Source organism: Cervus elaphus, chromosome 28, assembly GCF_910594005.1.
Source record: "Cervus elaphus chromosome 28, mCerEla1.1, whole genome shotgun sequence".
Lineage (NCBI taxonomy): Eukaryota > Metazoa > Chordata > Mammalia > Artiodactyla > Cervidae > Cervus > Cervus elaphus.
In genome coordinates this window covers 51,658,392-51,802,570 of record NC_057842.1, presented here as the reverse complement: position 1 = coordinate 51,802,570, position 144,179 = coordinate 51,658,392, and the positions used below count along the sequence as shown (strand labels likewise).

The 144,179-nt window shown below is 43.3% G+C and overlaps 1 protein-coding gene across 4 annotated transcripts; it reads right to left on the bottom strand.

The window, feature by feature from the left end:
- Nucleotides 1-68,143: 68,143 nt before the first annotated feature.
- On the bottom strand, nt 68,144-142,854 carry FAXC (failed axon connections homolog, metaxin like GST domain containing). 4 transcript variants are annotated; one of them, XM_043890006.1, is made up of 7 exons: nt 142,418-142,639; nt 141,812-141,933; nt 136,274-136,409; nt 126,302-126,498; nt 116,294-116,517; nt 93,365-93,481; nt 68,144-76,200 (listed from the first exon to the last, which is right to left on the bottom strand). In XM_043890006.1, the coding sequence occupies exons 2-7, from the start codon at nt 141,916-141,918 to the stop codon at nt 75,911-75,913; spliced, it is 1,071 nt and encodes a 356-aa protein (XP_043745941.1). In that variant the 5' UTR covers nt 141,919-141,933; nt 142,418-142,639; the 3' UTR covers nt 68,144-75,910. The 4 variants fall into 4 exon arrangements, with proteins under 4 accessions (XP_043745941.1, XP_043745943.1, XP_043745942.1 ...); XM_043890008.1 differs by lacking the exons at nt 141,812-141,933; nt 142,418-142,639 and adding an exon at nt 142,711-142,854; XM_043890007.1 differs by lacking the exon at nt 141,812-141,933.
- Nucleotides 142,855-144,179: the final 1,325 nt, after the last annotated feature.

Below are 144,179 nucleotides of genomic sequence, written 5' to 3'. Positions count from 1 at the left end.
GATTTAAAATCCAAGCATAAGAAAAGCCTTATCAATTCAGTCTCAGCATCCGGTTGTAGGGAGACAGTAGTAAAAAGAATTTGTATTTCCAAGTGTGGTTTTTTCCTCAAGATGCTTTAAGCAACACTGTGTTTAACCAGACTCAACTGATCAGTCTGAATAGTTCCAGTCCTCCACATTCTCTACAACACTTAGTACTGTCAATCTGTAAAATTTTAAGCATTCTCCTGATGGTTGGGAATAACTCATGAAAGTATTATCTTGTATTTCTCTAATGGCTATTGATGAGGAGGATTTTTTTTTATGCTTATTGGCTATTGAGATATTCCCTTTTGAAGAGGATTATTTGAACTTTTTGTCCATTTTTAATTGGATATTCTTTACCTACTGATTTGGAGAAATTTTAAAAATAAAGTCTAGGGGTTAATCCTTTGTCTAATATTTGTGATGCAATTATCTCTTCCTGTCTAATATAAACATGTCTCTGTTATTTTCCTTCATGGTAAGAAAAGATTCTTGATTTTAAAGAAGTCCATTTATCAACGTTTCACTTTAAAGTTAGTTCTTTTTGTGTCTTATTTAAAGAATCTTTGCATATTCCTAGGTCTTAAAATATATTCTCCAATGTTATCTTCTAGAATATTTATTTCACATTAAGGAATATGATCCACCAAGAATTGATTTTTGTGTACAGCCTTAGATAAAGGCCAAAGTCTTTTTTTTTTTCCATATTTATATCCAGTTGATCTAGCACAATTTATCGAAGAAGGAAAACAGCCATTGGCACTATACTACCGTGGAACATTTGTCATAAATCCAGTGGCCAGGGATATATATATGAGTCTGTTTTTGGACTTTCTATTCTATTCCTTTAGTCACTTTGTCTGTCCTTGGGCCAACAGTGTTAATTATGATGGTTTTCTAAGAAGTTTTGGTATCTGAAAGTCTATAGCCTCCAATTTCATTCTTCAAGATTGTCTTCACTAGTTTCAACTCTTGAATTTACATATAAATTTTAGAATCAGTTTGTCATTTTCCATTTTTAAAAAACTGTTAGAATTTTAACATGTCATTAGATCTATAGCTCAGTCTGGGGAGAACTGACATCTTTTTCCTATTGAGCCTCTAATCCAGAGATGTTACAGTCCTCCATTTACCTAAGTCTTTAATTTCTGTCAATAATATTTTATAGTTGTCTGTATAGAGGTCTTGATTTTGTTACATATTCCCTGGCTATTTACTATATTTGCTGCTGCTGCTAAGTCACTTCAGTCGTGTCTGACTCTGTGCAACCCCATAGATGGCAGCCGATCAGGCTCCTCCATCCCTGGGATTCTCCACGCAAGAATACTGGAGTGGGTTGCCATTTCCCTCTCCAATGCATGCATGCATGCTAAGTCATTTCAGTTGTGTCCAACTCTATGCGACCCTATGGACAGCAGCCCACCAGGCTCCTCTGCCCACAGGATTCTCTAGGCAAGAATACTGGAGTGAGTTGCCATTTAATATATTTGATGTTAGTATAAATGGCATCTTTTTAAAACTTTACTTTCTAATTTGGTGTGGCTGATATAAGTAAATATAATTTATATTCGTATGTTGACTTTACTGTATACAATAGCCTGACTAAACTAACCATTGTTAATTCTAATAGTTCATTTGTAGATGTTTTGGAACCTCTGTATACACAATCAGTTCAGTTCAGTCGCTCAGTCGTGTCTGACTCTTTGCGAGCCCATGAACTGCAGCACGCCAGGCCTCCCCGTCCATCACCAACTCCTGGAGTTCACCCAAACCCATGTTCATCGAGTCGGTGATGCCATCCAAACATCTCATCCTCTGTCGTCCCTTTCTCCTTCTGCCCTCAAACTTTCCCAGCATCAGGGTCTTTTAAAATGAGTCAGCTCTTCGCATCAGGTGGCTAAAGTATTGGAGTTTCAGCTTCAACATCAGTCCTTCCAATGAACACTCAGGCCTGATCTTCTTTAGGATGGACTGGTTGGATCTCCTTGCAGTCCAAGGGACTCTTAAGAGTCTTCTCCAACACCACAGTTCAAGAGCATCAATTCTTCACCACTCAGCTTTCCTTATAGTTCAACTCTCACATCCATACATGACCACTGGAAAAACCATAGCCTTGACTAGATGGACCTTTGTTGGCAAAGTAATGTCTCTGCTTTTTAATATGCTATCTAGGTTGGTCATAACTTTCCCCATCAATTTGCCATGAAGTGATGGGACCAGATGCCATGATCTTAGTTTTCTGAATATTGAGCTCTAAGCCAACTTTTTCACTCTCCTCTTTCACTTTCATCAAGACGTTCTTTAGTTCTTCTTCACTTTCTGCCATAAAGGTGGTGTCATCTGCATATCTGAGGTTATTGATATTTCTCCCGGCAATCTTGACTCCAGCTTTTGCTTCCTCCAGCCCAGCGTTTCTCATGATGTACTCTGCATATAAGTTAATTAAGCAGGGTGACAATATACAACCTTGACATACTCCTTTCCCTATTTGGAACCAGTCTGTTGCTCCATGTCTAGTCCTAACTGTTGTTTCCTGACCTGCATACAGGTTTCTCAAGAGGCAGGTCAGGTGGTCTGGTGTTCCCATCTCTTTCAGAATTTTCCACAATTTATTGTGATCCACACAGTCAAAGGCTTTGGCATAGTCAATGAAGCAGAAATAGATGTTTTTCTGGAACTCTCTTGCTTTTTCAATGATCCAGCGGATGTTGGCAATTTGATCTCTGGTTCCTCTGCCTTTTCTAAAACCAGCTTGAACATGTGGAAGTTCATAGTTCACGTATTGGAGAATTTTAAGCATTACTTTACTAGTGTGTGAGATGAGTACAATTGTGCGGTAGTTTGAGCATTCTTTGGCATTACCTTTCTTTGGGACTGGGAGTGAAAACTGACCTTTTCCAGCCCTGTGGGCACTGCTGAGTTTTCCAAATTTGCTGGCATATTGAGTACACAATCATATCATCTGCAAACAAAAACTTTTATTTCTTCCTATATAATACTTACATATGTTGTTTCATTTTCTTATCTCGTTGCACTGGCTAAGAATCTCAATATAATAATGATTAAAAGTAGTGGTAACAGACACCCTTGTCTCATTCCTGATATCAGGGGAAAACTTTCACTATTTAATCATTAAGAATAAAGTTTGCTGTTGATCTGGCAGGGAGGGAACTTTGATTACTTTTGTAATTAAGAAGGTTACTTTTTAATCCTAGCTTGCTAAGGACTTTTTTATAAGTTGGTATTGACTTTTTCCAATGTGGTCTCTTAATTCATTGAGGTGGTCTTTTTATTTTTTGTCCTTCACTCTTAAAATTTCTGCTTAATTCCACTATGATCAAAGAGTATACTCTGTATGATTTTGGTTTTTTCATATTTTTGAGACATATTTTATGACCCAGCATATGTTCTGCTTTGATAAATATTCTGTATTCACTTGAAAAGAAAGTGTATACCTGCAGGCATTCCATACAATAGTCTATATATGCAGTTAGGTAAATTTTGTGGATCATGCTGTTCACATTTTTTATGTGCTTACCTAAATTTTGTTGTCTGAAAATCAATAGCAGAAAAATAATTATAAAATCACCAAATGTTTGGAAATTAAGCAATATAATACTAATTAATCCATGAATCAGAAATATTCATAATAAAACTTAGGTAAAACAGAGCTTGGAGGAAAATGTATAACTTTAATGCTTATCTTGGAAGAAAAGTAAAGCTTAAATTTTTTATTGTTTTTATTTCTCTTTTAAGTTGGCTGTTTTAACATTATGAAATGTCTTTTTATCTGTAACAGTGCTTCTCAGCTGGGGACATTTGGTAAGGTCTAGAGATAACTTTGTGGACTTCCCTGGTGGTTCAGATGGTAAAGCGTCTGCCTACAATGCAGGAGACCTGGGTTCAATCCCTGGGTCAGGAAGATCTCCTGGAGAAGGAAATGGCAACCCACTCCAGTATTCTTGCCTGGAGAATCCCATGGATGGAGGAGCCTGATAGGCTACAGTTCACGGGGTCGCAAAGAGTCGGACAGGACTGAGTGACTTCAGTCACTCACTCAGAGATAACTCTGGCTGCCACAGTTTGGGGTGGTGGGTGCTATCGACGTCTAGTGAGTAGGAACCAGGGATGCTTGCAGATAAGCATCCTACAGTGCCCAGGACCGCCCCCCCTGCCTCCAGCAAAGAATTATCTAGTCCAAAGTTCAGTAGTGCTGAAGAACTGAGTAACCAAACCCTGTTCTACAGTGTCACTTCTTGCCTTAAAATCTACTTTATCTGATATTAATTTAATTAATATCCATGTGGGATCTTTTTTTTTTTTGCCTGAAGAATTCTCTTTATTATTCCTTTTGGTGTTTATATTCTAGAGATTAATTTCATCAGCTTTTGTTTATCTCAAAATGTCATTTTTCATTTTACCTTCATTTTAAACAATGTTTTCTTGGTAGAAAATTCGAGGTTGACAGTCACTTTCTTCTGCCATTGAACAGATGCCATTCTATTTTTATTCTAGCTTATCTTAGTTCTCACAAAAGTCAGGTGTTACTCATATTTTGGCTCCTGGGCATGTTTTTTTCTTTCTGACTCCTTTTAAATTTTTATTTTTGATTTCATCTTTTCTTTAGTTTATTATGATATATCTAAGTATGGTTTTCTATGCATTTATCCTAATTATAATACATTGAACTTCTTTGTCTGTGGTTTGATGTCACATGGATTTATAAAAAGTGTCAACCAATATATTTTCTTTTTTTTTTCTATTTATTTTAATTGGAGGCTAATTACTTTACAACATTGTGGTGGGTTTTGCCATGCATTCACATGAGTCAGCCACGGGTGTACATGTGTTCCCCATCCTGAACCCCCATCCCACCTCCATCCCCATCCCATCCCTCTGGGTCATCCCAGTGCACCAGCCCTGAGCACCCTGTCTCATGCATCAGTCCAGGGACTGGCGATCTGTTTCACATATGATAATATACATGTTTCAATGCTATCAACCAGTATATTTTCAAACATTACTTCAGACCCATTTTCTCTCTTTTTGTTTTCTAGAACTTCAGGTACATACATTTAGATGCATACATACATACATTTAGGTACACACATTAGCTTTCCGTCATTTCTAAATATATATCTTATATTGCATATTTTCTCCCCCTGTGCATCAATATGGATATTTTCTACTAACCTGTCTTCCAGTTCAATAATCCTCTTTAATATGAGTTCTAATCTGCTATTAAACTCACATTTGAATTATTAAATTAAGTTATTGTAATTGTAGTTATAAAACTCCTATTTGATTCATTTATATAGGTTCTTGTTCTCTGGTGAAATCTTCCATTCTTTCCTCTATTTTATTTATTTTTTTTTTTCTGTGTATTCTTGCCACCTCTTCTTTCTTTCCTCTATTTTATTAAGCACATTAATCACAGTTGTTTTAAACTATGCCTGTGTTTGAGAACTGCAATATCTGAATCACCTATGAGTCTGTCTCTTCTATAGATTTTCCTTGGGTTTTCTTTTTTCTTGTTTGTTGTTGTTTGGGGCTTTTGTTTGTTTTTTATTTTGTTTTGTTTTCAGTCCTTTGATCCTGTTTCCTATTATGCCTGATAATCTCGTATTTTAATGTGTGAGAAATTCTGTCTGTGTATAGTTACACAGAGAATTTTTTTTTCCTGGAAGATAGAGAGCTGAGGGATCATTCTGATCCAGGTGAGGTGAGTCTATTTCTGGTTTCCCCTTGTCCCAGTGCTTGGTCCTCCAGGAGTCCCAAGTGAAAGCTACAGCTCATTACCAGCTCTCCCCCACACACACCTTCCTGAATTCCAATTTCAGTCTCCTTAACACTGTGACATCACCCTCTCTGCTTAGCTTTTTAGACTCTTGCATCTACTTTCTACTTATTTTATCAGAATCTCATTCCAAGCACATACTTCTTAGGATGTGACAAATGACTCAAGGAAAAACTACAGGCAGGATATTGGGATCAATATCCTACAGTACTCTTTCCTCTAAGATCTCACTCCTCAAGTCTTGGCTGCCTTAGCAATCTTGAACACCAGTATCTGACTCCCAGCCTAATGAACCCACTTGGTACAAGGTTTTTGTCTAGACTTTGTGCCTTGAGCTATAATTGGCAGTGCTCCATACAGAAAAATTGATAGTGAATGCAAGACTTGCTTCAATGCATTTTTCTTCTCATTGGAACTTTGATCTGTCAAATCCTGCCTGCCTTGATTTCCCTTTGTTGCCGTCAAACATCTGTTTTATAGTTGCGTTTAGCAGGAAAGTTAGTTTGATACTAGCTACTCCATCTTAATCGAAAGCACAAGTGGTAATTACTTTTTAATAGGCTATAAGCAATACAAAGTTAAGAACTAATTGGATTCATTAAATTATTTGGCTAATTAGACTAATAACTACCTTGAATTTCCATAGCACTATTCTTCCAAGGATTTCAAAGTACTTCCACACATTAACAAAGGACCATTACTAGTTCCCTCTAGCTCTAATTTGTAAACTTAAAACGGAGTAATGGAAGAAAATAACTTCAGTTTCCAGGTACATAGGTATCCCGAGAAATTAGATAAAAGCTGTACTAACATGCTGACTGCCAAAATCACTGAAGTGCTTTAAAATCCTAGGAAGCAGACTCCCCTCAAGCACATCGTGATTCATATTAAGCCTGTTACTCTCCATAACCTCTAGTGACCGGAAGGGATATGGAATGTATGTAGCTGGTACTAAGGGCTGGTTTGGATACTTCATCAAGCCAAGTAAATAGATTGCATCAAGACTACTCAAATATGTTTTAAAAAATATAATTACAGGCAAACCTGAGAAATAATGCTGGTTCTATTCCAGACCATCACAATAAAGCAAGTATCACAATAAAGTGAATCACAAAAAAATTTTTTGGTGGGGAGGGGTGGTTCCCAGTGCATAGAAAAGTTGTGTGGGACTTCCCTGGTGGTCCAGCGGCTCAGACTCCAAACTCCCAAAGCAGGGGGCCCGGGTTTGATCCCTGGTCCAGGAACTAGATCCCCCATGCTACAACTAAGAACTCACATGCCATGACTAAGACCCAGTAAGTCAAATAAATAAATAAATTTTTTAGGTTATGTTCATGCTATGCTATAGTCTACTGTGTGCAATAACATTGGTGGTTTAGTCACTAAGTCGTGTCCGACTCTTGTGACCCCACATACTGTAGCCAACCAGGCTCCTCTGTCCATGGGATTTTCCAGGCAAGAATACTGGAGTGGATTGCCATTTCCTTCTCCAGGGGATCTTCCCAACCCAGCAATCGAACCCAGGTCTCCCGCATTGCAGGCAGATTCTTTGCCGACTGAGCTATGTCTTTTTAAAATGTGCACAGCTTTATTTTTTTTTAAAAATACTTTATTGCTAAAAAAAATTCTATCTACCCTCTGACAATGCAGGGTGGCCACAAACCTTCAGTCTGTAAAAGAAACACAATATCTGTGAAGCTTGATAAAGCAAAGCACAATAAAATGAAACATGCCTGTTAGAGTGAAATAATTTTCCATAAGATTTATAGGACAACAAATACTGCAGTTTAATTCAGAATTGGCTTTCTCATGTAAGCAATGCTATGACAATATTACAAACCATATTCTGTTTATCCTTTCGAGTTCACTATAGCAGTAGCCTTTCAAGTTATATTTTTTTCAATAAAGTTGCAGTTTTTTCCATGCCTTCTCTCCAGAATTGGCATTAAACCTGGACTTCTTACAAATTCTTTCCAGAGAAATATATTCAGCTTATAAAAAAAAAATCTGAAGATCAAAAATAACCAAAAACCTCAATGGGGAGAAAAATTACTAAATAAGCAATAAGAGCCCGTGGACCTGAGCTCTAAATCATAGCAAATAGTTACAAATGAAACACAAAGCACCCAATAGACACCCAATAAATATTTGATGATATTGATTTCTTGCATCCTACGATGAGTTTTTAGTGGGGCTTTGATAGTAATTGGGTACCTCATCTTAATACCTTGACACAAGGGAATTTGGAATAATCCATCATCACGCTTCTCCAAGATTCCCAATAACAAGCACCACAAGCTGGGTGAGAATAGGTTGACCTCATAAGGCCCCAAGCAGCCCTGTGACTTGAGAATTAATAATAAATGGAGGCTGGCATTTTTATAGCCAATTTCTGCCCAGAATTGAAAGTATCTCATAGAGACTGGCTGGACTTCTTACCTTTTCTTGAAAGACTAGGAAGAAAGAAATATGGCGATGTCCATTTTATAGCACAGAAATCAAATATTTCAACAAAGGTCACATAACATGCCCACCTCAGCTAGGGCAAGTACCTGGGTGTCCCCAGTACCTGTCAAATGAGTTATTGACTAGTGTTAATTTTCTGCTTACTGTTACTCCTACTATAGACCAAATCCTAACTACTAGACTGTTTCTAACATAGTGATACCGTTCTTATGTCTGCAAATGGACCATACTGGTATAATCCTTTTAATGCACAGCTCACACCTATTTTGTCCCATTTATGAATAAGCAGTAAAGCAAAATTATATAAGTGGGGAAGAAAGGGTGAATTGGGCACTCATTTTCTTCTTGCATTTACCAAAGGAAAAAAAAATTGCCACCTTATTGTATATTTCTCATAAGTTATTATCACCTGCAAGATGAAGGTAAGAGATAGGATAGGAAAATAGGGCTTTTAGCATAGTAAGGTTAAAAAGGGCTTCCCAGGTGGCACTAGTGGTAAAGAACCTGCCTATCCATGCAGGAGACATAAAAGATGTGGGTTTGATCCCTGGGTCAGGAAGATCCCCTGGAGGAGGGCATGGCAACCCACTCCATATTCTTGCCTGGAGAATCCCATGGGCAGAAGAGCCTGGCGGGCTACAACCAGTGGGGTCGCAAAAAGTCAGACACAACTGAAGCAACTTAGCACACAAAACACACACAAGGTTAAAAAAGAGCAGTTCAGATCCTAAACAACCACATGCTTCACAAAGCTTAAACATCTAAATGGAGAAGTTCTAGACACCATGTGAGTATCACTGGAGTTTATGCAATGAACAAATCAAATATTTATCACTTCTTGACTCCTGTATTATCTGTTATTCACAATGAGAAGGTCCATGGTTGATGGTGTAAACCAATTCCTACTTTTTAGATAAAGACATATAAGACTATGACAAAGCCTTAAACTGTGTGGATCACAATCAACTGTGGAAAATTCTGAAAGAGATGGGAATATCAGACCCCCTGACCTGTCTCTTGAGAAACCTGTATGCAGGTCAGGAAGCAACAGTTAGAACTGGACATGGAACAACAGACTGGTTCCCAATAGGAAAAGGAGTACGTCAAGGCTGCATATTGTCACCCTGCTTATTTAACTTATATGCAGAGTACATCATGAGAAACGCTGGGCTGGAGGAAGCACAAGCTGGAATCAAGATTGTCAGGAGAAATATCAATAACCAGATATGCAGATGATACCACCCCTATGGCAGAAAGCAAAGAAAACTAAAGAGCCTCTTGATGAAAGTGAAAGAAGACAGTGAAAAAGTTGGCTCCAAGCTCAACATTCAGAAAACTAAGATCATGGCATCTGGTCCCATCACTTCATGGCAAATAGATGGGGAGACAGTGGACACAGTGGCTGACTTTATTTTTCTGGGCTCCAAAATCACTGCAGATGGTGATTGCAGCCATGAAATTAAAGGACGCTTGCTCCTTGGAAGGAAAGTTATGACCAACCTAGACAGCATATTAAAAAGCAGAGACATTACTTTGCCAACAAAGGTCCGTCTAGTCAAGGCTATGGTTTTTCCAGTGGTCATGTGTAGATGTGAGAGCTGGACTATAAAGAAAGTTGAGCACAGAATTTAGCTTTTGAACTGAGGTGTTGGAGAAGACTCTTGAGATTCCCTTGAACTGCAAGGAGATCCAACCAGTCCATCCTAAGGGAGATCAGTCCTGGGTGTTCATTGGAGGGACTGATGTTGAAGCTGAAACTCCAATACTTTGGCCACCTGATGCGGAGAGCTGACTCATTTGAAAAGGCCCTGATGCTGGGAGGGATTGAGGGCGGGAGGAGAATGGGACGACAGAGGATGAGATGGTTGGATGGCATCACCAACACAATGGACGTGGGTTTGGGTGGATTCTGGGAGTTGATGATGAAGAGGGAGGCCTGGAATGCTGCAGTTCATGGGGTTGCAAAGAGTTGGACATGACTGAGCAACTGAACTGAACTGATTGAAACTGCCAGAAGGAGCGGCTCAAATACATCCCAATATCCAGCCAACACCTAGCAAATGTCTAAAGGTTGGTAAGGGTAAGTGTGGCTCAGTAGTAAAGAATCCACCTATCACTGCAGGAGATGTGGGAGACTCTGGTTCAATCCCTGGGTCAGGAAGATCCCCTGGAGGAGGGCGTGGCAAATCACTCCAGTAGTCTTGCCTGAAGAATCCCATGGACAGAAGAGCCTGGCCAGCTACCATCCATAGGGTCACAAAGAGTCAGGGACAACTGAGCGACTGAGCACGCACACGCACACACACGCACACACACACACACAAAGGTAAGTGTGCCCACTGGGAACAGATGTGGAAAATGCATTAGGGAAACACATATCTGCTATTGGACTTGCTTTATTTTGTCCTGCTGATGTGAGTGGACTGCAACCTCCTTGTTCCTTCAGCCCTTTCCTATGTGAAGTTCGGCAGAAACTACAGTATCAACCATCCTCCAAGGGAGACAGAGAGTCAGAGGGAGCTAGAACACCAGCTTACCCCAGGGTTGCTGCTGTAGCCTGCGTGTTCCCTCTCCCCACGAGAGTCTCCAACCCACTATCCTGTTAGGAATCAGACTCCCAGTTCCCTCTTCCTCTTTTTGTGATCAGCTCGCTCATTCCCTCCAAAAAGGACTTTGCTCTGGATTAAACTCCTCACCTCCTGCTACCATTTCTCAGGTTGCATTCAGAATCAGAAAATCCAAGAAATATATTCACAGATGTTCCCTTGTTTATTTGTTGACTCTGTGTAATTTGTTTGCCCTAATTTGTTTTTGTCTATCTTGGGACTTCCCTTTTTAATTTCCCTTTCTCTGTTTACCCCTCTTTGTGGAGCAGCGGTCTGTTAAGCTGTGAGAGGCACACGCCAAATTAAAAAAAAAAAAAAAAAACACACTGCAGATTGTTTTAAGCATGGGCTGCCCCTTTGGGCCTGAAGGCCTTGCTTGAAGCCTGCACCTGCTCCTCCTCCTGAGACACAGGGCTCCTGATCTTTATCCCCTGCCTTTAAGCTGCCTGATTCCTATTATCCAAAGTCAAACAGCGTTCTCTACATTCACGCCTCCAGCACTTGGCATGAAATTAATAAGCCTGGCTGATATATTTCCCTGGAAGCCTGCCACTCTTTAACAGTGGTGTTAGATTAAAAATTTTGGCATGGTTAATGAACAGGGAAAAGCTGAAGCCAAAAGTTTCATGCAGCAATGCAAAGATTTGGGGGTTATGAAAAGAATACCAACTTTCCTCCTATTTTCTGAATGCCATCCTAATTACAGGGTTAGATAACAAACACAACTAGACAGTCAGCACTAGAAGAAAGAGGGCATTCTCAGGCTCCGCTCATATTTAGATTTTATCATCTGTCCTTTCAATCACATGGCCTTCTGTAAGACTGGGTTATCTGAAATTGTAATAATAGCTATTTGTGCTTGAAACAGGCCTCCCCATCCCAGGTCACTATTTTTTTCATTAAATGAGCACTGTGAATGGATTTCAGGCCACAAACTGATCTTCCTGAAGTGAAAGTCAATCCAGTGAGAAGAGATGATTTGGAGTTTCTCGGAGACCAGTGTCTCATTGTTGGAATTCTAGTCTTCACCATTCACGTCTATAAGCACACTCCCTAAATCATAAAAACACATCCCACCCCCCACCACAGGGGAGACACTTGTTACCGAGGCCCATCACTTGGCCCCTACACTCTTCTCAACATAGCACCATCTGTAGAGAATTAGCCTCACTCAGAAGATGTAAAATCCAGTGGGCGAACATGACCCACCCCACTGGATAAGCGTTTCTCAAGAGGTCTCACAAGGGTTTGGCAAAACCCATGCAGGATGCTGTATGCCACACCAGGCCATCGCAGTGCAGATGGGGACAGGAACCTGAGCCACGAGGGCTTGGTTCCCAGACACCCCTCTCTACTTCTGAGTGGGCAATGCCACGGAGCCAGAAGCTTGAGGACATGAAGGGACCAGGATGCAGCAGGAGGCAGGAAAGAAGGAGAAACAGGAAAAGTCTTGCTGCTTAGCAGAAGCACACAAGAACACACTCTCCAGACTTTTCCATCTCCGGAGGAACGGCAGGGGAGTCACAGCAATGAGTACAAGCTCCTTTCAGGAGCTCAAGTGCATGCCACCCGCTTCAGGAACTCTTGGTTCCGAGTCCCAGGGCCCAGCAAAGGTGGGACCTCAGAGCTCCCAATTCTTTGATCCAATTTGGAAAGCCTGGGCAAAGAGCTCAGAAAGGGTTTCTCAGCTGATCAAACACAAGATTTAGTTTTAATGTGCTCTGAAGGGGCAAGTAAAATCAAACTAAACCCATCTATGATCCATGGATAATACAAATCCAAGAGACTGTTATTTTTAGGTTTTGCTTTAGTTTCCCTGATCAATGGAATAGTCATAAGCAAAAGCTTCATGTCAAAATCACCAGCTTTGCTCAAAAAGCTCATTTACAACTGAAAAAAAAAAAATCACCTAGAGGTGAATGCATGGGAATCACGTCACCTCCACTTGTGATGGCCAATGTGACAGTCATTCTGGCACAGATACCCTATGTAATCAAAGACCTGAAGGAGAAACTCAAATGGAAAACATCTCCCCCCACCCCCTACACGTGAGCTGAAAAGAGGAAGTATGACTAACACTCTTCTCTTAGGTTACTGGGAGGCAAAAGGCTTTTACGGCATGTGAGGGATTCATCCGGAGACAGGAGTTGACCCTTGGTAGAGTCAAATCAATTTCATAGCAACCCATTACAACAAGCGTCTACTATATTCATTACTGCAGAATACTTCAAAGCTTTTTTGCAACATAAAGCAAGCATAAAGAGATCAAAGCTCCTGGACCACACATAATGCAGTTGAAAGTTGTCCCAACATGTTCTCTGCCTGCAAGACAAATAAGTTAAATATATTTGCAAATGTCAACTTTGTCCCTTTTAATGCCTCTTAAATCAGGTCAGTGAGTCTGTTTTGGAAACAGAAGTAGGATGACTCACAGATACTTGCTTGGCTCATTACTCGAGCTTAGACAACAAAGCAACTCAATTGTGAGTGCTCTGGAGTTGCCCTGCTACGGTCCACATCCTTAGGACACTGTTACACTCTCACCGTCTAGATTTAAAGTCCCGATCTTTTGTGCAAGAACAGTACCCTGCTATTATACACATGCATTATTATCATGAAACCTGAAAAAAAGTAAACCCATTTTAAAAATGCGTTTAACTCTTCTGGCCCCCAGGGTAAATGCTGGTTTGCTCCTGTGGCTGCACTGAGACTTTTGTCTCTCAAACCGAACTGGCCCTGAATACTAAATTCCTTTCAGAGTCAGATGAACCTTTGCAATAAATGATCTGTCCCACTTTAAAGACTGGTTCCAGTGTCCCCACATACCTATTTTGTCTTTGACCATCTGAACACACATTGCCCCTTGCTGATACCTTTCTCGGAGAGTCATCACAATCTCCTTTATATTGGGAGTCAAGGCATGTGGTTTTTTTTTCAATCTGTCTCAGTTCCTTGACTAGGGGATAAGTATTTCAAGGGTAGATCCCATGTCCTTGAGGTGGACATTCCCACACCTTTTCCTTTCCTGGGCAGGAGATATGTATCCTCATGCCAGCTTCTATACCAAAATCTTTAAGTTCATGCACATTGAATAAATGAATACATGTTTCTAGTCAGTCCACTGCTTTGAAGACAAAAACCTCCTTTTCATGATTCTTAGTCTTCTGAATAGCAGGGACCTTCTGGAGTAACTGCCTAGGCTGAAGGGAACACAAGGAGGATTTCAAGTGTACAGTAGGTCCGAATGACTTAAAACAGGAACCACACAAGTACAACTGACGAGTTGAAGAATGCTCCAGGTCTCAAAGTATCACCTTGTATCTTTCCTATCTCCTCACTAACCCAGCTTGCGTAGTCTAGAAATACTCGGCAGTATCTTCCCAGGTGTCCCATTCTTGGACATTATAAGCTTCTACCAAACAATCAACATATACCAGCCAAGAGATTCAGGACAAACTTAGAAGGGCTATGGCATTGGGGAGTCAGTCAATATCCCTACTAGGGTCCCAGGCTATGAATGGACATCTTGGACATTGTATTCATTTCCTGTTGATCCTGTAACAATTACCACAAATTTATTATCTTAAGGTTCTGGATCTCAGAGGTTTAAAATGGGTCTCACAAGGCTAACACCAAGGTATCATCTGGGGTACATTCTTTATTGAGAATCTAAGGGATGATCCTTTTTTTTTTTTTTTTTTTTTTGCTTTTCTCAGCTCCCAGAAGCCACCTGCATCCTTGGCTCATGGTCCTACTTCTGCATCTTCAAAGCCAACAACATTGGTCTAACCCCTCCTCACTCTTCCTTCACCCTGGTCCTCTCTCTCTGTCTTCCTCTGCCACTAGTAAGAGCTCTTGTGATTATATTGAGTCTAGCTCATTCAGTGTACTCTTCCCAATTCAAGGTCAGCTAATTAGCAAACTTAATTCCACCTGCAACCTTAATTCTCTTTGCCATGTAACCTAACATATTGATGGGCTCCAGGGCTCGGGACATGGACAGCTTTGCAGCCATCATTCTGTCCACCACAGGCAAGCAGAACAGGGGAGCAAAGTTCCCAATTCTTGGGAACCAGTGGTTTGGGATGGGAAATGGAAGGCCCACACTAGAGAACACTGTCTACAGAGAGCTCTCAACCAAAGGGCCAGTGCTGCCATCCACCCCAGGGAGGTCATGAGAGCACCTTTCCTCTAAGGCAGCTTCTCCTTTGAGGAACGAGTGAGAAGGGTGAATGTATCCACGCTAAGGGACTCCTCAAGTCTTCCCATGACACAGGTACTCCGGGCAGGAGAGGCACCGCTTGACACAGGGAGATGATGCAGACTTCATTTAGGAAATTATTTGGATGAGCCTCAAAATACACCATGTACTCACTCCTCTCTCTACCTTTGCTGTTAGGCAGCCCTTATACCAAATCAATAATACAAAGACCCAACACACACACACACACACACACCTTTCTTATGTGCTTTTAGACTCAAATACATAGTTAAATAGGAAGATAGTAACTTTTCCATTACAGTTTGCTGTTGCCTCCCCCTAGGGGTGCCAGTTTGGGTCAGTTAATGTCCTGTGACAAGCAGGGGTGAGATTCTTTATGGGGTGGTGTTTATCCTCACCATATGTTTTCTAGTATTGACTGGGAGTGTTAATTGGTGTTTGAGGAGTCAGGAGGGGAAAGATCAAGGGCATCTAGGGAGGAGGCACCCTCCAGTGTCCCCCTACCCTCAATTAGTGGGTTAACACGTGTCTAAATGTTCGTAATTTGTGCTGATCTACTGCTTAGCCAGCAAATGGGTCCCACTTGGAATGTGCTGTACGTCAGCCTCAGAGTTTTCCTGTCTTCTCATTTACTTAGAAAAAAAAGAAGGAGGATTTTGGGGTGTTTTTTTTTTTTTCATATTGTGGCTGCAAAATAAAAGTGAGTATGACCACACTGAGATTCACAAGTAATTGAAGGTCTAGGTGGCACCTGGATGTCCTGACTCCACTCCCTCCTCCCTATTTCTCACCCCACATTCTTTCCTGCCTTCCTGGGCACCCACGGAAATCCCTTCCCAAGTCTATCAAGTGCTTCCCGTCTTCTCTTACAAACCCAAACCCACACTTCTCCAGAGAGCTTCCCAATACTGTTTGAGTATCAGCCTCACTACAGATAAAGACATTCCACTTAAAACTACACAGAAAGATCAAATCTCCAAATGGAGATGATTCTAAGAACTGATGACACTCAATATAATAAGGCTGTTGACAGTGTGAATAAATAGGTGCTGTGGTTTGGAGGGTTTGAAGCCACGTAGTTGGAGGGCAATTTGGACACAGTCATCAAGAGTCCTTCAAATGTTTATGTGCTTTGACTCTGTAATTCCTCTTTAGGAATCCATGTTAAGGAAATAAAGAGAAACGTAGCCAAAGTCTTACATGCAATGTTTTCCATCACTGAGTTACTTGAAATTGGAAAAAAAATAATGGCAAAAAAGTACTGTCATCTGAATGTTGTTTCTCCCTAAACTTCATAAGCTGAAATCCTAACCCTATAATATTAGTAGGTGGGGCTTTAGGACGTGGATAGGTCATGAAGGTGGGACCCTCATGAATAAGATTAGTGTTCTTATACAAGAGGCTTCAGAGAGATCCCTGGCCTCCTTCCACCAGGTCAGGATACAAAGTAAAGTTTGAAACCCAGAAGAAGGCTCTTCCCCAACCACACTGGCACCCTTACTTCAGACTTCCAGCCTCCAGAACTGGGAGCAACACACTTCTGCTATTTATAGGGCACCTTTCCAGGGTATTTTGTTAAAGGAGCCTTAACAGACTATGACACAATGAATCCTAACAATGGAAAAGTAGTTAAATAAAGCAGCCATTAAAAAATCATGTTTTAGAAAAATATTTAATGAGACAAGAAAATAACAAAAACACAATTTTAAGTAAAACAGCAGGATATGCTCCCATCACCAAATTTGCTTCATATACTGAATTACTAGTTGGGATTTTTTTCCTAATATTTCTTATTATTCCTACTCTTCTTGTTGTGGTATTAATTACCTCAGGGAAGAGCTGGGGTAGCAAAAAGTGGAAAACACAGGAGTCAGTTCTTCATTCAAATGCCTCTGCTGTGTTTTAGGTGAAACAATTGGAAAGAAGTGATGTGAAGAAGCGCCAAGCCCCACACTTACCACACCCCATACGAGCTCTGTCACTTCAGTTGTGTCTGACTCTTTGTGATGCTATGGAGTGTAGGCTGCCAGGCCCCTCTGTCCAGGAGATTTCCCAGGCAACAACACTGAGTGGGTTGCCATGCCCTCTTCCACGGGATCTTCTGGACCCAGGGATCAAACTCACATCCCCTGCATTGGTAGGTGGATTCTTTACCCCTGAGTCACTGGGGAAGCTCTACCCTACCCCAGGGTTAGATAAAGACCCTCTTCTCCAGACGAAGGAAGAGCTGAAGGAGATGCAGAGAAGCAAAGAGGTCCTACTGTATTCATATGGGTGTGTGTGTGTGTGTTAGGGGAGAGCAGGAAGTATGATGACAGGCTGGGAGAAGTGGAGAGCAAAGGGCACCTAGGCCCTTCCCGAACAGAGCTCCGGAAACAGCAGACTGAGCGCAGCAGACTTCCCTGCACCCACAGAGGAAAGAGCCACACGCCAGGTCTGGGCTGATAAGTCCTTTATCACACACACCCCAGTTCCCAGCAAAGCGTGGACGCAGCGGGACGAATCAGCGTCAGGAGTGGCAGGCGAGCCCCAGGCCCTCCGGTGGCCTCGTGAAGTCTCCCACAGCCCAGGGCAGCGCCAGAGAGCCCCACGAAGCTGGGTGACGACGACGGCAGCAGAGCGGCTGGGAGACAGAGGCGCCGACCTTCAGAGAACCAGGGCACGCCCTTCAGGCTTCACAGCTGCACCAGCCCTGTGGTTCTTTCACCAAAGACGAGAGTTCCCTCCCACCCTACATACCACTGTCGGGGACCCCACAAAAGAGTCACGTCTTAAACTTCTGACTGAGGCACAGTCAGCTCTCAGATCCCATATCTGGCCAAGCCTGTCTGCTCTAGCTCTCCTCAGAAGAAGCCGTCCTCCAGGCGGACTACTGGGCAACAGGAGAAGGTTTTCCTACTGCCCAGGTTCTTTCCTCCTCTCTTGTTAACACCCTGTTGCCCGCAGTCATCCTCCTACCCGCTCAGAAGTCCCCAGCAGGTCTTCAGCCCAGAGCCCAGGCTTTACCTGATCCCCAGACCACATGATAACCAGACCTGCCCAATGAATCCATCTACTTCCTTATCTCTGTGACAGAAACCCCATTTCAGACTCTCTCTCTTCACCTGGAGGATCTCTGCAGTTCAAACTAGCCACTCTTCAAATTCCAAGTCAAGTTCCGTTTTCTCTAGCAATATTTCCCCATCCTTTTAGTTCCCAAGGATCTCACCTTTCTTTGACTTCTATGGCACTTATTATCTAAAGCATTCCCTCCAATTCTTAACCACTTATGGACTCATATTTTTTTTCATAACTGAAGCCTATGTTGTCTCTATGGCTCAACCACCCAACTTGGCCAAGTTCAGGAGCGGAGGATGGGGTGTGGGAAGGGAATATGTCTTTTGCACAAGTTGCCCAATGACGAGAGCGCAGAAAGTGCTCCTTGATGCTTTCACTGCACATCCATTCCTTTCCTACTCCTTCATCCCCAGCTGCAGGCAGAGCTAAAGGGAAACGGAGCAGGCTGCAGTCAGGGGCAATGGGCAGTGCAAGGACCCCGGAAAGGATTCCCAACAGCTGGAAGAGTGCTTATTCCAGAACACAGTTTAGGCCTCCCTCGTGAAGGAATTTATTTAAACACTGTCCTTAAGACTACATTGTCAACAGAGAATAGACTTGTGGTTGACAAAGAGGGCTGAGGAATGGTTGGGTTGGGAGTTTGGGATGAGCAGATGCAAACTATTATATATAGGATGGATAAACGACAAGGTCCTACTGTATAGCATAAGAAATCTATGTTCAATATCCTTTGATAAACCATAATAGAAAAGAATATGAAAGCACATATGTGTATATATATGTGTGTGTGTGTGTGTGTGTGTGTGTGCATAACTTAATCACTCTGCAGTCCAGCAGAAATTATACATGTAGATCAACTATATTTCAATAAAATAAATTTTAAAAATAAAATTAAAAATGAAAAGACTTCATTGGTGAGACTTAAATGCCTAGATAATGTTAATACCACCTATGTGCACTTCAGGTCTGGGACAGGGAGAAAGACAAGGTTTTAAAGAAAAGAATATGAATCTAGGACTTCTTTGGTGAAGCAACTTAAGCGCAATTTACCAAATGATGGCCCACAGCAGAGGTCACAGAAGAGTTGTGTGTGTGTGTGTACACATGCATATTCATGGCCAAGAGAGCAAAGAACTGGCCCATCACATTTTACCAGAAACTGTTTAAACAATATGTGTGGAAACCAAAAGAGAAAAGCATACCCACCACATCAGAAAAGTAGATGAGGGGTACATACAGAAAATTTTCACACAGAGAAGTCCAACAAGCATAAGGAAAGCATCCCACTTTAATAGTAATCAGTCAAAAATCTCTCTCTCTCTCCTCCTTCCCTAAGGCCTAACAGGATCGTAAATGGGAATCTTCAACAAGCAAATTCAACTTGTGTCTTCTTTCTGTCTATTGTGTGTCAGACAGTGGGTAGCAAGCAATGCAAAACCATCCACAAGTTTAATCAAGAGAGGACATGCTCACCTCTACGAGCCCGTCGCTGTGGAGGATGGACTGGGGACGGGGAGACAGCATAAGCTGATCTAAGTGCCAGCATTAGGATCGCGCCGTGCAGGTCATTTGCTTCCAACTCAAGTCATTCTTTTCTTCAGGTAAGCTATTTTCTCTTTTTTCTAATTTAACTTCATTTTGACTACCAATATTACAAAAGTCCTCCCAAAGGGATTTACACACACACAAAAAAAAGGCTAAAAAAGTTTTCACAAAAACTGTATCTGGCTTTTACTTTTCACCTAAGTATTAAATTCTAAAACACAGAGGTTGTGTACAAAAGTGCTCAAGTTCAGAAGTGAAAATGAGCCCTGTGTTTTGGCTGCTTAAGTGAAGTGAACCAGAGCTCAGGAGACACTTCCCAAATGAAAAGTTAATTCACTTCAAAGAATTATCTCCCCTTTAATAAATCATAAACATGAGATTAAGTCCCTTTGCACAAATCTGATGCATCATCATCATAATAATAATAATGATGATGATGATGATGGTGGTCATCTGGTCAACAGTGAGTTGCTATTCCTCAGACAAAGGAGGAGAAAGACATCCAGGGCAGGAGTCTGATCTCAGGTTTTCAACTACAGAGCTATTCTATTTTAAATGCATTCTGTTTTACCTGGTTTTGCTTTCTCTGCCCCTTCTCATCAAGTGAAAAAAATGCTAGGTGTTATTATATCAGAAGCCCTAGGTCCTCTCATAAGGAAATAAGGGGCAGAAGTTCAGCTCCTCAGAGCTCCTCCTCACCTTGAGCACTCCCCTCGGCTGGTGGAGAATGTGACTGGAATCCAAAAGCCAGATAGCTGTCGGTGGAGATGGGCTCCAGCTCCCCGTGACTTCAGAGCATCATCAACCTCCAAGGTGAGACTCGGCTCTGAGAGCTCACAGTGCTCCGTGAAAGGCGTACGTGCTTGTGCTAGGCTGTGACTCTGCGTCTGCTGCTTCTGCGTGGAAGGGTACTTGGTTACGTGGATTAATGCCACGGCGAATCAGCTCAGCTGGGAAATCTTCTGGAAAGGGGCTCAAGCCTCTGTTTCTCTTGTTCCCAAAGGCCAAGTCCTTGTGCCTGCCGGCACAGTGAGGCCAAACAGTACTGAAATGTTGGTGTTTGGAACAGAGAAAGGCTTACTGCAGGCCATGCAAGGAACATGGGTGGCTCTTACCCCCAAACCCCCAACTTCCCAGAAGGTTTCAGCAAAGTATTTTGAAAGGCCTGGTGAGGGAGGGGGTCTACAGGATAAGCAATCCACTCGTGCACAGTTCTCTGATTGGCTAAGCACTGTGATCAATCCTTAGGCATGAGAAGTCCTGGGGGCCAAATGCTCCTGATCATCAAGTAGTTAATTTCTTCCATTTGGTGGTGGTTGTTAGCATCTGAAAAACTCTGGAAATATCCATGAGATACTATTATCTAGTTACTTCAGAGAGGAGCTAAGGCAGAGGCTATGGGGGTGGGGTCTGCCCTTGGAAAGCCCCAAAGGGCAGTGACCCCCAATCATTTTGGCACCGGGGACTGGTATCATGGAAGACAATTTTTCCATAGACTTACTCACCTTCCACTCATCTCCTGCTGTGCGGCCCTGTCCCTAACAGACCCCAGACCAGTACTAGCCTAGAACCTTGGGGTTAGGGACCCCTGCCATAGGATCGTGCTCAGTTTCAGGTTTCTGCGACTCTCTCCAAGTGAACAACACGCAATCGACCAATTCAGGGAAAGCCCAAATTAATGGATCCAATCGCTCGGCATCAAGGAGGCATAACCATGGTGTTCAAAAGTAGATACAGCCCAGAATCCTGAGTGGACCAAGATCTTGCCACAGTTGGCTCATTTTCAGCAGCTTAAGCTGTGGAAGCTCCGTTATACTTTTCAAAATTGCTTTTGGAAACTCATGTCCCAGAGAGCATTCACTCTGCCTCCATTTTTACACCAGCTGTTGACTGAGCCCTGAACAGGTGTCCCTCATTGTTCTAGGTACACTGGAGACGGTGATGGGGCAGGAACCCTGACTCTACAGAGCATGGTACCAAAAGACGGCAGTTTTTCTATTGGGGGCCACCTTTCAGGCTAGACATTTATTAATCATTCTTCTATCAGAGAGGAAGGAAAAAAAACCTAAATCTCCCCTAGATCCTTTCTTTGGATGACCAATGAAAATATTTTAAAATTGAGAGCATCAGATGAAGATTCCTTTTTAAAAATCCTTCTACCTCTAATAAAGATAATATTCAAGACATTTCCAAGAGAGGAGGTAAAAGATGTGGATAAGATAAGATTACCCAGGGAAAAGTTATTAGAAAGTACGCTGAAGGACCGTATGTTGGCTGTTGATGACTTTGTCGGACTGCAGAGCTACCTGCAGCCATTCACACAGTCTGGGGGCGGGGGTGCGGGGGCTTCTAGAACCTGCTGTGAAGTCTCAGGGGTAGATGGCCACTGCTCAGATAAGTCCAAGTTTTTTGCCTTTCTGAGTCTTCAGAACTGCACTACCAAATCTTCCTTTCTCTGGACCCTCATTCAGGAAAATAAAATCATGAGAAAGAAAATGACTCTGCCAAGAGAACCAGGAGAAGGAAACCACACACAAAGGTCATAAATGTTCCACGCACACCATGATCCCTGCACATCCTTCCCTGGCCTCCCAGAGCAACTACGGCCCTGCTTCTAGCACCGGCCACATCAGTTGCTTGTGAATATAAATAGTCTTCACCCTCTAAAATGTGAGCTTCCCCTGAAGAGTTGTTGTTGTCTACTAAGTCATGCCTAACTCTTGGCAACCTCTTGGACTGTACCCCACCAGACTCCTTCTGTCCATAGGATTTCCCAGGGAAGAATATTGGAGTGGGCTGCCATTTCCTTCTCCAGGAGATCTTCCCAACCCAGGGATCAAATCCACGTCTCCTGCATTGGCAAGTGTGTCCTTCACCACTGAGCCACCAGGGAAGCCCTCCCCTGAAGAGAGGCCATGCCAAATTCACCTTTGTGAATACCCCAGAACAGCGCCAAACAAGCTGGCAGATGAGGGGTTTTGCCTGGCACTGTACTAGGAATGTCCGGGACCCACAGGAAGAGATGCCTCAGTCCCTCCCCCAGCAAGGATCTCCAGAAGGTGTGTGATCCCACAGTCCTTGAGCAAGAGGGGAGTATAGCACAGAAGGAACAGGCTGCCCTTGAGACCACCCTGTCAGGAAGACCAGCTACACAAATTGCAGCATCTAAGGCAAAATGAAAAATGCAGTTTCCTCTATTTAAAAATGGTTAAGAATTTCAAGACTGGACACCAGAAACCAAGTATGGGCCCCTATGAGGCTACCTAGGTCCCACATTCACAAAGCCATCTCAGCTTGGCACCTTCTCTGCTTCCCCTACCCTTTATATTTACTCCTGCTGTAATACTGGTGTTCCGTGGTGGCTCAGAGGTAAAGAATCCACCTGTCAATGCTGGAGACACAAGTTCCATCCCCAGATCAGGAAGATCCCCTGGAGAAGGGGACGGCAACTCACTCCAGTATTTTAGCCTGGGGAATTCCATGGACAGAGGAGCCTGGCGGGCTACAGTCTGTGGGGTGGCAAAGAGTCAGACATGACTTAGAGACTAAACAACAACAGTTACAGCACTAACCTCTCAACTGAACATTTTTCTGCCGTTTCCCCACTTAACAGTGAGTTAAACACTGTATTTTATTGATTTGTTTTCTCAACTTTTAATACAACACCTGACTGATAATAGGTGCTCAATAAACATGAATTTAATTCAGTGAAATGGAATAAAACGATGGAATGGTATGCCTTTGATATATCTTCTGGTCTAGAGGTTTCAGAAGGTTTTGAGGTAAAAAGAGGTCTAGGGAACCGTGATTTGAAAAAAATTTGTGATTCAGTGACTGTGACCCTCTTACTGTTGAAAAGTAGGATTTGTTTTCCTCTTTGGAAAGCAGATGCCTCTGCATCTCTGCACCTTCTCTTCCTTCCTGAGCTGCAAGACAGGGCAGAAAGAACATTCTGGGAAGGAAGAAGATAGACCCATTACCTTTTCAAAATCTTTTTGTCTTTTGACTGTAAATGTTCATTTTAATCCTGAAAACCAATAATTTTATAAACAACAAGAATCTATGTATAGCACAGGGAACTATAGACAATATCTTATAATTACCTAAGATAGAAAAGAATATATATATATATATACAGGCAAATAGACTTCACTGGTAGCTCAGTTGGTAAAGAATCCACCTGCAATGCAGGAGAACCCAGTTCAATCCCTGGGGTGGGAAGATCCCCTGGAGAAGGGATAGGCGACCCATTCCAGTATTCTTGGGCTCCCCTAGTGGCTCAGACGGTAAAGAATCTGCCTGTCATGCAGGAGACCTGGCTCAATCCCTGGGTTGGGAAGATCCCTGGAGGAGGGTACAGTAACCCACTCCAGTATTCTTGCCTGCTAAATTCCATGGTGAGAGGAGTCTGGTGGGCTCTATAGTCCATGGGGTCGCAAAGAGTCAGACGCAACTAAGCAACTAAGCCCAGCATATACATATATATATTTCTGAATCACTTTGCCATACACCTGAAACTAATACATCATTGTAAATCAACCACACTTCAATTAAAAATTATTTTAGTATGTTTTGCCTAATGGCTGCTTTTTTTTTTTTTCCAGTGGGTTTTGTCATACATTGATAAACCTATGGCTGATTCATACTCATGGCTGCTTTTTCAGGGAGAGTCCTTCCTAGAGCCATCCCGCAGTGCCCGCAGCATAGTGGGATGGGGTCAGTGTGACACCCTGCCCTGCACCCCCGAGTCCCCCCTCTCCTGACTGACTCTCAGAGTCAGAGCCGCCCCGAGCACTCTTCAGCCAGGACTCGTTTGCTCTCAGTAGCATACTGGTACATTTTCCTTTAAGCTTTAGTTAAATCCTGTCTGTTAAGGTGTCAGTGACCCATCTTGGCATCTAAACGGTTAATGTAAAAGTTAATTTCCTAAGGTCCTAAAGGACAAAACCCAGGCAATATGTAGAGGATGTGCATATGAACTCATTTCAGAAGAAGTGTGTTTGGATGGGACTATTCTGAGTGTGCTTGGGTGGGACTAGGGTTTCTTTGACGGCTCAGGGGGTAAAGAATCCACCTTCAATGCAGGAGATGCAAGAGACACAGGTTTGACCCCTGGGTCAGGAAGAGTCCCTGGAATAGAAAATGGCAACCCACTTCAGTATTCTTGCCTGGAAAATCCCATGGACAGAGGTGCGTTATACTCCACAGAGTTGCAAAGAGTCAGGCAAGACTGAATACTTGGCACATTCTGAGTGAAAAGAATTGGAAAAAAAAAGACTACCTTTGATCAATGAGAAAATGCTTATAAAATCAAGATAAGCCAACTCATTAAGTCTATTTGTTTTGACTTCATTTTATGCTGTCACATTGTCTAGGAATATAGGAGGCTAATGAGGAAATTATTCATATGGAAGAGCTGTCTAATAATGGAGGAGTTTGGATTAAGGAATTCCAAAACTGGTCCCACTCTGAAAGGTCTGTACTTATTAGTTCTCTACTACTGTATTCGTTTCCTATTGTTGCGGTAACAAACTACTGCAAACTGGGTGGCTTAAAACAACACAAATGTATTCTCTTGCAGTGCTGTAGTTCAGAAGTCTGACACGAGTTACACTGGGTTAAAACCGAGATGTCTGCAAGGCTGTGCTCCTTTTAGAGACTCTAGAAGATGAATCCATTTCCTCGCCTTTTCCAGCTTCTAAAGACCACCTGCATTCCTTAGCTTGGGGCCCCTTCCTTCATTCAAAATGAACAGTGTTGCATATCTCTGAACATTCTTCTGTAGTCACATTATTCTCTGTCCATAGCCTATAAAGATTCTCCACTCTTAAGAACCCATATGATTAGACAGGACTAACCTGTTCCCCCTACACCCTCCTCCTACATGAGGTTGCGCTGATCTTTGGTTCTGTACAACAATAGAGACATAAGCTTCCCTCATTTTGGCCTGACCTTCTAATGACCTTCATGGAAACATTCCCCCTGCCCCTGCCCATCTGCACATGCACCCCAACCCCTCATGCCCTCCCCCCAGGGACAACTGGAGCCCCTTCAGCAACCACAGGTACAGACATCCATCCTCAGGCAAGGTGGTGGATAGCTATAAGCAGCCACTGAGTTCACATGTGTTAGACTGGAGGAAATGGAACAATTTTTTTTCTGGACACCTTACTTTCCTTTACATAAGCATCTTGAGGTCAGTGTTGTTTAGTCACTAAGTCATGCCCAACTCTTTGCAACGCTATGGACTACAGCATGCAAGGCTTCTCTGTCCTTCACTTGAGGTCATTCCACTATCCTAAACTCAGAGTATTTGGAATGTTGACATAGCCATTCTCATTGGAACTTTATGACTATGAAATACACAAACCTGGACTTCCCTAATGGCCTAGTGGTAAAGAATCCGCCTGCCAACGCAAGGGACACAGGTTCGATCCCTGGTCCGGGAAGATCCCACATGCCAATGGGCAAATAAGCCCATGTGCCACAACTCCTAAAGCCTTTGCCCTAGAGCCAGCGGTCTGCAACAAGAGAAGCCACCGCAATGAGAAGCTCATGAACTGCAACTAGAGAGTAGCCCCAGCTCATAGCAGCCAGAGAAAGGTCTACTTGCAGCAACAAAGATCCGGCACAGCCAAAGGTCAATAAATAAGTTAAATTTAAAAAGAATACAGACACAAATCTAGCCCATATTGGATTAATAGAAGTGTTCCAAGATAGAGAGCTATAACACTATCTTTATATCAAAATGTATTTTACCTCAGCATAACTGACAGAGGTCTATAGAAACATGCAAAGTCTTCTGTTGCTCTGTTGAAATACGAATCCTTTAAAAAGGATGTAAAGAAATTAATTAATTAATTAATAGAAAGTATAGCGGCCAATGTTAAAAACAAAACTGTAACAGAACAGAGTTCTCACTGATCTGTAAGAAGAGACATTTAAAAACTTGTTTTCCTTCTGTAACAAAGCAGATTTGGTTGACAAATGTTCCCTTTCACCTCATTGTTCGCCATCTCCCAACAAAAAGAGAAGTGTTAAAGTTCATTATCTATGCAACATCTCTGTTTCTCAGTCATCAAATAGATATTTAAATTATAAGCTTTTTTAATACTGAAAATTATGAAGGCTTTAAGGTCTTTTCTAAGTTGTGTGGAATGCTCCCAGGGAATTTTCTCTCTCTCTCTCTCTCTCTCTTTCTCTCTCTCTCTTAACTAAGTATGTCTCTCTGTTTCCTTTCAGGAGGCGGGAATGTACAAGACCATTTCCATCAACCAGATTGCTTCCGAATTCTTCCACTCTCAGAAGCTTCCTGCCTCAGGTGACCCAGATGTACCTGAGAGCATCAGCTTCCCGGGAGATCTCTCAGGCAGAAGCTTGGGGTCTCAGGTCAGAGTCAGCCCAGCCAAGGCATGGGGGTGGAGGAGAGGGCAGCGCCCAAAGTGCTGGGCCTTGACTGACTGGGAGAAGATTTAAAATAAGGGGCTCCCTGCCTGGGGCTTCTCTTGACAAGTGACCAGAACATATGTGTCCCTGCATGTATCTGAATCATTCAAAAACCAGAGCAGTCAATTGACAATTTGTTAATGACAAGGATAAAATACTAGATGCTTCAGGAATACTTTCCAGTTTATTACTCTTTCACGGTATTATGAAAATGAGGAAGAAATAGGGAAAGGGGAAGAGAAAAGAGGAGAGCTCAAAAAGAAAGGACACGTGCTTTGAGCATCTACTGTGGACCAGATACCTTACATCCCTGTCCGTCACCATCCTCCTAATGGTCCGAGGTCATCGTTATTGTTCCCAGTGACAGGGAAGGCAACTTGGGCTGAGTGTGTTTATGTGAGTTGCACACAGCCCTGCCTTAAGAGCATCAGAGCTGGGTCTATCTTTTTTCTACCATCCCTCAATGATTTCAGCTCCCAGCGTCCACTCCTGGCAAGGGGTTGCGTTGGGCGGTCAGTTAGTTCCCTTGGTGAGACCTTGTCCTGACACATTAAGCAGTTCCCTTGACACAGGAAGCGGGCGTTACCTCTCCTACCACCCCAAACCCTGGGTATCAATGCAGTCCACTGGCATGAAAAACCTCAACAGCTGAGAGTCTGAATCACAGCCTCTCTGTCTCCTCAACACTCCCACAACCCAAAGAATTTTCTGGGCTCCCCTCCCATGCATCCCAGTGGAGTCCTGCCAAGCCCCAGCCCCCCCAGGGGTTTCTGGAGGCCGAGATCAGGCCCTGGGGCGCTCTCTGAGGGTTTTAAGGTTTCCCCTCAGTGGTTCAGAGGAGTCTGAATGTTACAGGCTGCCCATCCATAGGCAGCTGACAGCTGTCAGGGAGGCAAGCCTCCCTCTCGCCGATGGCCAGTCCTGAGGCTCATTCACAGAGGTGGGGACAGAGCCCAGACTGACAGAACATTCTAGCTGTTTCTGTGAGGCCCCAGAAAACTGGGTTTGGCGGCCTCTAAAGTCAGCCGAACGTGCAAGCTTCTTGAATACCATTGGATCCTGCTCCCATGAACTGAACGCGGGGCTGGTAAAAGACTCTGGCCCCTCCTGAGGCTCACTTTGTTTCAGTCAAATACGCTTTCTTTCACACCACTAACATCTTTGAGCTCTTCCCACGGGCACAGAATGAGGAGGCAGAGGCCCTGGGATGGGCTTTGCGTCCACCTGCACTGAGAAAGCGCAAGGTGAGAAAGAGCTTTGTCATTCATTCATTCATCCATCCATTCATCACTCACTTACTCACTGATTCAACAGACAGCTATTGAATATCTATTCTGTGATACTGTGTACTGTGTTAGGCAATGTGAAAAATAAAAGAAGAGCTCTCCAGAGTATCCTGCCCTCAAAAAGGTTAGTAGAGGAGATAAGTCATGGATATAATTTCTTTAAGATAAGATAATATATGATTTCTGCAATGAGACAAGAAGAGTGGCATGTGTCCAGGGAATGGAAAGACATTGCTGCCATTTGGAGTGTTTGTTTTTGCTTTTGTTTGCTGGTGGTATGGATAGCACTATGTCATGTGGGATCTAAGTTCCCTAACCAAGGATTCAAACCCATGCCCCCTGCATTGGAAGCGCAGAGTCTTAGCCATTGGAGCACCAGGGAAGTCCCATTATTGGCATTTGGAATATCAGGGAAACCGTCTGGGAGTTTGTCTCCCCAAAAGCAGGTCCTGAAACAAACATGTGAGTGCATTTGTGTATTTGTGGGGGAAGGGATCTCAGGAGCACACGGAGTAGAAGGCAGAAAAGGGAGAAAAACAAAAAAGATACTCTAGTGAGTAGGTTACCACCATAAGCATCCGGGGCTCACCTCCCTGAGGAACCCCTGGAAGAGCCATGAACACATCTCAGAATCACCGCAGGAAGGGAGGAGGAAGCTGCAGTGTTTATCTCACAATCCCCATTTCTCAGGCTTGAAGGTAGCTCCTGTGACGTTCACTCTCTTTTCCTGGCAGCTCAAACCCCAGTCTGTGACAAGAGGATACTCTCCAAAATGAATTCCACTGTATACAGGACCAGCCTGCAGGTCTTTCAGATGGGGCAAGAGAATGGGGGTGTCTTACCTAGCCTACACTCCTGAAGTCTTCATGGAGAATCAGTACTTGAGCAGGGTCTATCTTGGTCCATTTGGGCTGCTATAACAAAAATACCATAAACTGGGTGGCTTATAAACAACAAACATTTCTTCTCATAGATCTAGAGGCTGAGAAGTCCAAGATCAAGGCTGGTTCTCCACAGATGTGCTGTCTGGTGAGAGCCCACTTCCTGGTTCATAAATAGCCATCTTCTCACTGCAACCTCCATGGGAATGACTAGATCTCTTTTATAAAGGCACTAATTCCATCCACTCTGGTGATCTAATCCCCTCCCAAAGCCCCCACCTCCTAATACCATCATGTTGGGCATTAGGTTTCAACATACAAATTTTGGGGAGACACAAATATTCAGTCCATTTCAAGGTCTTAAAGGAAAGATAGCATTTGACTTGTGGGGGGGCAAGGGAATTTCAGGGGAAGAAACAGCCTCAACAAAGGCACAGTCGCAAATAACCACAGGCTGTACGTGGGAATAGTGAGTAATTCAGCAAATCTGGACCTCAGGGTCCACAGAGTGGGACAAGGCGAAATGCAATAAAGAAGGTATGAGAGAGTTGGATTACACACCAACAGGCTATAGGATCAATATGTAATATGGATAATTTTAAATGAGTTTAGAAATACAGGTGACATTTAAATAATTCAATCCCTGCATAAAGAACCTGACTCTATCTCAATGGCAAGCTATCTGACTTGACCAAGAGGCAGACTCGAACTGAATCTACTTTGCCTTTGTGGCTAAAGTTGTGTCTATAAGTGGTCTCCTATATTGACTGTGAAATGCTCCTGCTGGTGAACTACAGTCGATCTTTACGATCCACAGAAGAGGCTTCAAATATGTCAGTGGTGTGACTCTCAGTATTGGTAAACAAATACTTCAGGGCAATGCAAGCGAGATGAATCTCATCTCTAGGATATGTTAGGAATCGTCTTCTCCGGGTATATCACCTTTACACTGAGGTCATGCCTCTGCCCCCAGGCTGCTCTGGAATCAGGATTTCTCCCAACAGTCCAGCACCCACAGGAACAATCAGCTGTCTCAGAGAACTCCCGTGCCAAGAGTGACCAGTGCTGGGGGGCCAAGGGACTCTGACACACCAGCCCCTCCTGTCCAGGGACTTTCTGTCCCCAGGACTGTTGCTTTACCACACGTTCGAGGATGAGGACACGGATTTGGAATAGAGGCTTCAACGGGTGAGTTAGAGAAGGGCTTAGAATCTTAGCCTCAGGAATTCAGGTTCTAGGTCCATAGGAGAATTGGGGAGGTTCCTTTTCTTATCATGGTCAGAGAGCATATATCCTCCGACACCTCAAGGAAAATCTAACTTTTAAAAAAAAATAGTTTTAATAGGAAAAAATAAGTATCTGTGTTCCTTAGTTCACAAAACTAAACAAGTCCCCAAAAGAGATGTGAAGATGAATTTCCCCTTATTTTTAACTCAACACAGGAACTTTCTCTTTAAAGTTGTTTTTTACTATGTATAATAAGAAACCATTTGTGGTATGAATTTTAACTTCCCTCACATTCAAACCAGCATCATCTTCTGTATTTGTTTGGTAAATCTTGACGTGTTTCGGGTTTTCTTTGAGAGGAGTTGCTGTGCTTACTCACTTAGTCGTGTCTGACTCTTGGCAACTCCCTGGACTGTAGCCCACCAGGCTCCTCACATTCAATTAAAAATGTTGTTTATTAGGAAGCTTTCAAAGGTGAGGAGTATGGATATTACCTTGATTGTGGTGACGGTATCACAGGTGTATACATATGTTCAAACTATCAAATTGAATACTTTACATATATGCAGCTTCTTGTATATCAATTATACTTCATCAGTTCAGTTCTGTCACTCAGTCATGTCCGACTCTTTGTGACCCCATGAACCTCAGCACACCAGGCCTCCCTGTCCATCACCAACTCCCAGAGTTTACTCAGACTCATGTCCATTGAGTTGATGATGTCATCCAACCATCTCATCCTCTGTCATCCCCTTCTCCTCCTGCCTTCAATCCTTCCCAGTATCAGGGTCTTTTCAAATGAGTCAACTCTTCGCATGAGGTGGCCAAAGTATTGGAGTTTCAGCTTCAAAATCAGTCCTTCCAATGAACACTCAGGACTGATTTCCCTTAGGATGGACTGGTTGGATCTCCTTGCAGTCCAAAGGATTCTCAAGAGTCTTCTCACAGTTCAAAAGCATCAATTCTTCTGCGCTCAGCTTTCTTTATAGTCCAACTCTCACATCCATACATGACTACTGGAAAAACCATACCCTTGACTAGACGGACCTTTGTTGACAAAGTAATTATACTTCATAAAGCTGTAAAATAAAATAAAGTGCTGTTTTCTCATTCAGCTCAGCTCAACAGCTCTTTACTGAGAGCCCTTAAAGAAGAAGGCAGGAACCACTGTGTTAAAAGTCAGTGAGGCAGAGGTGAATGTGGCACATTCCTGTAGGTTTCAAGGAGTTCGCATCTTTATTTTATTTTCACTGGATGTCATAGTGGGCATTATGTCATGACTATAGAAAAGCTGGAATTTTTTAATACAGTGCTTAAAGGGTGACAGTGATAGTAATTTTACAAACTAATAAAAAAAATTTAGCTCAATAACTCCTCTTAGATTATTTGCAAAGAGTTTAAAACCATAAGAATAGGTCCTTACTCATTTCCTTTCACTGAAATTGGAAAGAAATGTGTCAGATGAACAATGATCTTTACATTGTTCTTGTCTCTCTCCACAGACATTCATAATTTTATTTCTTTGCAAGGATTTCTCACTACATCTTGGAATTCTCTCCACAGGTTCAACTTCAGTGGCTTTCCAGACCACCCCCATTTCTCTAATCATCTCAGATGCTGATCAGATCAGATCAAAGTCTTTGAATTTCCCAAGAGAAGCCATTAGGAAAGAAAGTAGAAAAGTCCAGTGGGAATATTTTCCCAAAATTCACATCAACAGAGATGCAGGCTGGCTTCCAGCCTAGCACAACAGGTCCGCTGGCTGGGACCACTGGTTCTCCATTTGCAAGCCCAGGCGTACTCCCAGGTCTAATCCTGAGCTGTGGCAAGAAGGTTAAGAAGGTCCCTTTGTGCATTCCCTCTGTTTTGAATGTATTATACAATTTACCCCCCCCCCCCTCCGCACCTATTTAATTCTCCCAACACCCTCTGCCAGCCCTAGGTGGCATTAGCCCTGCTCAAAGATAAGACTCCTGAGTTTTTACTAACAGTGAGTCAGTAGTGAATCCAGAATTAAATCCAGGTCTGTCTGGCCCCAAAGTCTATGACCCTTCAGCCATACCACATGGCCAGTGCTGGACCATACCCCTCTCTTATGCTGAGCATCCAGCATCTCCAAACCCTCAGCTGGTGCCTGGATCCCCGCTACCCACCGACTGGCTGCTCACGGGTGTTCAGATCACTAACGAACTCCTTCTGCTGGGATCTGTCTGTCTTCTGGGGCACCCAGTTTCCTTGTCTTGATCACTACTGCTAACTGCATGGCTGGCTCTTTCAGGCTATAACCCTACTCCTTGGAATCTCTCCTGCTCTGGCCAGACCAATCTTCCCTCCGCCCCTGCAGGCTGACCAAGGATCATTCCTGGCCTCTTCCCGGTGCCCCTCAACCTGCCCCACCTGCCTGTGACCCACTGGTCCAGGGCAGGGTGAAGCACCCGCTCCCCCCCCCAAAAAAGGACAGAAAATATCAGGACACCAGAGATGGCAGGTAACAGATTCTGTGATGGCACTATGCCCAAGAGACAGAGCAAAAGCTGACTTCCAAAAAAAAAAGAACAGACTTTGCCCAGAACTTTCTAGATCTCTAGCCTCAGACTCAAAGTGAAAGTGAAAGTCGCTCGGTCATGTCCAACTCCTTGCAACCCCATGGACTATGAAGTTCATAGAATTCTCCAGGCCAGAATACTTGAGTGGGTAGCCTTTTTCTTCTCCGGGGGATCTTTCCAAGCCAGGGATCAAACCCAAGTCTCCCATATTGCGAGCAGAGTCTTTACCAGCTGAGCCACAAGGGAAGCCCAACAATACTGGAGTGGGTAGCGTTTCCCTTCTCCAGGGGATCTTCCCAACCCAGGGATTGAAGCCAGGTCTCCCGCATTGCAGGTGGATTCTTTACCAGCTGAGCCACAAGGGAAGCCCAGCCTCAGACCCAAGAAAGATATTAAACTTTCTCCAAACTTTTTCTTAGAATTTCATTTACCACAGACAACCAGGGCCAGACTAGCCGAAAGGAGAACTTCAGAACAAAAGCAACTTTCTTCAGGAGCAGATGGCAACCTTTCCAAAGAGAGGCCCCATCAGGCTGCTGCCCCTAAGCTCTGGCGTACTCTGCCCAGGCTGGGTAAGCAGCTGCCCACTCATCTCAGGGGGTGGAGAAGTGTACTGACTCTCAATGAAAACCACAGGCGGCAAGGTTCTACCCTAATTTAGAAGAGCGTTTCTGTTCCAAGCTGGATCATTGCATCTCCAAAAGCACTCTGGCTTCTGATTATCTTAGCCATCCCACTCTTGGATTCAACCAGTGTCTGCTGCATTGCTAGGTGGAGTCTTTACCACTGAGCCACCTGGGAAGTCCTGTCTCAGCCATAGCTGTTGTAATAAAGTGATCTGTTGAGCTGAAGCAATTCTCTAAATACATCAGAACCCTGACCTGACTCTTGAGAAATCTGTATCCAGGTCAGGAAGCAACAGTTAGAACTGGACATGGAACAACAGACTGGTTCCAAATAGGGAAAGGAGTACGTCAAGGCTGTATATTGTCACCCTGCTTATTTAACTTATATGCAGAGTACATCATGAGAAACGCTGAGCTGGAAGACGCACAAGCTGGAATCAAGATTGCTGGGAGAAGTATCAATAGCCTCAGATATGCAGATGACACCACCCTTATGGCAGAAAGCGAAGAAGAACTAAAGAGCCTCTTGATGAAAGTGAACGAGGAGAGTGAAAAAGTTGGCTCAAAACTCAACAGTCAGAAAACTAAGATCATGGCATCTGGTCCCATCACTTCATGGAAAATTGATGGGGAAACAGTGAAAACAGTGACAGACTTTATTTTTATGGGCTCCAAAATCACTGCAGATGGTGATTGCAGCCATGAAATTAAAAGACATTTGCTCCTTGGAAAGAAAGTTATGACCAACCTAGATAGCATATTAAAAAGCAGAGACATTACTTTGCCAACAAAGGTTCATCTAGTCAAAGCTATGGTTTTTCCAGTAGTCATGTATGGATGTAAGAGTTGGACTATAAAGAAAGTTGAGCACCGAAGAATTGATGCTTTTGAACTGTGGTGTTGGAGAAGACTCTTGAGAGTCCCTTGGACTGCAAGGAGATCCAACCAGTCCATCCTAAAGGAAATCAGTCTTGAATACTCATTGGAAGGACTGATGCTGAAGCTGAAACTCCAATCCTCTGGCCACCTGATGCAAAGAGATGACTCATTAGAAAAGACCCTGATGCTGGGAAAGATTGAAGGCAGGAGGAGAAGGGGATGACAGAAGTTGAGGTGACTGGATGACATCATCAACTCGATGGACAGGAGTTTGAGTAAACTCTGGGAGTTGGTGATGGACAGGGAAGCCTGGAGTGCTATAGTCCATGGGGTTGCAAAGAGTCGGACACGACTGAGCAACTGAACTGAACTGATGACACTAATTTTTCTTTTATAACACAATATTACTGCTTGAATAGTATTTGCTGTGAGCTATTTAAATTGTTTCTAATTTTCTCTATTACAAATAACATCAATAGTAAAAGTTTTGTGCATAAAACTCTTTGTGCATCTCTATTACTTGTTCCTTATAAATTCCTTGAAGGAAACAAAGTTAGAAAGTGTGAATGTTTTTAAGATTTTCTTTTATATTAACAAGTTGCCCATCAAAAATTGTACATGTTTGTAGAATATGCTCTATTTCTTATACCTTTACCAGTAGAGGGCATTTCCAGTTTTTGGAAATTTAATAGGTGAAATTGAGAGCATGCTATTTTAATCGGCATTTCTTTGTTTACTCACGAGCTTAAACATTTTATCATATGCTTTTTGGACATTTGCTTAAATATTTATCATTTTTATCCATTGTTTATATTATGGTATTTATCTTTTTCCTATTTATTTTTAAGAGCTCTTTATGCATCAAAAATATCCATCTTTTGTCTACTGTATTTGTTTCCAGGATTTTCGATGGCCTAACATTTGCTTTATAATATCACTTATTTACACTTGTTACAATTTATATGCCATTTTGAAAGTGTTCCAAGTAAGAGATAAGAAACTTTCTGCATATACACCCTAACTAACATCAACTAGAGTGAGCAAGGCAGCACATCACACAAGTTCAGGGGCTCTGGTCAGACTGGGAGTGATTTGAACAACGCACACCCCCCACCCTTTATAGTGGTCCTAGATTCCAAACACTTTGTCCATAAAGACTGTCCAAAAAAAAAAAAAAAAAGCATCGGAGACAGTCTGAACTCCTACCTGACCAAGTTGATTTCTGACCAATGATACAAGACAGGGTACAGCAAACTTTTCCTGTAAAGAGCCAGACAGCAAATACTTCAGGCTTTGTGAGCCACACAGTCTGCAGCCACTACGCATCTCTCATTGCATCATGACAGCAGCCACAGACAATACGCGAATGAGAGGCTCCATCTAAGTAAAACTCAATTTACAAAAATGTGACAGTCTGAATTTCATGTAAGGTTCACGTCTCACAGAATATTGTTTTTCTTTTGACTTTTTTTCAATCTTTTAAAAACCTAGACATCATTCTTAGTTCACAAGCCACACAAAGACGAGCCGTGGGCCAGAGCCAGCTCATGAACATGAATCAGTTTGCCAGCCCCTAAAGCAGGATGGATGTCTGGTTCATGTGTGTGTGTGTGTGCATGCTAAGTCACTTCAGTCATGTCTGACTCATTGTGACTCTGTGGACTGTAGCCCACCAGGCTCCTCTGTCCATGCCATTCTCCAGGCAAGAATACAAAGTGGGTTACCATGCCCTCCTCCAGGGGATCTTCCCAACCTAGGGATTGAAGCTGCATCTCTTATATCTCCTGCACTGGCAGGCAGGTTCTTTACCACTAGCGCCTCCTGGGAAGTCCTGTCTTTTTCAAACAGATCTATTAATACTAGAAAAACTTGAGGAAAAGGACATGTTTTAATTAGTGAGCAAAAGAGATGCACACCACTTCCAGGTAAGATCTTTAGAAGCCATCACATGGCTATACCATACTATCTCTTGCCTCATTCCCAGCAATGTCCCTGCTTGTCAGCCTGAATTCCAGAGTGAGGATATATGGAACAAGACCACAGTGTATCTGCAAAGAACATGAAACCAGATTGAGAAATATTAATAACCCTTTGTTGATACAAGACACCAAGATTTGGGGATCATTTTGTTACTGTCCACACTTTAGTTTATGCTGACTGATACATACCTGAACAGATTACTCTGTATTTATATTTGCTTAGCTCCTATGGACATTTGAATTTAGAAGTCTTGCCTTGAGTCATGTCAGCTTTTGTTTCTTAGCTATACATCTGTAATACTGTGTGTATTTACAAGGTTATTATGAGGATAAAAACGAGATATGTGAAAATGCTTCATAAATTATGAAGCACTATAGAAAGCCTTTTATTATGTTTATCATCAAAAAGTCATAAAATAAGACAGATTTTACAGAGTTCTACTATAGAAGTAGGGGGTACTATGTTGAGGAAGGAACTCAAGATAATTCAGATAACAGAATTTCTTCAAGAGAAGGTGGTATTTGAACTAGATGCTGAAAGACTGGGAGGCTTCTAACAGAAGCATGAACAAATGCAATGGGGACTGTCCAATCATGGCACAGTCTTGAATTCTCTTTGTCTCTGCACTGGTCGGAAGTCCTAAGACCGAATCTGTTCATTAAGCTTTGAGAAAGAAAAAAGAAATTCTATCACAGATAAACTGTGTAACAGAAGAGGGCTCTGAAATGTTCATTCTGAAAGCTGATGTTCTATTTCAAATTATTTCATTTCAACTCAAAGTGAAGGCAACACAGAGGAGTTAGCTACATAATTGCTCTTTTAACAGTCCTGACCACCCTTAGCACGTTTAACTTTATAATTACTCCTACGTACAGACCAATATGGAAGTTATCTGCAGATTATCAATCTTTATGATGAACACAAAAGAAAAGCAGTCATCGCTCTCTGTCCCCAGAAGTTCTCTTCCACTTAACATGAGAACAAACAGCCCTCTCTGGGCAGTGAAGAAAGCTGAGGGGAGGTGGAGACCAGAGAACCATGGGTGTAAGCTTGGAAACTTCGCCAAGAGCATAGGCACAAAATGCTTACACATTTCCAGAGAGAGCTCACCTTTGGTTTATCTCACCCACAAAAAACAAATGTTCCCTAAGACACCCAACTCTTCAATTAGAAAAAGTCTTGCAAAACTCACCAAATTACAAAAAAAACTCACCAAATTTTGTGAAAGTCAAAAACACTTCAGCATAATTTTTCTTCCTTTCAATCCCCCATCTTAGCTCATTTTACATCAAAAAATAAGCGCAAGGTCAATCTAGTGAAGCATCAGTGACTGGACACCAAGTTGGTGCTGGCATCCCTAGACTTCAGCCCTGCATCTTCAGTCAGATGTCCAGCCTTTCCTGAGTCATTGCTTTGCACTTAAGGGGGGGCAGTTAGTGGGAACTCATGGCAGTTGATGGGACAATGACTCAAATAACACTGACGTAGCCCAGGCTATGCCTCCTGAGTCTGTGGTCACCCAAGTCATGCCAGAAAGAAAGGGAAAGCCCGACTCAGAGTGGCCTGCTGCTTGTAACCAGTGACTCTGTGTTCCTGTAAGAACACAAACTCTCTGCAATGCTACAATCTTATCATGGCTTTTATGGAATAACTTCAGGAAAACAGATTTGGGTAAGGCCAGTATTGCATGAGTGTCTGCTTTTGTTCAGTCTTAAATCTCAGACCTCACCTGTTCCAAGAGACACGAGGAGCATCCCAATTGCCAAAGAAGAGAACCACTTACCTCTTTTGTGTTTCTTTTAAGAGTCAGTAAGTATAAAACAAAGCACTTACCCCTTACCCTCCAGTATCTCTGACTGAGGGGCCATTATGTTCATTCAAAGCCTCTTCCCTCCTGAAGTTTATCATCTAGTTTGGGAACAAGACAGAGAAATGAGTCATCAAGAAACAGCATCAGACTTGAGCAGCCACACAAAGCAACTTCAAGGCTCTCCAGGTTTACCCAACTGAGGAGCAGTTCTCCAATAATTCAGGGGAAGAGAGAAATCTCGATGGTCTGGTTTGGCTGCGAGGATGTCTGGGTAGAAGGTAGGACCTGATGGAATTGTGTGGATGGAATTTTTTTTCTTTATGAAGAGATGGGCAGACAACATTCGCAACATGCCCAGCAGACCCAGAGTCTCAGAGGAGGAATGTGCCTGGTGACTTCAGGGGCAGTAGGGCCATATCTGAGTTGTATCCAAGGATGAGTTGTGCAAAATAAGATTGAAAAGGCAAGTTGGGGACAAACTGTGAAGGGCCTAGAAGGCCAGACTTTGGGGGTTCAGAAGCCAACCTAACTGTGAGCAGCTAGAGTGACCCTTTACTTGGATCTGCAAGAGAGATTAGTGATTAAGAGCCAGCCTCAGTTTCTCAGCCTTTAAATAGGGATAGAACAAAACCCATCTCCTCACAGTAACATATATATATGTCTGTGCGTGTGTGTGTGTGTGTGTGTGTATATATATATATATATATATATATATATATATATATATATGGAATTGTTATATATATGTGTGTGTGTGTGTATGGAAAGTAAATATATACATTTATATAGCTTATATATCTAAGCTGATAAATTACATATGTAGTATATATGTACATATACTGCTTATTGGGTTCCCCAAGTGGCTCAGTGGGTAAAGAATCCACCTGCAGTGCAAGAGACACAGGTTCAATCCCTGGGTCAGGAAGATCACCTGGAGGAGGGCATGGCAATCCACTCCAGGATTCTTGCCTGGAGAATTCCACAGCCAGAGAAGCCTGGCAGGCCATAGTCCATGAGGTAGCAAAGAGTCAGACAAGAATGAAGTGACTCAGCACACAGCAAAGACTGCTTATACCTAATACATAGTATGATAAACATAAATAATATAATAACATATAGCCTAGAACAGGGGGCCTGGCAAGCAACAAGTTTTCAGTATAAGTTATTATTTTCTTATTACTGGTGACATTCATCCACCCCTGGAAGAGTTTCACGGCCTTTGGACATAATTAAACAGGAATATTTAATTCATTCTTTGGATTTTATAGACTAAAAATAAGTATGAGTCTCTTGGCCCCCGACTGATGGAGACCTGTTTCCTAGCTGCACCCCAAAGAGAGAGAAGGCATGGGGTGGAATAAAAGTCCGGAATCCGAGCCTGGGCGAGCATGCCCCGCAGTGCGGAGTCTGCCGTCTTCCCAGCCCTTCCCCTGGCAGCGGGAAACTGAGAAGCCTGCCCATTAGAGCGCCCGAAACAGTGATTAAGATGGACATCCTCTGAAACAAATCGGAAACTTTTTCCAAAGGGGGGAAAAGGCTGAACTTCCACAGTATAAATATTACTAGATGGCCTCGGGCTCAGATGCCATTCACAAACTCCTCAAGCTGCGCTCTCGCAATTTATGACATTTAACAGAGCCCCTGGAGAGAGCGTCAGTCCTGCCTTCGCTCCCGAGTCTATATTAGCCTCCTCGTGTTAATGAGGCCAAGTCAGGGAAGAGGAAGACAGGAGATCATTTGAGTGATTTTGCTAGTTAACTTTCAGCCTCTTCTCTGCCCCCACCCCGACCCTTTCTCCTCTTCCCCTGCTCCAGAGAGAAGCTGGGCGCTCTCTGCACCAGGACTCAGCGCGCCCCCTTCAGCCGGCGCCCGGGCTGGACCCTAGGTGGCTCAACGCCACCCCAGGTGACACGGGCCGCTCTGTCCCCAAGCCCCAGAGCACACAGTGGGGGGTCTGTCCCCAAACCCCAGAGCTCACAGTGTGGGGAGGACGGGAAGACACACAGGGAGGAGCCTGGCACGATGGATCCCAGCAGGGCCATCGGCCTCACCCAGGGCTCTGCCTCCGTGAGCCTGCCTCTCTCCAGCCCCGAAAGCTGTGTGGCTCTACTGAAAACAAACTTCTAGGCTTCCAGCAAGGGAAGATCTGAACTTTTACACTATATAGTCTGACCACGGTCCACATCTGGAAAGAGGCTTTTCATCTGCATCAGGCACATACCCTGCTCCTACACTCCAGCCCTGACCCTCTCTAGGGCATGCAAATTATGCTCTATAGGCTTAGGATTGTCAGAGTCGGCAAAAATGAATAATATTAATGTAAGTCTTCCCATGCAATATTTTTTATATACTTATACTAAAAATTTTGTCTTTGTTCATTTGAAATTCAAATTTGATTGGGCCTCCTGCTATTCATCTGGCAACCTGATGAGGAAACCTCAGTTTCCTTATCTCTAGATGGAATATTAAAACTAGATCAGTGATTTTCAGATTTTTTGAAGGATGAAGTTCTCTCGTCAAAAAAAAAATTCTTGGAGACTTCCCTGGCAGTCCGGTGGTTAAGACTCCATACTTCCCCTGCAGGGGGCACAAGTTTGAATCATGGTCAGGGAACTAAGATCCCATTTGCTGCATGGGATAGGCAAAAAAAAAAAATTCTTAACCAGAAGCACAATACATGGAATAGGTAGAATAAAGCAGCTATGGCTGAGGCAAAGGAAGGCTGCCAGAGCCCTCCCCCCATCTTCTGCTGAACTCAATCTGCACTGAGTTCTGTTTAAAAACCAAGGGAGCACACCATCTATCCCACCCTTTTCATCCCTGTGATCTCCACCAGCCTTCCTGTGGCCTTCACAAATGAAGATCTTACAAAAATTCAGGTCATTCGTACCTGTTTCTCTGACACAGGAATTTTTCACCTGTGCACTGTCCTGGAGGTAAGGGGCTCATCTTCAGATTCTGCAGGTCCTGATTCCAACCTCCAAACCCATGAGATGTGGCTAAGCACCCCCTTAGACTCACACCATGAAGACGAAGCATCTCAGGGACTATGCACACTGCAGGGTTGCCCTGGCCAGGCTGTGTTGGCAATGGAGAATGCTTGGCCTCCAAGACCAGGGGCTGTTCAACTGGGTGAACTTGGGACTTAGCCTCTCTGAGTATCAGTTCCTTAGATAAAGGGTTATTTTTTAAATTATCAGATAAGGCATATAAAAGAGTTTCACGAGTAAAAGATGCCAGAGCTTTCCCCTCAAAAGAGTACAATGTTATATGATTTCATTTATATGATACTCTAAAAAAATGCAAACTCATCTACAGTAAGCAAAGATCAGTGTTTGCCTAGGGATGTGTGGCACTGGGAGATATTTGGGGGTGATGGCTATGTTTACTATCTTGATTGCAATGATGCTGTCTTATGTCAAAACTTATCAGATTGTAGTCTTTAAATATGTGCAGTTTACTGAATGCCATTTATCTCTTAATAAAGCTATTTAGAAGAAAATAAATAAGCCTAAAATATTAAAAAAATTTATCATTCTTATGGTTATTTTTATCCTGGCTTTGAGGATTCCTCCTGGGATTTAAAGATTTTCTCCCAAGAGCCAAGTGTGTTTCTTTAAAAAAAGAAATTTCAAATTGTCATGACCTTGGCCCCAGCTCATCGAATATCACCTCAGAGGTGCAAAGGGTTCTAAAGGGCCCTTTAGCAGAGGCATTCTTTTCTCCTCCCTCTCCCCTGCATCCAAAGCCTATTAATTCTGTCTCCTGCTGTCTCCAGCACCTCTCCTCCTTCCCCTATCTTCACCATACTGGTCCAGACACTGCTCTGCCTTGCCTGGACCTCTGTAGTAGCTACTGGTGGCTCCAGGCTCCCCTTGCTCATCTCCATTAGCCACACTCCAGCTAGAGTGGTCTTTTTAAATACAGATATAATCATGTCCTGCTGCTGCTTAAACCTTAAGGTTAGCCTTTAGAAAAAGCCCCAAAAGCTCCACCACGGCCTCTAAGGCCCCCATGATCTGGCCCTTACCCACCGTCCAGTCACGGCCTGCACCACCCTTGTTTTCTGTGTCCCAGCCAACTGGGGCTTCTTTAAGTGGACCACACTCTTTCTCAACCCCAGCCCTTCCTATGCTCCCCATAAGCTAGTCCCTCTGCCTGAAAGATTCCCTGCCATCATTCCTGTAGCCAACGAAGCCTTTGGGTTTCGGTAGAAATATCACTTTCCTGGAGAAGCTTAATTAATTCTCCAGACAAAGTCTGCCCCCACCTAATTTAAGTCTCCAATACATCTCCAGTGGGTTAACTCCCCACTGTACCAGTTCCCATCCTGATAGCTGTTCCACCGTGCTGATCAGCGTCACAAGTCCCGCAAGGGCAGTTGGTGTTCAAATGCCAACTCTTTGGTGCAGACACACACTCGTATAAACTGGAAAGCAACTTTATAATACAGATCATGAGCTTACTCTTGTACTTTCCTATGACGAGGAAAGAATATGTTGATGAGTGTTCTTTTTGATAATTACCTTTTCCGTTGTAAATGAATAGCTTCCCTCTCTAATTTTACTGTTCATGCTCTCTAAGTCACTATCTTCACTGAGGAAACACATCCTAAGGAAATGATCTAAGTTGTGAAACAAAAGTTTATGGAGAAAAGTGTTTGTTTAAAACAGAAAAAAATTAAGATGGCCAAAGTGTGATGATGGTGAAATAAATTATGGTGCATCCATAGATTAGAATGGGCTTTCCAGGTAGCTCATTGGTAAAGAATCTGTCTGCAATGAAGGAGACTTCAATCCCTGGATCAGGAAGATCCCCTGGAGAAGGAAATGACAATCCACTCCATTATTCTTGCCTGGGAAATCCCTGGACAGGGGAACCTAGCAGGCTACAGTCCATGGGGTCACAAAAGAATCAGACATGATTTAGCAACTAAACAAAAACAACAAATAAATTAGAATATTAAACAATAATTTTGAAAAGCAGTTGCATATTTATGTTTTTTAATAATAGGAAAAAATACTTATGATTAAGTGAAAAGGTAGGGTTATTTTACCTATTCCACTTTATTACATCTAATATATCTTAGAAATGTCCCATTAAAACCATCTCTAATTTGGGAGAGAAACTGACACAAGATAGCCAAGAATGAGATCTGTGGAAGAGAACTACAGTGGCAGATCATTATTATTATTTAGCTGAAATAATATTCGTACATACAATATACATCACTGAGCACATTTTCAGTCATATCGAATATCCCTCACATGCTAGCTTCTAGAATCCCTGTGAATTGCTTACACAAAATCTTCGAACAAGTAGCCCCAGAATGATGCCCTTGAGGCAAACAAAGGAGAGAGATGACAGGAATGTATGTCGAATTCCGCGAAGCTGCCCCACAGGCAATTTTGGTTCTTCCAGACCTGTTACCCGAAGTCTGGCACACTAGAGCCCCAACATAACTAAATGAGGATATTTCATCTGTAAAATGAATATTCAGCGTGTCCCCTGGGACTCCCTCATACCCAGAGGGGAATATTTCTGTCCCTGCCTTCTGCCTTCTGCATTGGAGTGACTAACAAACAACTCACCACCTTACTGCTTCCCTGCCAGGAACTACATGTTTCACCAGGTGATTTTACCTTTATTTCATTTCTGGATAAACAGATTAAAGATGCTATTAACAAAGATTTAGGAAGTTTCGATTAGTTGATTTACTGTAGAAAATATCCAAGAACTATACCTAGAAGCTGCTTGGTACTGGGGAGAACGCTATGTTTTAGAGTAACTGAGGCCAGGATTCAAATTCTGGCTGAGTGTCTTCTGAGATACTTAATCTGGCCAAGCCTCAATTTCCTTATAAAATAATGCTCAAGAACCACTTTTTCAGTGATGAATGTAAGCCTTGTCCAGCGCCTAGTATATTATGGCAACATAATAAATTATTTGTGAATGAATGGCCTTAAAATACTTAGCAGAGTGCCCTTCTGTGTCCATCAGTGCTACCCAAATATTAAAGAGCATAAGGAAGCATCTTCGGATCCTGACAAAATATAGACTGAGATTCACTAAGTCTGAGGAGAGATTTCTAACAAGCTCTCTGGAGACACCAGTGCTGTGTGTACACAGACCAAGATTTGGGTACCAAGGTTTTACATCACTGGTTCTCAAACCTGGCTACACATTGTCAAGAAAGTTTTAAAAATACTGATGACTGGGTCCCACTTTTAGTTGATCTGGAGGTGTGACCTGAGCTTTGAGATTTTTAAAGACTCCCTAGGTGATCCTAGGTACACCCTAGAATAGGAATATTCATGTTTGAAAACCACTACTCCTTATAGGAAGTGCTTAATAAGTAAGGCCTATCATAATTATACTTATGGCCACCAATACTTTGGCCACCTCATGCAAAGAGTTGACTCACTGAAAAGACCCTGATGCTAGGAGGGATTGGGGACAGGAGGAAAAGGGGATGACAGAGAATGAGATGGCTGGATGGCATCACTGACTCGATGGACATGAGTTTGAGTAAACTCTGGGAGTTGGTGATGGACAGGGAGGCCTGGCGTGCTGCTATTCATGGGGTCGCAGAGTCAGACACGACTGAGTGACTGAACTGAACTGCACTGATCATAATTATAAATTTTATGAGGGTCCAGATGATTGTAATCACATTTAAGTAACATATAACATACTATAATACTATTCTATAATAAATAATATGAGCCATGCTGTAATAAAGAGCAGAGAGAACCAAATAACTCAGCAGGTAGGTCTCAATTTGCCAAAGATGCAAGAGAAAATGAACCAGCCAGAGTTTGGTTGGTTTGGTTGGAATTTAGAGTTTGCTAAACTTTGAACTACTTCAAGTGAATTCTATGCAATGCTTTAAAAAAAAAAAAAAGAGTGCCGTTTTTTAAAGGGTGTTCTCATCAGATATACTCCAGCGCATGGTACCCATCGGGAGGTTTTCATCCTATCTTGTTAACTGAAATGTTTGGGTTTCTTTTAACAGTGCATTCTCATTTCCAGCAGAGAGTGGGAGCACGAGACACATGATACGATAGGGAAAATGTGGAGGCAGCGTTTTCAAACATAATCATCCAAATGTGAAGGGACACGCAGCTCAGAGGAACAGAGTAAGATGATATAGCAACGAGAGAAGGGAACAGGTGACGCAATCTGATGTGACGCTGACACGCCAGATCAAAGACAGACGGGCGAGCAACATTTCATTTGGGAACCAAGTGAATTGTTATAAAGTTAAGAGTGAGGAGGACTGTGGAAATAATAGGACTGGCTTTCAGCCACCACATCTAAGGACTTTGCCCAGAGGTACTATTCAAGTGCTTGTTCAGAACACACTGTCTGGAAGTATAAATGAAAGTGTCCAGGATTCCAGTGGGCTCTGCTTGTCTTTAAATATCTCCGCCCCAACCCTGGAACCTCTGACCTTCCTGAGAATGTTACTCAGATTCCAACAGTCTTCCTCCAAAAGGTCCAATCTCCTCTCCCTGGGATATTTATGTATTCTACCCACTCACTGAGTTTAGCGCTTAATTTGCATTTAGCTCCTGCTTTTGGACTCACTTATGATCTATGCCACTAACTTTTAAGCTAAAAAGTATTTTCCTGTACCATATTTTCAAACTATTAAATGTCTTTTCATACTCCCTTAAACCTAATTATTTTATAATGTCCTCTTAATTTTTTGACTCATTTCCACCACTTTACTGTTTTGCAGAACAAATCTGTCACTTCAAAGGAAACAGCTTTAAACAATTCATTTGCAAAGCTGACTCCATCGAGAGTCTGCAAAAAGCATGGGATGGCTTTCTCCCTAGCCTTTTCTCTCTCTGAGGTTGCCTGAGTTGTACACGAAATTTATTCTTTTTCACCTTGTTTTTTCTGTGTTTTCCATTAGTGTATCGAAAATATGAGAGATTTTAACAAAATGATACAAAATTTCTCACAAGGACACATCAAAATTTATCCTGATAAAAGTAGGAGTGGAATTAACATGAACAAATTGTACAACTTACAAAGAAGGTGAGCATATCTAAAACCCTAGAATTATATTTACTCTGACCAGACCCTGAGTCTTAATAAATAGAGTTCAAGGAATACTATGGAGTTAATAGTAATTGGATTAAAAATGTGAAACTATGTATTTTCATAATGGTGATCAGAATCATAAAAGAAAGAATAAAAACTGATTTGAAATCCCTGTCATATGAGGGCAAATGAGAATCTCAGTAAAGTACAACTAGACAGAGTGGCTGAAAGGACCTGATAACAAGGAAGGTGACCACACCTGGATCCACTCAGTGGAGTCAGATGAGAGATCTAGTTATAAGCACTGGGAGGAAACACAGCCTGACAGGTGCAACATCATCTCTAAAGGGTATAGTCAGAGAACACGATGGCTGACACAGAGTAGGTCCACCTGGATGGATAGATGGATGGATGGGTGGGTGGCTGAATTGGTAGATGGGTTGGTGAGTGAATAGATGAGTTCATGAAAGGGTGGACAGGAGGGTGGATGGGTGGATGAATGGGCATTCAGACTCAGAGTCCAAAGAGAGATAGCATGCTACCTAAAAAGGCGGCTCATCAGGGAATGTACGGGACCCAGGAGAACCCCAGCAGCCTTGACAGGCAGGCAGCAACAGAGAGGTCCTTCTGCAGATAGAAGGTATTCAGGGGGAGAGAATGGAAAGGAATCAGAAAAGGGCAGAATCTCCATCCTGGAGAAAGCACAATCAACGGAAGACTGTTGAAACAGTCATTTATAACAGGCAAATAATACAAAAACTAAACTCTCCAGTGGAAACAAGATCAGGTCCTGAGAGCTAGACAGAGCTCAGTTCTCAGACGTAAGACACAGGGAGAGAGGATGTCTCAGGACTGGCCCATAACTTCAGTTATTAGAACTGGGGCATGAGATGAAGGCTGTACCAGCACCAAAAGCCACTTGATGTTCAAATCTGAAACTCCTTAAATCCCTCTTGCCTGCAAGTGGAATTAGTCCTTGAGCCCAGGACTGAGAATACAAAGGCGTTTAAGAAGATCCAGCCTTGGGGAGAGGAGACAGTAGCTGGAAATCAGACAGCCTAGGAAGCAAACAGAACCCTAATAAAGAAAGGAAAGAACTGAGATGGAGCTCCAGAAAAGAACACAAACATCAAATCCCAGGGGTCTTTCCCACAGCCTTCTGAAAGCACATCCACCCTACAGACAAACAGCACTGTGGCTGAGGGCTTGAAAGCTCACGCAGTCCCACTCCTACACGCCCCTGTTACACGGGAACCAGGTAATACCAGCACCACCAGCCACCAACATTCCCTGACTTCCTTTCTGGGCGAAGAGGCCTGTCCCAGGTTCCCATCAGGAAATGGAATTTCTTCAGTTTAGAATAAACTGATGACAGGAATGGTAAGACTGAGCGGTGACGATGTGAAAAACAGCCAAGGATTTTCTCTTCCAAAATCAAAAAGAAGACCATTCATTCCAGTAGCAGGGACTCCTGCCACCTAATAAAATGGATGGGAAATGGTCCATTTGGACTCATAGGAAGGCCACTTGCTGCAATCAAAGAGCCAAAGTGTGCAGAAGGCACCTCACGTTCCAGCCCAGGTCCAGTCCTGCGATGCCCTCATCCAGGTCGGCCTCAGTGGCTGAGCCTCTCTCCAGCCAGAAGGACAAAGAAGAAGAACTGAGGTCATGGACCCAGTGTCCTAGGATACAGCCATTTGCTCGTATAAAGAGAAGCCCCTTCTCCCACTCCCTCCGCCTGCGGTTCCGAGGTGTCTTCTCCACATCTGTATTCTGAAGGGGTCCTCTGATGCAGTGGCATTGAGACGGAACAGTTGTTTGGGTCTGAGTCCATTCCATATATTTAGCCCCCAGCATTGCCTCCAGCCATGCGCACTTGCTTAAGAGGATCATTTGCTACTGATGTTTGCTGGGAGCGTCAGCAAGATGTGATTGTGCAGCCTTTGCTTAGCAAATAACCCCGGTTTCAAAGAAGAGAGACAAGCTGCCTTGTAAACCCAGAGCCGCAATGGAGGATTCCACTGCGGAGACTCGACTTTCGAGAACCAGGGTCTGGGGGACCTCATCCCACAGCTCTGTGAAGCTCCGTGTGGCAGCATCCTCACCCCTGAGAGCCGTGTCGATCTAACAGAGGAAAGGAAGTAATTTTCCCAAAGTCTGGCTCCCTGTGCTGAGAAAAGTGGAGGAAAAAAAAAAAAAGACCTGAATGTTAATAAGAAGACAGCCACTGGACTGACTTTAAAGAACAGGAGAGCAGCCCTCACACTAATGAAACACTCCTGGATCTTCACACCACGGCTTCCTTAGTGCCGGCAATGATGTGAGGAGATCTCGCCCCAAGGATACACCCAGACCCTTCATGATATTTCAAAGAATTTGGCTGGACCGCTCTTGTCTTCTTCCCATGGGGGGAGAAAATGCTCATGTGTGTCAGAGCCTACAGACTCAAAACAGAGCAACTCTATTCCATTCACCCCCACTTCCCTTTGAGAGCTTGTCCAAGCTTGAACCACCAGTACGGTCCTCCTTTTCCGCTCTTCCTGCATCTCCCCTCTTGCCCTTCCCGAATTCCCTAAAGGGTAAAGCAGGCTTGGGGAGTCGGGACTCCGCCGTGTCATCCTGGCAGAGAGTTGAAAATCTCTCTTCCCCAAACTGTGGCTTCCTCCACCGGTAAAGGAGATGACAATACCTACCTCACACAGCTGCTGAGAGAATTCAATGATACAACAGATGCGCAGAGCCCAGCATGCAGCAGGCATACAATACACGTCAGCAGGTATCACATCTTCTCTCCCCTGACAAGCCACACACACCAGCAACCTGCACACCATTGTTACCTCCTCCATCACCGGCTACCACAAGTACCACACACAGCTCAACCTCACCAGGCAAGCCAGTTGCAGCATCGCTCCAATCCGGCTGCCATCAGCTCGCAGCCCTGGAGAGCAGGCAAACTGCTCTCATCAAGGTGAGGTGAGCCCCAGAGGACAAGCTTTGCCATTGGAGAGGACTGAACTTTAAGCTAAACTGGAAATAAAACAGAAGTTCTTTTCAGAGGGCAAAACGTCCGGTTACCCCTCTTTTCCCTTTCATAACACTGCCCATTATTGCAGTTATAGGCTGGCTTCAGACAGCCATGCTGTAGTCCTCGGGGCAGACGGCATCCATTTCTGACCCACCTGAAACCACATAAGTGTCCGAGAAAATCCCAGACCCTGTTAAGATTTACAGACCAATTTTCTAAACTGAAGTGGTTTGCATAGGCTTTGGATAAGAATCTGAAACATGTTTCCTTCTCTGAACTGGACCACTTGAAAAGAAGAAAATACAATAGTAGCTTTCTAGGGAGTGGTTTGCAGCAACACAAGCCCAAAGAAAACAATTATCTGGAAAATGAGTGTTACAAATCAACAGTTCTTCTACAGGAAAGACATGAGCCTGCATTTCATAGAGCTTGGGAGTATACACCTGAAATCGCTGTTGTGATGCAAAAAATCACCAACTGAACTCCAGTGGTATCATTTACTTGGTCCCTGGCCGCTATCTCCCAGGTTATGACAGAGGGATGTCACATGACAGAAGGGATAAGAGGAGATATTGGCTATCAGAATAGTCACTGGGAGGTGGTTGGGAATCATAAATCTGCAGCAGTGTCCAGTTCTCATAACAGTTTATAACAGCTCTCACCATGAAAGGAATGGGGGTTCTGGACTTGTCTGTCTCAGAGGGAACAGAGACACTGAACTCCAGGTAGCTACAGTGGAAGCCAGTGCTTTCCTGGGTATAAGCTCCCCTTTAGAAAGTCAGTATGGAGTTCTCTTAGGATGAACAGGACTTTATTGGGAGCCTAGAAGCATATTCTTAAAAGTAGAAGTAACCCCACATGACTTAAAATGTTTACCATATTGAACTGGCAAAATGAAAGTCTTACTGGGTGAGAAAAATGAAAATAAATAATATCCTTAAATGGCAAATGGTCTTTCAATAGGTTTTTTCAACTATTTGTCATCTTTGTTGACCATCTGAGGTCTTCAAACATCATTTTCATCTTCAAATGAATTTGGGGCTCTCATGACATCTGTCCACAATATCAAAGCGGTTTCAAAATTAGCAAATTCCCTATTTCCCCAAAAAGGAATCTCTGAGACCATTTTACAGGAAATGCTAGAAAAATGGAATCCCAGTACACCTGGGGAGGGGGGGTGGGTGTGAAGCAAGAAATGTTTAAGAAAATATCTGAGCTCAACTTGCTGAAATTGCACAAAATAAATAGACAAAAAACCCGAGACAGTTGCCTCCATTCCTTCCCACACACCTGCCTTCTGGAAGGACACTGTCTTTATCAGTCCTGCTAGAGAAATATTCCTGGGGTAAGAGCTGTCCAGAGAAAAGGACTCCTTTGGCAGTGCCCTTCGGCATCACCTCCAAGCCTCACCTACTTTTCTTCATCCTGAAAACTTTTCTCATTTTTCTCCTTTCCACTTGATCTTCCTTAGACAACATCAGCAATACCTGGGCTGTTGTTAAGAACACAGACTCTCAGAGTCCATGCAGACTACTAGTTAAGAATTTGCCTTTTATCAAGACCTCCTTCCATGTGATTTCCTCACACGTAAACGTCTGAAAATCCTGTTCTGCATTACATTCTTTCTACTCCTCCACCCACTTGGACCTTCTGGGTCCTCCCTCTTTTGACTGACATCCCTAACGCTTTTCTCCTGATTTCAGCCTCAAGTCTCTCCCTTATTGTTCTCTGCCCCATCCCCCACCAAATACGAGGCTGAGTGTAGGAAGATAGTACTTTTATTTTGTATCCTTTTATCTGACCCGGCCTAGGTGAGCCCAGTCTCCTTCATTATATCCCTAGCTCAACTGAAACAAGTCTATTGTTTGTGTACTCCGTGCCAGGCACGAGAGCTACAAACGAAGCCAAGACACTGGCCTGTCCTCCAGGAGACAGAGTCTCCTCGGGAAGAGCTAGGCTCCCTCTCGTCATTCAGGTCCACAGCAGTCCCACCATGAGCTCTTCAAAGGCACGAACGACGGACAGAAGAGCGAACGTGACAACAAACTTTCCTCCAGCGTCCAGAGAGGAGGACCGATCAGAAGCCGGCAGACTCAAGATGCTGGATAATGAAACCAGCCAATCCGCAACCCAATCGGCTGAAAACCAGAACGTTCTACAGGAGGCCTGCAGTGTCCCAGCATCTGTCTCACACAAGTGGGGACAATTTAACTGAGTTATCAGCTGTAAAACAGTACCCAATGCATGGTTGACCACACCCTGGGAAAAGAGATATAAAAACCTACATTGAGATACGATCAACTAAAATTAGAGGTGTAATTAAGGTAATTAGGGTTTATTTATATGAAACTTACTGTTGCCATTAAAAATTATGTCTACGAAGAGACAGCCCTTGCAGTCCAGTTGTCAGGACTCTGAGCTTCCACTACTGGGGACACCAGTTCAATCCCTAGTCAGGGAACTAGGATCCCGCTTGCTATGCAGTGTGGCCAAAATGAGAGAAATTATGTCTAGGAAGAATACTGATGACATGGTAAATGCTTACAGTGCTTCCTACCCAAGCAACCTTGGACACCTTACTGAAGATTTCTGTGCCTCTGTTTCCTCAACTAGAAGTGAAAATATACTTTAAAAAAATACAATCCATTAATTTTAAGATTCATTCTTTCTCACATTTTAACATCTCTGAAAAAAACGATCATTATTTATGGTGACTTACAATGAATTGGTGGTGTTTTTCTTTATTTCTTAAGTGTACATACGGTGATGATGCATCTTGGAACCCTCTTAGACCTGATGAAAAGGCAGGACTTCCTGAATAGGCTTTTGTGAGAATTAAGAGAGTTAATAAAGGTAAAAATTTTTAAACTGCCTCAAAAGGAACAAGTACTCAAAGCAATGTTAGTTATTATAATTGTTATTAGCCAGGAGCCCGTTTTAGACACAGGTATCCATCTTTGCAGGAACACAGACAGGCAATCTCAACAAAAACAAATATACTCTGTTCTTCATTTTGGTCCCTGACCTTTACATCACCCATCCTTTCCCCTCCACAAGAGGAGGGCTTCTCAAATCTGGTTGCACAGGGAAATCACCTGGGGGAGATTTTTTAAGTGCTGGCACTGCACCGTCTCCCAGACAGACAGACAGACAGACAGACTCACACAGAGAGAGAGAGAGAGAGAGAGCTTTAAGCGGCCTGGGATAGGACCCTAGCATTAGGATTTTTAAAACTTCCCTGGGTGATTTCTGATGTAAACCCAAGTCTATAAACCCACTGCAATAAATTATAAGGTCTTTGAGCCTGCAGACCTTTCTAAGAAGAAAACCAATATAGCAGTGTACTTAGGGTCCTGGAGTCAGCCAAGCCTGGGTTCAAATTTCTGTTCCTCCCCTTGACCAGCTAGGTGACAAACTGCTTCTCTTCTCCAAGCCTCAGCTTCTTTATCTTCAAGCTGGGAATAATACTTGCCTCCCAGGGTTGTTTAGGACATTCATGAAGTGAGCTGAGCATACATACTTAATAAATACGTTGTTATTATCAGTGCCATTTGATAGCCATTTCAGCATCTACTCAGTGACTCAGCAGCGGAGGGGCTTAATATGCATTTGTTGATTTGAATTTGGAGAGTATAAAAAGCTCCTCCCATGAGAGAAGGACGTAGAGAAGGAGGTAATCAAATGATACCAGGTTAGGGCCACTCTCACGTCAGCCGAGGCGCGGTCTGTGCCTCACAGACACAGAGGTGGGGACACGAGAATGCTGACACCTCATGACCAGCCAAACAGCACTCCTCTCCGTGACCGGCGAGGCAAAGAGCTCTCCCTCCAGACCTCCCCTCTGCCTTCAGTCTCCCGTGTAGGTAAACTGGCAACTGAGCTGCATCTAATAACTTGGCCCACAAATTATCAAAGTCTGAGGGATCTTCCAGAAGAAGGGAAGTTGAAACAAGACAATGTATAAATAGTCTGCTAAATGCAGGGCTGTGGTGTTCCTTTCCTCAGGGATAAACCCTGACCTCAAAGAGCTGAGCGGAGAGAAGGCCCCGTCCCACAGGCCTCCCATCCTGCGTGCCTGGGCCGGGGGGCTGCCAGCCAGGACTTGCCACACTCCAGCGATAAGCTGCAGTAACAAGGGTACCCAGGAAAATGTGCAAAAGCTGCGAAGGGAAATGAGCCCCGGGTCCCATTCCTCTCATCAACATCAAATTTTTATTTCTTGACTAAATAGCAGCTCTGTGGAAAAGAAACAAAGCTAGAACAGAAATCATTTGCTGCCCTCTTGTGGCCGACTTGGTACCCTGTCCTCTGGTTTTCTATATGAGACACAAGCCAAAGGAGGGATATAGACTTGGTGTCCAAAAGCTCTGCTCCCTTCTGCAAAGGGCCTGCAAACATCGCACTTCTGCTTGTTCCTGACCATCCCGTGTGCGTCTGGAAGTCGGTCTAGTTCTGGCCAAGACTCAGTGTACTTAAGGGAAGTCTGAGTATGCCTTTAGCCTTGGAGGAAAAGGGCAAGGAGGACAAAGAATGAAAGGTCTGGCTTATAGTTTTTGTCATTTTCCTGTGCTACAGTCTGGATCAGGGCTCTCGGCCTAACCCTGGCCAGCCAAGGGTGATGGGAGGTGGGGAAGAACCAAGAAGGCGAGCGATTCTAGGACCAGTCCTGACGGTTGCATCTTCTCTAGAGCAGATGAGGTCAGCAGTTGAGGCCCATGACGAAATCCTGGACTAGATCAACAGTGAAACCAAACCCGGCTCCAGGGAGCTGGAAGCGAGGTCAATCCACACCAAAGGCGGCCTGGTTGGGGAGCAAGAGCTGTACCCACCACGGCCCCCTAGTCCCAGCCCCACTGGGCCAAACGAGGCCTTAGCCCGTCAGAAGCTTAAAAAATTGTGTTTTTAGAATTGTTGAAAGATATCCTCCCTAATTTGGAATATATCCAAAACATGTGTTGAAATTGTTATCTCTCTGGGGGGTACCCTGTGCTAACGAAAGACTAAAGATGTCCCTGTTAGCCAACTCATTGTCTGTAACTTAACTAGCGACAGATAAATGAACCAGAATGGATTTTTTTTTTAATTATTGCATTCTTAATACATACATGAAATTTCAAAAACCTTATAGAAATGCAGCAGCACTGTCTAATAATCTAAGGAAAGAGGAGAGACTTAATAAAACAGTATTTTATTTGCTATCATCTCTTTATTGGTGTCTCACAATACAAAAGCTACTGATAGCACTCCTGGAGTTGTGGTTTTAAAGCAGCATGCATTCTGATCCCAGGAGAATTCACATTAGAAAAGCCTGTTTCATGAGCATTCTCCATCCCAGGATAGCTGTTGTTTTCATGCTGAAGCTGGTCTGTGCAAAAATTGATCAATGAATTTATTTTTTCCTACTTGATTGACTGTCCTAGCATTACATAGATTCAGCTTCATAGTCATGATTCTTCAAGTGGAGGACTCACTAGACATACATTTGACTGCACCACTCACTTATCTGGCATCTCTGAAGCCCCCACATATTATAGAGTTGCGCTGCCCAATATGGTAGCCACTGACCACATGTGTCTATTTAAATTTACATTTTAATGCATTAAAATTAAAGTACCTCCATTGTATCAACCACATTTCAAGTGTTCAGTAGCCACATGTGGCTACCAGCTTGGACAATAGAAATGTCAAGCATTTCCAAGACCACAGAAGGGGCCCTTGAATAGTACTTTTCTATAGGATATTGTTGAAAATCTTTGGCAAAGCAAATAAGGCCCTTTACAACCTGGTCCCATCCACCTTCTTACCATTTTCTCTGGCCTCTCCTCCAAACATCCCATTATTTGACCCCCTAACCCACCACTTCTGCTGATCTCCCTGGAATGTCTTCTCTGTACTTTCCACCCCCACTACCTGTGAATTGCTCCTAATTCTTCAAATCCAGGTTAAATATCACCTCTTCCCTGCAGTTCTCCAAGATATACTTTCCCCCATCCCACAACTAGGAGGTTCATTGGCCTCTTATAAGTAATTCCATAGCTGTTTACTTCTTTATTAAATATGTGTGATATTAATTATGCTTAATAATATATTTTACTAAGATGTAATATTTTATTATTTAGTAATAATAGTCATTATTATTATAGAATAGTCATTGTATCTTTGGAAACTTTATGAAATAATTATTTTAAAAAATAAATGTGAGCTCTGATCCCACCCTAGTTTGAAATACAATTCTCAAAAAAAAAACAGCTCCTCTATCTTCAGAGCTAGGATGATCTGGAGAAAAAGAATTGAACTGGGAAACAGGAAACTCAGAGTCAAATCCTTGGTTCCATCCTCACTAGCTGTGTGATCTTAGGCAAGGGTCTAAAATTCCTTGTTTTCTCATTTATCAAATGAAGCTTTGGGTCTGGTTATTCCTAAGAACTGTCTGAGTTCTTCCAGGGCCTACATCTAAGCAGGTAGCCAGTGAGAGAATGGTAGAAATACAGGGCGGTGAAACTGGGAGATCAGAATGCCCCTTCTTCATCACAAAGCTTCTGGAAGCTAAAGCTAAACCTCTCCTTATTCTCCCCTCATTCACACCAAGCTGGATAATTCCAAGGACTATTACCTTAGTCAAGTCACCAGATTCTTATAGACAAGGCAGGGGGTCAGTCTACATAGGACTGGGCTCTTGGTCTTGTGTTTGTAATTAACTTTCAAATACTAGAATTATTCAGGATAGCTAAAAGTGCTAAAAAAAAAAAAAAAAAAAAACTCAAAATAACACAAAGCAAGTCAGATATCGTTAGCTCTCCCTAATTAACATGCACAGCCTCCTGAGATGTTCAGGGCTCAGGTCAAGCATCAGTTTAGAAATCCTTTCCCTGACTCTGCACCTGGCCCACCCCTGACATTCTCCTTCACACTCCTCCCTTCTGTGTTCCTTATAACACTTACCATTGTCTGAACTTATCTTTCTTGTTTATCTGCTTCCTTATCGATTGTGTGCCCAAATATTCACTAAAATATAAGCCCCATCAGGGGAAGACCATACCCAGCTTATTTATTGTGGTTTTAAGCCCCTGTGATGATGACTTGCACGTGGTAAGCACCCAATAAGTATTTGAAGACTCTCTGATGAGCAAATGAGGTTCAGCAAAATGATGGCAGAATCACTCCTACAGTATAGCTACATTTTGTAGCATCTTTAAACCTCTCACCGTCTCTGTGGTTGCTCTTCAGCATTGTGCAGCTATTTAAGAAGATCTCTTTACTGTCTCGACCTTGCTATCTTATACAGTAATAAGGCCGCATTCTCCTGTCCCGGTAAGCACAGCCTCTTCCTCTGGCACTGTCTTTATACTTTGCTATGCCTCTAGCAGGCATCATTGGGTGAATAACTTATAATACTTCCCCTTCACTAGGAAGTCAGGACACAGGAGTGGGCTCATGTTGGCTCTGTGTATATGTAACACAATTTTGTACCTCTGACCACGTGACACAGAGCAGAATGAGACAGTGGGGGCCGGGGAAGGGGGAGAAACCAAGACCGCTCCAGGGACCTCAGTGGCACCCAGGCTGGAGCAAGCAGATTTTTTTCACCATGAATTTTGAAGGGTCGCATGGAAAAACCCAGAGACTGAGAGTCACCAGTTCTGGAAAACATCCTGAACACTTACTATAGAATTGCCTATTCTGGGGTTTAGCTGTCCCATTCTTCCTTTAGCTTTGTGAGATACAAGGGTTCTTCCAATCGATTTCTACTGCTTGTAATCAAATGAACTTTAACCGATACAAGCCAAGGTGTCCTCCACTCCATCCTGTAACACAGAACTCTGTCACTTAATGTTCAATCTGGCCAGTATCACTGCAACCTGTGGACACTTTATTCAGTTATAGTTAAAACGAATTTACACATTGATCAAAGTTGTTCACCAGTTGGAAGCTGTCGGTGCACTGTAGGTGCAAGAATATGAGTGAAAGCTACCAACCTAGAAAGAGTCTGTACTAGAAAGTGGTGCAAAACCAAAATGCTCGAATTTTATAGGAATAGAAATTAAGACCTAAAGTAACATTATACTCACCTACATAATCAGAAAAGAGGAGCTGGAAAGATCTGATTTCTCAGCAGTGTAAATGGAAGAGACCTGAGGGTTTCAGCTGAATCTAATCTCAGACTTACCTAAGACTATATGAGCCCAACGTGATGAGAACTAATAAAGTTCCCAGATCATGATAATAATGATTATTATTACTACATATAATAATGACTCTGTAGTCTGAGACATGGATTAAATGCTAGCTGAAGTATTGTGTCTAGATCTGTTGTCATCCTATCAGGATGGTCAAGGAGAAGGCTCTAAAATGTCAAGAAATGTATAAACCATATGACATCAGGAACCATTAACAGAATTGGGGATGTTTGGTTTGGGGAAGGACAGGATTAAGAAAGTCCAGTCGCTTCATCATATATTTGAAGAGCAAACACATGAAAGAAAGCCTCCGTTGTAATTCTAGTAGACAGAAGTAGGAATAGGGAAAGAAAATTAAAGAGAGGCAGAATTTAACAATGGCTTTCTATCAGAATTTCCCAACAATATAATAAGGTACCTAACAAGAAGTAAGCTACTTTTCCTGGAAGTATTCACAAACAGGCTAAGTATGTCCACACATTTCAGAAAATGCTTCTGCACTGGATAGAAGGGTGACATAGATGACATTCCAGTCCCTTTCAATACTCGGATGTGGTATCTCTTGTGCAGACCCTATCACTCCCTATCCGGGTGACTTGAGCAAGTAACTTAACGTCCCTCGAGCTCTTCAGCCTCACCTGTAAGAAGAGGAAGCTAAATTAGATGGCCTCAAGGTCCCTCGCATTGCGAACCTCTATCATTTACAACAGAGGGGCAACAGGTCATCTGAGGTGGGGCGGAATGGGGGGGCGGACTCCCAGAGAGTCGGAAAGAAGTGGGAGCCGGGAAAGGACCCTGCAGTTAGAGAAAAGAGGAGAAGCTGATGAAAGAGGAAGAGAAATAAAAGCTTTCAGGAGGGGAGGGAAAGCATGGAGGGTCATGTAACAGGAGAGAAAAGAAGAAATCAAAAAACAGGAAAGAGAAAGACAAAATGACAATGCAGAGGTTCTGCCTTACCCAGCCCCTCCCGGCTCCATTTCATAGTCCCATCTCCACCTCCTTTATTGTTCAGCTATCTTGATAAATTTCAACTGGCATTAACATAAAACATGTGGTTAATACCATAGTTTTAACACCCAATTCACTTTTACTACTAAAGGTGTCTTTTTTTCCCAAACAAGGATCTCTCTGAGACCCAATGCATTTTCCTTTTATATTCATCACATATTAAAGGTTTCCAGGAGCCCCTAAATTTCCAGTTTATGCTGAGACTCCCATTTGGTATGCTGAAGGTACTTCATCACCATTCGTTATGAATGAGCTACAACAGTATTGCAACAGCGCTCAGCAAACAGCTCCTGACTTTCAGGTGTCGTTACATGCAAGTTAAACTAAATGGATGAATTTTTAGCAGGAATAATGTAGTTCATGTTGACATTATTCAGAGCTTTCCCAAGAAGACAGGTATTAATCAGACAACACTCCTGTAGGTCTCCGTATATAAATATTTGGGTGTCTGGCTAAACAGTGCCCTAACCTTTAAAAGGCATATAGACCCTTATGCTTTAAATAGGATCATCAGTATAAAGGGCAATTTAGGACAAATAAAAAGAAGAATTTCTTTGCACAGGAGTATGGATTTATATGGAACCTATGATAATAGGTTCCAAGAGTTTGAACCACACACAAATAAAAATAAGTCCCTAGGAAAGATTTAGATAAGTCAGTAATCACAAAATTTTGTGAATTCTTCTTTCAAAATCATTCATGTTTCTGTCTCTTCCTCTCTATTTACACTATCCCCATTTTGGACAACATACATTTACTGAAGCCTCAGAGGAAGTTTTACAAAACACAAGAACTCAGGTGTCATTTCTGAAAGTTTATCATCTAGAAAGGGGGATATGGTATACAGCAAGAGGTGTCTAGGAGAGTGTGTAGGCACATGCTAGGTGATCAGTGAACAAATGAACAAGGATTGCTTCAGAAATTAAGAAGAAAGGGCCATTTCTGAAGGCAGGAAGACTTGCAGAGAAGGATGAATGTGATATGAGCATCATGCATGGAATCATGGCATGGATAAACAAACAAGATGAAAATCCCAAGAGCCAAGGCATGGAAGTGGTCAAGGGTTTGACACAATTTTGAATGAATCATCTGTCTGGGTAAAGGATGGAGTTCATGGGAGGAACTTCACGTAGAGGAGGGAAATGAAGCTGTTAGGAACAAAATACAGGTATCCCCCACTTTTCAAAAGTTTGCTTTGTTTGATTTCACTTTTAAGAAAGACCTACATTAGTACCTGTTTCCACTAACCAAAAGAAATCCAAAAAGGGTTTTCACTTTTACCAAAAAAGGGAGAAAAGAAAAGAAAAGTGGTTGTTTCCCAGTAAGCTGTTACGGAGGCAGGGAGAGCAGCTCCCCCAGGTTCCTCCCTGGGAACCACGCTCAGCATCACAGCCTCAGGCCGCCATCACTTTGAACTGTGTCTGTGAGTATCTGGGCTTTATCTCAGTTTACTCTGTGCATCCGTTATCAAGATGTGTCCTAGGGTAATTGCTTCTTCACTCTACATCATTTCAGCTCACGAGATAGCCGGGGACATCTGTGTTAGAGGTGCTTGGCAAGCAGGCTAAGCGTTGAGACTCTTCTGCAAAAGGGGAGAGTCACCAGGATGTTTGAGCAAGAGCAAAAAAGACTTCAGTTGAGAAAACAATGTGAACAGAAAGGAAGGAATGCATGTACAGGATGTCCTGCTCCTCCCTTCTAATGCCCGCTGCTGCTGGACCCATCTTCCTTTATCATCTTGTGAGCCTTCCATTCAGAAGTCCTCGCTGCATCCCACATGAAGTCCAAGGTCCACTTCTTGGCACCTGCCATGTGTTATGGAGTTTCACAGATCTATCATTTGCCACTTACTGAAAACAGGACCTTTCCACTTTTAACTAGCCTGCTTACTATTTCCAACATACACACAGTTCATTATTAGCAAACATTTATGGTTACACATGTTGTGCCCAGTTCTGTGCTAGATGTGAAAGTGAAAGGATCATAAAATAGAGCACTGCTTTGGAAGACCCGAAGTCTAATGGAACACCCCTCGCACTGTTTTGTGCCTGAATCCTACCTATTCAACCAGAAGAAGCTCAAGTCCTTATCTTCCTCACAGCCATCAGTGATCACTCCTGCCCAGGCTGGCTTCACTTACTAGGAATTCATCTGTGCTTATAACATTTTCCATTCGTTCTATTATTATAATTCATCATTTATAATTTTAACATGTCAAAACATTTTCACTTTTGAAAACAAAAACAAATTCCGCACTTAAGATGGGTTTTTACTCCTGGTTACTTACTGCCCCTGCAACTTGCACATGCTGACACCAGGGGGCAGTAGTGTGCTGAGGGGACAGCAGCATCTAACAACCAGACGTTAAAAGCATGGATTTCTATTGTTCACACGTCTTAGATTAACCCTAAATCTTATACATAGGCATAATAAAAACACAAATCATTATAACTTCCCTGAATCATTATTTGGGAATGATCACCTATATAACCAATTTACCCTTCAGTTTTGGCTTTAGATAAGAAACTTCATTAACTAATCTTTCCCACCAAAGTCCACTTGCTTTCTATAAGGCCAAGGCTCTTATGAGTCCGTCTCCAGGCCCCTTGACAGTCCTCCTGCCCACTTGCCAGATGACTTTTCACAGACGTTAAAATTTTATATTCCCATATTTCAAATTGGTCTTATTTAGTCTCTCCAAATCACCAGCAGAAAACAGAGCACAGATGAGCAATGAATATAGATTAATTATATGATTGATTTTTCATATGTGTGTGTCAGCTCCATTCTAGGTTACTAAAAAAAAGGTGTGTGTAGGGAATGGGGAGTACATTTGGAAATATCCCTATGTACCAAGGGGACAGCCTCAGAGTTTCTTAGAATCTCACTTCAGAGACGAAATAGAGGGGGAGATAGCCAGTTTAGTAGAACTAGGGGAGAATTTTTCATTCTTATTTTGCAATGATAAAGGAAGAAGGAGTAGCCCAGGAGAAGGAACAGAAAAGCTGAGGATGCTTGGAGCAAAGTCCTTGTGATAAGAGCCTCCAGCCTGAGAAGAGATGCCAGAATACTGCTCACTTAAGAACAGTGAAGGACTTTCACAAACTCATGACCATCAAACTCACTTTAAAACATCCTTTGGTTCCCAAGCACAGATATATGCTACATTTTAAGGGATTGCTTCCTCACCTTCCACTGAGGCCCGGAGATAGTTGGCATCAACTAATCCCACTCTGTAGTGGGGTCTTAGACATATAAGGAGAGGTGAGAGGTAGGGGAAATTTCCAGTTGACTCAGGCTTAGTGATCCAGGGGGGCTTGGTGGAGAGCTGGACATTTTGCTAGAGAGGTCTACATTTTAGCACAGAGACACAGATAACGTACCATCTAAAAGAGACTTTGCTGGGTCTTCCATGGCGGACCTGAGTTCAATCCCTGAAGAGGGAATTAGATGCCCCATGCTGCAACTAGAGTTCACCTGCTGCAACTAAAGATCCCCAAGTGCTGCAACCAAGACTCAGCACAGCCAAATAAATAAATATTTTTAAAAATAAACAAATAAGAGACTTTGCTTACAAGGACTTTTGGAAGAGTGCTAGAAGTCCAACCAGGGGACAACAACAGAATCCTAAGTGATCAGCTAGAGAAGCATTAGCCTGTATCCTGGGAACTTCCAGATAGAAGATTTCTTGGAACTAGGGATGTCTCCAGATGGCCTGGGAAAGTGCCCACAAGAGTCATCTTCAAACATCTGCAAATATCTGCAACCATTTTGGTAGCAACTAAGTTAGACATGTCCCCCTAAACTCCTCCGCCTTTCTCTGATTCATCCCTAGCAGCCTCAGAAGCTGAGGCTAGCCAATACATGTTGGGTGGGAAAGGAGGAAGGTGGGAGAGGAAGTTGGCAGAAGAAACAAAATAAATGAACTTTGCCCTTCTGATGGAGACAAATGCAAAGCAGAGGAGCAGCTTCAGTGTTGAATGCAATTCAGAATTTGTATTACTGTCCCTAACTCTACATATTAATAACAGAACCATAATTGAACAGAAAACTGGACGAATAGGACAGAAGAGCCTGGCGTGCTGCAGCCCGTGGTGTCGCAGAGTCAGACACCACTGAGCTACTGAACAACTGGTTTCTGTTTGCTTGTGGTTTTTCATTTTTATTTTTTTTACTTCCTATTTTACATTGCGGTAAAGATGACCAACAAATTTGTGTTAGTTTCAAATGTACAACAGAGTGATTCTGTTATACATATACATGTATCTATTCTTTTTCAAATTCTTCACCCAATTAGGTTGTTACAAAATGTTGAGCAGAGTTCCCCGCGCTGTATAATAGGCCCTTGTTGGTCATCCATTTTAAATACAGCAGTGTTTACCCGTCAATCCCAATCTCCCTAACTATTGCTCCCCCAACCCTTTCCCCTGGTAACCATAAGTTGAGCACTGCAACTGCTTTGAGGGACTAAAGGGATCCCTATCTTTCAATCATCTAAGAGTGAGCAGGTAAATGATGAGACTTGCCTAAAATTTCATCCAACATTAGGGAGAAAACTGGCCCTACAGAGCAGCTTTGCAGGGGAAGTTAAAAAAAAAAAGGTAATTTATGACTGTACCTGATATGTCTACTTTCAAGCTACTAGTTGCATATTCACAAGATGATACAGGAAATGGGGCTAAGAACAATACCATATTACTATGAATTCAAATTCCTAATACAGAGAAAGAATTAGAGCATGAGGAGAAAAAAAAAGAGGAAGACTTCTCTCCTCCCTACTAGGAATTGCTCCCTCTATCTTTAGCTACAGAGTTCAGGCTGAATCCAAAGAAAGCATCTCTAACTGCACTCTGCTTCCTATAGGATGCAAAACCAGAGCTAAAAGGAATAAACTTCCAAACCCCCCAAATAAAGCCATACACAGAGTTTGAATGTATGCAGTCCCCTAAATAAGTTAAATATCCTATAAGGCATAGAAACAGTATAGGACAAAGAGTAGGTGAGTGTCCAACACCAGAGGCTCTAACAAGAGAATTGATTGGGCCACATAAGAGTGCAAGGGTGGAGATGAAGACAGTGCCAACCACGGGCAGGGTTTGGTGTTCAGATGTGTGGTGTGTGTGTGTGTGTCAAGGAAATGGGAGCTGTTTGAATTATGGGGCTATCATTACATCAAGGGGTCCTGAGGACTGCATAAACCACTTGAGCCTCCAGAAATTACTACCCCATATTTCAGTCACCTGCAGTTTGTTCTATGAGTCATTTATGGGCTGCCTTGGCACAGTCTGTATTGTCAAATCTTAAACTTTGGATACTTCTTTGTAGTTTGATTTGTCTTTTACCTGAGAATCTGTCCATTCCTGTAACTAACCTTTATTGATCATTTACTACATGCACTGTACTCTGAAGAGAGTTGCCTTGTGCCTCTCCCCTGGGGACTTCCAGTTGCTACAGGCTTTAAACCCTTAAAGTTATCCAACACCAGAAATCAGACATCCCATGGCTGAGACCCCTGCCTGGGGTGTCAACAGCAATGAAAAAGTAACACAAGTGTTTAAAGAGGATACAACCACAAGCTTTGGGGGGTGGGGTTCCCTGAGTGCTCCATCTTTGGGGCTCTGTCTAAGCGGTTTCCCAGGCTCTGCTTACAGGGGAAAGCTCCTTTTAGGGAAAGGGGGATTTATTTCCCTGCTGCTAAGACATAGATACAAACACCCAATCAGTCCCCACCACCTGGCTCCAAGTAGCTGGCATGATGCCTCTGAGCAACACAGATACACTTGTTTCATTTGAGCCTGTCTACGATACCTCTGCCTCCTTTATCTCTTCAGTGGTATAAAGGCCGAGGTAGACAGTAGTGTAAAAGCTGAATTCTCAGACTCACTGCATTTAAGCTGCAGCTCTGCTGATCATCTGACAGAGACTGGAGGAAGTTTCTTAACTTCTCTCTCATCTGTAAACCAATGATGCTGATGGCAAGGATCAAGGTGTAGTGATGAGGGTGACTATGAAGAATGATAAAACCTCACAGGGCCATAGTGAGGATGAAATGATAAACAGAAGGAGGTTGCAAAATCACACTGCTTGGCACAGAGTAATATGGTGTGTATGTTCTCAGTCGTGTCTGACTCTTTGCAGCCCCATGGACTGCAGCCCGCCAGGCTCCTCCATCCATGGAATTTTCCAGGCAAGAATACTGGAGTGGGTTGCCATTTCCTTCTCCGGGGGATCTTCCCGACCCAGAGATCAAACCCAGGTCTCTTGTGTCTCCTGCATTACAGGTGGACTCTTTACCACTACTGTCACCTGGGAAGTCCAATTAATATGGTACTAATAATTAATTAGCTATCATATCATATAAGTATCATATATAACACAATAATTGTGTATAATACTTCATTATTATATCATTATGGTTAATATTAATAATAATTAATTTGCTATTACTAGTTGATTTGGTCAATTAACTCCTCTTTTCAGCACTGTAAGAATCAGCAGAGCAGGAGGTGGAGTCCGTGTTGCCAGAGGGGTGGCTTTCAGCCTCAGGGAAGGATAAAAGGAAGTTTGAGTCAGAAGCTATCTTAAAGATCAACCTGTAAGAATCCTCATTTTGTAAATGAAAACACTGAGTGTTGTGGTCTCAGTGTTACTGACTCTAACAGTGCCTTAAAGACATACTTTATGCAAATACAAGGTGCCAATAATTTTTTATTATCTCTCCAGCCCATTTGCTTCCGCAGTCCCTTCAGGGAGGTAGCTTCACTTCTACCCCTTTACAAGCTCCAGTCCAGCAGAGACTGGTTCCTCAAATTCAGGGTGGCTAAAACCAAGCACTGCTCTTGCCCCAAATCAGTTCCCCCTCCTCACCTTCAGCAGCAGTCCAGTCTCCAACATTACCTTGTCACCTTCCCCATCTCCCCGCCCCGCCCCAGGTCCCCACTTCCGGGAGGGAGTCTCAGGTTCTTGTGCACGCCGCAGCTCTCCCTGCTCCCCATGCCCCCTCCCTGTTCTCATCTCCCACCTCTAACTTCACTCCAAGCCACCGAGATCAGGTCCAGCTGCTCTCCGACTAGTGCTGCCTGCAGGCTGTCATCCCTGAATCTTGTTTAAATACTCACTCCTCACATCAGTCCCCAGCTCAGAAACTCTCCTCACCCACAAAGGGATGACTTTCCAAACAGTGAGCCCCAGGGTCCTTTCTCCCCACTTACCCTCCTTCCCATTTTTGTGCCACTAGTGAATCAAGACTATTGACACCCCTGAGTAGTCTTTGGAATTTCTGCTATTTTCCTTGAAAGGCACCAGCTAAAGCTGGAGGAAGCTTGTGAGAGTGGAAAAGCAGCAGCAGGCTTCCCCACAATAAACCCTGGGCACAGTAGGGTTGGGAAGAGGCCTGGGGCTGCTCCCTCCAACACTCAGCCTTCCCTCCAGTCCCTTCCCTTCCAAGGCTGCCTGGGATGCTGTTTTAATCAGCGTTTTCTGATCTGTGTGGAGCATGAGTGACCCAGTGTGCTCGCCCCAGACCAAGCAGTCCAGGGAGGGGAACCCCAATACTGCCCACCCTCACCTGGAGATGACCCCCAAGTCTTCACCACAAGAACACTGTCAGGCAAATAGGGCAGGTACCTCTAAGCACACGGGCAGCAACGCAGACATTACCGTGATGAAGGAAGTAGGTTCTCTTTCCTCTTTGTTTTCCGAAGTCCCCTTTCATCCAAAGGACAAGCTACTTTAACCTTGCCTGTGTCTACGCATGCTCAGTTGTGTCCAACACATTGCGATCCCATGGACTGTAGCCCGCCAGGCCCCTCTGTCCATGGAATTTCCCAGGCAAGAATACTGGAGTGGGTAGCCATGTCCTCCTCCAGGAGATCTTCCTGACTCAGGGATCGATCGAACACACGCCTCCTGCACCTCCTTCATTGGCAGGAGAATTCTTTACCACTAAAAGGAAATTCTGTTGCCAGTGAGTGCCAAACCGGCTGGGCGGTGTTTAGTAGGCGCTGACAGTGGGACCGTCTACAAACCACACAGGCAGCCCCTGAGAACAAGGAGACCGACTGCGCCAGCTCCCCCGTGAAGGAAAAAGACAAAAACGTGGAAAATGGTATCATGGACTACTCGGTACAGCTGGTTGCAAAATAGTTCTCTTAACACTTCTGGGAGCAGAGTGTTTTGGAAAGGCAAAGCATCCCCTTCATTCTGAAAGCAAGGAGCACAAAGCTTCCCTGAAGGGACAGACACCACGCTTGAGTCCAGGACCCCCACGCAGGTTCTAGAGCGGTTCGAACCCACTTAAGTTGACGTAGTTGTAGATTTGCCCCAAAGCATTTCCAGTTGAGGTCTATGTTACTAATAACACAGACAATAAATAATAAAGGCTGAGTAGTCAGGCTTTACAGGTTACCAGAGAAAGGGGGTCTAAATGATAAAAACCAAATTATTATCTCTGAATGTGGAAAGGGGGGGTTCTCTCGTTATTTACCTGATAGTCCCAAGGTTTGAAGAGTTTGGGATTTTGTGGGGTTTGGGTTTTTTCCTGTTTTGTTTTGTTTTAGGGGGAAGGGCTGGTTTTAGCCATGCTGCGTGACTTTTGGGATCTCAGTTCCCTGACCAGTGTTGAACTGGGGCCACTGCAATGAAAGCCCAAAATCCTAACCACTTGACCACCAGGGAACTCCCAAGTGTAAGATTTTGGATGCTACCTTGTTGTAATTTGCCCTAACGGGTAAAAAGCTAACATTTGAATAACAGTTGCTCAGATTTGTAGAACAGATTTTAAACATCCTGAATGCCTCCACCCATTCTGAAATGCCCACAGGCCCACCTCTCCTTTGCCGTTCCTTGCCAGGCACGTGTGTGAAACACTTAGTAAGATTTGTGTTTCCAAAACCTCACTGTGAATCTCTGACCCCAATATATGACTTGAGCATCTCTGAGCCGCATTACCCTAATCCACGTCCTCAAGCCTCTTTCCTCATCTATAAAATGGGAATCAGAATTACTCTCCTGAACAGCTGGGGAAACTAACTGAGGCAGATTTACTTACACAGAGGGGACTCGGTCTACCCACAGGCCCAGCAGCCACAGGGGCGGTCTTCACATGTGTTCCACCCTCTCCGTCTCCTTTTCTCCTCTCTGCCAGAGGACGTCAGTCCCAACAGAGCTCTGACAGGCACAGTGGGCATGAAACAAGGGCAAGAGAGGGAAGACCGCATAATCCAGAGACCTGTTTTTCCACTTAAAAAACATTCATTTAAAATTCTATCAGAAAGTCAGACACCTAAAAAATTCATTACCTCCCTTCTAATTATACATGAGCCTTAAAACTAAAATATTCCCCCAATCATCTAAGAGACCACCACTTAACAGTATATTAGATGCAAAAAATATCTCAGATTTTCCCCATGGGTGTAAAGTTTAAACATTCAAATTTGCAAAAGAGAAGCAAACTGGAATAAAGACATTCACAGCCAGCTATTTCATATCCATTAGTTATCATTTACACGTCAAATACATACAGCAATGAGACCAAATATACAGAATCTCCACATTTATATACAGTAATCAACATAGTGCACAATTCAAATCTATCTTACAATCAAGTGTACAAGTTTAAATATGGCTTTATAAACTACTAACAATAACTGTGCTAAAGGAACTCATAGATCCAGAAATAAACACTGGAATGCCGCCTCCACATCGAGGCCCTCATTCAGCAAGATGCTATCCATTGTGTTTGCGAAACAGAGGGTGCAGGGAATTGTTTCCGGGCAGTGTCCACCCATCAGCCCCCGAGCAGCTGAAATGTAGGTTCAAATTATACCAGCGTTGGTCCTTCCTATCTCAAATATCTGAAAATAAATCTGTACATCTTCCACACATTTGGAGACACGGGGTAATAAACATATAGAAGAAAGATAAATAATCAGTGAGGTGATGATTACCAGGAATTATCAAAACGTGCTTTTCAGATTCAGAAATTCTGAGGCATTAGAGTCAGCATTTGCATTTTTGAGGTTTTTCCCTCCCTCCTTTCTTTTGTTTTGCTTAAATCAGTGTACTGAGAAAACTTTCAGGAATTTAAGAGATGTACTATATCAAGGGGTCCCCAAAATAGAATATAAAAGAGTTCTTATAAAGGTAATATCTAATTATTCACTCTTTTCTTCTAGCCAAAAATGGCTCTTAAGAATGAATGAATAAATAACCTTGATCTAAAATCATGCTTCCATGCCTATTTTACATCTACTTGCCCACCAACAATATATACACATTCTCTAACCAACTGCTGCCTTCTAGGTGCTATCCTCAAGTCCTTCTCGCTCCATACTCTAAACTCTATTGAGTAGAAGACTATTCCCTGTAAATTGCTATGTTTGCTATGGTTTTTAATGTACCTAACAAATCATTGGAGCAGTGTGTGAGTGTGTGTGTATTTAAATAAATATCTTTCGGGACATGCTTAGAAAGTCTTGATGAGGTCAATGGGCACAGAGGTCTGGAGACCACTGCCTACATAGAGATGAGGTGGGTGTCTCCAAACATTTAAGGGTCTTTTATAAAACAAATATATAAATATACTCTGTACATTTTTTATATTAGAAAATGGAAACTATGTCACGAACACGTTTGAGAGACTAGAAGGAAGTTTCAGAATCAAAGGACTGAACACACTGGGGCCACTCCTCCAGTTCCCAGGCTCAGCCTCAGGTGGGATAAACCGGGAGAACAAGCCAGAAACTAGGACACAGATCAAGGTCACTCCAGTGCTTGCAGCCACTAGAATAACCACAACAGTTCTTCCCTACAGGCTGCATTTGCCTTTGATTTAAACCCGTAGTCCTTCAGATTGCTTTAGTAAGACGCCACCACTCAGAACACTCTCAACGTGCCTGAGGCTTCTCTAACACAGCCACACCACATGATTGCCTGAAGCCCTGTATCTGTTCATCTTTCCTTCCCTCCTCCCACTCAGTGAGATTCAAACACCACCAGAGGAAGGACTCGGATCCTCATCTTTTCAACCACCACCATCGGGGGAACGTCACCCTCATCAAGGGTGGAGTTGTCAGACACTCAGCAGGGTACAGATCGCTGGGAAAAACACATGTTTCTGATAAGCATGATCCCACGAGACGGTTTACTTGAGGTAAAGTCATTTTGACAGGGGTCACACAAACATGTTGTTCCTACTGAAGCAGAGATTCCCTCCAAAATTTGAACATTATCTCTAGTCTTATTGCTGCAAAAAAAAATCAGATTCAGATATAATTTGTTAAAAACACAATCATCTGGACATGGTTGATGTTTTAATAAGCTAAACATGATCTCTTATTGACACAAACAAGTATGATAGAAGACTTCCAATTCTGAACAACTATTAGAGAGAATAGTCTATATATCGTTGTATTTTTTTAAGGGAGGGAGGTAGGAAATACCCAAAGCATTACTCCTTTCTAGCCTCGAATTATATCACATTCCCTCTGCTATCTGTTTAGCCACTGCTGATTAACTTGACAATTTAGGAGCTAAATCCTACTGTTTTCAAACCCATGGGGTAACTTTTTTTTAATACTAAAGGTCTAAACTATACTAATAAATCAAAGTTACTCTATTCTAGAGCTAAAAGTAAAAAATAAAAAAGGGAGGGGAAAGATGCTTGCCAATGGGGGATGGGAGGTGAATTAGTCACTTTCAGTAATATTACTTTTCATAAAATGAAATAGCATCATAAATATATATTGCTCTATAGCTAGTGAATTGTTTCAAAATATTTAAAGCTGTAATTAGGGACAAGAGCAGTTGAAAAATATTTAAGAAGAATATTATAACAATAATCAAGCTAATTGCTGAAATTATTTGTGTATGGAACACCTAAGTAATGTACCAATGTTTGTCTCTAGATAACTTGTTTCCCCATGGAAATGATCAGGAGTGTTGGTGCTGGCTGGACCATATTCATAAGCTGTTTTATTATTGCAATGGTCCCCTTTATTTGTCTACAAATTTGATAATTAGGGGCAATAATCCACTTGACATTTGAGCATCCAAATGGTCTAGCCAGCAGCAGAAGTTTCAGAGAGCTCTGGTCTGGGGACAAGGTCCCTGTTTGGCCAGAGCCAGAGTGGTTAAGGAGGTCATACTGTCAGCCCCAAAACAGTGAGTTGCTTCCTTTTACACTACTTTCAGTATTCTCTGTAACCTTCTTTATGGGGCAAGGCCAATGTGTTGCTGGTTCCAGTTATCTTAAAGATTAAAATGCCTTAATTACCTTTAAGATAGTCTTTAAAGTCAGGGACTAAAAACCTAAACAAAATGAAGAAAACCCCACATCCATTTGCATTACTCCTGGCACTAGCAAGGGTTCTGCCATCCAGAGGAGCCTCCTGCTCACACACCAAGTGGTCCTTTTAAACTTTGCAAATTGCATCCAGACCATCAAAAGTAAATGAATAAAGGTCAAGCATGCCACAGTCACAGGCAATCGATCCTGGACCTGTTAGAAATGGGTTGCCAGAGTTCCGCATTTAGACTCAAGAAGTATTTGTCATTGAATGTACTTTCATCAGTCCTTGTTCTTCTTAAATAGCACTGCATAGACAGGAGAACAAAGGATCCTGGGTAATAGCCAGGAGCAATGAAAATAGTCTCACCCCATGTTAAAAAAAAAAAAAAAGAAAGAAAGAAGAGGAAGAGGAGGAGAGGAAGGAGGGAGTGGAGGGGGGAGATGAAGGAGAAGAGAAAGAAAAAGAAGAGGAAGAGCCTGAGTTGTTCCCTATCAACGAAAGGCACCATCCTTTTATTGAAAATACACTCAACAATTGTTCAATTAATTAATTAATTAATGCAGAAAAATCTGATTGTGCAGAACTTATTCCTATAAGGAAAAATCCAGCTTCTTCTCTCCCGCCTTAAGCCACAGACCAATCAGCTTATCCATGCAGAGGTGGTGGGTTTCAGGGCTGAAGCGACGCCCCTGTCCCTGAACTGATTTTGCAAAATCAACATTCTGGGTGGTCAGAAGGTAGATGACAGTGATGATGACAACAAAATCCTTTCACTTTCAAAATGCCAAACTTATCAGAAGAAGGATATTTTCTCAATGTGAAGCGCCTCTTCTTCCTTCCCTGTCACAGAGCACTCCCCATGTGGATAAAGATACAGATTACTTGTGTTTGCACCTCCCATTCTAATTCATCTCCTGTCTGGCTGGGATAAAAGCAAGCAAGAATGAACACTAACAGCAGTAACTTCTAAAGACTGTTTTTCAAACAAGGTTTCTTCAACTGTGGTCCATGAACCCCCTAAGGAATCCACAGGTAATTTCAAGACATTTCTAGATCTCCTGAACTTATATGCAAAATTTCATATATCTCCATATTTTTCTGGGACTAGGGCATAGGACTTGCATTAGATTATCAATGGAGACACAAAAATTAAAAACCACTGTGTGTGTGCTCAGTCATGTCCAACTCTGCAAACTCATGGACTCCAGCCCGCCAGGTTCCTCTGTCTATGGGACTTTCCCAGCAGGAATACTGGAGTGGGCTGCCATTTCCTCCTCCGGGGGACGTTCCCAAGCTAAGGATTGAATCCACATCGCCTGAGTCTCCTGCATTGCAGGCAGACTCTTGACTGCTGAACCACCAAGGAAGCCCATCATCAGTGAGTAACTAAATACCCAGTGAGAGATCATATGGGCACGGATTCCTTAAAAGATCCAATCCAAGAACAAGGGTCTTGGTAACTTACATGTCCATCTTGGTGACATTCCCAGAGCACAGGGAGCACTTTGTACAGAGTAGATACCGAACAAAGATCCCTTGAACTGACCCGGGTGAAGAGATACAGGGGACAAGACTGATCGATTTCGAGCACTCTCGGAGAGGCTGGGATGCGCCAGTTCTACAAACATGGAGTGAGCTCTCGGGGAGGTGGTTTTAAAAATAATCCAAGTCAAGCTGATGTAATGGCAAGAACTCTGTAAGGCAAGGTGAAAGACCTCAGTTCTGGGCCTGCCCTTCAAATAAATATGGCTTTCCAGAGCAAATCCACCACTCAGCTATCCATGTCTATGAGTCTATACTTTCAAGTAATTTGGGCAAGACCCCCACAGCTACAATCCTTAACGCCTCCTTTCCTTGTACCCTAGTTGTTTCACAAACACATATCCTCACACCTCAGTACACACAAGTAGGGCTCATGTGAGGACAAGGGCTCATGTGAGAACCAGGACTCAAGTTCTGCTTCAAGTCCAGTTGTTCTAAGTCTGTGATCAGTCAGCTGGGTAGCCCATCGCCTTGGTAACATTAATATTCACAAATCATGATGTTACAAAAGAAATGGGAACCTCTGGCAATATGGTTTACCTCTGCATAAATTTAAATCCTCCTTGTATCTACTCTGACATATGCAAGGCAAAGTATAATTTGGCTGCTCCTTCATCCAGACAAGTGGAAATGAGGGTGGGGTGGGGCAAAGGGAAGTGGAGAAAAAGATAGAATTTAATTTTACAATGAGAGGTAAAAAAGAACAGGTAGCCCACAGGTCTTCTGGCCATCCAAAAGCATCTCTTGCATTAAAGATCACACTTCCTTAAGTTATCTTCCAATAAAAAAAGAAATACAGAACTTGAACAAGAGAGTCAGATGACCAAAACATCCCCTAATTTCTTGTTATTTTTCTTATAAGTAGCATCTGTTCATCGAATAGGAGAACAGTTCAATCTGGGCAGCCTAAGAATGAAACATATAAAATTAAAGCCCACCTAATCAAGACTGCTTAAGTTGCCCACACCACTGTGGGTTTTGTCTTAGTCATAACTTTTCCATAACCCACTTTGGGAAAGTAAAACCTGGGTATGTTCTAGGGTTCCTAATCAAGTTATACCTACAAAATGCTGAATACCCAAACATGAGTTTTCGGGCAGTACCCAGGACTCAGCCCCTGTGGGAGGCACCTGGAGAGAATGAATGAAGCTTTCACATATTTAATGTTGGTTCTCCATGGATGTGCCCTCCAAGTAATACACAATAATAAATATCTGTGACCCCACATACTCATAACTTAAAACTTTGTAGCATGAAGATACAGTATATTTTGTGCTATACAGGAAGAATAAATTATAGACAAAATTTCAAACCCAACTCTTTCCAACTGAAGATGGAGAAAGGGCAACTCAGTCTTAGCAGAGCTAGGTCCACAGTCTGTCGACTCCACATTTTCAAGCCAGGACTTCCCCTGTCACACAGAATTACCACCAGTTGGTCTTGGAATGCATTTGCTAGAGAGATAAGAGGTAGGTAATCCTGGAAATGATGCTGGAAACAAAATAGGCTTATCCATTCATATATCTTCCAACACATTCTCGTTAGGCATCCAACAGTCCCCTCAAAGATGAAGGGTTTGATAAGATACTAACAACTGAGTTTTATGTGGAATAAAAATATCCAGCTTAGAGTGTTTCAGCACTTCTTCCTAGTTACACATTGCTTAAATGGTAAATCACCTCAAATACTCTCTCCCATTACGTCTTTGTGAATCCACGGCATTCTAGGACTGTTTTGCCAAAACTATATTCAGAGTCTTTTTCAAATAAAGTATATGAACTTCTCAGAAGTTGCTGTCTTTTAAGAAGTTCCTTTTTAACCCCATTAGGAATAGCCCTCCCCCAGGCAGTTGTGGTCAGAAGCCCAAATCCACAGCCATCACCCCAGGATCTTCACCCCATATTTCACTGGAAGATGTTCTATGTCAACCAAAACTATGTCTTCAGAGATAGAGTGCCTTAGTCAACACTGTAACCCCAAGAGTTCAGGTGCTCTATGGGGAGGGAAAGAGAGGACAGGAAGGGGAGGGGAAATCCTTAAGAAACATTAAGATTCTCCTCAGCATTGGCTCCCCCTCACTGGACAAGGGCTGAGACCAGAAAAGTTGCATTAATAAAAACTGCATAGAGTCTACACGGCACAAAGTGCTCTGCTACCATTTACAACGATCCTCTTCCTTCTTCATCTTTTCAGTACATCTTGCAAAGTTTGTTTTCAAAAAAGACATTACAAGTTGGCGAGCATCTGCTTAAAAAAAAAAATCAATCAAATCCTTTTCCCTTCACCTCTATTAAATAGATCTTATTCCTGAGCTTTATCAAGTAAATCAAACGTAGGCAACTTAACACTCCGGAATCAACAAGGGACAGCTTTCCAGTGTGAGTTCAGGCAACAAAAGAGACTTCTCTGCAAATATACAGTAGAATTGAAGACTGTTTGTAGCTGTTGATGATCTGTAAAAATATTTCCAAGGTTCTTTCAAGGAAAGGTCTCAATTCAAGCAAGATCACAAAGAGGATGATGAGCGCGTCCTAACTGTGCCTTGGTGTGTATTCCATCGGCTCGGCTTGGGCGAGAGACCGTGGCTGCTGTTGCCTGAATATGGAATTCCTCCGCCCGCCGATCTTCACACGCACGAAGCACATTAAAGAACAAAATGTGTTTATGTCACACCTCTTCCTAGAGGTTTAAAGCGCCAAATGTTACCACATGAATCCTCACAACACCCCTGTGAGGTAGGTAGGTGGAGACTATAGTCACCCCCACTTTACAGGCGGGGGAAATGAGGCACACAAGAATTAAGGGACTCGCCCAGAATCACATAGCTAGTCACTGGCAGGGCTTAGGATAAAACCAATTCTGGCTAGCACCTAGCACAGTGCTTTGCACGTAGTAGGTGTTCACTGAATATCTATGGATTTTATTTGACTTATATTTCAACATACAATATACACACAGAAAATACAAGCGGCCACCAAAGAACACTTATCTCCTGCATTACTTCTGATGACATCACTCACGACTGAATCCTACCGGATGAAGGACGTTCAAGGATCCAGCTCACACCTAAGCCCTCGGGTTGCAGGGGATCAATGTCTAAGCAGTCTGTGGACAACCCGCTCTTGGACCTGCTCTACCACACAACGTTAGTTTTCTAATGAAAACAAAAATGAATTTTAGGAACCATGCTGACTTTTTTATTTTTTTTGCCTCTTTGTTTTAAAGGGAGCCATAGGAATGGTTCTGGGTCTGGTTTGTACAAAAGAGAAATAAGGCTGCTCTACTCCAGTTAGCTTTTGCGAGAACCGTGCCGAGCACGAAGATCTGCTCCCAGCTCGATGGATGTCTGCCTGGGAAGCTGGACGGACCCCAGGGAGAGGCAGCTCCAGCAGAGGAGGGTCAGCGGGGCTGACCGTCACTTGCACTGTTCGTGGTCTGTGTAGTCATCCATGTCCACATCGGAGTCAAAGAGCGAGTGTCCGGTGAAATCTGTGTCTGGGGTTCTGGAAAAACTGTTCTCTGCTCCCTCGTCTTCAAAGGTCTCTGTCCTTGAGTAAAAGCTGAAATCCAGCAGGGGCGTGTGTGTCTTGCTGCCGTCGCTGCTCTCCTCCGACTCGTAGATGGTGTTGTCATCCTCGTGGTGCCACTCCGGCCAGAATTTTCTCCTTATCCTCTCACAGTACATAGCCAGATTGATCAGCTCACCTGCAGGGTGGTAAGGAAAGCAAGGGTTAGTTCTCAAAAGCAACCATCTACCAGCCACTTGGCTTCCTGGGCAACTCAGAAGAACGGTGTAGGGTAGGCATGAGCAATGCTTTTCCCCAGAGACATTGTCCAAATGTTTAGATTTTACACATGGAAGAAGAAAGGTGAGAGGATAAAGTTAAATTCAGTGAGTGGGCTGGATGGAATTCAGGAGTGCGTCCTAGGATGGTGAGGGGTGAGCAGGGTAGCTGATTCAGAATGGCACTAAACTACCCATCGTTGGGCTTTGTGAAGCATTTTATTATTTTATGTTTGCATGTCAAGAAAACCAGTGCTTCAGCTGGTTCATCTCTAAATTAATTTATAGTCCATGAAAATGCACCAACTGTTAGTTGGATTAAGTCAGCCAGAAGTGATCATTCATTCCACAAACATTTGTAGTGTTGTTATAGGTTGCTTACTATGCCAAGTAGTTGAAAAAAAAAAAAATAGGTTAGGAAGGAAATTTTGCCCTGAATCATCCATAAAATGGATAACTCAGAATAGTCTTTATGGATGAACATGCCTGCAAACACATTTAGCAAAACAGAGATTGTTTAATTTTTTTAAGTAAAATTCAACACTACACCCATGATCAGGTTCTTGCTTGGTCACCAGGTTACTTCTTTTTTCCTGTGAATCAAAGGAACACTTTCATTAACTTGCTAAAATTGTCCAGGCATTCATCTGAAACATGACACAGTATTTGGCTTTCATTTCCTAATTCCAAATGCAAACTGCAGAAAGAAGAGTGAGTTTTTGCTTTTGAGCCACCAGATGGCAACACAGCTCAATAAGCATATAATTTGTCACCAACTCTTAGAGGATTTTATTGCCCTAAGAATAGTCTTTGGATGTCTATTTTTTTAAGTTATATAAACACTCACTTATTGTGTAGGTAATCTATGTTTTATTGCAGAAAATTAGAAAATGCAGGTAAGCAAAAAATAAAAGAAACACCAATAATCCCATTTGTCATAACATTTTCATTTATGCTGTTCCTGAAATTTATGTTAATTTATATATACATTTGGGCTTCCTTCCCTTGTGGCTTAGTTGGTAAAGAATCCACCTGCAATGCAGGAGACCTGGGTTGGGAAGATCCCCTGGAAACGGGAAAGGCTACCCAACTCCAGTATTCTGGCCTGGAGAATTCCATGGACTCTATAGTCCATGGGGTGGCAGAGTCAGTCACGAGTGAGCGACTTTCACTTTCACTTTTCACATATATACATTTACATATATTTACATATGCAATGTAGCATTTACTATATATTGTTTCTTATGCTACTTTTTAAAAAATTTTATTTATTTTTGGCTGTGCCGGGTCTTCCCTACTGCCCATGAGCTTTTCCTAGTTTCCCATGCTACTTTTTTCACTTAACAACATATAATGAAAACCTTTTAATTTTACTCTATGACCTCCGTGATAACTGTATTGTACTTCATTATACAGATGTACCACAGTTTCGTTTTGTTATTTCAGCTCCCTATTATAGCCATTTAGGCTGTTTCTATATTAATAGCTTTATTGGTTACAGTCTGTAACTATTCTATCTCATTTTCTATCAAAGAAAATAATATATATTCATTTTGGAAAAACTTAAATCTGTACATAGAAATGGTATAAATATATATAATACATACACACACACACACACACACACACATGTACATAAAGAAGAAAACAAAAGCACCAATAATCATACCAATCCAAGGTAACGGCAATTAACATTTTGGTGTGTTTCTTTCAGTATTTTTCAACTTATGTATTGTCATTATTATCATTAGTTGTCACTTCCTGTAACATTGTAAACATTTTCCCACTAAAGATGTTCAAAACTTGATTGCTGTTCTGCTTAAATAAACACATCCCCCACAAAACATGAGGCAAATCCCCCTGCCTCATGGACCCTGTAAACTATTGGATTTGTCCATGGTTCACCATGTTCAGTCTTCTCAGATCAAAATAGTTTGACTCACGCTTATATGAGTCCATTCTGATTGCCCCCAACTTGAAGCTCTATGAGCTCAGAAGCCAGAAGCTGAGAAGCCCACATCACTGCTCCTTTTGGGAAGACACATGCAAATTTTCACTTATTTTCTCCCTCAGGGAAGCAGTTATGAAAATGCTTTATCCGGTATTGCTGGTGACCAAAAATTAGATAAAGATGCAGAAGCAGCAGCAAGGGGCCCCTGGGGTAGAGGATATCAGAGATGAACTGGGGTCACTTCACAGCTGGGGACCACTCTCTTTGCCTCAGTCAAGTCCATTCCCAGACAGTCAGAATCCAGATACAAAATGCACGGGATCTACATGATAAATGACCATCTGCACTCCTTTTGTGGCTGTCCTCTCTACAGCCCTTTTCTTTACCTTTCATCCAGGAGAGCTGCCCCCCTTCATGACTATGTGTCATTAGAACCTTTTCAATCAAGAACAATAAAAATTAATATTAGTAATAATAGCAAACATGTATATAGGCCTTACTGTGTACCGGGCACTACTTGAAGTGCTTTATTTATTACTGAATTCATATTAAATCCCATCCCTAGTCCTGGCACCAATCTTATGAGACAGGAGCTATTACTATCTGCATTTATGGTAGGAAAACTGAATCAACAGAGAAGTTAATTAACTTGCCTAAAGTCACACAGTTAGACAGTAGCAGAGCCAGGATTCAAACAAAAGCAGTCCCCAGACTCCATCCCCTTGACCAAGACTTGAGCTTGCCTCTCTCCTGATGAGTCGACAGCCTGACCTGGGAATTCATAGCTTCCAACTACCTGTCACAGAATATTTTTCAGTAATTCTTTCTAGAGTCTCAAGAATTATGAGAGGACAATGGGTTGTCGTGAAGAAGAGATCATTCTATCATGCCATTAAGAAAGGGTCCACTTTGATAAGCAAGGACTGGAAGCTCACATGCCCATCCTCATATCCTGGCCCTGATAAAAAGAGTGAAGCAAAGAGTGAAAACTTACACTTCAATTCTCCCTTTATCTGGATTTGCCAATCCCTTCTTATGCATAGATCCTCTACCAGCAGATCCACTCAACATGCTACTAGCCAAAAAGAATGAAAAAAGTCAGCAGTAGAAACAGGTTATGTGTTTAGTGTGTGTGTGATATGCTCATATTAGCATAAATGCCTATACTGAAGATGTAAACTTTGTGAAATAATTTTTTTTAAAACAGGAGGTTTTTTTCTCAAAGAGTACTCAACAAACAGATAATGTCACCTATCAGGCTGGTAAGAATTAAAGCCTGATACCATCCAATGTGGAGGGTCAGACATTGTACAACATGGGTGGTGGAAGTATAAATTGTTAAAAGCTTTTCAGGAAAGCAACCTGATGTTACCTATTGAAATTTTAAATGCACTTATATGTTGGCTCAGGACTCCACTTTTAGTACTCTATTCTACCAAAATAAAAGCATCAGTATGTAAAGACAGATGCATATGGATGTTGAATGTAGTATTATGTCAATGAAAAAAAGAGAAAGAAAACAAAGATGGAAACAGCCTGAATATCCATCAATAAGGATTGACTGAATAAAGTTTGTTATATCAATCCTATAGAATATTGTGCAGCTATTAAAAAGATACAATATTCTATTTAGTAAAAAAAATTATAAAGTAATGCATATAATGTAATTCCATTTGGTTTTAAAATAATACAAAAACAGCTATATATATGTATGTAAATTTGTATATGAAACATAAAAGGCACAGAAGGGTTCACTTCAGATCCCTAAGCTTGGTTTCCTATGGGAGTGATTCGGACATCTATGCCTTTATTTTTCATATACAAATGTACATGCACGTATATAACTGTCTTTTTGATTTTATTATTTTAAAACTAAACAGTGGAATTGCACTATACACATTATAATTTTTTCACTAAATAGAATACTGTATCTTTTTAATAGCTGCACAATATTCTATAGGAAGGTGGTGCTAATGGTTAAGAAACTGCCTGCCAATGCAGAAGACAGAGGAGACATGGGTTCGATCCCTGGGTGAAGAACATCCCCTGAAGGAGGGCATGGGCTACAGTCCATGGGGTCACACAGAGTCAGACATGACTGAAGCAGTCTTAGCACACACACAATATAGGTGAGGAGGTGATAGATCTTTTAAAACACACCCACCTAATTCAACTTATTGTGACAATTGTGTATTACTTTTTAATTTAAAAGTCCAATAAAATAAATTAGTAAAATGACTAATGAGTGGTTATTAATATTTTCAGACAACTGGAGAGGTTATTTATCAGAAAACCAAATGGCCCTTAACCCCGAGGACACTCCCAGGCAGAATAAAGAACTTTTCTCTTGAAGTTTCGCTAATGGAAATGTTCCCCACTCTTTGGAAAAAGTGACTCATTTCATTTTCCTGTATCACTCCAGCCCTTCCCAGCACCACTGCAGCCTTGGACCCTTACCCAGCCAATATCTAGAACACAGGGCTGGCGCCCACACACAGTTTTCAAGGTGTTCACTCACCTCCGTGTTCCATGCTTGGGCTGGGTGCCAGCTATGCCCGTGGTTGCTTCCTTTAACACTGTGTCAAACAAGCAGCAAGGGCGCTGAACATTTCCTCTTTAGAAAAGTTCTTATCAAACTTGAATGTGGCAATGAGGACAGCCCGCCCCCTTTCCCAGTCTCTCTGAAGCTAATTCACAGATCTCAAAATAAAACACCAGCAAAGGTCACTCAAGCCAACTCTTTCCCAAGACCCAAATTCCCCCACGACCTCTTCCTAAACACCTCCAAATAGAGAACAGTAAGAGTATGGGGTGGGTATATACGTGTATGTTTTTCAAGGATATTCAGCATTCTTTCTATCTTATAATCTATCAAAAAATAAGCAAAAAACACATCCAAGTACAATAAATAACTATTGATAGAAAAGCTGCTGAACAGGGTTTTTCTTAAAACACAAAGGTCCATCTAGTAAAAGCTATGATTTTTCCAGTAGTCATGTATGGATGTGAGAGCTGGACAATAAAAAAGGCTGAGCACCAAAGAAGTGATGCCTTCGAACTGTGGTGTTGGAGAAGACTCTTGAGAGCCCCCCCAAGACAGCAAGGAGAGCAAACTAGTCAATTCCTAAAGGAAATCAATCCTGAATATTCACTGGAAGGACTGATGGTGAAGCTGAAGTTCTAACACTTTGAGCGCCTGATTCAAAGAACTGACTCATTGGAAAAGACCCTGATGCTGGGCAGGATCGAAGGGAGGAGGAGATGGGAACAACAGAGGATGAGAAGGCTGGATGGCATCACCGACTCAACGGACATGAGTTTGAGCAAACTCCAGGAGCTGGTGAGGGACAGGGAGGCCTAGCATGCTGCAGTCCATGGGGTCGCAACCGAATAACAAAAACAATGGAGGGTTGTGTTTCTTACAAGTTCAGAAAAATAGCGTTAGGTTCTTTGATTTTGATATGGCTCCCCAGGGCGAGCGGTGGAGCGGCAAAACCCTCTCCCTTTTGCTATTTTACTTTCCAGGCTCTCCATGCTCCACGCCTTTGTTAAAGAGGGCCAAATCCACATGCAATTCTCTAGGATACTCTGATCAAAATATCAAATGTGACTCCACATTAAAAGGGTTGCTGAAAAAGACAAGAAATAACAAATATAGGCGAGCATGTGGAGAAAAAAGAACCCTCATTCACCATTGTTTGGAATGTAAATCAGTGCTGCCACTATGAAAAACAATGTGGAGGTTACTCAAAAATTAAAAATAAAACTACCATATGATACAGCAATTCCATGCCATTTGAGGTACTTTCAGACACTGCTGATGAGAATATAAATTGAAACAGTCCTTCTAGAAAGCAATTTAGCTGTGCAGACCAAGTGCTTGCACCTGTTGAGACAGTGATTCCCCAACTAGAAATTTAGCTTAAGTAAACAACCAGAGGTAAGCAGATATATATATATATACACATATATACACACACACACAATAAATACACAATATTTACTATAGAATGTTAGTAAAAATTATTTAAAATCACCAGCAAGAGACTTTCCCAGTGGTCCAGTGGTAAAGAATCCACTTCCCAGTGCAGGGGACATGGGTTCAATCCCTGGTCCAGGAAAATTCCATATGCCTTGGGGCACCTAAGCCTGTGTGCCACAGCTACTGAGACTGTGTTCTGGAGCCCCTGAGCCACAACTAATAAAGCCTGCACATTCTAGAGTCCACGCTCTGTAACAGGAGAAACCACCGAAATGAGAAGCCTGACCGCTGCAAGCAGAGAAGCCGGCATGTAGCAATGAAGACTGACTGCAGCCAAAACTAAAGAAAAAATAAAACAAACCACCCACAAGTCCAGAAAAAAAGATTAATCACATGAATTACAGTGTAGCTATAGGATAGGATATTATGGAACTACTAACTACATTGTTTTGAAGAATATTTAATGACAAAGGAAATGGCCATAATGCAGTTAATCAGAAACTGCAGACTACAGGATATAACTATGTCAACATGATGATCTCAATTTTGAAACATATATGCATACATGTGCTTGATAAAAGATGAAGAAACATACTACAAAATTAACAGAAGCTCTCTGTGGGTGTTGGGGTCACAAGTTATTAATAATCCTTTTAAAAAAATTATTTATCTTTTCTAAATTTTTCCAGTCAGGAAGTGATATTTCATATCATACACAAACATATTATGTGTATTTTAAGAATTATCGAATGTTCAAAGTCTGTCCTCCTACTCACCGAAATTAAGGAAAATTTACCACTATTCTGGATGTTTCCTGGAGTAGTTTGTGTAAGTAGGTATTGTAAATAATATCTAGGACCAAAAAGCTAATTTTTTTTTAACTTTTTGACTGCACCATGAGGTATGCAAAATCTCAATTCCCTGACCAGGGATCCAACCCTTGCCCCCTGAAATGGAAGCATGGAGTCTTAACCACTGGACTACCAGGGAATTCCCAAAAAGCTAATATTTACACACACGCCCTCACACGGGTGGCGAGGACAATGTCGCCCTGGCTGTCCCAAAGCTACAGCAGAAAATCGCCAGATCCAAGCCACTCACGCCCCTGGGTATGAGCCAGTTCTCCATTATCCAGGCTCCTGGTGGTTTGTTTCTACTTTTCCTTCCTCTTATTACTTCTTGGGAAAGTCTCCACCATAGAAAAAGTGAAGGCAGAGAAAGAAGTTGAGACCTGATTAGTAGCTTGCCTGCACTAGCAGCTCTGATCAAAGGCTGAGAAGGGGCCTGGAATAACGGCTGAAATGAGTTTTAAAGAGTCACTGTGGACTTGAATGACGTGCTTCTCCAGTCCCCAAGGAGAGCTGGAAGCTACTACCTCGTTTTAAGAATCAAAGCGCCAGGAACTATGTGCCAACAATGCCCTGCAGATGATGGCATCAGATTCTCCCAGTGTATGCATCTCCAAGTGAGACTCAAAATCAATTCTCCAAAAACACCAATCATTTCTTTAAAAAGAATACTAAATGCCTCAAGTCCCTCCAGGAAGTAACAGAGGAAGGCGCCAGGTCATAAATAAATCAGTAAAAGATGCCTCATTTCTTTAAGAAGGGATTCTGTTCAATCTAAGAGTTCTACTGATATTGGATACCTAAATCCTTCTAAAGTAACAGATGACCTCATACACTTGACCCTTGAACAAAGTGGGGGTTAATTCACATAGAACTTACAGTCAGTCCTCTGTATCCAAGGTTCCTCCACATCCGTGGATTCAACCAACCATGGATTGTGTAGCGCTATAGTCATTACTACTGAAAAATATCCACGTATAAGTGACCCGTGCAATTCAAACTTGTGTTGTTCAAATGCCAAATATAAGGCATGTGACTGTATGTGTACAGAGTATGTGTATGCACTTGGGTAAAAGTATAAGTGTGTATAAAAGTGAGTATGTATAGAACTACGTGAGTAAATGTGTGTTTGTATTCACAGGTGTGTAGGGAAATGGAAGGAGGGAAAAGGAAGTAACAGGAAGAGACAGTATACACAAAACCCACCCCTAAATGAACTAAAAGTAGTCAGCATCTTTTAGACCACCATGGAAAATCTGATTACAATAAAGGGAAACTATTTTAACCGCTACAAGCATCACCAATCTGAGAGTCAATTTATGAATTGAATATTCAATGTAGATAATTCCCAACACATCACAAGAGAAAGAATATCTTCATGCTGATTATCTAGGAAATTAAATATAAGTCCATACTATCCTTACCCCCCCTTAATGGTAGTTTCAGAAGACCTTCAACAAATGCCTGATTCCTTCCAACTAAGCCTGGTGATGTGTTATCTGAATTCCTATCCCCACGAATTTGGAGCATACTCCTGCTGCCATTAGCCTGGTCTGAACCTCTGTGCATACACATGAGTACACACACACACACACACGCACACACACACACGCACACACACATAGTTACAGCCTTCACCAGCCTCCCTACCCACCCACCCATGACTACCACATATGACTGCTTACCTGCCTCAGTTTCTTGAATGATTTTTTTCTTGCTTGGTCCCAGCCATCCATCCAACATCAATTAAGAGTATTATATATGTTATTCACTGGTGATCTCACCTATACCCCCAGTCTCTCAGCCAGGGTATGTAAAGTGAAAAGCCTTAGTTCCTCAGTCATGTCCAACTCTTTGCAGCCCCATGGACTGTTGCCCACCAGGCTCCTCTGCCCATGGAATTGAAAGAGGTAAAGCTTAGGCAGGCAGTCCAAGGCCCTGTAAGGAGGAGGTGAACACTCTCTGCTCATGATTTCCTTGAGCCTTGTGCAACAATGTATCTTACCCAAGAACTGGCCTTTCTTTCAGTTCAGTTCAGTCCCGCAGTTGTGTCCGACTCTTTGCAACCCCATGAATCACAGCACACCAGGCCTCATTCTCCATCACCAACTCCCGGAGTTTACTCAAACTCATGCCCATCAAGTTGGTGACGCCATCCAGCCATCTCATCCTCTGTCGTCCCCTTCTCAGCATCAGGGTCTTTTTCAATGAGTCAACTCTTCGCAGGAGGTGGCCAAAGTATTGGAGTTTCAGCTTCAATGTCAGTCCTTCCAATGAACACCCAGGACTGATCTCCTTTAGGATGGACCGGTTGGATCTCCTTGCAGTCCAAGAGACTCTCAAGAGTATTCTCCAACACCACAGTTCAAAAGCATCAATTTTTCAGCACTCAGCTTTCTTCACAGTCCAACTCTCACATCCATACATGACCACTGGAAAAACCAAAGCCTTGACTAGACGAACCTTTGCTGGCAAAGTAATGTCTCTGCTTTTTAATATGCTATCTAGGTTGGTCATAACTTTCTTTCCAAGGAGTAAGTGTCTTTTAATTTCATGGCTGCAATCACCACCTGCAGTGATTTTGGAGCCCAAAAAAATAAAGTCAGCCACTGCTTCCACTGTTTCCCCATCAATTTCCCATGAAGTGATGGGACCAGATGCCATGATCTTAGTTTTCTGAATGTTGAGCTTTAAGCCAACTTTTCGCCTTTCTTTAGGTCCCAACTAATGAGGACAGCACAATGTCTTACTCATGGAAATGCTTTTCTTAGACTCTATGTTAATGATTGTAATTTTAACGAATCTTGCCTGGAAACCTGTTTCTCAGGACTTGTACCTCTGAGTACACAGCAACAGTATATCTCGCCCAGAGACATTGCCGGAACCGTTCTCCCTGGCTAATCTTGTGCCAATGTTATCTCAGGATGTATGCCTTGGGAAAGGGTCTGGTGGAACTCTTACAACCTTGAGGTATTCTTTTTACCTATTCTCAGCAGCTGGTTGAGAAGTATATAAGACCCTGCTTAAACTAGTGAGGCGGGTACTCTCCTAACCCCTTCCAGTGCCTCTTGCTGGAAGCTTTCTCTATCCCCGTTACTGTAATAAAATCTACACAAAGCTCTGAGTGACTGAGACTGTCTTTGGTCCCAGAGTTAAATCTTCTCCTTCAGAGACCATGAATCTGGCAACACCGTTCACTGTAAGCTATCATCTTGGGGTCTCGTCCGGGATCTTCGAGACAAGGTAAGAATGTTCAGGGCTGCGACTCTCTTGCTCTTTTAACATAAAGTCTCTGCTTTCCTAACTCCGTGTGCCTGTCTGTGTGGATGTGCAAGAAGCAAGAGCTGTGTCTTGCTCCACGGTTCCATGGTGATCCTCAAATGGCGTATGCCTGTCGGGGGGTTATGCTGACCTGCCAGTGTCAAGAGGCACCCAATGTCCTCACTGAGGGGAGCGGCCAAAAATGGATGAAGAGTATGGACCGAAGTTCTTTTCCCTGGTCAGCCTTTCCTGGTCTGACTGTTTTCATAACTGCTTGAGGAATTCAAGGTACGAACCTAGTGTGCCAGATTGTAGACTGTCAGGAGACTTACAATCCATGCTGTTATTGAGTTTTTCCAGCCAGAGCCCCATTGCAAGTGTTACAGGACACTGCAGGCAGGAACACATTAGGGAGCTAAGTGGAGCTCTAGCTCCAGGGACACCTCTCAGACTGAAAATCACCCTCCTGACCCCAGAGACCCAGAGGTGAGTTCTTCTTATGGCCACGCCTCTGGACTATATAAATGGATGCATTACTGGTGAACATGAGATTCCTGAGGACTCAGATCAGGGAACCCCAGATTTGGGCAGATTAGAAATGCAGCGGGCTTCTTCCCTTGGTAATGTAAGCTCTTAGTGGACCAAAGAAAGCCATCCAGTGACCCTTGTCTCAACTCTTTAGATATTCTTTTTGTACAATCTGCTGGACAGGAATAGAAAGGTTGACCCTGACACTCCATGAACATGAAAGATGCTTCTTTTCCTAGCAGGCCAGCCCTCCATCACCTCCTTTATCACATAGGCTGATATGGCAGCTCTCAGAAGGGACATCTTGGCTTTTCTGTTCGGCCCTTTATACCTTACTGCTTCTACTGCAGCCAGGAATATGTTCAGGATATGCACAGGCACGTGGAAGGTGGTGTTCCCCTAGTGGTCTTAGCTTGGGAGACATTCTGGAAGGCTATTCTGCTCTACCCCAGGTGGCCTCAGAGAAGGAGCAGAAATCAGGCAAAGGTGTTAATGGTGAGGAACTGGACATCAATCTGGGATGCCATCAGGTCTACCCCTGGTGCATCTCCGCCCTTCCTCGGTGGTAGAACTGGGAGAGATGAGAGTGGGACACCTGCACTGGTGAGGACAGGTTAACTCCGGCTGGGGAAGGAAGCTTAGGTGGAAGACCTGCCTCCACCCCCATCTACAGCAGGGAGGGATGCCTCTGGTAGAAAAAAGCCACAACGCTGGGTGCCGCTTTTTTCTCTCTTACATATGGGAGCTAACAGTTCCAGAACCACCCTCTTTGAATTGTATCTTGAAAAACTGGGATAAGTTTGATCCCCAGAGCCTAAAAAGCCCCTTCGAAACAGGCTTTCTTTACTTTAAGAAAAGTCCTCACCTCCCCTGAGAGACAATCCCTGCTGGGACAACACCTTATCAGTCAGGCTACCCCTGTCATCAGAGCCAATTTGAACACTCTCTGGTTTAAATTTTAGCTATGAAACTATGACTACAAAAAAGAGAGATGACATTTTTTTATACTGAACAGCCATGATATTCCTTAGACTCTGGAGAAAACTGGTTAAAATGAAATCTTTTTGAAATTGCAAAACCGGTTCTTTTTGCACGTGCAATTAGGAAAAAGCTGGTTTATTAAAATACTTTTTTTGGAGTTCCAACCCTGCCTGAGAAACAAAAACATGCCTGGGGAAAAAACCTGAAGTTACCTCTTATCACGTCCTTGAAATACACAGCCCATTCTGTCTGGGACTCCAGCCATGAGCAAATTGGTAGAACTTCAGGGCAAGGTGAAAAAAAAGGCAAATAGACATTTTAAATTTCAAGCAGAAAACTGAGGGTTCTGTCTATCCAGATAAGCGTGTCCCAGTGTGTGTCTCCGTCCTTGGACAACATCGCTAAAGGCTAATTGATCTATGAGCTCTATTTAATTGGCCTAAAGAGAAGTAAGGGTTTACGAATCAAACAATTCTAAATCCAAGAAAATTAAACTAAAATGAATTTCAGGCTTTTGTGAACTGGGAAATATTCACTATTAAATTGATACCCGGTATTGATGTTTGTTTATTGATCTAATAACATAGACATTGTGAAGACACTTTTGCAAATGATATAGCTTTGGGTGATTTATATTTACCATTCTACAAAATGATGATATAAAGTACAGTTCATGGTTGCTGAAAGAAAGTAGGATGTGTGTTTTCCATAAAAAGTCATAAGGAATGGAATTACATTCTATTAAGGAAAACTAAGTAAATCTGAACTTACAGGTGGCTGTTCTCTGAATGGGCAAATAAAATGATAATACAGAAGTATAAAAAAGGTTTGTGGCAAGGGGAAGACAGTTTTGTGCATGATACAAGTTTCTTAAGACATTAAACTGTCTTTGAAATCTTTTATTGCTACTTTGACTAAGTGAATAACTATTGTTTCACAGTGAATATAAGCTGGTACCAATCTGGAATTTAGTTTTCCCTTCCTATTAAAAGAACAAAGTTTTCTTTAAACGTGGCTTTTGATGACAGACTATGGCACACATAGACAAAGCTCATTCTGCTTCTACAAAAATTAACCCCTCATCAGGGAACTTAAAATAGATAAACAATGGCTATAAACTAAATAGTTGGCATTAAAGGAAATCCAAGACGGCCATTTGGCTTTTCCCAGCTCCCCAACAAACCTCATTTTTATTTGATATGATAAAGCCTTTCCTGGCTTCAAGGTTAATATCTCACAATGGAGAAAAAAATGTCTAAAATATGCTCTACAATCTCCAATGACTGGGGCACCCACTTTGCTGGACAGGTAGTACAGACATTGGCAAGAAACTTCACAAGCTTCTTGGAGACTATCATTTTCACTGACATCCTCGGTCATCGGGCAAAGATGACAGAACAAAGGGATAGGTTACATGAGATTGAATAGGCTGCTAAATATGACTACAATTTTCATGGCTTTTTGTCTGACATATTACTGGCTTCTAATCTTTGTTTTCAGGGATAAAGAAGCTCTTCTCCTTAAGTTGCTGATGGTTTAAAACAATTTAGTGATTTATACCTGTGGGTAAAATTAAAACATTTTTCTTTCCTCTCTGCCTCATCCCTCCAGAAACTGGAGACACCTGGGTTCTGAACAGCCTCATCAAGGTAAGAAAGACTGTTTCTGGATATATACAGAAATCTCAAAGTATACTGGGAAGCTCTAAAAGAAAAATCCACCAAACTAATGTCAGGCCTATGGCATCTATTATGTTTCCCCAAATATTAAGTTCTAGTTTTGTTAATTAAGGTCTGTATTTACTAAAACTCACTTCTGAGATAGTTCCTTGCGGTTATGTTACATTGCTAAGAGGTTTAATTAAGTTATTAAAAAGGACACTCTGAGTTTGTCTCTAAAGCTTATTGCAGTAACCAGTCTTTGAATAAAGATCAAATGCTCCAGGATCTGCAACCAGGAGATTAACAACAGGCTGAAGTCATTTAACAAACTAAGTCAGATGACCTGGAGATGTCACTGGGCTATACCTAATGGAAGTTCTTGACTTAAGTTCTTGCTTATGATTTTACTATTACTGCTAACTATAATGCTTTCTATATTGCCTGTTTCAAGAGGTATTGTCCCTTACATTATCAAGTGTGTGACTGAGTCACAGTTCCACATGAAATCCATAGTTATGATGGTGTGACTCTGTATATGAGAAGAAGCAACAAGAAGGAATGTTTTCCTAGACCAAGAGACTAGTGAGACAGGTGAGGTCTAAAGACTTTTGCTACTCACAGGCCTAGTCCAGTAACAGCACATTGAAGATTGGTGAAATCTTCAACAGATCTAGGAATGAGCCTTCCCAGCACTGTGGGACAAGATGGTCATGAAATGCCCCCCAAACTATGGTCAAACTCATGGCCATAAAGGGGCCCTGCAACTGGAAACTGGCACTTGCCATTGGCATCTACAAAGATTAAATCATGGACACTACAGCTGCTGACCTTCAACATCTCCTGAATGGAATTCAGGGTGGAAATCAGAAATTAGGCACTCACTCTGTGCTCTGGAAAAATGGACAAAACTGGCCTTCGGACAGTTAGATATTTTCAGGTAAAGATTTTCTTGAACCCAAATTCTTGCATCTTCTCATACCTAGAAAAATGCTAAAATTGTCAGTGGTGACAACTACTTTGGTTTATATGTTAATACCACAATAAGAGGCTAAAGCTTACTTGGACAAACTTAGACAACTGGCTACCTGGCTATAAGTCTCCCTAAAATAGCTGTCTACGTTGGGGTTCAGACTCATTCTTCTAAAAGGAAATGGTAATATTTATTTTGTCTGTTAAGATTCAGGTTGTCATTCTTTAAACTACTTCTAACTGGGTCTGTGATACCTACATCGAAAATGTATATGAACATGCCAAATGGCTCCATTCTTATAAATAGGGCAGCCCAAGTGTTGACTCTATCTAGACCAGGATCAAAGTTACTACCAAATGTAACCTGATTCTTTGACTCTTGCTTGGACTGCTGATTACAATAATTCTTTTACTGATATATAATCTCTGCCTTTTAATCTACTTTTCTAGTTTGTTCTTTCTAAAGGATACAACGACTTCCCAGACAAAGTAACTGTGATGCAGAGATTCTGGTCACTCTTCAAAATGGACCCCCCTGATGTTCCATTCTTCTCACAGATACAATCTTGATTTAGAAGCTCTCCTTAGTGGAAAACTATCTTGACTGTAATAATCGTAATCATCTTATTCTTGCTGCTTGCTCCTTATATCTGTAACCGTATAATGAACTTTGTATCTAAGCAGCTTCAGACATTTACGTTACTAATGATGGTTCATGGTTCTACAGTTTTTACTGCCTCCCCTAGCTATTACTCAGGGCCCCTGGATCAGAGACCCTCAATATGAGGGTAAGGAGAGTATGTTGTCTCAACAATTTAGGGTCTGTGCCCCTTACCAGCAGGAAGAAGTTATGGAATGATTTCTCCGCCCCTTTCCCTGGCAACCATATTCTCCTAAAAGAAAAAGGGAGGAATGAAAGAACTAAAGCTTGGACAGGCAGTCCAAGGCCCTTTAAGGAGGATGTGAACATTCTCTGCTCATGCTTTCCTTGAGCCTTATGCAACAATGTATTTTACATGAGAACTGGCCTTTCTTTAGGTCCAGGAACTAATGATTACACAGACCATTTTACTCATGGAAATGCTTTTCTTAGACTCTATGTTAATGATTATAATTGTAACAGATCTTGGCTGGGAATCTGTTTCTGAAGACTTGTATCCCTGATTACACAGCAAGGGTATATCTCGCCCAGAGACATTGCCAGCACCAGTCTCCCTGGCTAATCTTGTGCCAAAGTTATCTCAGGATGTATGCCTTGGGAAAGGGTCTGGTGGAACTTACAACCTTGAGGTATCCTTTTTGCCTATTCTCAGCAGCTAGTTAAGAAGCATGTAAGGCCCCACTTAAACGAGTGAGGTGGGTACTCTCCTCCCGCTTCCAGTGCCTCCTGTTGGAAGCTTTTTCTATCCCCGTTACTTTAATAAAATCTACACAAAGCTCTGAGTAACTGAGATTGTCTTTGGTCCCAGACTTAAATCTTCTCCTTCCGAGACCACGAATCTGGCAGCACCATTCACCATAAGCTGTCAGAATCTCCAGGCAAGAACACTGAAGTGGGTTACCATTCTCTTCTGCAGGGGATCTTCCCAACCCAGGGATTGAACCCAGGTCTCCTGCATTGCAGGCAGATTCTTTACTGTCTGAACCACTACAGAAGCCCAAATATTGAAGAGTAACCACCCAACGTGGGGCTTGAACCCATGACCCTGGGATTAAGAGTCCTAGGGTCTACTGATAGAGCTAGCAAAGCCCTGATTAACTCCTGTCATTCCCCTTCCCCAAACCAAAGTATAGAACCTTGATCCCCACATTCCCAGCACCAGGTACTTGCTTAGGTACTGTTTCAAACCAGAGATAACTCAAAGTGGTTTCAACTCATCTATGCAGAGGAAACCTCTCTCAAAGGCCCCAGCAGCCGTGCATATTCCAACACTCCACTCCAACACACACACACACACACACACACACACACACATGAAGATCTGGTCCCTTAACATCAACCCAGGTTGAGTTGACTTTCCCTGCCCCATTGCCAACAAGCACTTGACCCCTGGAAACCATCCCCATCCCTACCCCCACACATATGTTCATCCTCTAACTCTGGCCCCATTCAGCCCACTTTTACTCCACCAGTTTAGAATTATAATTCTCACAGGCCTATATCAAGATCACACAACAAAGATACAAGATTATATTTCTTTGGTCAAAATGTACACATAATATCAATAATAATACCTCACATAGCACCAGACTTACAAAGAATCTGTTGACATTTTCCTCATTTTCCCACAAAGTTCTTGAATTTTCCAGCTCTACTACTCTCCAGGTATGATCTACAGACACCCAACTGGAATAGGAGAAGGGAATGCTTTGAACTTATGACACAGAATTCTATGTACCTATACCCATATGTGAAATATCTGAGACCAGTCTGGGCTCAAAAGGAGCATGCAAGATAGGCAGTGAGTCCATCACAACCACCCAACCTCAGGTGCTGCAGCGCTGGATAAACCAGAAACTGGAAAGCCACCACCATCCAAAGCAAATTAAGGCAGACTGACAAAACAAGGACACTAGGGGAATTCAAGTCCTGTTTCGGTGACAAGTGTTAAGTCCACTAGGAAAGCTGCTGGAAGAAAAGCTCTTGTGTAGAACATGGCAGGATTTGTGTCAGGTTTGCTAGGAACATGGTTTGAGCAGGATGACAGGTGAGAAGCCCCATCTCTCCTCCTCTGCCTCTACCGATCCTGACACAGAAAACCAACCTTGGCCCCAGACACCACAGCCTGGTGTCTCCACAAAGCAGAGCCAAGCTCACAGGCTTGGGCCTAGAATTCTCCACTGTGTTGCCCTCAACCCCAGCCCCCAGCAAATCCCCAAACCTGAGAGCTTCATAGGGCTTGCCTTTAATCAGCCGTTCAGGTCTCGTCCCAGGTAAGGTCCACATTGCCTGGGCCAAGTGTCCAAAGACAGTAGCGTCGAGGGTGGAGAGCTTGGGCCCCATGATGTACTTCTTGTCACCTGCAGCAGAGAGAGAGAGAGGTCACTGGCCGGCCCTTGCTGTCCTGCTAAGTCACAATGGCATTCAGTATCTTCCATCATACATGTGCTTAACAGGGCATCAAAAGCTTTGCAAAACCAAATGCATGCACCTCTTTTACTGAAAACTAGAAACAAAAGTAAAACAAACAATTCTGTAATATATCAACTGATATGATAGCATAGCAGGGAAGTAACTGGGAACATACCAAGGTAAGCAGATGAGGGAGGGGGTTCATGGAGAAAAGGGAGAACTGATCACCCCCAGGACCCCGGAGGTACCTCCTTGTCTCCAACTCTAGTCGTGAAAGCTTGAGATGCTTTAGAACATCTGGACATTTGCTTAAACCATCTCAAGAGTAGCCCCAGTCAAGCACAGCCAGCCTCGGCACTTACTTTATTAAATTAATACATTTCCTCGGGGAGAACCAGAACCCTAAGCTACTTAGGAAGTTTGGAGGAGGCAAGGCTCTGTATGATGTCTCCATGGTCTTGGCAAGGTTCTCACCACTGAGCACCAATAGGAAACAAACATACAGAGAAGCTTTAAAACTGCAGGATAAAAAGGCAGCCCAGGAGGCATCCTACTTCACATCCTGGTCCCACTGTTATTCACTATGAAAGCCTGCTCATTAATCAACCTCTCCAAGCCTTGGTTCTCCCATCTGGAAAAGGAGATGATATTAAAGGTAATTCTTAGGACCAATATGGGGATTAAATTTCATAACACATGTAAAGCACTTAGCACCAAATCTGGGTAACTCATCAAATACCAGCACTCTTGATGACAGCCCTTCTGTTTTTACAGTCTATTCCACATCTCACCCAAAGCTAAATCTCTAGGACATTCTTTTCATAGTGGCACTGCCTTTCACAACAATTTTTAATGATTTATGAAATGGGGTATGAAATACAGTCCAAACTCAACCTGCAGTCCAAGACTCATCACATTCTGCTCCCATCCATGTTCCGGCTTTGCCCTTCTTTAACCCAGCAGGCCTGGGACAGCCCCATTCACCAGCCCACTTCATGCTTCTGCACACTTCTGCTTATGCTGCACCATACATCTCCTCGCCCTCCCAAAACCCACATGTGCCCCCTACTTCTCTCCATCTCATAAATTATATTCATCTTTCCAGCACAAGCCTTCTTCAAAGCCATCTCATGGCAATGGAAGCTTTCAGTTCAGACAGCCCTCTTTCAAATTTCACTTTTACACATACCACCCAGATTCAAAGAGAAGAAAACATGTTAAATGAGAGCTACAATGGCTTCCTGGCCCCCCAGAAATGTTGATTTCCTTAAACTGCTAAAAGGAAAGAGTCTAAGGGAAATGCTAGAGTACAATGTGAAGTCTGTTGTAGACTCCAAAAACTCTGGGGATCAAGAGGAAAAAAATGTACATGAATTTTATAAAACTTAGGAAACCTAAAAATAGAGCCCATAAGACCTTGATTTAAAAAAAAGAAAAAATAATAACAATAAATATAATCATTTGAATCCATACATCAACTAATACATATAGTGTTTAGCCCAAATTTGCTTTTTGGCTCAGAACATTAAAGCTAGAAGGACCCTGAGTTATTAATAATAACAGAAACAGACAAAAAATGCCAGCACACAGTCTCCTGACGCCCAGCCTGATACTCTCTGATATGCACAAGATGCCACAGAGAGCTTCATCTATGAGATAAAGGCCCCAAGGAACAGCAGGAGGGTTAAGCTGTGAATGTTTACAAAAGGATGCTTTTAATCAGGAGGGAATATAGAATATAGAAGGAGAAAAGAACAAAAGTCTAAGAGTTTTTAAGGTACTTGCCCCCTCCCTCAAAAAATGGATAGAATTTAGCATTCATGGTAGACACACAATTATACATGCATACACACACACACTACAATTATAAATTTAAAGGTTATAAAAATACTCTCTTTTATCAAGAAGTCCTCAGAGTACCCAATGGCAGAAAGCTTTTTAAAAAACTTTCCTAATTAATTTTTTAGTTAATTTTAGACTTATATAAAAGTTACAAAAATAGCAGTTTCTGTATACCCTTCAACTAGCTTCTACTAATATGAACAGCTTAGGTAACCATCAAAGAAGCAAGAGAGTTCCAGAAAAACATCTATTTCTGCCTTATTGACTATGCCAAAACCTTTGACTGTGTGGATCACAATAAACTGTGGAAAATTCTGAAAGAGATGGGAATACCAGACCACCTGACCTGCCTCATGAGGAATCCATATGCAGGTCAGAAAGCAACAGTTAGAACTGGACATGGAACAGCAGACTGGTTCCAAATAGGAAAAGGAGTACGTCAAGGCTGTATATTGTCACCCTGCTTATTTAATGTATATGCAGAGTACATCATGAGAAACACTGGGGTGGATGAAGCACAAGCTGGAATCAAGATTGCCAGGAGAAATATCAATAACCTTCAGATATGCAGATGACACCTTCCTTATGGCAGAAAGTGAAGAAGAACTAAAGAGCCTCTTGATGAAAGTGAAAGAGGAGAGTAAAAAAGTTGGCTTAAAGCTCAACATTCAGAAAACTAAGATCATGGCATCTGGTCCCATCACTTCATGGCAAATAGATGGGGAAACAGTGGCTGACTTTATTTTGGGGGGCTCCAAAATCACTGCAGATGGTGACTGCAGCCCTGAAATTAAAAGACGCTTACTCCTTGGAAGGAAAGTTATGACCAACCTAGACAGCATATTAAAAAGCAGAGACTACTTTGTCAACAAAGGTTTGCCTAGTCAAGGCTATGGTTTTTCCAAGTAGTCATGTATGGATGTGAGAGTTGAACTATAAAGAAAGCTGAGCGCTGAAGAATTGATGCTTTTGAACTGTGGTGTTGGAGAAGACTCTTGAGAGTTCCTTGGACTGCAAGGAGATCCAGCCAGTGCAGCCTGAAGGAGATAAGTCCTGAGTGTTCATTGAAAGGACTGACAGTGAAGCTGAAACTCCAATACTTTGGCCACCTGATACGAAAACTGACTCATTGGAAAAGACCCTGATGCTGGGAAAGATTGAGGGCAGGAGGAGAAGGGGACGATAGAAGATGAGATGGTTGGATGGCATCACCAACTCAATGGAGATGAGTTTGAGTAAACTCCGGGAGTTGGTGATGGACAGGGAGGCCTGGTGTGCTGTGGTCCATGGGGTCGCAAAGAGTAGGACACGACTGAGCGACTGAACTGAACTGAATTAGGAAACCACAGAACATTTATTGTTGCTGTCATTGTTTAGTCGCCCAGTCGTGTCAGACCCTCTTGCAATCCTATGGATTGGGATTCTCCAGGCAAGAATACTGGAGTGAGTTGTCATTTGCTTTCTCCAGGGGATCTTCCCGACCCAGGGATCGAACCCATGTTTCCTGCTTGCATCTCCAGCCTTGCTGGCAGATTTTTTACCACTGAGCCACCAGGGAAGTCCCTCAGTACATTTACCAAAACTAAGAAATTAACATCAATATAACTCAATTAACTGCACTGTACTCTTCATTCAAATTTTAGTAGTTTTTCAACTATATGTTCTTCTCTGCTTCAGGATCCCAAATTGCATGTAGTTGTCAGGTCGCCTTAGTTCCTCAGTCTTTCCTTGTTACCCCCCTCCCACCTCCCCCCACCCACACATTCGTGCCCTGCATGATTTTAGTTCCCTGACCAGGGATTGAACCCCATGTAGTGAGCAGAGTCTTAACCACTGGGCCACCAGGGAAGTCCCTCCTTGTCTTTCATAACCTTGACATTTTTAAAGAATCCTGATCAGTTATTTTGCAAAATGTTCATCAACTTGGGTTTGTCCAAGGTGGTTAATCATTAGAGTAGCCATCCATTTTTACAAATGCTCCTGTGATGGTTATTTCATGTGTCAATCTGACTACAGCATGGGGGGGTTAAGTGATGTGGTCAAACATTATTCTGGGTTTTTCTATGAGGGTGTTGTGGGCAAGATTAACATTTAAGTGATAGGCTGAGTAAAGCAGAACACTCTCCCTAGTGTGGGTAGAACACTCTCCCTAGTGTGGGTGGAACACTCTCCCTAGTGTGGGTGGGACACTCTCCCTAGTGTGGGTGGGACACTCTCACCTAGTGTGGGTGGGCCTCCTCCAGTTAATTGAAGGCCTTCATATGACAAGAGGGCTGACTCTCCCCAGAGGAAGAGAGAATTCCTACTGCCTGATTGCCTCTGAACTAGGACAGAGGCCTTTCCTGACTTCAGACTTAAATGGAAACATTGGCTTTTCCAGGGTCTTAAGCCAGTTCTGATTGGAACTACACCATCAGCCCTCCTGGGTCTCCAGCTTGCCAACCCCCTCTGCAGATCTTGGTATCTGTCAGCCTCCATATTTGTGTGAGCCCATATAAATGTAGTATGTAAGAGAAACAGACATGGATAGATCCAGATATCTAGATCTATATCTCCTATTGGTTTATTTCTCTGGAGACCCCTAATACCCCTTCTCAGAGCATCATATCAGGAGGTCCATAATGTCCATATGTCTTATCACTGGGGATATTAACTCTGACCACGTGGTAAAGGTAGTATCCATAAGGTTTCTTCCCTGTAATGTTACTAGTTTTCCTTTTGCAGTTAATAACCTTGGGGGAGAAACTTTGATACTGTATCACTCTCCTGTTTCTCCTCAAACTTTGGCCCACTAATTTTAGCATCCATCAATAGACGTCAAACTGAAACAACTAAATACTGTGGAACTTGCCTAATCAGGATTTTCTATTTCTCTATTACTTCTACATGTCTTTATTCAAATACTACTGTTCCCTTCATCCCCCTTTTACTGACATAGTCAATTATTTATTTATGTAAGCATGCACCTGTCGATATTTATTTTATTCTATGGCCTGTAATCCAGTACTCTCATTATTCCTTGTGTTGCTCAAATTGTTCCAGATTTGGTCTTTTGAGATTAGCAGGAAGTATTTTTTAAGAAAAAGACTGAATTTAGATTAGATTCTGCTTAGAGATGAAAAAGCCAAGTCAAAGTCTCAAGTCTGTAGCATCCCCAGGCTTCACCAAGTGGACCCAGTTCTCACTACTAGAGGTTTTAGCAAAAATAGAACATTAAGGGCACTTCTGAAGGGCACTGAGGGAGAAGGCTTGGGTGACGAGGCAACTCAAGCTTCATTTTCAGTAGGTGGACCCCTCCCTGGCTTCTGTAGAGATGCACAGAGGCAGCTGACGGTACTCTCATCACCACCTCCCATCCCATCCTTCCTCAAAGAACCTCCACTGGTCTAACTCAACACTTGCCTTAAGGCTCAGAACACATGCTCCCTCCTCCACTCCAGAGAGGTTACCTGCACTCTCCAGTCCTCGAGCACCTCTCCTCTGCCAACCCCCAGCGGCACACCTGTTCAGAGCAGGGCTGCTCAAAGAATAGTTTGGGACCAGCAGCATCAGCACCACAAATGCTATCTATTGAATCAAAACGACTGAGAGGGAGACTGGGAGAGAATCTGTGTTTTAACAAGCTTTCGGTTCAGTGATTCTTCAAGAGCCAGCAATTCTTGGACCACACTTTGAATAGTGCTGTTCCAGATGGTTCTCATGTACACTGAAGTTTGAGAAGTGCTGGTCTAGACTTGAGTATGTCAGTGTTCTTAAACTCAAGCATGCATCATAATCCCCTGGTGGGTTTTTAAAAAATACTGATTTATCTCCCACGAATCCCCAGGTTTCGGATTCAGTAGGTATGGGTGGGACTCAAATCTCAGGTAGTGCTAAGGCTGCCGGTCCAGGAACCACACTTTGAGAACCACTCATCTAAATCAATCATTAGGTAATTCACACATGTCATCTCATAGTCTTATTTATGTGTGTGTCCTGTCTCCTCAAGCAGTGTTTAATCTCCTTGAGGGCAGGTAACTGTCTTTTACTTTTCTGCACATCTGATATCTATCACAGTAGAAATCATCAAATAAGGTGTTGATAGCCTTAAGTATTAGACATCTTTATCCCTAGTGGCTTAGTGGTAAAGAATCCACCTGCCAACGCCTGCCAATAGGTTAGATCCCTGGGTCTGGAAGATCTCCATTGGAGGTAGAAATGACAACTCACTTCAGTATTCTTGTCTGGGTAATCCCATGAGGACAGAGGAACCTGGCAGGCTACAGTCTGTGGGGTCGCAAAAGAGTTGGACACAACTCAATAACTAAACAAGAACAACAGCAAGTAGATTTAAGTATGCTTGATCTCTGTCCTCTCTTAGAATAGAGAACTCCTGTCAGGATTTTAAAACGTAAAAATGTGAAAGCATTTTGCAAACTAGAAGGTGCTATTCTAACATACGCAATTATTTTACACTCATCACCAATAATAGAACAAGTACTATTTGTGGGCAGAACAGTCCAACTTTCCTCCCAGTATAGAAATCCCTTCACCCACTTTCTGACCAGACATTTCCCAAACCCAAGCCCTCCAGGAACTTATCCAACATTTCCTGGGCAAGGCAGGCAATTCAGTGGTTAGTCAGTTCCCTATACTGAGACAAAATATGTCTCCTCGGGACATCTGCCATTGATTCCAGTTCTTTCCTCTGGAAGCACACAAAGTATTAATGGTCATATTTACTCGACATGGCAGGGCTTCTCTGGTGGCTCAGTGGTAAAGAATCCATCTGCCAATGCTGGAGATGCAAGAGATGCGTATTTGATCCCTGGGTCGGGAAGATCCCCTGGAGAAGGAAATGGCAACCCACTCCAGTAGAAGATTGTCTGGACAGAAGATTCTGGCAGGCTACAGTCCATGGAGTTGCAGAGTCAGACATGACGTAGACACTAAATAATAACTCTGCACAGCACCCATTCCTAGGAAAATTAAGTCTCCACTAACATACTTCTAGGTAAAAACTGATGACTTGTTTTCACACGTATCATTTTGGGATAGTGAACAGAGTGTTTGGGAAGCAGCTACAGAAATGAACACAGAATTACATCTACTTACTCCCTTCCTAATTCTGTTCCCAGCTTTTACTGGCCACTATCAGTTCCATTTCTGCCATTTAGCTATATTTCCAAGTGCTGTTAAGTGGCAGAAAAGACTGGCTATGCTGGAAAATATTGTCTAGAGAGAAATTAAAGATTAATAGTCAAAAGATTTTCAAGCACTCATTTTTCTATTAGTCTAAGATTAAATGATAATTACATGTTTCACCTACTTAGTGTCCCCTATACTTGAGCACCAACACGATTTATATGCAGATAATTCCAGTGAAGTCAATGTCAATACCATTCCTTTTCTAATTGTTCCTCTCTCAATTAACTAAGACTTTAAGGACTATTGAGAAAGAAAGATTTTGAGTACCTTCCCCAAGGATGGCACAGATCCCAGTAACCTTCCAACCTTCAAAGAACACACACTTGAAGTTCTTTTTCTGCATGAGACTCTCCCAGAGGGCAAAGCAGCAGGAAATCTACCTTTTAGTCTCTCTTACACTCCTGGTCAGATTTCTCTTTGTCAGAAACAACAGGGCAGGCCACTGCCTTTAAAGAGCTCTTGTTCATATTCCCAGCATACTCTAAAATCACTGAATGTGTGATTTTTTCAACTGCAGGGGGTGCTATCTTATATATGAGATTATTAACAGTCCTTATGAGTAAATATCAGAATTAAAATTATTACCTTTTGCAACATTCTGACATTTACTAGTTGCACCAATTGCCTTACACTCTGGGAAAAAATTAAGTGGGGGGGGGGGCACCAGAAGAAGCCCCTAAATTTAATCGCTCCTCAGATTGCATTCTGGAAGGCAACTAGATACTCCTATAATCTTCCACAAAATTCTCTAGAGGGACATACAAGAAAATTTTTTTCAGTGTACATGCATTATCTTGACCCCTTCCCTAACTGCCATCTCCCCTCTTCCTCCGAATCTTCTCTTTGTTGATGTCCCTGCTCTTAAAACTCCCTGTGAATCAAACAAGGATGCACATACATTCTCCACTATAAGACAGGATTGCACTTGCTCTTCTGAACTTCAGTCCTCCTATTAATGTGTCTGAACACCTTCTGAACTCCACACTCAAAGCATTCATGCACATACATTGTAATTTTAAGGAAGCGGGATAAAGGAATTGCAGCAGTTGTAGAAAAATTTCATACATGGGAGATCTAGAGTAGGAAAACATTCCCAGGAGAAGGCAAATACTTGCTTAGCTTACTTATTATTATAATTTAATATCATTAAACAGCAGCTTCTGGAAATCTTCAAGAACCATAGCTGACATCTCTAACAATGACGCAGCGTTACTGACTCACTGATGATCGGCCTTCTTATTTATCTCTCTTCTTAAAGTTGCTACAATATTGCTGGTTTTGGGTCTGACTAGACATTTAACTGAAATAGTGAGATTTGAGGAGTATAAAAGCTCTATGTATCTCCCCAGTTTCACTTTCCCAACTACACCTTCTAAGGGTAAAGAATAGAGAGCACCCCAAGTCAAATCACTTCCCAAGAGGCTTTCTCCTTAATTTCATTTCTGTCCTGGCTGTTCTGTATTTGGGCAACAGAGGAGGCAGCTGTTCTCTTTATTCAATAAAGACTATCTGGTTGCCCTCAAATATGATTTAGTTAATAAAATAACACATCAGACTGAATTCAATGTCATGTTGAAGTTTAAAATCAAATCCTGTTGTAAGGAACTTATCCTTCTTTTAAGAAAGGTGAACAGAAGCAAATTCTAATGGCAAGTTTTGTGTTTGGCCATCAAGGTCCTGCAAGCAGACTCCACATTCCTGGAGGGCTTTTCTTCACGTTATGGACCCCAGGTTTCACCTCAGCTGGAATGCGGGATCTTCAACCATTCTCAAGCATTTGTTCAGTTGCTAAGTCGTGTCTGACTCTTTGCAACTCCATGGACTACAGCCAGCCAGGCTCCTCGATCCAAGGGATTTCCCAGGTAAGAATACTGGAATGCATTGCCATTTCCTTCTCCACTCAAACATCTGAGCAATCACCAAAAATTGGTGAAAATCTTTAACCACCAGAACTGTTTAGCATCTGGCCAGAGTGGTAGACCTGACTCACACAATAGGCACAGGTCCCTTGGGATGAAATCAAACTGCTAATGACCTCATCTTTCTGAGGAATTCTCTAGCAGTCCAATATTAGGACTCGGTGTTTTCCCTGCTGGGGTCTGGGTTCAATTCCTGGTCTGGGAATGGCAAAAAAAAAAAAAAGGGGGGCGGGGATCTGATTCCTTCTCAGATGATACACCCATGAGTATGCTCGGTCAGAATTCTGTGTGCTGAGTCTTTTCAAGCATAGGACTGACTCTTTAGTGCCTACCCTGTGGGAGATCTATTACTCCCCTACTGAACCCTCTTGTCCATGTATCCTGACCACTAGATGGTTAAGAATGTCCCACACAACTGTCTCCCCCGTGCACACCACTTTCTCAAAGATCACTGAATCCAGAGACAGAAACCTCCTGTGCGTCAAGCTCTATAACCTCGGAAGAGATCTGGGTTTCTTCACAGCCAAGACAAGAACACTACTAAAACCAGAATGAGTAGTAATAAGTGTCTCTTATTAAGAGACTTATTAAGAGACTGAAAGATAAGATTCCACTTCCAAAAGGTGTAAAATCTTTTATCCACATAACTTAAGGCAACAGAGATTTGATGCCTGTTGCCCATCACAGCAGGATAAGCACTCTTTCCTCTTGACAACCCAGCTGTACCCTCCACGGTTCAGCCGTGCTCAGAGAGGCTCCTACTAGGATTAATGGGACTGGGGCTATGTAGGTGTGTTTGTTATTGATGGCTACACAACAAATTTCCTCAAAAATTTAGCAGCTTAAAAGGCCAAATATTTATTACCTCACAGTTTCTGTGAGTCAAGAACCCAGGCAGCTTTCGCTGGGTGCCTCTGGCTCAGGGTCCTTCACAGGCTGCAATGAAGATGTCAGCCAGGGATGCAACTACAATTATCACATTAGGTGAAGCAAGTCAGAAAGAGAAAGCCAAAGACCATACAATATCACTTACATGTGGAATCTAAAACATGCCACAAATGAACCCATCTATAGGGGTTCCCTGGTGGCTCAGACAGTAAAAAAATCTGCCTGTAATGGGGGAGACCTGGGTCAGGAAGATCCCCCGGAGAAGGGAATGGCTACCCACTCCAGTATTCTTGCCTGGAGAATTCCAGAAGCAGAGAAGACTGGCAAGCTACAGTCAATAGGGTCACAAAGAGTCAGACATGACTGAACAACTAACACACACACACACACACACAAAATAGAAACAGGCTCACAGATACAGCAAAGAGACTCGTGGTTGTCAAGGGGGAGGAGAGGTGCGGAAGGGATGGACTGGGATTTTGAGGTTAGTAGACGGAAATTATTACAAATAGAATGCATAAGCAACCAGATCCTACTGTATAGCACAGGCAGCTATATTCAATATCCTGGGATACATTATAATGGAAAAGAATATAAAAAGGACTGTGTATATAAGTATAACTGAGTCACTATGTTATACAGAAGAAATTAACACAGCACTGTAAATCAACTGTACTTCAATTTAAAAAAAAATCCCAAATATTGGGGGAAAAAAAAAAGATGTCAGCCAGCCTGCAGTTATCTCAAGGCTTGACCGGGGGAAGATGCTTCCCAACTCACTCATGAGGCTGTTAACAGGACTATGTAGCACCTGCTGGAGCCTGGCCATGAGTTCCTGCCACATGGGCCTCTCCACCACACTGCTCACAATGGTGCAGGCTTCCATCAGAGCAAGTGAAAGTTCAAGGGCAGGAGAGACAAGATGTGCAACACAGAAGCTGCCATTTTTCTTAAAACCTAATCTTAGAAGGGACATCCCATTGCTTCTGCCATATTCCGTTTGTCAGAAGCAAAGCAGTAAGTCCAGCCTGTGCTCAAGGGAAGGGGGTTACCCGAGGGGATGAATCCTGGGAGGCAAGGATCACTGGGGCATCCTGGAGGCTGCCGACCCCAGGAGAAAAATATCAGCGCAGCATTTAAAAGTGTTTACAGGTTAAACGTCATGATATCTGTAACCTTAAAACACTTCCACATCAAGAAAAAAACAGTTGATGTAACTATGACAAAACATTAACTATTAAATAGAGGTGATGGTTATAAAGCTATTCGTTGGACTATTAAACACTATTCTACTTCTCTGTGTGTTTTACATGTTCTACATACATCACATGTATAATACATTATGTTGTATATTATATAATTAATGTGTACACACATGTGGGGCTTCCCTTGTGGCTCAGTTGGTAAAGAATCCACCTGCAATGCAAGAGATCCTAGTTTGATCCCTGGGTTGGGAAGATCCCCTGGAGAAGGGAAAGACTACCCACTCCAGTATTCTGGACTGGAGAATTCCATGGACTGTATAGTCAGTCCATGGGGTCACAGAGTTGGACACGACTGAGCGACTTTTACTTCCTTTCAAATGCACATGTATATTATTAGAAAAGTATATATATTACCATATGAGGGTAAGTACTATGTATTGTATTACTATTTGCCTAAGCACACTGGAAATGTTCCATAAACGTCAGCTCTTAATATTATTTTGATTATATGCAAGACACAGCTCTGGGTACTTGGAATCGTGGGACTAACAGAATAGACAAGGTCACAGATTTCATGGAGTCTACATCCCATGGAGAGATGATAAACAAATCAATCAACAAAAAAGAAAGCATTAGCCAGTGATACGTGCAATGCAGAGAATTAAAGTAAGGTGATGTGATAGAGGGTGACTGACAGTTACGTTAGACTGTTGGTCAAGGAAGGCCTCTCTGTGGAGGTGATAGTTACCCAGAGACATGAATGTCAAGAAGGATCTGAAGCTGCTGCTGCTAAGCCGCTTCAGTCGTGTCCGACTTTGTGCAACTCCATAGAAGGCAGCCCACCAGGCTCCCCCATCCCTGGGATTCTCCAGGCAGGAACACTGGAGTGGGTTGCCATTTCCTTCTCCAGTGCATGAAAGTGAAAAGTGGAAGTGAAGTCGCTCAGTCGAGTCCAGCTCTTAGCGACCCCATGGACTGCAGCCTACCAGGCTCCTCCGTCCATGGAATTTTCCAGGCAAGAGTACTGGAGTGGGTTGCCATTGCCTTTTCCCCAAGAAGGATCTAGTGGCGCACAAATCTGGAGAAGGGAATTCTAGTCAGGGAAAACAGAGAAGTATCACAAGGTCAGGATAAGCATGGTGTGTTTGTGAAGTAGAGAGAAGACAAGTGTTGTTTTCACAGAATGGGCAAGGTTTAGGAAATGAAACTGGAGAATAGACTTACGGACATGGGGAGAGGGGAGGAGAGGGTGAGATGTATGGAATGAGTAACATGGAAACTTCCATTACCATATGTAAAATAGATAGCCAAGGGGAATTTGCTGTCTGGCTCAGGAAACTCAAACAGGGGCTCTGTATCACCCCAGAGTGGGGGGGATGAGGAGGGAGACGGGAGGGAGGTTCAAAAGGGAGGGGACATATGTGTACCTATGGCTGGTTCATGTTGAGGTTTGACAGAAAACAACAAAATTATGTAAAGCAATTATCCTTCAATAAAAAAATAAATAAATAAAAAAGAAATGAAATCGGAAGGACGGCAGGACCCCAGCAGGTGTATATCAAAGTATTAAATATATATATATACACTTTTCCCTTACAGGCTTATAGGTTATTACAAAATATTCAGTATGGAGTGGGATTTAAAGATCTACTGTCTGCATGGCATTATCTTGTGAATATTTTTCTTTTCTTTTAACCATTCAGGAATTGGAACCCAAAACATTTAAACACATGGGCCTCTCATGTGTTTACTCCCATTCTTTACTAGTGGTAAAGAATCTGCCTGCCAATGCAGGAGACACAAGAAACACAGGTTCAATCCCTGGGTCAGGAAGATCCTCTGGAATAGGAAATGGCAACCCACTCCAGTATTCTCGCCTGGAAAATCCCATGGACAGAGAAGCCTAGTGGGCTACAGTCCACGGGGCCACAGAAAGTTGGACACGCACACACACTACATTTAAACACAAAGTCACTTTTCTCAGGGAACAAAACAATTAGAAGACCCCCAGAATGAAGCAAAAACAGACTGCTTCTGTCAGAATGACATCAACCAATGTGTGCTGCTAAATAAGCCATAAAGATTCTAAGAATTTAGCACTGATTAGCATTTCATTTTAATCTGCTAAATAACTTTTTTATTTCATTAATAATCAAGACATTTTTACCAACTGAGATAGCAACAATGAAACTAAAAAAGAAATCAGCCACAACTCAAGGCCACATAAGGATATAAAGACTTTAACAAGAGCAGGGCCTGGCCCCACCAATCCCTGGCTATTGAAGGTGGCCAGGCCCCCCAGGCCTCCATTGCGCCCTCCTTCTGGAAGCCTGGAATGGATGTGATGCCTGAAGAGAAGAGCTGCTGCTCTCTGAGGACTGGATCTAATGGCCCTCTCCATTAGAAGCTGCAGCAATTTAGTTCCTGAATAATATGTAAAGATCTTTCAGAGTACATGGATCACTTTACTTCAGTCAGATCAGATTCTGGTATGAATCTTTACACAGCTTAAGTTTTCACAGGAACCCCATCAATCCAGGTAAAAATAAAATTTATGGTTTCCAGGTCAAGTTATTACTATTCTTGCAGGTGACTTTAACAAGCCACCAAAGCACACGTACAGAAGTTGTCCTGGAGCAAAAGAAATGCATTGTCATTAGCTGCACAACCCAAGATTGGCTCCCTAGTCTCTCTGACCCCCACTGGGCTTTCTCAACTGTGAAATAACTAACTCCCATGGGTGTTGTAAGACTACAACATCTTCAGGATGCTGTTAAAAATGGTGTCTAAAATTTATTCACACACACAAAAAAAAAAAAACCCTTGCAGTCTGTGTAGTAGGTCTGCGACATGGAGAGAAGGAAGGAGTGGGCCGAGGCCCATGCAGACAGACCCAACCAGGGTCACCCTAACCAAGACACGGTTCCCTCATGCAGCCCCTTCCCAGAACACACACCAGCGCTTCTCTCTGCCCTCTAGTAAATGACAAACATATTTGAACCACCTCCTGGATTTTAAAAATAACTTTCCCAGCCCTGATCCTAATAAGCAATGAGGGCTGAGAACCACTGTCCTAGACAGGCCCCTGAAATTTGCAAAGGGCTTAGAACCTACATTAGGAAACATTGCTTTGAGGTTCCAGAATATACCTTATAGCGTCTAGTATTTTCTTCTTTATCTGTGGGTTTTCTCTTTCGAGCTAGATTGACAGGCATAATTACTCCTGTCTTTGTTCTCCTCCTCTGCCCTCTGTTCAGTTACTCAACATATGCTAAATATGCTAATATGTACATAGATATAACCTAATATTTCTCATCCTTTTCTGCTGCCAGTTGTGAAGACTCTGCCCTGCCACTCTCACTGGGAGGCAAGGCGTGTGGCTGCTGCGTATGCGGAGGTATGCTCCCAGCCTCGGCCTGCACACTTCATGAGAAGGCAGGGCAGCTTACACGATGCAATTAAACAGGGTAGGATGAGCAGCTGTTAAAACAGCCTATTCCCAAGCTCTCTTAAAAAACAAAAAACAACTTTGCTACTGTCCAAAAGTCTTGGAGTAAAAAATCACTTCAAAAGAAGTAGAAGATTAGAAGAGAGGTTTATCGGAAATCAACCTTGTTCAAAAAGTAGATTTAAAAACAAGGGGCATAGAGCAAAGGCAGATCATTTAAAGCCTCTGGAAGCCATGAGTGGCAGCCCAAACATAAACCTCAATCCAAGAGATGAACCAGAGCACAAGTGAATAAATCTGCCTCGTCTTAGAACATGGAAACCCGCCTCTGCTCTTTTCTCTAGAGAATGAATACAAAATTATCAAACCATCAGAACCGAAAGGATCCCCAAAGACAATTTCCAGTTAAGCATCATACTGCCTGTGAAAAGACTCCCCGGCTATCTGGATGGTGGTCCTCACCCTCATGGAGCAACTAAAGAACAGTGGCTCCGACCACGTGACAAGATGTGTGCGTGCATGCGTGCGCGCTGTGTCGCTTCAGGCATGTCCGACTCTTTGCAACCCTACGGACTGTATCCCACCACGCCTCTCTGTCACAAGCCCTCCCAACTTTAGATGGGTCTGTTCTACAGTGCCGTCAAAGCCTGAGCTGCTGCCTGTCGTCATTTCACCTCAGACACACCCCAGTCCCCCTCTGCCCAAACATGCCCATCACCTGCAGCAACACCTAAGGCACCCTCTGTCAATACCTGAAAAAAAACTAGTTTATGACCCTTATATCTGCACTTCTCCAGACTATCTATGCCCACTATCCTCCTCAGAGGAAATTATCTTGAGACTAACCACCTTCCTAATCACCCTTCTCTGGATGCACCCGGGTTTGGCCACGTTCTTTTTAAAAGATGGACCTCAGAACTGAGTATTGCATCCTTTGTTCAACAAACACTTGCTGAAAGCCTCGTATGTGCCAGGGGCTTGTTCGTCTCTAGAGACAGAAACTCATCCACCAGGCCTGGAACCCAGTCCAGCTGAGGAGACAGTCAAGCCTACCATTCAGAGATAGTACACGAAGTGCTCTGGGGGAGAAAGTACCAGGGGCCTGGGAGCAGGGAACAGGTTCTCCTGACACAGTCTGGGAGATAGTTCCAGAAAAGCTTCCTTGAGAACACAACTTAATCCAAGACATTATGCTTTGTTTAAACAGGCTACGTTTTTATTAGCTTCTTTGGGAGTCTATTATGCTGGTGACATATTGAGATTAAGTCAACTAAAATCCTCATATCTTTTTTCATATATTTCTCCCCACCCTGTATCAGTGCAATTCAATTTGGGGTCCTAAGTATAGAATTTGACATTTATCCCTACTGGGTTTCTTCTTGTTATTGTTGACAGCTTTGATTCCTGATTTTTCCATCCAATTTTTAGCTATCCTTCCACCTGGAGTCATTTAAAAACCATTAAGCGTGTCTTTGAAGTTGTCAATAGATCTCTGAGAAAAGACAAGAGCAGCGTCCCTGGAGATTCAGGGGATACCAGTCCATTAATGGGTACTGTGAGAATACAGATACTCAACCAAGCGCACATCCACCACCAATTAATCCAGGGGCTTTCCAACTTTCTTCTTTGGTAGGGGAAGTTCTCTATCAAACAAAATGAAACAGATTCCCAATACACAGACAGGTAACAGAGGAGCTGATCTAAGTGAAGAAAGGGTAGAAAGAGTCCAGCCATCAAGGGATCCCTCTCCCCCACAACAAACCACTCAAGAAACCTTGGTGGTACCATAGGCATCCATGAAGCCACCTTTGAAAATGAGCCATCTTCCACAAGCATATCATGACAGATGGTCTCCAATGGTTTGAAGAAATCAAGAGATTGTCTATCCAATCAGTAGGTCCAATAAGCCAAGAAAATAGCTGATCCTGAACAACATGAATTTTAACTGCTGCAGGTCGACTTGTATGCGATTTTTTTCAATAAATGCACTGCTCACATATATGATCCGAGGCTGGTTGAATTTGCTGATGTGAAACCCACAGATACAAAGGGCCAACAATGGGGCTTGAGCATCCGCTGATTTTGGTATTAATAGCAGGTCCCGGAACCAATTCCCAGTGGATACAGAGGGATGACTGCAATCACTTTTTGATATGACATTCGCAATGAACCAATAATAGTCCTTCAAGAAAACCAGCCATCTATTCAATAATCTATTCTAGTGTTTTATTTCGTTATGAGAATTTACTTCCTCTCTCCCCCTTTTGGAAACAAGGATGATATCCTATCTCCATCTTCTGACATTTTTCCTAGCCTCCTCATTTCTGAAAGATTACAATCAGAATTCTAAGATCACATGCGGAAATTTTTCACATCCTAGGATACTGTCAGCCTAGAAACATGAGCTCCAATATACTATAAGCTTCCTGAAAGTGGACACCATTATACCATTATTATTCATCTTTGTTTTCCAAGAGCCTAGCATAGCAGCCGTTGCATAATTGATACAAAAATAATGTTCAGGTAGTTTTCCTGTTAGTCTTCAGTTGTTTAAAAATCTTGAAATGCTCTCTTTGACCTTCGCACTTAATTTAGATTTCAATTCAACTTTTTATGTAGAAGCAAATTATGAATTGAGTGTTGATTTTATCCTTGCTGTCACTTAAGTTTGCATCCTTGAAAAAAAAAAAAAAAAACCTTTAAATGTTCTGAGCTCTCTCGCAAACCACAATCTTCAGTCCCCTGACATTACAGCTCTCTGCTTAGCTCTTCAGAGCACCCTTTGCAGTAATAACAATTTCGCTGGGTATGCCTGTGATCAAAGAGAACTTATGAAATGCATCATTCTTTCTGGAGAAAAATGCAAATTACTTACAAACGATCCATAAGTAGCCACCTAAGGATAAACCAATTTATACGTGTTCTGTCATGGTTAAACTTTCAGCTGCCCTAAGAGAAGGGAAAGCTGACAACATAAGGGGGCAGATAAGGATGAAGAAAAAGAGAGTGGTGAGTGCCTAGTAACTTAAGCTTCCTGTTACCATATCAAACAAAAACCAGGCACTCTGGACAAAAAAAAATCCATACTATTAACAATCATAATCAATGTTTCAGCATTATAATCCTCTTTATAGATAAAAATTCTCGTAATTTTTTCTTTCTAGGAAAAACCCCAAAAGGCTTAATTATCTAGTAATTACAGTTGTCCCTTAGGGTATCAGTTCCAGGATTCCCACATATACCAAAATCCGCAGATGCTCAAGTAAGTCCCTTAGTCAACTCTCCATATCCACAGGTTCCACATCCACGGATTCAGCCAATCACATATCCTAAACATAGTACATAGGGTCCAGGCTTGGTTGAACTGCAGATGCGGAAATCAGGCAGATCCGGTTTCCCTGGGGGCTCAGCAGTAAAGAATCCGCCTGCCAGTGAAGGAAGGTTCCACACGGAGGAGCAACTAAGCTTCTGCACCACAGTTAAGGAAGAGCCTGTACTCTAGAGCCTGTGGCCCACAAGAGAAGCCACTGCTGTGAGATGCCCGTGCATTGCAAGGAAGAGTAGCTCCCACTTGTCACAACTAGAGAAAGCCCAAGCACAGCAAGGAAGACCCAGCGCAGTCGAAAATAAATCAATAAATATCCCCAGCTCATCCACAGTCCCTTACAAAGAGCTGAATGCAGCTATGTTCCCACAGTCAGACTCATGCAGTCCTGAGTCAAAGGCATTACCCTTCCATCTGCATTCTAATCATTCCAAGTACACTCTCCCACCTAAGATCTCCAGCCGTGGCTAAAAAGAACATTCTTTCACAGGATTTTTCAGTTTCCACCTAGACAGCCCAGGCTTATTTCTGATCCTGCCTCTTAAAAGCATTCACAAATTTCAAATTTTGCTCAGAAAGTACCCTCAGATCCACAAATCCTGGAGTGCCTCATTGGCTGGCTGCTAAACGTCTCCAGACATTCATTCATTTTTCTCCTTCATTCATCCAGCAGGTATCTATTGCCCATCAACAGTGCCCAGCTGAGCCTCATAACTGAAATTGCATTCTTATTATTCTATCCCCAATATGATTATGTCTCCCAAACCAACTCTATTTGCCAATTATTCATTTGCTTTTTCCATAAGTGCTGCGTCACTATGCAGGGCCTATGAAGGTCCAATCAAAAGCAAAGAAACACTAGAGTTCAGTCATCTGTGTTGCTTTATTATGATCAGATAAATACATGGCTCCCTGAAGACCCCTTCATAACAGTATGACCTACCGACACCCCCATCCTGCAGACTGTTTCCCCAGCCTGAACTTGAGGGGCAGTCAGACGCATGAGAAGAAACTCGGTCCAGCTTCATCCACCCCCAACGCCTGCACATGAGGAGCCACCGCTTCAACTTTCCTTAGTTCCGGTCCACCTGCTTTCCAAAAGCTTCATATTGCAATCAGGCGCTTGAGAACCACAAGACAAGGACTATAAAACTGCAGTCTGGCAACAACCTAAGGCACACTCCCCAAAGAGGGAAGTTCTTGTACTGCAGCTACCAGATCCCACCCCAATCTATTTCTTACCCAGCCCAGCTTCCTGCTCTGCAGTCCCAACACTCTAAGACCAGTTTTCTTATAATAAAGTCCATATGTGACAAACGCATTGCTAACATCATACACAACAGTGAAAAGCTGAAAACATTTCCCCTAAGATCAGGAAAAAGGCAAGGATGACCACTCTTACCATTTTTACTCAACAGAGTATTGGAAGTCCTAGCCACAGCAATCGAAGAAGAAAAAGAAATAAAAGGAATCCAAACTGGAAGGGAAGAAGTAAAACTGTCACTGTTTGCAGATGACATGATACTATATGTGCAAAATCCTAGAGATGCCACCAGAAAACTACAAGAGCTCATCAGTAAATTCGGTGAAGTTGCAGGATACAGAATTAATATACCACATCACCACTTCTGCTCCATAGCAAGCCTTTTCAGTCTGGACAGATGGGACCCCAAAGGTACTTCAGGTTAAAAATGAGTTAGAGATTTTTCTATTACTAGTCACAAAGCCTATATACTATTAATCTTCCATATATTATTTATGGGCTTCCCTGATAGCTCAGTTGGTAAAGAATTCGCCTGCAATGCAGGAGACCCTGGTTTGATTCCTGGGTTGGGAAGACCTGCCAGAGAAGGGATAGGCTACCTACTCCAGTATTCTTGGGCTTTCCTTATGGCTCAGCTGGTAAAGAATCCACCTGCAATGCGGGAGACCTGGGTTCAATCCCTGGGTTGGGAAGATCCCCTGGAGAAGGGAAAGGCTACCCACTCCAGTATTCTGGCCTGAAGAATTCCACAGACTACAGTCCATGGGGTCACAAAGAGTCAGACACGACTGAGCAACTTGCACTTTCATATGTTATTTATCTAAGGACTAAGTGATCAGTTGAATATCTATATATTTGAAAAGCAAAGTTATTTACAAATTGAAAAATAAACAAATTTTAAATGATTTTATTTTTTTAGTTCAACAGCAAAATACAATCATTTTGAAAAACTATACCACATTGTAACTCTACGAGCTGATAAGAGTGACCAAAGCATATACATGACAAGACTCATTTTGCTTCCTTTGAAACAAAGAACTACTTTACATCTCATTACTCTTTATTAACTAGCCAAGATTACACACTGATGTTTATTAAAATAACCAATAGATCTGACTTTTTGACATGTGCCAACCCAATGGCAACAAGGACTCTGAAAAGTAAAGACTCCCAGAGTCATTTTCATGAATCAATAAAGCCTCAGATCAGGAGGGAAACGTGCATTTCATTTTCACTTTAGTCTAGTATAGTTGGCTGGAAACCAGCTTGTTTTTCTCACTTTCATTTACAAATTCCACTTTATTATTTGGCTCTTTCCACTGTTGTTGTTGTTGTTTAGTCGCTAAGTCCTGTCTGACTCTTTCACAATGCCATGGACTGTAGTCAGCAAGGCTCCTCTGTCCATGGGATTTCCCAGGCAAAAATGACTGGAGTGGGTAGCCATTTCCTTCTCCAGGGGATTTTTCTGAACCAGGGATCAAACTCGCATCTTCTGCATTGGCAGGCACATTCTTTACTACTGAGCTAGCAGGGAAGCAGGGCTCTTTCAATAGCAGCTCCTAAAAAAGAAAGAGACCTTTTCTCCTCAAGTACTTGTGCACTTCAGCCTGGAGTTTTAACACATCTCCTTGTTGGAAGCCAGCCTCCTAAGGATGAGTATGACTTCAACTCACAAAGCCCAGGAAACTGACTTCAATGATGAGACTCTATAGTCCATGCTGCCCTCAACCTCCAAGAGCAACATCATAAAATAGCTGGATATTATAAGTAAGCTATATCCTGGGTGAAGGGAAAAGTAGATGCTTTCTGCCTCATTTAGTAAGAAAATTATGATGCTCAGCCAGACAGCCTCTTCTTCCCCAGACACAGAAAATGTGCTTCTCTTACAATAGAAATCAAAGCCAGACTGCTCCCTGGACCCCTATTCAGAATAGACTCTAGCAAACTTTAGCTTTTCAAATAACCCACTCAGTTTCTCATCCTAGAAACTCATCTGGACTCAGAATGCCATTGTGACACGTGCCAGGGATCCAGCCCAGCCATCAGTGATGCAACTGCCTCCCATCTCACCAGCAGTGGGGAGAAGTCAAACACGGGAGAGACACTGGTGTTATCCTCGCTATGACTATCACCCTGATCCCAAGTTCCCCAACCAAAAATGCTCTAGAAGGGAGATGATCACCCCACTCTGGTTAAGGAACCAGCACGGTTAAACCATTAGAGATGAACTATCATCACTTTGGAAGCTCAACTTCTGGCTTTCCGGGGCTCCCTACAGTGAAAGCTGGGGAAGAAGCCAGGAGCAGATAGAGTCACTGCTGAGAAGAAATGGTCCTCTCTGCACTGGCTTCTGTGTGGCCCAGAGTCCAGCACTAAGTTTCCAAAGGAACGAGACAAACTGGAGGCAAATTCCACTCATACCTACATCAGGCAGGCCCACCTGGGCCCACAGAGACAAAGCCCCAGCGGGTCCAGACAGCATCAACCTCCAAGCCAGGCGGGGCTTTGGAATGAGTGTTTAGAGCAGGAACCCAGCGCATCAAGCCCGCCCACCCCTTGCTGTTGCCCCCACAACAAAGCTGGCCAAGACCTGGGTGTGCTGTTGGGATCTCCCTCTGCAGGTTCCAGGGAGGATTCCAGGTCCAGTAAGCATCTGTGGCGAGGAGCAGGAAGGAGCTAGTCAGAGTGGGTCACTGAACAGAACAGCCCCCAGTTCCTGGGTACCAGGTAGGTTTGAACAAAACAAATCCGAAACTCCACTTCCTGGAGGAGGTGAGGTACTTAATGTGCTCCGGAACAGAGATGAGGGTACCAAGAGAGGACCAAGGAAAACCACAGTCGCTGGACAAAATCGGCAGCTCTGAAGGACTAGGTCCTGTGACCTTGGCTCCGTATACACGAGCTGTCCCCAGGAGAGGCCATTATTTCACACATCGAAGCTGAATTCAAAAGATCTGTTTGTGAACTGTCAGAGCTAAGGCTCAAGCTTCACTCAGAACAATGTCACATCAGCCCAGCCACCAGCCAACCAGGTGAGCAAGGGTGGGTCACTCGACTGAGCATCGTCACACACCCATGGAGAAAGGCCCCTTGGTGCTTCTCTTTGAGAGGCTTCCCAAGCCCAGTTAAACCCACTGGGTGCAGTAAATACAAAATCAGAAGAGCGCAAACACGCTAATAAGAAGAAGACTCAGATTACAAAGGGAAACGAAAGACGTGAGAAAATGTCAAATGTCGCTCATTCACTCGGGCTGGGTTGGCATCTCTCCTAGCTGGAGGTCAACAGTACCCAGTCAAATCTTCTGAGCAGATGTGTCTATAAATAGCCTTTCACCCTGACCCATTTATAAATAGAAGAGCTTCCTTGCTCAAATTCCTCCTTGGCTCACAACACATTCAGAAATATCACCACTTACAGCCAGCTGGTAATGCTATGCCACGTTCTACGTTCTCTTCACCCGGGAGGTTCACCACACTAGAAACACTCACCCTCTAGTGATTCAGAAGAGAGACACATGTTCCTGAAAATTAGGGGACTTGGTTAAAAGGTGGGACTGCAACCTACATGTAGAAGCAAAGAAATCAACCAAAATAAAGCTTTAAAGCAGTAAACTAGCAGTGCTTTACTAATCATGCAAAAAGTAAGGACAGAAAATACAGAATAGAAGGTGTGGTACGTTACCCAGAAGCCCTGCTAAAGACCGCATGTCCTTCTCCATCAGCATGTAAATCTCCTCCTCGGAGAAGCGGCCAATGCCGTGGCCATGCATCTCGCGTTTCACGATTCCTTTCGTTATGTGGCACACGACCCACCTCAGCAGGTTACTGAAGGGACCGCCACCACTAAGAGAGAGCATCTTCCGGGTCTCATTGAGATTGTCCACCCACTGGCAATAAGCTAAGGTCCTGGAATTGCGTGGAAAGAAGTTACTACTGTGCGTTAGATACATACAGGTCCGCAGACTCAATTTCCAGGGAGGGGCTGGGAATTCAGCTCAGGCTAGAGGACTGAATCATTGCAGCTTTTACAAAGAGCAGTCTGCATGGCAGATGCTACAACAGACTCAAGTCCATGCCTGCACCTAGGGTCAGATAGCTTGCCACGCTACCATCCACCAAGCCTCCTCTGAACCTGCCCGGAGACCCCCAGCCCCCCAAGGCCGTGCTTCTGCTCTCTCTCAGGCAGCCCCACAGAAAGCAAGCAGAAACCCACTTTAAAAGGGTTTTAAGCAGGACAGTGAGTACCTATGTGGGTGGGTGGGGGAAGTGGCAATGGGAAGGAGGTGGCAGTGACTGGGGTGCTGGTTTCATTCTTTTTTGATCAAAGTGATGGTTACACAAGCCTCCGCTCTGTGTTTTTAATTTTTATTGAATTATAGTTGATGTACAATATTGTGCTAGTTTTACGTGTACAGCAAAGTAATTCAGACACACATATATATACACACATATTTATATTCTTTTTTACATTCTCTTCCATGATAGGTAATTAGAAGATATTGAATATAATTCCCTGTGCTATACAGTAGGTCCTTGTTGATTATCTATTTTACATATAGAAGTATATATATTTTTATCCCAAACTCCTAATTTGTTCCCCCCGCCCCCGCCTATGGTAATCATAAGTTTGTTTTCTATGTCTGTGAGTCCATTTCTGCTTTGTAAATAAATTCATTTGTATCATTATTTTAGATTTCACACATAAGTAATATCATATGATACTTGTCTTTGTCTGGCTTACTTTACTTAGTATGATAATCTCTAGGTCCATCCATGTTCTTGCAAATGGCATTATTTCATTCTTCTCTATGCTCTATGTTGATTAATTAAGCTGCACGTTTTTTGTCTTATACACTTTGTGTATACATTTTATATTTCCTGATATAGAAGGATTTTTTTTTCCAAAAAGAAATTTTTTTGCCTTTTTGACAGAATCTCTGGTGGCTCAGATGCTAAAGAATCTGCCTGCAATGCAGGAGACCCAGGCTTGATTCTGGGTTGGGAATATCCCCTGGAGAAGAGAATGGCTACCCACTCCAGTATTCTCTCCTGGAGAATTCCATGGACAGAGGAGGAATGGTGGGCTACAGTTCATGGGGTCGCAAAAAAAGTCAGACACAACTGAGCGACTAACACTTTCACTTTCACGGAATAGTTATAGCTGTCCATGTTTACTATGAACTATATAAATTATAAATAGTATACAAATGATTCTTTCTCCAGAAAGGCAGCTTCAGTTTGTTCTCCAGGACCCTAGAGTGAATAGAAATACCAAAGGAACTTGGCTGGCTCATTCTTCCCGACGGGGTGATGGTTGTGGCAAAAAGTCAGAAGCTCCCGTGTGACCCGTGTGGATGCTAAGCGGTTAACAGCTGCTCGTGGGGTGTGCTGGCTGCAACACTCAGGCCTTTGCTGATTTTGTTCTCTGAACCTGGGGTGATCGCCAGACTGTTCTTATGGTTCATAGTGTTGGAAGATAGAAATTAAAAGGTTTTCCTACTGGAGGCTAAGAAAAACATAGCTGTGGGCGTAGAGACGGAAGATATTTTAGCTCTTCCTTGCAGTGAGCAGTAAAAGCTGCACTGGATACAGTAACGGCCACTTGGAAAACATCAGAGGAGTGAAAATACTTTTTACAGAGAGAAGGGATGATACAAGGGATGATAGCTAATTGTAGCTACTTTCTATCTCAAGAAAAAGAAACAAAAGCAGAGAATAAGACCCTGATATTTTGATCATTTTATACAGTTCTATTCTTTAAAGTATGAAAAGAAGGGGGAAAAAAACAGATTTCTCTAATTTTTTAAAGTCTTCCTGATTTTCACTGAAAAGTCTCACAACCAATATCAACATACTCTATTCTACAACTATAACTCTTTTTTATTAGCTTTTTAAAAGGTGCTTACAAATCTTGTTAGAAAGATTTGTGCACCTCTTTTAGTAAGGATCTCAAAATAAACTGTTGAGGAGGCAAGAAATTTTGACTGAAAAGAGGAAAAAGTACACTGCAATGGTAACTAATTAATATGTAGAGTCAATAAAACTTCTGATATAAAAGATTTCATTTATTCTCGCATGTTTTTTATAAATGTGCAAATAAAATGCTTTTCTAGTTGTTCCTTTTATACCTGCAATAATCAGGGTGTCACTTTTCACATTCCACTAATCAGCACTCTGATTCTAGTAATAACTATACTAGACCTAAATTCATAGTAAAAAGGCCAGTTCCATCCTTGATTATTCTGGAAGTCAATGATGTGAAAATAAAACTAAATTACCCTAAGTTAAGCACGACCAGGTAATAACAGCATCCAGGAAGCATCTGAAGCGTAAAAATGAGGAGTGGGGTGGCTCTAAGCAGATAGGTTGGTGTGAAAGAGGATTCATTCTTTGTAGACAAATCACATGGGTTTGATCACAAGCACAACCGATCTAGAAGAATGAGCAGCCGTTCACCAGGCAGCAGAGGCAGAGGCGTGTGCGGGAGAGTCCCAGCTGCTCCATGAACGGCAAGAACTTCCGGATGGGCAGCTGGGGCCTGGGATGCCTAGGGGAGCCTGGAAGCGTTGAAGCCAGAAGGATGGGCAAGGACTGGGTCAAGATGTGCCTGCTACTAAGGGACTAAGACTTATTTTGAAAGCCAGGTTTAACCACCAAAAAGTTTTAAGCAGACAAGACACATAATCAGATGCATGGCAAGGTGAAGAAAGGACTGGAAGTAGAGACATGATGGAGGATGCCATCTCCCAGGCTGAGGGTTGGAGTGGATGGTAACCAGTCCTGGCACACACGGACTGGACAGACTTAGGTGATGAAAGACGAATTAACCTGTTGCATTTGAAAGTTCCATAAAACCTGCAAGGGAGGATCCCGAAGGTTTAGGTTCTACGGGCAGGGGCAGGGTGGTGGCAGTTTCAAAGAGGCAAGAGGAGCTGAGGTTGCCTAAGAAAGTTTCTAGGATAAGGAGTGGTTCGAGGGAAGCCTAGTTCCAAGGCAAGTGAGAAGACCAGAGGGCCAGGCGGGAAGGGCCCGCATGGAGAGAAGGAGGGACACCGCTCTCTGTGAAACGGAGAAGCGAGGGGCTGCAAGGAGGTGCCCAGTTTCCGCCCCACGGACTCGGTCTCCTCTGAGAGCAGGAGATGAGGGTGTGCGCCGAGGATGAGGCGGCCACAGCGGGAAGAGTCTGAGAAGACCAATGAGTTAGCGGAGCCGTAGGGACAGAAGAAGCGGCTGTTGTCTGGGCCACACAGCTGAGCAGGGCAGAGAAACACACGCCATCCCCAGCCCCAGGCTGTGGTGGAAGGTTCTCCCCGTGCATCAGCAGGTCAGACGCAGGGCACAGGAGAGACACTGGGTTGATTCAGAATGTGGCAGCTGAAAGTAACCTCAGACACTGGCCCTCTGTCCTTCTCTTCCCCACCCTGCTCTCATTTTCCTTCCTCTCTCTCCCTGGCCCCAAACTGTAGACCAGTATCAGGGAAGAGAAGCAAATAAGAGCCACGCAGGCTCTTCCATGGCCAAGTCCTGTGAAGTGGGTATAAACTGCAATGTCAATGAAAATGCGCGCTTCAAGGGTCCCTAAGTCAATTTCTACAGATCAAAGACATCCCTCACACATGCTGCCATATCCTGACAACCCCAAGTCCACACCCACCCACATGAAAGCTTCCTGAACATCTCCACATGAAAAGGACTGCCACACCCACCGCTCCACCGGAACCACTCTCGTCCAAGTCAACAATCCCTTCCTGTTGCAAAGTTCAAATACATTTTCTTTTCATCTTTATCTTTCTTGAACTCTTTGCAGCATCCAATACTATCAGCCTCTTTCTTAGAATTCTCCCTCGGCTTACGTCTCTACCAGTTTTCCTCTCATCTCTTACATGTTGCCAAGGTTTTTATCTTTATCCCTTCTACCTTCTTACACCTCACTCATGGGGTGACCTATGTTTCACATTCATGATTTCAAAGTGAGGACTCCCAACTCCATATCACAGCCCACGAGACCTCTGTCCCGAGATCCGCAGACACACTGAGGGAGCCTCGGGCACTCAAACCCACATTTCCAAAGTTGGATTCATCCTCTTTCTTCCTCGAAAATCTGCTACTCTGCACCTAAACCAGAAGGAATCCCGGAAGGTCCTCTTCACCGCTCCCCACCCCTCCCTCCTGACAGCCGGTCACCCTGCGGCTTTGTCACCAATTCGACTGACACTATCACTCCGGCTGCATCACTGCCCAGCCCTGAGGATGGTGGCCGCCTCACAGGTCTCCCAACGGCCCCTCAAGGACTTCTAGAAATCCATTTCCCCCTAGTCAGCCACAAAAAGCTTCCTAAAACACAAATTCCACGGTATCACACTGCTTCTCAGAGTCATGCATTCGCTCCCCATAGCTGCTTCACCTGGCACCTCAGCCTCCCCCATCCCACCCCCACCCCCCCCCACCACAGCCTGGCCCCAAAGCTGGCACTGCCTCCCCACAGAATTATACATGCCTGCCCGACCACCTCCTTCTGGCCTCCAAACTTTTGCAGACTGCTGCCCCCTCTGCCTGATAGCCTCATCTTACCCTCTCAGCCGATCCCTTCCCCCACCACTCTGACTGGCCCTAGATTCTGCTTGACATCATCTCCTCCGGAAGCCTGCATCACAGCGCTCCAGCAGATGCTCTTCAGACTCTCCCCCAGCGCTGCCTGGCTCTGCAGGCTGGATGCACCCTCTCCTGTGGGCCAACGGAGGACAGGCACCTTGCCTTCCCTGTCATCCAGCCCCTGGGGGTCATTCATCCCGGAACTCTGCTGAAAGGGTGAACTGTTGACTGAATGAAAAGTTCTGAGCCAGCTGCTGCAGTGGAGTGTGTCTAAAAGCTGACAATATTTACGTAGGAAAATGGAAAGAGAGAGGCCTGTGGAAAATGAGGAAGGAAGGGCTGCCCCCGTTCTGCTTCTGGGATCTGCCTCTTCACTCTCTGCTGGGAAGAGGCCACTACCCAGGGGACTGTGAAATAAAGCAGAGAGGATGGGGAGGGCCAATGTGGAAACTGGACCAGGCTGGGCAATTAAAATAATTTCTCATTCTGAGAGCCTCTGTCAGGAAGTTGATACTCATTTTTTTTTTTAATATATCACAACTGACATATCTGGTCTCTCCTACAAAATGAGGTCAAAGAGGTTTTTTTTTTTTTTTTTCCCCACTATCGATGATCTTAGCACTGAAGAGTAAACCCTGCTGAAACATTTTTAAAGGAGCTAGGAAGGAAAGAAAAGTAGATCTCTGATGCTTTAATAAAGATATCTCTCATTATAACTTCCCATGAAGCCTGGGCTGTGGCCGAAATGACCATGAGCGCATACGGGAGAAACTGCAAACCTACTGTTTGCTGAGTGTTCTCAGCACGTGGCCTCTCCAACCATGAGAACGCCCTGTTCCTGGTCACATCACCGCCTCCTCGCCACCTTTCACTTGTAATCCAGATGCTCTAGGGTGCCGGAGCACACAGCGCGCTTGGTAATTTCACCACCTTTCACAGTATTGGAAATGCCTCTCTGAACGGGGCCCTCACTGCATCTAAGACCGGGGGTAGGCATACAAAACAGAAAGGAGACGGGACCACTTCAATCGAGTTGTAATCAAGGAGAGAGAGTCTCCCGGCTTTTAGAGAAAATCTCGGGTAAGTCCTTTTATTAAAGCATCCCATCTCTCCCACTCACCAAAAGTCAAACTCAAAATTTAAAAAAATGGGACTTCCTTGGCGGTCCAGTGATCAAAATTTGACCTTCCAATTCAGGGGGTGCAGGTTTGATCACTGGTCAGGGAACTAAGATGCCACAGGCCTCGAGGGGGGAAAAAAAACAACATAAAACAGAAAAAAATATTGCAAAAAATTCAATAAAGACTTTAAAAAATAATCCGCATCAAAAAAAATTAATTATAGCCAACCTAGAAGTGATCTGAATCATCTTTTCTAACATCTATATTTTTATGGGTGAAACTGTTATGACTATAAGGGAGTTTGACAATGGTACCCGACACCATTGAGATTAGAAAAGCTTAAGACACTCCTGGTGACTCAGAAGGTAAAGAATCTGCCCGCAATATGGGAGATCCCGGGTCATTACCTGGGTTGGGAAGATCCCCTGGAGAAGGAAATGGCAACCCACTCCAGTACTCTTGCCTGGAGAATTCCATGAACAGAGGAGCCTGGTGGGCTACAGTCCATAGGGTTGCAAAGAGTTGGACACAGCTGAGCTGCTAACACACACACACACACACACACACACACACAGTAGTGTCCACAAGGGGACAGTCTGTCACCTAGAAGCCACTATAGCATCTGTTATCAAAACAATTTCATTCCAGTAATCTGACCCCAAGTCTCTCAGACTTTGCTTTATTCTGGCTTCCCTGCACTTAACTTCAGCATCCAGTGAAATAAAGGGGATAAAAAAAACCTGGCTCCTTCATCTTCAATAATAGCATTTATAATGCAAGTGGGATATAATTGTATGGGTTTCAAGTGCAAGAAAAAACTACTTTATAGCTGAGTGTGCTTTTTGTACAGACCTAATTCAGAGCTTCAGAATCATATGATGTTAGATCAAGTTTTCATTATATAATGACAGGAGTCTTTGTTTCCAGAAAATCGTTATCTGAAGCAGAGTATTTTTAAAGTTTCAGAGCAAGACAGACATATCTGAAAACTCCAGATAACTGAATCAATTGAATCAAATAATTAATTCTCCCTGTTACACTTCTGTAAGTATAAACACAACTTCAGAGCTCACCGATGGTGAAAATTCAACAAGATCTCACGGAAAGCTCATACTTGTAATATTTTCCTACATACTGTGGTCAGTTCCCTATGCTGGCCCTCGGTTTCCACACGCATGCATTTTCTTACCATGGATTGCGCTGGGTAGAGGGGGTGGGTGTCGGGATTTAGAGCTCTCAAGAAAGGCTGTTCAGGATCTCCCCAAAGCAAGAAGTTAGCTAAAGGTTTGGAAACTTAAACAGAGAAAGTTTGTTTTTCCTTCTGCTACTGAAGACTAAAAGAAATTGGAGGAACTAGAATTTTTTTTTTTTTTTTGGAAAGGTCACTGGATATTTGTATCTCCATCAAGACTTCACCTCCCACCTTCACTATTCATTTCTCAAATTAATGCTTGAGGAGACACAAATGAGAAACAGTAGCTAACCCCAAAAAGTAAGCTATTTGTATTTTAATTTAAAAACACTAATTAAGAGATTTCTTGGTGGCTCAGTGGTAAAGAGTTCACCTGCGGGTGCGGGAGACACGGGTTTGATTCTTGATCCAGGAAGATCCCACATGCCACAGAGCAACTAAACCCTCATGTCCCAACTATCGAGCCTATGCTCTGGAGGCTGGGAACTGCAACTACTGAAGCCCTTGCAACCTAGAGCCCGTGCGCCACAAGAGGAACCACAACAATGAGAAGCCCACACACCGCAAGCAAGAGTAGCCCCCGCTAACAACTAGAGAAAAACCCACACAGCAACGAGCACACTCAAAAAATAAAAAAACTTTAAAGTCCTAATGAAAAATTACTATTTTTTAATTAAGAAGAGAAGAATCTACATATGACCTTTGCAACTTCCCAAGCACTTGGGGGTGTGTGATCTGTAAAATTCAGATTCTCACCCACTGGAGTACCACCTCCCAAGGCTCCCTCCCAGCCCTCCCCACCACACCCTGCCCCCTCATCACATCAGGAGGAAAAGAAGAGAAGGGAATAAGAGAAGATGAACTTCTATCAGGAAGTAAACATATATAACACGTCACTAATACCCAGAGCAAGAAGCAGTGACAGGTGGTACTTGGAAATCTTGCTGGATCAAAGTCTTTCTAAGCCAAATATAAATTTTACGCACGCAGACTTAGCACACACAGAAATCAAAGAGTGTCGCAAATGTACCAACTTAACTGTAAGGCTTTCAGCTTTTCAGGCAGCTGAAAAAGTGCTAGCCTTCCATATTAATGGGCCCATCCATCAAATGAAGTAGCACTTGGGGGTGGGGGGTGGGGGGCGGCTCAGCAAGGGAAGGCTCAGAGAGCCTGGATGGCCCTAGGCTGGTTCTTCATTTTCATGATCACTGCAGAGCGGGACCTGTAACCCCCAGCGAGCAAGTGAGATGACTCTGTCCCCCAAGGGCTTTTCCCTGAGGCTGAGTGTCACCTGCACTCACGCATTTCGGTCCACGCTGCAACCCCTGCACTCTTTGAGAGGGAAGGGCCAGCAGTTCTCCACAAGTATTGTAAAGAACAGGCCACACGGAGTCTGTGATCATTCCCACACTGATCTGCACCCCTGCCGCCACTCTGCCTGACTCGCTCCTTCCTCCCACCCCCTTCAACTCTGCAGCGAGACAGAGAAGAAAGTGATGCTCCAGGTCAGTCCTAGAATAAAGTGGGCAAGAACTGAAAGTGGAAAAAGAATAAGAAAAAAAGCAGAAGGTACAAAATTCAAGAGACAAGTTTTCCATTTAGAAAGAGCTGAATGTATGAAATAGGAATGTGATGGCAAAGAACTTTCTATAGTCAACCCCACATTGAATGTATCTCTCAGTGGAAGACGTGAAAGCTACTCAGTGAGCAGTGACCTAGGAGTATTAATGCCCAGAAAGAGTGGACTCAGCAATTCTTTATTAAATCATTGGAACAAGATAAAGTGCAGAAATGAGGGAAAAAATACTTCTTACCTATTGGAGTGTACAGAAAGGCTAAAACTCCAGAAGATAAATGGGAAAAAAAAAAACAAAAAAAACCCACATTTCAATGAGATTGTAAATCAAGAAGAACCAAGTCTGCCTAACTCACGCAATGTCACAGCAGCATACCATCTGCAAAACAGGGCACCTAACATAGTGTGTGCAATGCTTCAAACCCAGGGGATATGGGCTGGAAGTCAGCCAATCAGGGCAAAGTACAAGCTAGGAGTCAGCCAATCAGGACAAAGTACAAGCTAGGAGTCAGCCAATCAAGGCAAAGGTACTCAGAAAACAGTAGTAAGCTTTACTTCTGGATCATGGAGAAGCGCTTGTCATACAGGGAAAACTGACAATACTCTGCCAAAGCTTGCATAATTTATTTCACCAGAGACTTCTATCTGCCTTAGTCTTCTGTTCCCTCCTCTGAGTATCTGATGCAACATTAATTCAGCAGTTTGTATTTGTAAAAAGCCCAGTCTATCTCCCTCATTTCAGTGACCTAGATTGTGGGTAAGGAACTATAGCCCAAGGGCTAAGAAGTTTTCATATTTATAAATGGTTGAGGGGGGAAAAATCAAAAGAACAGTACTTTATATTAAATGAAATTCAAATGTCAGTGCTTTTGTTGCTTTATTTAAACACAGTGATGTTTATTCATGTGTGTATCATCTATGGCTGCTTTTGCACTAAAACCGCAGAATTAAGTAGTGGCCACAGACAAATGTAGTTCAAAAAGCCTAACATATGTACTAGCTGGGCCTCAACAGAAAATGTCAATTCTGCTCTAGATACCTAGGGACCTAACAGTCATAGTTTTGGCCCCTAAGTCAGTCAGAATGTAGAACACTTTGGAGAAGGTGCAGTGGTGGGGGAGGGGGAGCTGAAATGTGAAACAACTTGGCTTGCTTCACAGGACAGGGGGCATGCCCTGGACACCCGCCCAGGCACCCGGGGGGACTCACCAGTAGAAATGCTCCTCCACCATCTTAGTCACTGCCCTGGAGATGGCTCGTTCATGAGGACCAAGGTTTTTGTTTAAATTCACTCCAAGTTTCTCTTCCAGAAAGTCAATTATGAATTCTGTCCCGGAAACTTTTTCATGATTATATTCAATCCAAGGCATTTTCCCTTGAGCAGAGAGTTTTCCACCAAAATAATTCTAAGCAGAGTAAATTGTAAAGAGAAAAGCAAAGTTTTATTTAAACTTCACTGTATGGTTAACAGAAACAAACATTCCAACAGTATATTTGATAGCGACTGCACTACTCAAGTGAATGAAATCAGCATTAAAAACTCTTAAGGGGATAAACAGTTAATCTCGGGGAAAAAAAAGGTTTATCTCACATGAAAATATTACTTTACTCCCATACATTTTATCATGGGTTCTGGCTTGTGTGTGCTTAGTCGCTCAGTTGTGTGTCCAACTCTGCGACCCTACGGACTGTAGCCGGCCAGATCCTCTGTCCATGGTGATTCTCCAGGCCAGAATACTGAAGTGGGTTGCCATGCCCTTCTCCAGGGGATCTTCCCAACCCAGGGATCGAACCCAGGTCTCCCACATTGCAGGCAGATTCTTTACCATCTGAGCCACCAGGGAAGCCCTCACTGTTCTGGCTTACTGGGTTGTTGTTTTTTTTTTTTTTTTTTTCTTTTTTTAAAGAGCAGAAAGGAAGGTAAGAGCTGAAATGATCTTCATCCTGGTCAGAATCAGTCTAATTATAACGTATGAACAATCCAAAAACACAGGAAGTGAAAACAAACCATAAGGAGGTGTATACTGATTGGGCTACTGATCAGAAACCTCACTTGGAACAGTACCTTACACTTGAAAATGCTTACAATAATACCACTACATTGCAAACAAGTGGTCCCAGAAATTACAACAGCGGGATATAAAAAAGTGTGTCCAACAGACTCAATTCGTGCCTATGAAAATGCAGATTCCTAGGCCCACACCCGGATCACTGAGTCAGAATCCAGAGGAAGGTGGCCAGAAATCTGTACATTTGACAACCTCCCTTTGATTCATACCCACACCAGAAGTTTATGGTGTCTCAGGGGAGATTCTGATCCCAAAACGGGGTTGGTGGGAGGTGGGGGTGGAGTCACAGACTTTATAAGCATTGAGAATGACCGGGTAACATCTTCTGATCCTTGTATAAAAAGATCTTAACCACACTTATGGAGCGGATTCTGTGATAATGATCGCATTTATTCAACTGCTTTTCTCAGTAAATTTGGACTGTGTGAACCTCAAAGTTGATTTTTAAATCTGAATCCAGTTTTGGGTGGTCTACACAGCTTAAATTAATCAGATTATTACAAACTTCTCGTACTTCATACAAGTCAACAGTTCAGATACTATGGACTAGTAGCCAAATGTTGGTTCCTGTGGAGGAAACTGAACTCTCAGACATTGCTGATGGGAATGTAAAACAGCACAAACACTTTGAAATCATTTGATAATTTCTTAAAAGGCTAAGTACACACCTGCCACTCAATCCAACCATTTCACTCCTAGGTGTTTACCTAAGAGAAAAGAAAGCATATGTCCACGCAAAGACTTGTACATATGCTTTCTTGGTGGGGGTGGGGGCGAGTGTGCGCGTGTTCACGCGCTCAGTTTGTGTCTGACTCTTTGCGACCACATGGACCGCAGCCCACCAGGCTTCTCTGCCCATGGAATTTTCCAGGCAAGAATACTGGATCAGGTTGCCACTTCCTACTCCAGGAAGCAGGAGATAACATTTTAGAGATACTATGAAAATATCTAAAGATTAGATGAATTCAAAAAATATTTTTAAAGAGAAACACAAAAGTGTCCAAAGTAACCAGCAAAACTAAGTGTGAGATGCAGGTAATCTTTCTTCATGAATTTCAATTTTTCTGAATGTTATATTCCTTTTAAAATAAATCTATATAATTTTTAAATAATACTTAATTTTCCTTAACTTCCTTAAGCATATTAAAGCACTCCTGGTCTATTTTTATTTAGGCAATTGGAGTCTGACTGGCCCACCAACAAGTTTCTGAAAGTAATTTTGAGAAGAATGATGAAGAGGTAAATCCTCTTCATCTTTGCCAAGCTGATGTTTTCCCCTGCAAGTCTGTCCTAGATGAGATTAATGCATCTATACTTAGGCTACATTATTAGCACATCAGTGAAAGCCATAGGCTTTGGGTTTAAAAATCTGGCACCCTCATTTAGTCACTGTGTGACGTTGGACCTCCCTGGTCTCGCTTAATCCCCCTGGACTCATCTATATATAATTGGGATAATATGCTATGCCACGCTAAGTCGCTTCAGTAGTGTCCGACTCTTTGCGACCCTTTGGACTGTAGCTCATCAGACTCCTCTGTCCATGGGATTCTCCAGGCAAGAATACTGGAGTGGGTTGCCATGCCCTCCTCCAGGGGATCTTCCCAACCCAAGAATTGAACCCACGTCTCTTATGTCTCCTGCATTGGTAGGCGGGTTCTTTACCACTAGTGCCACCTGGGAAGCCCATTGGGATAACAGCAGTGGCTAAAATTAAATGAGAAAATGCACACAATGTGTTTGACAGAGTGCCTTTATCAGAAGTATTAACATCACCATCCCCATTTCAAAATGGAGAACTTGCAACCTTGAGAGAAATCCCAATCTTGGAACTTTGACCTGCTACACTGGCCACAGTGCCCCCAACTTTTCAGTTAAATTTATATTCATTACATTCACAGCACCTCTGGAACCATCTTGAAAGGTCCCCCACTGGGTAAATTTGAGCTAATTTGAGCACCTTTTGTGGATTATATAGCATGTTGAAAAAAAAATTCACGCATCCATTATTGTGAATAAGAAATAAATGCATGAGTCTCTGCCCTTGGTTCCCAGCACAGAGCTCCTAAAATCCTTATAAATTCCTAAGTGATCAGAGCAGAAGGAAAACCTTTTGTTCTGAGGAGGTGACTCTGAGTGGGCTCCTGGATAAACTGGTCACCAGAAAGACCAAGTCACAATTAGAAGCTTAGCGTTTTCAACCTCCTCCCCCATCCTCCAGAGAGCAGAGAGGGGTTGGACATGGAGTTATTAATTGGTCACAAATAATGGAGGAGGGCTTCCCAGGTGGCACTAGTGATAAAGAACCCATCTGCCAATACAGGAGACATTAAGAGATGCAGGTTCAATCCTGGGTCGGGAAGATCCCCTGGAGGAGGGCATGGCAACCCACTCCAGTATTCTTGCCTGGAGAATTCCATGGACAGAGAAGCCTGGTGGGCTACGGGCCATAGGGTCATAGGGTCATACAGGCCACAGGGTCACAGAGTCAGACATGACTGAAATGACTTAGCACACATGTGCACACTACTTGAGGAAGCCTCCATGAAAATCCCCAAAGTATGGGACGTGAAGAGCCTCCAGGCCAGTGAACACATCCACAATGGGGGGGTGATACTCCCAAATCCGCAAGAACAGACGTTCCTACTCAGGACCCTCCCACACGTCCCTCTTCATTTAGCTGCTCATCTGTGTCCTTCACCAATCCTTCAGTAAGCTGGTAAACATAAGTGTTTCCCTGAGTCCTGTGAGCCGCTCTAGACTAGTAATCAAACCTAAGGAGGGGTCATTGGAACCTCTGATCTACAGTCAGTTGGTCAGAAGCACAGGTGACAATCTGGGATTGTGACTAGCATCTAAAGCAGTCTTGTGGGACTTAACCCGGGGAATCTGATGCTGCCTCTGGGTAGCATCAGGATTGAACTAAAGTGTAGGTTGTCCAGCTGAAGGCAGGGACGACAGAGGATGAGATGGTTGGATGACATCACCGACTCAATGGACATGAGTTTCAGCAAGCTCCAGGAGATGGGGATGGACAGGGAAGCCTCGCGTGTTACAGTCCATGGGGTCACAAAGTTGCAAAGAGTCAGACACGACTGAGCGACTGAATAACAATGTCCAGCTGGTGTCAGAGAGGACTGACTGCTGTTGGCCTCATGTTTGACCAGAAGAGTCAGAAATGAAGTGTTTCATGTGAGTCGCAAAGGAGACTCATGGGGAGAAACACACAGTAGGGAGGGACTAGATTCCCCTGCACAGGAAGGAAAAATCTGAGTACTTGCCTTTATAACTACACACTACAGTTTTATAGAAGAATGTCATTCTCTTTTGAAGATGCACCCTAACGTAAAAACAAAAAGATGGTGGGGGTGGTAGAGGCAGGAGGGTGGTGTACAAACAAAAATAGCAAATAAACAGAACATCAGAAGTTAGAGCTAAGAACCAGAGCAGAGTTTTGAAATGAGCCATTTCCTTCTCTTTTCTTTCTCAGATTTAAAAAGAATGATTGTGTGAAATACATGCTTCTTATACAATCAGTTATGGCAAATGATGCAGGTATCTTTATGTGAAAGTCACTCAGTCATGTCCAACTCTTTTGCGACTCCATGGACTGTAGCCCACCAGGCTCTTCTGTCCATGGGATTCTCCAGCCAGAATACTGGAGTGGGTAGCCATTCCCTTCTCCGGGGGCTCTTCCCCACCCAGAGATCAAACCCAGGTCTCCCTCGTTGCAGGCAGATTCTTTACCATCTGAGCCACTGGGGAAGCCCTTTATGTATGTATGTCTTCATGTTTGTATGTTTAAAAAGAAGTATGGAAAGATGCTCAAAAGTATTTATGAAGATAATCTCCAGCTAGTAGGATATCATCGATTTTCATTTTCCACTGACACTTTGTTGAAACTGTTAAAATTCTTATAAGGGCCATGTCATCCAAATGTAATCAGAAAAACAAATGGTTAAGCTGTTTTCATTTTGAAAAAAAAAAAAATAACCATATCTGCAGGACCTCCTTACATCTTTTTGGTAACTTCCTATGAATCTATAATTATAACAAAATGAAGTTTTAAAAATTCATCTACCAATATTTATATCCTTATTTTAAAAAGCTAACAACTGCAACAAAGGCTTTTTAAGAAAACCCTTGTGAGTTCCTACTAATGGTCATCAAATATTTATCCCTGTCTCATTTCGATTAAAAAATAAAAAAGCTTCAAATATAAAGTCATGCTCTTAGGAACATGACATTTTAATCTTTTTTTAAAAGGCACAGGGCAAAGAAGGGGCAGAGGGCAGCACTCCCTGGGTTGATGACAAAATACCTCTCTCCTGATCCTCCAAGCAGAGAGCCCAAATAGTCCTTCCCAGGCACCACCAGCAACACAAACCCTCACTGAGGACGCATAACGTCTCAAAGGATCCCTACCCCCACCCCCGAGACAGGATCAGAGCATCCCTTTCTAAATCATAAAACCATCTTCCTGTTACCTACTCCGATGAACACCCACTTCATTTATTTTCCATAGAGACCTCACAGAAGAGGAAACACTCCAGTATCACTCCTTTCATAAAAAAATATAACTTAACAGGAAATAATAATTTCAGAAGGGGTAAGCAGTCCCCCTCTTAAAGGTTTCTCCAGGCTTCAGAGCAAGGCGTGTGTCCAGCTGCTCCAGCTATGCTAACAAAAAGCAGAAGCCTGAAACATGACCAGAGGTGGTTAGGCCACTGGGAGAGCACTCAGAGCTTGACGGCTTGAAGGCAAGCAAGGACAAAGGGCAGGACTTCCCTGGTGGTCCCGTGGTTAAGAATCTTCCTGCCAATGCAAGGGACACAGTTTCGATCCAGGAAGATCCAACAGGCCATGGAGTGACGAAGCCCATGCACTACAGCTACTGAGGCTGCTCCCTAGAGCCCAGGAGCCGCAACAAGAGAAAACCCACGTGCAGCAGTGAAGACCCAGTGCAGGCAAAAATAAATAAATAATTTTTTTTTAATGGTATCATCTACCTTCTTTTCTTAAAAAGAAAAGTGTTAGTGTCCAACTCTTTGTGATCCCATAGACTGTAGCCCACCAGGCTCCTCTGCCCACGGGATTCTCCAGGCAAGACTACTGGAGTGGGCTGCCATGCCCTTCTCCAAGAGATCTTCCTGACCCAGGGATCAAACCCAGGTCTCCCGCATTGCAGGCGGATTCTTTACTGTCTGAGCCACCAGAGAAGGAAAAGGTAACACAGCCTGGCAACTGCCACACCACTGCCCCCAGGATGACTTCATCAAGGGTGGGAGGCACAGGACATCCAGCAAGCCAGGAGGCCACAGAGCAGAAAACACAGGTCCGGGCCCTCACGCCCAGAAGCGGTCACGGCTAAACCCAGTGATGTGGCGGGGAGTGATGAGGGACCGGTGGCAAGCGGCCGCTGGGGAGCAGTCTCTCCCTCCAATGTGAGTCCCTCAGGGACACACGCCTTCAAGCACTGACTGCCCACACCAAGCTGAACAAGGGTCTTTCAAATCCAACTGAACAATGATTCAAGCCTTGTGGGGTCTTCTGCTATTTTCTCCTCCATTGCTGGCTTCCAAAATCCTAAATAATCTCCCCACCTCTCTGTCCAGACTCACCCCTTGCATTCCAGTTCCACTCACAAAGACCTTCTGTGAGTCTAAGACCTGGATCACCTTCAGTTCAGTCACTCAGTCGTGTTTGACTCTGCGACCCCATGGACTGCAGCACGCCAGGCTTCCCTGTCCATCACCAACTCCCAGAGCTTGCTCAAACTCATGACCACCCACTTGGTAATGCCATCCAACCATCTCATCCTCTGTCGTCCCCTTCTCCTCCTGCCTTCAATCTTTTCCAGCATCTTCTGCTCTCCCAAATCTCCCAGCCTGAAATCCAGGTTTAGTGTCATATTCCCAGATGACCAGTGACCAAACTAAGCACATCATTCAACTCTCCCAGCCCTGCCTTAGGAGGATCAGTGCCACACCCCTCCACCCCACGTGCCCTCTCTGCAGTGAAACCAGCTCAGAAAGCATAGGCCACTGGGAGGCAGGACTTGGAGGGGTAATATCATTAGCAGGGCAACCAAAAGCTTGGCTAGGTGAGGGACCTCCCTCTCTAACCTCGCAGCTGTTCTGCTTCCTGCTAAGAAGACCACCCCTCCCAAGGCTGCTACTTTGTAAGAGCTTAAAGGTGAACCTTGACCATCTGGAGGAAATGCAGCGAACTGGAGGAATCACAGTGGTGTGGGGATGCCTGGGGCTCACCTCCTTCCTTTACTTAAATTCCTTCAGAAGCACACAGCCTGTGTCTTAAGCTTTAAACCTTTCCCAGTGCAAAGTCCTGGGGAGGGAAGCTAACATCTCTGGAAAGAGGAGATCTCAAACCAAATTAACTAGACATCCAAGGGGTACAGTAACTAAGAGAAGGGCAGCACACTGAAAATATACAACGTAAGGCAGAATGATTGGGAAATACCAATTTAATTAATGAGCATAAGAAATATCCTCCAAGGGATAAAGGAAGGGATTGTAACACAAACCAAGGGGAAATAGTAAAATGAACAAAAATGCAAAATTGAACACAATGGATGAGATAAATAGTAGGATGGTTACAAGAAGAGAATAGAGGGATGCAATGGAAGCTCAGAGAAGTGAACTCTCCAAGGAGGAAGAGGAAAGGGATAAAGGATAGGTTCAGAGAAACAGAAAATAAAAGCAGAGATTCCAGGACCCAGATTCCAGGATAATCAGGAACAGGAAAGAAGAAGGGGAAACAAATAAAAAAGGAAAAGAAATATGTGAAGAACATAGTTTCTCAGGATTAAAAAGAGATTAAAGACTTCAGATGAAAAGGGTTTATAAAGGACCAAAGAAAATACATAAAAATCCACACCAAGCCAGAGTATGATGACAGTTAAGAATGTTGAGATTAAGGATTTCCCTGATGGTCCAGTGGCTAAGACTCCACGCTCCCAATGCAGGTGACCAGGGTTCAATCCCTGGTCAGGGAACTAGATCCCGCATGCCTCAACTAAAAGGTCTCATCTGCCACAATTAAGACATGGTGCAGCCAAATAAATAGATATTAAAAAAAAAAAAAAGAGTTGAGCATAAAAGCAAATTCTAAAAACTTCCAAAGAGAAAGAAAAAGAACCAGATGAACATCAGACTTATCACCAGCAACATCAGTGCACAAAGAAAATGGAGTAAAATTTTTAAAGCACTGAAGGAAAGGAACTCTGGACAAAGAAGTATCAAATGTGCAGCATAATAAAGATGTTCTGGGGCATGCAAATCCACTGAAGGCTTGCCCCATAAAGGCTCACTCAAAACATTCATCAAAGAAGTACTTATAGAAAATCATAAATAAACCTTGTAGGATAAGACATATGGGAAATAAGGCTAGTCAAATAACTTGGTAAGTTTTCTTAGCCAAAAAAAGGACTATAAAAAGAGAAAGGATTTCCAGAATTCCAGAATTAAAACATGAGGTAATAGCAACACACCTGGAACGAGCCCTGAAAAGAAAGAAGCCCAAGACTAACATGAACCTACTAATAGACTTGTGTCATTAGAGGGCAAACACAGATTCTGACACGTACAGGAAGTGAGTAGGGATAAATAAACACGAATTTGGATCTTAAGAGCAACGGCCATAAGAACAAAAATAGGATTTATTTTAAATGACAAGAAAAAATTTTTTATCTATTAGACAGCAGGAAATGAAAAAAAAAGAAAAAGGAGAGGGAGGAGAAAAATATTAAATAAGATATTAAAAATATGTCCTAATAAAATAATCATTACAAGTATAAATTAAACTCACCAATTAAGGACTCTCCAATTGGTTATAACTAATACATTGCCTACAAGAGACAAATACAAAAAAAAAAAAAAATAGAGAAAGAGGATGAAGAAAGATATTCCAGGCAAATAAGCTAGAGAATCAATCTGAATATCTGATAATACATAACTCAAGGTTAAAAAAAATCATAAGGGACAGAGATGAGTGCTATGTACCAGAAAAAGAAATAAAACAGTAAAAGATGTAATCTTTCATATCATATGGCCCTAAACAATGTAACCTTGAATATATACATACTCTTACCTAAAGCCAGAATAGACAGAATGACAAGAAAGAGACAAATCAAAAAATATACTTGAATATTTTAACTCAGTCCTTCCAGAAACTGCTAGAGGAGGCAGACAAAAAATAAACAGATACAACAGTTCTAAATGATATACTAAACATGCTCAAACAAGTATATAAAAAGAGCTCTACTCTCAGAGAATGTCTTTATTCTCAACATTTATAACAAGAAGCCATATACTAAGCTAAAGTGTCAGTCAATTCCAAGGAATTAATATCACAAAGACTACCTGCTTTGACCATAAAATTAAAAAACAATAACAAAATCGAACTTTGGTTTTTTTTAATGCCTATGGCTAGAAATTAAGTGAAAAAGAAAAACATAAGGGAATTTTTTTTTAAAAATATGACTGAACAACAATGAAAACACAACCTGTCAAATTTGTGAGACAGTTCCAGTCTTACTCAGAAAAAAATGTATGTTTTCAATGCATTCATTCTTCCGTTCCCTCTCTAAGGCTGAAATGAGCAAGTGTTTCACTGACGGTCACCCAAAGAGAATGGTCACCCAAAGAGAATGGGAAAAGTTCCAGGGGAAAAACTCACAAAATCTATAAATATCTCCTTGGTGGCCTGCTGGATCCTCTGCCCCCAAGAGTCATGAGAAATAAATACAATTCTTCCAATAAATAGAAACCTAAAGGAAAGAACCATGTCAGGCCCACCTTTATTTACAGCCGCCCAGCAGGTCAGGAGAAAAATAACATGGTCCCTGCCTGAAACCTATGAAAAATCCAGACCCTTCTGGATTTAATGAGATCACTCATTAAACTGGATATAAAAATTCCTGAGCATCTACTAAGAACTGGGCACGGCTGCTTTCATACCCACTTCCTCTGGCACCAAGAGCGAACCCTTCCCCCACTGGGAGAGTAAGTACTTCCCCACCCCCCCAACACCCGCCACCCTGCCTTGCCAGCCAATATTGCTGCCACGAGGATAAAACATATTTGCACGCAAGTACCTGATAGGGTAAGTCAGCCATCCTTAAATAAGTTTCCATTTTCAAACAGAAAGGAGATAAACTGGGGACACCATTGTTAGGTCTTGCAAACTGATGCAAAATAATAGCATCTTTGGAGTCAATCTCTTGCTGTTTCCTGTCAAAACCAAAACAGAAAAAAAGAACAATCCGTGTGTTATACATGCGGTTCCCTTAGTGCCTCAGAGATCCCTGAGAGGCTGCAGCTCCTCAAGGAATAAATGCATCTGTTTGTCACAGGGCCTTACCTCACCCAGAAGCACGCTGAAGGGGGAAAGCTTGGTCAAAACACAAGAGAACCTCACAAAGTCTGTTGTTACCATGGCGGCACAGGCTCACGGCTTGGGCCCAGGGAATAACTATCTGTCATCCTCTCTCCATCCCGGCAACCTATGGGCAGGAGGTGTACCTTCTGGGATAGGGCCCCTCTTCTCCACCTGGCTACATCTGCCTGCCAGGGACACGCTGGATGGATTAAGAAAAAGGTATTCTGGGCTAACTGTGCATGAGGCATTGTTCTAAGGGATTCACAGGTATTATCTCATGTAATCGTCACAATTACCTTATGAGGTCGGTACTATTATTATCTACGTTCGTAGATGAGGAAACTGAGGCACAGAAGATAAACCTACCCAAAGTCCCATTGCCAGTACATGGCTGACCCTGGATTAAACCCTGTCGTCAGAACCTACGCTCTCGACCGTGAGCCTGTACCCTGAAGCAGTCCCTTCACCCACAGGACCTCAGAGGAACAGTGCAGATCTGCTCTGCCATGACTCAAGTGTGCAGGGAACCTGAGACTCTCGACTCTGCTGATCCCTCTTCCAAACCATTTGTGGCCTCCCCTGGCCTTTCACCCACGGTGCCCAGGAACCTACCCTCTGGGTGCTTTCTCCTCCTCTCTCCCTTCAAGGCTCCAACTCACCACACAGCATACAGCCCCGAACCTCTGCCTTTCCCCTTTCTTCTTTCTCATCCACACACCTGTCTCTTCCTTTGGCTACTTTTCTGGGTGATGAGGACTTCCTTGTCACAGTGTCTCAGCAGCCACCATGTAGCAGATGGAATGCTGGACTCTACTTCTGGACATGTGGGGTCAGGTGCAAGCCCTACTTCCTCCCAGCTATGTCACCTGAGACCTCGTCTACACTCTCAAACGGAAAGTGAGGACCATACCAATTCTGCCTCCTTTATCGTGAGGACTAAATAAGACAATATCTGTAAACCTTTGGTGGCTACCAAACAGTATGTACCAGCCGTGGACTTCATTCTCATTCAAAGAGATATGGCCTTATCCCCTTAAGGAACAACATCTCATTCCACACAGCGCTGCTCATATTCCATATTCGGGAACTTTTGCAACCTCCATCTTTCACTCTACCCAACCATTTCTGAGTCAGATAAATCTCACTCTTCCCCCTTGGCCTTCCCTGAGCCTCTGGTTCCCTCACATTGTTCCTAGTTTAATGCCACACATCATTCTCCCCAAGCAAGCAAGGGCAGGCTCTTCATATCATAATCACAAGGATGCCCATTTCCTGCAGAATCTCCAGGAAAACAAACTGTCTTGGAGAAGTTTACCATGTGAGTGTCATTCCTGCTTAAAGAGTTAAAAACAACTCACTCTGAAAATACTGGTCAAAAGAATAAAAATATTTGCTGCCTCTTGACAATACTTGCTATGAAACAAACTTTTTCATTTAGATGAGATGTTTGGGAGGTCAGATATTAAAGTTAAGAAGTCATTTAGACTAGTTCTAGAAAATGCAAACTGTAGATATGACGATTAACTGATCTTGTCCAGTAAAGTAATTCAAGTCAGAGTAAGTTCATGTAAATTCAGCCAGGCAAAAATTAAAGAACTGAAAGAAGAAAAGATAAACATAAAATTCCCTGCTCCATTGGCCAGAGCAACCTAATTCTGATGGTTAACTTGGACTCTGTCATAATAAAAATGGATGCAACTAGCATATGCCAATGACTTTGTATACATTATATATATTATTTCATTCTGACAGTAACACCATAGAGTGAATATCATCATAGTTTAAATTTAGTATTAAAAAAAAAATTTTTTTTTTGGCCACACCACACAGCATGTGGGATTTTAGTTCCCTGACCAAGGTCTAAACCCAAGGCCCCTGCATTTGAAGCACAGAGTCCTAACCACTGGACCACCAGGGAAGTCCCTAAATATAGTATATTATACCATACTTATATTTTATAGTAGACAAGGAAACTGAAGTTCAGAGAGGTTAAGTAATTTGTCCAAGGAGTATCAATTTAAGATCAAATTGTTAATAACTCTAGTTCCCAAACTCCCAAGCACTTCGACTACACCAAAATAGGCCATTTCCCAGTTAATTTTATTAAAGTAGCCAGTTTGACTCAGGCCACTCAAGCCCGGAACTTTCTGATGAAAGCCTATAATAATTAATGATGGCCAACTTTTAATGAATGCTCACTATAAGGTCGAACTCTGTAGATTTGACAGTTAACTGATTCTGCTAAGCATGTCACGTGTTAACTCATGTAATCACCTCTGTGAGGAAGGCTAGTATTATTATTCCCATTTCACAGATTATTTCCATTTCACACTTAGTAACCAAGTTGACTCTTGGGTCCAAGGTTACATGGCTGATTTAAGGCAGAGTGAATTTGAACCCAGTCTGGCTCCAGAGCCCTACCTCAACATCAGAAAACTCTCTAACTTGGGATCAAAGAAGCAGGTAATCTAGACATAAAGCGGCCTTATGATAAGGCTGAGAAAGAGGACACCTGTCGAGCAGCAAGACTAGCCCTACTCCCATGGTGAAGGGGACCACAGATGACCACGCCTCTGTGGACTGTCAATGGGCTGATAGTTTACAGAGATCATGACCCATGCATGGGCTGCTCTGATTCTCTAAGTTTTCTAGGGCGGGCTGAGCCCCTGTGTCTAAAGTGCAGACAAGCTGTGGGTAACAAGTCATTTCGGTATCATTCAATTTACAAACAACACATTTCCAAACGCTGGACTGAATTCAGAAGAGCTGCAAGTCTCTTTCCACTAGGGGAAAATAAAGGACTGGGACTATATGTCTTTAAAAATACTGTGGTGGGAAAAACAGGAGAAAAATCCAAAGTACCTACTTTAGTTACTATGTGGTACTTATAAACATCCTAAATAATTCTCACCTGTCAACTTTACTATCCACGCTGGAGACGTACCCATAGATGATGGTTAAGTCAACACAGCAGGAAATCCAAGTACAATGGTGAAGACTAAGATTGCCAATAAACTCAGACAGTGTAGCCACTGCAAGATGGATTTTCCATCCCACGTGTTTCAGACTGTTCTGAGTTTTTGCCTAAGGTACACTGACAACTGAAACTTGGACTTCACATCAAGGGACGGCCTCTGTCCTGTAACCTCCGAATCTCAGTGCCCCACTTTCCTGGGTCTTCTTTCCCTATCCCTTCTGTGCCCTCAGCAGTTGCAGAAACTCAGGTCGCTGCCACAGGCTTGTCTTCCCTGGGAACTGCCCCAATGCTCCTTTCTTTCTGCCATCAAAACTTACTCCAGAAGTGGTACTTGTTAGAAGAAAGTAGTAACAGTGTGAGCACCGAAGACACACACACTCAGATCTGAATCTGGATCCCACTACTCTTACTGTGTGGTCTCGGACAAATTGCTTAACCTCCCTCAGCTGAAATGTCCTCATCTAAGAAGTGGAGATCAAGCATTCAATGGTAGTGGCAGAGGAGGAGGCTAAACACCATCAGGAAGGTAAAGCACTTCTAAGCAGAGCCCGCTCCTAAGGGCTCAAAAATGGGCAATTATTTATTATTTGCATTACAACAGGGTTTCCCTACTCAATATAAACATTTGTCAAGAAACAAAAGTGAATAAACCCAAGATCAAAAACACTTTCTCAAATAAGTATCCAAGTGGGCAGAGGGCTCTTGAGAGTTGCAACCACACACCTACCAGGGTATGGCCGGCTCCCAGGGTCAACTCTGAGCTCTCCCACCCACCTCCCCATTTCTGCAAGGTCATTTAAGCAAGTTTTAGACTCAGTCCCCTGAAGCTGTGCTTCACTCCGTCCTCAGAGTGGACCACTGGTGAGAAGCCGCATGGTTCAGAATCTTCAAGAGGCTTTGGACAGGAATTTAATTTCAGAACAAGTGGGTGACATTTCAGTTACTTGCACAGATGTTTTTGTTTTTCATATAGCTTGAAACTTAACTTGAAATCGAGTCCTAAAACTGGCAAATATATAAAATAATCTAGGGAAACAATTCATGTAATTTTTTTTTAATTTGGTTCAACGATATTCAAGACACTGTGCTAAGTGAGAGAATTCAATGATAAGCTTAAAGCAAAACTTCTCAGTTATGGCTAAATATGCAAGCCAATACACTTCCCCAAACCTAAATGATTTCCTCTCTCCGAAACTAGAAATTTTCCAAATACCTGTTATTCTGTCACAATGTTCTCCTGGAATCCCTGCTGGCCCCTTAAAGGTCACCTATCTCTGTCTTTGTTTATAAACCTATTGTGTAGGATTCCCCATGGGAAAAAGGCATGCAGACACATTTTCTCTTTAGAAAATACTGGCCAAGAGGGACATTTTGAGCTACTGAAAACTGCTCTTCGGTCCTCTCCCAGAGACAGAGGTCTAAAAGGCATGGAAATTTTAACCATAAATTGTAGCAATTAGCCAAACCACTAGTCCCCGGAGCCTACGGTATTATTCTACCCAAAGATCTGGCGTCCGGCTGAATGTACCGACAGTCGGGGCCTCCATTTCCTGCTATTTCCGTGTGAATCGTGCAAACATTCTGCGGCAGGCAGCAGATGCAAGTGTTTACGGCACAGGGCAGCTCCCGTGCACGCCCATGTGCCAGTTCAGTCCTCAGATCCCCTCCTATTCGCACAACAATGGCATTTAAACCTGAAGACGGTGCTGAGCTTTAAATGCCAGGTTAGCAGATAACCGGGTTAAGTCTGCATCAAAATCGCACACTCCGCTGTGCATCCCTCACAGGGACCCAGAGCTCTCTCTGGAGCCTGTGCAATTCCAGCCTTTTGATGATAGTGATACTCGGGGAGGGACAGTGAAAAACTAACCTTTAAGTAAAAGCTAAGGTGAGTGGTTAATATTCCAGCATGATCATCTATAAACAAATAGGGCGTTTCATACAAATGTAACTTAGTCTTTCTACAGGGCCTACTTCTATTGTCGCAAACACACTGCACTTAGGATCTTCATAACAGACTAGTATGCTCCATAACAACCCAGAGAATTTTTGCTTTTAGCACCAAACGATAGGGATTCAAGTGTTTTCCCCTCCCGGTACCAGTTTAATTCTCCTGTCAACTCCAAACTGCCCCTCATGGCCGGGTGACCACGGACTGCCTCTGGCGAAAGGGAAGGACAGGACTCGGGCATTGGGTCGGCGTGACCGAGGAGCCGGCCCGGCCCTAGCCAGGTGCCCCTCTCTGCGCCCCTGCGCGGGGCCCTCTCTCCGGCTCACCTAATGACCAGGAGTTCGTGGAGCAGATACGCAGCTGCGGCCAGCAAAGCTCCCCCGGTCAAGTAAAGGGTTTTCTTCCACCAGGGATCGGAGCCCAGCCCTGCCATGATCCCACCGTAATCCTGCAAAGGGAAAGCGATGATGTCCCCATAAAAGGAGAAGGGCTCCTCGGACCCGGCCCACCAGCCGAAGAAGGAGACGCTCTGGTTCCAGCTCAGATCCACCACGCACGGCCTGGACGAGGCAAAGCCAACCCCCCAGTGCATGCTGCGAGGCTGGCTGCGGGCGCCCCTCCCAGGGCCCGCGCCGCCCGCATGGGAAGGGGCCGGCGCGGCCGGGCGCGGGCTCAGCGGCGCGCTGGGGGCGCGGGCGGCGCGGGCAGCGGTGACCGAGGCGGCGGCGGCGGCGGCGGAGGAGGAGGGAGGGCGCGGGCCGCGGGCGGCGGGCCTGGCCGGCGGGGCCCAGGGGCCCTGGGCGGCAGCGGCGGCCGCCGGCTCCCCCCGCAGCGGCCTCTCCGCGCCGCTCTTTGTGTCGGCGCCGGGAGAAGGCCGCGTGATGTCATTGCTCCCCGGGGCAGGGAAACAGAGGCGGGATAAAGTCACCTACCCCGCGCCCTGCCCCCGCCCCGCATCTCCGCGGTCCGGCGGCCTCCGCCCCGGCCGGAGCTGCAGGGCTGGGCGCGCCGGGCGGGCTCCGCGCCTCCAGGCGGCACGGCCGCGAACGGCTCGGCGCGCGAGGGCAGGGCTGCGGAGGTGGCTGGAAATGCGGCTCCGCTCGGAGGAAGCTGCAGTCGGGCCCGGATCTCCGTCCCACCCCACCCCCCGCACCCCGCGGCCCGTCCTCCGCCTCCGCTCCAGCCCCTCCCGCGTGCGCGGGAGCGGGGCGCGCGCGGGACTCACCTGGGGCCGCGCGGAGCTCCGGCCGAGACACCGCCCCGCGCCAACCGGAGACCAGGGCCCGGGCCAGGTCGCGAATTACACTGTTGTGGCCATCGGGAAAGCGCTGTGTCTTTGCAGAACTTATAAAAACACTCATCACATTACACGGTTACCTGGGTCTTGGCCATGTGCCCCCGGAGAGATGCTGGTTTAGCAAATAACAACAAAAGTGTACCCTAGAGAGACTTACCCTCTGAGAGACACAGCCCCAGTGCTAGCCTTTCCCCTTGGAAATCTTTATCAGGGAACTTGGGGATGGAGCAGGGTGGGCCCCGGGAGGGGCAGGGGGCGGGGGGCGGGGGGAGTGCTGTTTTTTCTTTTCGGTGCAGAAAATCTGCCAAACGTGTGTGTGTGTGCGTGTGTTCAATTGTTTTTGCCTTTAACTTTATTTTTTAAAGTTCATTCGTGCTAAGAACAGGGTCGTGCTTCGTAGAAGTGTAGGATGTACACACAAATTTTAGCAAGAGCATGGATAGTTTAAAATTGTTAAAAGGAAATGAAAAAAATTCAAGTAGTGGGGGTTATCACTCTTAGGGTGAAAGGAGGGATATAGGAATCTAAGCTTTTGTGTGAGGGAGGGGAGATTGGAGTGAAAGGGGACTCCCGCTTTCTGTTAATACTTCCCATACCACACCAGCCACTTAGAATAGGCAGTGAGTGCGGACACATAGCTAATAAAATCCGGGCGTGTTGTCGGTCCCAACCAGAAAAGGGGAAGGGCTGGCCAGGCTGGGGCCCAGGCACACTTGCACGGGAGGGACTGGAACAGATCACCGCGGTGGCCGCTTAGGTGACCTCTCAGAAAGAAGCAGAGTGTGTGGGTGGAGGTGGAACCTTCCATGAACAGGTTGCAAGGAGTGGAACTCAAGGGCCTGCTGGAGAGACAGAAGTTGTCACCAGACCACATTCTAGGCGAGGACCAGGAGGCTGCCTAGGAAGCAGGGTGGGTAGGAGTGGAATCAGGGCAGAAAAGCTCTGGTGCAGAAACAGAACAAGGAGCGCTGGCGTCAGGGATTCTCCGCTGTTCTTCTGCGTCCCTCCCACGTGGCACTCAGCCTTTGCTCTCTCTTTACATGTTGAGCCAATATTTAACACCCCCCTAATTATTCGCCTACCCCACTCCAGTATTCTTGCCTGGAAAATCCCATGGATGGAGGAGCCTGGTAGGCTGCAGTCCACGGGGTCGCTAAGAGTCGGACAGGACTGAGCGACTTCCCTTTCACTTTTCACTTTCACGCATTGGAGAAGGAAATGGCGACCCACTCCAGTGTTCTTGCCTGGAGAACCCCAGGGATGGGGGAGCCTGGTGGGCTGCCGTCTATGGGGTCACACAGAGTCGGACACGACTGAAGTGACTTAGCAGCAGCAGCAATTATTCGCCTGAGTGTCTGGGTCCAGTCACAAGGATGGGGGTAAATTACCTTGAAGGG

Coding starts and splice junctions, on each gene's coding strand:
- FAXC (XM_043890005.1), bottom strand. CDS start 142,077: ATGCACTGGGGGGTTGGCTTTGCCTCGTCCAGGCCGTGCGTGGTGGAT. Junction 136,410..141,811: donor CACGAACTCCTGGTCATTAG/GTGAGCCGGAGA, acceptor TGGTTTTGACAG/GAAACAGCAAGAGATTGACT. Junction 126,499..136,273: donor TGGCTGACTTACCCTATCAG/GTACTTGCGTGC, acceptor TACTCTGCTTAG/AATTATTTTGGTGGAAAACT.